This window comes from Sipha flava, unplaced genomic scaffold (assembly GCF_003268045.1).
Source record: "Sipha flava isolate LNK unplaced genomic scaffold, YSA_version1 104_pilon_pilon, whole genome shotgun sequence".
NCBI classification, from domain to species: Eukaryota; Metazoa; Arthropoda; class Insecta; order Hemiptera; family Aphididae; genus Sipha; species Sipha flava.
The window spans coordinates 1,834,752-1,978,930 of NW_020271718.1; the positions used below are offsets into that span (position 1 = coordinate 1,834,752).

The 144,179-nt window shown below is 28.5% G+C and overlaps 17 protein-coding genes and 1 pseudogene across 23 annotated transcripts in view; 11 read left to right on the plus strand and 7 right to left on the minus strand.

The window, feature by feature from the left end:
* Window positions 1–12,523: 12,523 nt before the first annotated feature.
* On the plus strand, window positions 12,524–16,629 carry LOC112683108 (cyclin-J). 2 transcript variants are annotated; one of them, XM_025553986.1, is made up of 6 exons: window positions 12,524–13,049; window positions 13,536–13,658; window positions 13,733–13,904; window positions 13,968–14,243; window positions 15,714–15,870; window positions 16,360–16,629. In XM_025553986.1, the coding sequence occupies exons 1-6, from the start codon at window positions 13,047–13,049 to the stop codon at window positions 16,514–16,516; spliced, it is 888 nt and encodes a 295-aa protein (XP_025409771.1). In that variant the 5' UTR covers window positions 12,524–13,046; the 3' UTR covers window positions 16,517–16,629. The 2 variants fall into 2 exon arrangements, with proteins under 2 accessions (XP_025409771.1, XP_025409781.1); XM_025553996.1 differs by lacking the exon at window positions 12,524–13,049 and adding an exon at window positions 13,056–13,419.
* Window positions 16,630–19,141: 2,512 nt separating this feature from the next.
* LOC112683216 (tRNA pseudouridine synthase A) lies at window positions 19,142–21,942 on the minus strand. Its single transcript, XM_025554132.1, has 7 exons — window positions 21,714–21,942; window positions 21,421–21,619; window positions 21,191–21,357; window positions 20,615–20,882; window positions 20,405–20,505; window positions 20,045–20,345; window positions 19,142–19,439 (listed from the first exon to the last, which is right to left on the minus strand). The coding sequence occupies exons 1-7, from the start codon at window positions 21,763–21,765 to the stop codon at window positions 19,190–19,192; spliced, it is 1,338 nt and encodes a 445-aa protein (XP_025409917.1). The 5' UTR covers window positions 21,766–21,942; the 3' UTR covers window positions 19,142–19,189.
* A 13,165-nt stretch (window positions 21,943–35,107) lies between these two features.
* Window positions 35,108–36,262, minus strand: LOC112683895 (zinc finger BED domain-containing protein 4-like). Its single transcript, XM_025555091.1, has one exon. It carries the CDS (start codon window positions 36,260–36,262, stop codon window positions 35,108–35,110), a length of 1,155 nt encoding a protein of 384 aa, XP_025410876.1.
* A 1,558-nt stretch (window positions 36,263–37,820) lies between these two features.
* Window positions 37,821–38,492, plus strand: LOC112683904 (52 kDa repressor of the inhibitor of the protein kinase-like; the record flags this gene model as incomplete). The annotated part of the gene is made up of 1 exon (XM_025555102.1): window positions 37,821–38,492. A coding segment is annotated over one exon (645 nt), but the record flags the coding sequence as incomplete, so codon positions are not given.
* Window positions 38,493–49,398: 10,906 nt separating this feature from the next.
* On the plus strand, window positions 49,399–50,652 carry LOC112683420 (calmodulin-beta-like). Its single transcript, XM_025554462.1, has 5 exons — window positions 49,399–49,657; window positions 49,722–49,755; window positions 50,042–50,143; window positions 50,272–50,556; window positions 50,614–50,652. The coding sequence occupies exons 1-5, from the start codon at window positions 49,565–49,567 to the stop codon at window positions 50,643–50,645; spliced, it is 546 nt and encodes a 181-aa protein (XP_025410247.1). The 5' UTR covers window positions 49,399–49,564; the 3' UTR covers window positions 50,646–50,652.
* A 64-nt stretch (window positions 50,653–50,716) lies between these two features.
* Window positions 50,717–55,527, minus strand: LOC112683144 (general transcription and DNA repair factor IIH helicase subunit XPB). Its single transcript, XM_025554050.1, has 12 exons — window positions 55,107–55,527; window positions 53,936–54,025; window positions 53,587–53,828; window positions 53,188–53,499; window positions 52,740–52,984; window positions 52,568–52,674; window positions 52,354–52,476; window positions 52,090–52,263; window positions 51,766–52,034; window positions 51,537–51,701; window positions 51,081–51,416; window positions 50,717–51,018 (listed from the first exon to the last, which is right to left on the minus strand). The coding sequence occupies exons 1-12, from the start codon at window positions 55,132–55,134 to the stop codon at window positions 50,782–50,784; spliced, it is 2,328 nt and encodes a 775-aa protein (XP_025409835.1). The 5' UTR covers window positions 55,135–55,527; the 3' UTR covers window positions 50,717–50,781.
* Window positions 55,528–57,843: 2,316 nt separating this feature from the next.
* Window positions 57,844–59,320, plus strand: LOC112683151. Its single transcript, XM_025554055.1, has 3 exons — window positions 57,844–57,953; window positions 58,053–58,590; window positions 58,660–59,320. Exons 1-3 carry the CDS (start codon window positions 57,930–57,932, stop codon window positions 59,274–59,276), a joined length of 1,179 nt encoding a protein of 392 aa, XP_025409840.1. The 5' UTR covers window positions 57,844–57,929; the 3' UTR covers window positions 59,277–59,320.
* A 2,561-nt stretch (window positions 59,321–61,881) lies between these two features.
* LOC112684256 lies at window positions 61,882–63,563 on the minus strand (annotated as a pseudogene).
* Window positions 63,564–64,947: 1,384 nt separating this feature from the next.
* LOC112683207 (THAP domain-containing protein 5-like) lies at window positions 64,948–68,919 on the plus strand. The gene is made up of 5 exons (XM_025554121.1): window positions 64,948–65,269; window positions 65,394–65,455; window positions 65,679–65,814; window positions 67,687–67,863; window positions 67,973–68,919. Exons 3-5 carry the CDS (start codon window positions 65,750–65,752, stop codon window positions 68,775–68,777), a joined length of 1,047 nt encoding a protein of 348 aa, XP_025409906.1. The 5' UTR covers window positions 64,948–65,269; window positions 65,394–65,455; window positions 65,679–65,749; the 3' UTR covers window positions 68,778–68,919.
* Window positions 68,920–81,776: 12,857 nt separating this feature from the next.
* Window positions 81,777–103,583, plus strand: LOC112683251 (torso-like protein). Its single transcript, XM_025554176.1, has 5 exons — window positions 81,777–82,137; window positions 101,285–101,522; window positions 101,684–101,862; window positions 102,128–102,360; window positions 102,945–103,583. The coding sequence occupies exons 2-5, from the start codon at window positions 101,293–101,295 to the stop codon at window positions 103,338–103,340; spliced, it is 1,038 nt and encodes a 345-aa protein (XP_025409961.1). The 5' UTR covers window positions 81,777–82,137; window positions 101,285–101,292; the 3' UTR covers window positions 103,341–103,583.
* A 1,266-nt stretch (window positions 103,584–104,849) lies between these two features.
* On the minus strand, window positions 104,850–108,349 carry LOC112683260 (zinc finger protein 28 homolog). The gene is made up of 3 exons (XM_025554189.1): window positions 108,211–108,349; window positions 106,100–106,483; window positions 104,850–105,403 (listed from the first exon to the last, which is right to left on the minus strand). Exons 1-3 carry the CDS (start codon window positions 108,224–108,226, stop codon window positions 105,183–105,185), a joined length of 621 nt encoding a protein of 206 aa, XP_025409974.1. The 5' UTR covers window positions 108,227–108,349; the 3' UTR covers window positions 104,850–105,182.
* A 4,043-nt stretch (window positions 108,350–112,392) lies between these two features.
* On the plus strand, window positions 112,393–116,005 carry LOC112683487 (dihydropteridine reductase). Its single transcript, XM_025554541.1, has 6 exons — window positions 112,393–112,594; window positions 112,694–112,839; window positions 114,427–114,510; window positions 115,043–115,148; window positions 115,235–115,568; window positions 115,840–116,005. The coding sequence occupies exons 2-6, from the start codon at window positions 112,756–112,758 to the stop codon at window positions 115,937–115,939; spliced, it is 708 nt and encodes a 235-aa protein (XP_025410326.1). The 5' UTR covers window positions 112,393–112,594; window positions 112,694–112,755; the 3' UTR covers window positions 115,940–116,005.
* Window positions 116,006–116,074: 69 nt separating this feature from the next.
* Window positions 116,075–118,080, minus strand: LOC112683479 (negative elongation factor B). Its single transcript, XM_025554534.1, has one exon. It carries the CDS (start codon window positions 117,926–117,928, stop codon window positions 116,156–116,158), a length of 1,773 nt encoding a protein of 590 aa, XP_025410319.1. The 5' UTR covers window positions 117,929–118,080; the 3' UTR covers window positions 116,075–116,155.
* Window positions 118,081–118,372: 292 nt separating this feature from the next.
* LOC112684230 lies at window positions 118,373–119,037 on the plus strand. Its single transcript, XM_025555628.1, has 2 exons — window positions 118,373–118,560; window positions 118,821–119,037. Exons 1-2 carry the CDS (start codon window positions 118,431–118,433, stop codon window positions 119,024–119,026), a joined length of 336 nt encoding a protein of 111 aa, XP_025411413.1. The 5' UTR covers window positions 118,373–118,430; the 3' UTR covers window positions 119,027–119,037.
* A 3,176-nt stretch (window positions 119,038–122,213) lies between these two features.
* Window positions 122,214–127,513, plus strand: LOC112684181 (dynactin subunit 2). 2 transcript variants are annotated; one of them, XM_025555549.1, is made up of 8 exons: window positions 122,214–122,440; window positions 123,079–123,153; window positions 123,460–123,596; window positions 123,668–123,776; window positions 124,346–124,494; window positions 125,425–125,638; window positions 126,677–126,962; window positions 127,135–127,513. In XM_025555549.1, the coding sequence occupies exons 1-8, from the start codon at window positions 122,402–122,404 to the stop codon at window positions 127,338–127,340; spliced, it is 1,215 nt and encodes a 404-aa protein (XP_025411334.1). In that variant the 5' UTR covers window positions 122,214–122,401; the 3' UTR covers window positions 127,341–127,513. The 2 variants fall into 2 exon arrangements, with proteins under 2 accessions (XP_025411334.1, XP_025411342.1); XM_025555557.1 differs by lacking the exons at window positions 122,214–122,440; window positions 123,460–123,596.
* Window positions 127,514–129,018: 1,505 nt separating this feature from the next.
* LOC112683223 lies at window positions 129,019–138,174 on the plus strand. Of its 4 annotated transcripts, none has more exons than XM_025554150.1 (18): window positions 129,019–129,181; window positions 130,852–130,951; window positions 131,018–131,160; window positions 131,568–131,628; window positions 131,704–131,834; window positions 131,918–132,321; window positions 132,545–132,843; window positions 133,488–133,672; window positions 133,751–134,040; window positions 134,108–134,213; window positions 134,291–134,378; window positions 135,004–135,102; window positions 135,383–135,579; window positions 135,639–135,829; window positions 135,908–136,124; window positions 136,232–136,420; window positions 137,756–137,969; window positions 138,038–138,135. In XM_025554150.1, the coding sequence occupies exons 2-18, from the start codon at window positions 130,888–130,890 to the stop codon at window positions 138,133–138,135; spliced, it is 2,976 nt and encodes a 991-aa protein (XP_025409935.1). In that variant the 5' UTR covers window positions 129,019–129,181; window positions 130,852–130,887. The 4 variants fall into 4 exon arrangements, with proteins under 4 accessions (XP_025409935.1, XP_025409928.1, XP_025409949.1 ...); XM_025554143.1 differs by lacking the exon at window positions 129,019–129,181 and adding an exon at window positions 129,201–129,749; XM_025554164.1 differs by lacking the exons at window positions 129,019–129,181; window positions 135,004–135,102 and adding an exon at window positions 129,202–129,749 and having other exon boundaries at window positions 138,038–138,174.
* A 1,117-nt stretch (window positions 138,175–139,291) lies between these two features.
* Window positions 139,292–140,573, minus strand: LOC112684294. 2 transcript variants are annotated; one of them, XR_003148685.1, is made up of 2 exons: window positions 139,685–139,763; window positions 139,292–139,617 (listed from the first exon to the last, which is right to left on the minus strand). XR_003148685.1 is itself a non-coding variant. In XM_025555730.1 (2 exons), exons 1-2 carry the CDS (start codon window positions 140,225–140,227, stop codon window positions 139,297–139,299), a joined length of 354 nt encoding a protein of 117 aa, XP_025411515.1. In that variant the 5' UTR covers window positions 140,228–140,573; the 3' UTR covers window positions 139,292–139,296. The 2 variants fall into 2 exon arrangements, 1 of the variants encoding a protein (XP_025411515.1); XM_025555730.1 differs by lacking the exon at window positions 139,685–139,763 and adding an exon at window positions 140,195–140,573.
* Window positions 139,610–144,179, plus strand: part of LOC112684303 — a 16,302-nt gene continuing 11,732 nt past the window's right edge. Inside the window, exon 1 of the mRNA XM_025555748.1 lies at window positions 139,610–139,793. Within this exon, the coding sequence (XP_025411533.1) occupies window positions 139,688–139,793 (106 nt within the window). The 5' untranslated portion in view covers window positions 139,610–139,687. The remainder of the gene's footprint in view (window positions 139,794–144,179) is intronic.

The following is a 144,179-nucleotide window of genomic DNA, read 5'->3' on the forward strand; positions in this document are numbered from 1 at the left end:
ATAATAATTAATTATCATTAAAAAAAAAATGGTGGGGGGGTGGAAACACCTTACACGCCCCCGTAACTACGCCACTATATACATATATATATTATAATAAGGTACTTTGAGTTAAAAATAAAATAGTTTGTATGTATCAAAGAACTATATACTTTCATCTCAACCAGTTTCCAAAATGTATTTAATTTTAATTGTGTAGTACTAATAAACTAAAACAATATAATACCTAGTACCTAGGTATCAGATGATCAATGTATAATTTAAAACGCAATGTCTTATCATTGTCAATTACAATCATAATTTATATAAACTGCTACATCCATATTTAATATATCTATATATTAACAATTTTAATATTTCAAGTATCATTGATTACAATTTATTAAAATGTATTGATTTTTTCATGGAAACTCAAAATACAAATTTCAATACAATTTTATATTGTATTAGAGTTGGTAATAGTTTAAATACTTATTAAAAATGTAAAATAAAATTGATATGGTTATAATTAATTTTATTAAAGTTTATTTTATAAGATTATTTTTCTAAAAATGTTAATATAGGTTAGCAAGTTGATAAATCTAATATTAGATTTCTTATTAATCAGGTTTTAAATGTTTAATAATTTTAAAAAAAATTTCTTATCTATTTTTAGATTAAATTTACATTTAGAATTCATATATAACTTAAAACTATCATAATTATTTTTTTTTATATGTACTTATCTAATCTAGTTAATTACAAATATAATTAAACTAAAAAAAAAAAATATTTCCAGAAAAAAACTTATAAAAATGTTAAGCTATAGATTGATTAGTTTTTTATTAACTTATTATTAGGGCACCAAAAGTTAGGGTTGATTGATCTAAATAAAACTTTATGGTCCTCACGAATTTTTTTCATATGAACAAATGTCATATTTAAGTAAAAAACCATTATTATAAATAAATTATTATTTTGTTATAAGTAAAAATATATTATTTTTGCTTATGGTAGATTTTAAATTTCATCATTTGTAAACTCGTATACTCAGTACACTATATATTGTATTTATTTATAACTCGTAAGCTGTTTTTTAGTTTCATTAAATTTAATCAGCAGATAAATTATTTACAGCTTGCAATCATTATCAAAAGATGACGGGTCCTCAATTGTGTTACCTCAAATCTAAAGTATGTTCCCACGTCACTATAGTAAAGTACCTATCAAGAGCGATAATCATTTATTAATATATAATACACATCGTGGTAGTGATAAGATTTATATAGGTACGAGTTTACGTATAACTGTAACTATAATTGGTACAAATATATTTTATATTAACTCTTAATTAGTTATTACTAAAATAATTTTACTTGGATACTTAATATAAGATGAGTGTTTAAAGTTCAGAGTAATAACATTTTATTATTAAATTAGTGAACTATGAAATTAGTGAATATTATAGTAATATACAGTAGTGGTCAGCGAATAAGTTGATATTTTATTTTTATGGTAATTGATATAGGTACCTACTTTGATTTATTTAAAATGTACAGTCTTGATACAAAGGCTAGTTCAAAAAGTTATGTATACTTACCTTCACTTATTTTATTTTAATAAATGCCTGTGTTATATTAAGAAGAAACATTTCATAACTATGATAAATTCGTATTGTGAATGATATATATGAAATAACATAGGTACTATTATTTCAGACTTATAGACTTGGTTAATAATATTATATCAAACTTTAACTTTTTGAAAAGGATACCGACGAAGTGGTATTTAATAGCAAAATATGTTATAAAATTAATATTTGATACTTGGAGTATTCAATTTACACCTAAAAATAATAATATTGTACTAATTTGCTGTAATTTTGTTTTTTTGGTCGTTAATGAATAAATCAAATATTTTTCAGAATATTTTATTATTTTCAGATATATTTTTGTATATTTATTTTATTTACATTTTTTTTTTTTTGTATTCTTAGTATTCTTTATAAATATACATTAACTATTAACATAAACACAAGGGCGCCCATATGAGGGGTAAGGGAGAGACATGTCCTCTCCCTGGAAAATTTCAAAAAACCTTAGAAAATTGTTTACTATAATCAGAAAATATTTATTTAAATAAAATTTAAAAATTTAATCTAATATATGAAAATCTATAATTTATTTATAAAAAATCTATTTATTTAGTTTGGAAAATCAGGTTATCAGTTATAAATAACAATACGCTTTTTCGTTTCATTCTATGGACAATTATCGATTCTTAAAATAGGTCGGTACTGGTTTGCGCACAAATATCAAAAAGACAACTTGTTTGGGCACAAAACTACCACTCGTTTGGGAACAGTCGAGTCGTAATCATACACATGGTTTGCGCACAGTTACTTTTTAGACTTTAATAGTTTAATACCTTGCATATTAATATTTCTTTATTATTAAAGTACTTACATACATTTTCTTTCCCCCTTAACAGACTTAGGACTGTTTATGAATGTATTCATAGGTGTGGTTAAAAATGTATGTTAATTGCTTATTAATAATTGTAATAAATAATATTTAATACTTGTTCAAGTTAAAAATGCATGTTCATTTTAATTTTAATATAATATGATTGGTATATATACGTATAGGATAATATATACATGTCTATTATTTTTTGCAATAAAAGTTTTCCATTATTTTAATGTATTTAATTTGGTCTATTTCGCCAGATTTATATTTTGTCCATTAGTTTATGCGATGTTCAACTGATTCTATTGACTCCTTACGGCGATAATTATTTATATTTTTGTTGATTGATGTTATTTTTAATTCTGTTTCGCTTTGTATTTTAAGAATTACGCTTATTACCTGGTGTATGTGGGGATGTGAAGTGTAAAATTGTTGGTTAATATGTCTATGAAATGCTTCTACACCGTTCGTAGTTCGAGGTTCGTCTTTTGGATGTCCTGCCCATAACGTAGGATTACATTTTGAATTGGGAATTATATATGTTTCAAGAACGTAGTTGGAAATGAAAAATCTGACGTTGGGCAATCTGATATTAATTGTGTAAAGGCATCTTTTACTTCTTTTGGAGGTAAATACGGCAAACCAAAAAAACTTTTAAGCCAATTGCCAATATTGGAATTTTTGTTATTATACTCAAGTAATAATTGTTTGTTACTTTGAATGTGAAACTAACTTTGAGCTAAATGAAAAGTACAAGCCACAATTTTATAATCGGGATTAAGATTTAGTAAAGCATTGTGTGCGGATATCTCAAAATCTACATGGAACTCTTTAATATTTACTTCTTGGTTAAGCGTATAAACACAAAGGTCCTAAATTGTTATCCACATTGTATTTTACGTTGAAATTGACTTACTTTTCAAAAAAATATTATTTTCGTGTGCGCAAACCAGTTGTATATTTAACATAACCGTGTATGCAAACGAGTTCCGATTTTTCAGGTAAAAATTATGAGTTGTGCGCAAACAAGTTGCAGCGGGGTTTCATCGATTCCGCCAGACCTTTTTATACTTTGGTACAAGGCTTATCGATTCCGCCAGCATCGATTCCGCCAGTGCAGGCAGTCTAAAAACGACCTATCGATTCCGCCAGGGAAAAATAATCTTCCCGGACATTTTAGTTTTATTTTACTTACATAGCTATAGGTATTATAAATATTATATGAAATACCTGTATAAAATTGTTATCGCCAATTGATGATAATCTAACTTGTAATGATGTTAAAAACGACTAATAGTAATGTCCTACGCTAATGTGGTTAGTCTCAATTTATCATCGTGTCATTATACTTCGCAATAATGAATTTCGAAATCGTAGCTGGTGAACGAGAAAATGACTTAGTTATTTATCAAAATGAAAAATTTATTAAAAGATTAAGAGGCTAAAAAAATTAACCGCTCACATTTCATTAGTTTGTCATCATCCCATTATAAAAAATAATATTGTAAAATCCATCATACTATGAAAATATCATTGTATAACTTAAAACTATATTTGACAAAGTTAATTGTATTATTATATATATATATTGTACTGTATTAATTATTATACTGATTATTAATTTTTAATTAATATTTTTTAGAATTATTTTTTAGATATATTATTATTATTATTATAACAGAAACAGGTTGACAGCAGCAGTTGCCAGGTCGAGGTAGAAATTGGTAGGTGGCGGAATCGATAGGTTGTTTTTAGACTACCTGAACTGGCGGAGTCGATACTGGCGGAATCGATGCTACATTGGCGGAATCGATAGGTCCCCGTTGCAGCCTTAAAATATAGTGTATTTCCAGAAATACGGTATGTATATGTGTGTGTTTACATAAGATGTTTTAAGTGTCCAATTTATAATAGTAATTAAATAAAAATTTTAATAAATTACTTTAATGGTAAATTGGTTAAATAATTATTATTTTATAGTCTTCCAGTTTGATATATGTAATGTAATAGTATAATGTAAAATTATAAACCCCTTCCTATATCGTGGGTCATTCCTATTTATGAATAGATTAATAAATTGAAATGCTATACCCCCTTGAGAATTTTCCTACAGGCGCCCTTGCATGAACATACATACATTATACAGATTTGATGAATTTAAATCTAACCACTAATATTGCCATAATTTTTTATGAAAACAATACTAGTTTAAATTTATATAAATACATTTATCAATCACCTGTTTGGACACTTTAAGCTTCAGCTTATTTTAATTTTATTCAATATAATTAAGCTAACTTTACAATTTAAGTATTGTATTTAAGAAACCACTAATTGTATTAATTTATTATTAATAAATATTTATTATTTCAAGCTTTTTTATGAAAATTTTTATGAGGTAATATATTCTGCATACATATATATATATATAGTTGTAAGGCTTATTAATTGACAAAAAGTGAGATACCACTGATTAGTCATTATAACTTATCATATTTGAAATAATCTAAATAAATGTATACCAATATCTAGCCCTTAAAACGTAAATGCTTCTTATACTAACTATACTAACTAACTAACAAGCGGTGTAACATCAATAACTGATAATATTATATTAAGTTTTAATTATATACGTCATAAAGTTTACCAATTATTAATATTTAATTTTATCACTTTTTATTTAATTAATATTTTTAAAGTAATGGAGATCAAATTACATAGAAACGTTATATTATTTATGTAAGCATTATAGCATTGATTATATACACAATTAATAATTATAGCTTTATTATATATTTCCATGAAGATTCTTGCTATGTATTTGAAAAAACTAAAATTATATATTATAACTACAATTATTAAAAAATTATTTATAAATTAAAAAAATTAACTATCGGTTAGTCAGCTAAATAAACTACCCATCAAAAATTAAAATTCTTATGAATTAAGAATTTTTTTTTTGTAAATACTAATTTATAAGAATAAAGAAAGTCCATGATTTCAACGTTATTTGAAATGTTGTATTCTAATCATAAACATATCCACAGGGTGTTTCGGATATTCGAAGATACATCCTGCGACAGTGGTGGTTTTTAAACAATTTTCTGGAAGGCGGTCCTTTGATATGATCATATAATATATTAAAATACAAAAATATTTAACCAATTAATAATTTATAACTTAAAAATTTAATTTTATGATCAATTTTTTATATTCTTAAATTTAATTCCTATAAACGAAAAAACCTAACATACCATTTTAAACACAAGTGTCTTGAGCGAATAAGATATCACAACTTGAACTTGGGATCTGAAGCCCCGTCTAGACAATAAAGGTAGAATTCAATAAAATGTGTCATATTAAAAATAATGCTGATGATAACAGTTAATATATATCCGGATCCCAAAACATGGTACCAACAACTTCCTATTTTGCTTAAGTAGTAAGTCTACAGGTAAAAACCATCGAATATTAATTATAACTATATGACAAAACTGCCGGTCAATAATAAACAATGCACATAAATACAGTTAAAGGAGAGCGCGTTATTCTTGTAAGAGAGGGTGAGTGGAGTGGTTTTATATAATTACGCTGGGATCTGAAATGTTGTCACCTCGTCACAGTACATATGTACCTCATTACATCTAATGTATATCTAAAAACTAAATTTAATAAAATACAAATTATTGAAGTAGAAATGTATAGAAAAACTAACATATATATGAATATTTTAAGTTTGTCGGTTAGTAATAAATTAAATCATACATAGTAAATTACATGATTATAATATAAAATTATACTACATAGTACTAGCCATTGTAATAAGAATTTGTCAAATTTATCAAGTAATATTTCATGAGATTTTACTGACAGAACTTTAATTTATTATAAATTAATAATTCTGGTAAATGTAATCCATTCTTTATTTTTAAACGTACATTTTAATGTCCATTTTTTGTGAAATTTAGTTTTTTACGGATTTGTATTTATCATATTTTGTGTTAAAACTGAAATAATGCATTACAAAATTCAGAAAATCGAATATTAAGGTAATGTACTCATTTTTAAACCTACCTCTTTCCTAAGTCTTGCCTAGATAGATTTATGTATCTCCCGTAAAAAAAGTTTTTGTGGACATGTCCCCTTTCTGCAATTAGTGATTCACATATGAACCGTAGGTATGTGCAACGGATTTTTTTCCAGAATAGTTAATCATCTGTCGATTTATCGTATTGCTAGTTACCCATATTTCACGGAAACGACCATGACACATCGATCAGTAAATTTATCAATATCAACGGGACCCAATCTTTTTGAGATTATTACCCGCAAACCGGGTAAGATACTAATATATACCCCTACCCGCTAAAAAAAGCACATGTGCCAGACCTAAGATCGTAGTAAGCGGGGAGGGGGCTAGAAGAGCCTACGTCCCGGGCGCTACATCACTGCCTTGGGAAACACTTGCAGTTGCTATTTGGGGGTTAGAGAAGGCGCCGTTAATTTTTGTGACAAATGTTCTTTGACTTAGATAAGATTTTATTAAAAGGTAATATGGTGCGGGCAGGAAGGATTTTAGTTTGAAGAGTAGTCCTGGGTGCTAAAAGGTGCGATTCCTTAAAGCACGTCTATAGACGCGCGACCAATGCAGCTGACGCAGCGCGACTCTAATTTTAACTGCTTTTCCTATTTTTAAATGAAACCTATTCCCAACACCGCCGCGCGGCTGTTGCGTCTCTAATCGAGCGACTGACGACCGCTTGATAGGCGGTCAAAACGCACTAGACGCGCGACCGATTATCGTTGACTTGTTAATTTGATACCATTTATTTACCGTCATTTGATTTACCCATATAATTTTAAAATGTCTTATGATAACAATGTAGATTATATACCTGCCGCGCGTCTCTTGCGACTGCGTTTTGTAGTTGTACGCAATACCTACTCAATCGCATCGCAAAAATTCAAATCGCGCCGCGTCAGTCGCGCGTCTACAGACGCGTCCTAAGGAATCGCACCTAAACTCTGTCCAAAGCTTGCACGATATCTAGGAATATACCGTTGCAAACTTTTTTGTTCTCGAATGTTAACGAGATTTGATTGACAACTCTATGCAGTTGATGTATTATGGAGTGTTTAGATTTGAAGCCCAATTTAAAGTTAGGGATAATTTTATCTGCAACTGCGATTTTTGAAATTCTTTTCAGGAGAAGTTTTTCGTATAATTTGCATACAACAAAGAGTAGGCTTATAGGTCGCTAAGAGGATGGCCTTTCGGGAGGTTTACCTGGTTTATTATGAGTATTATCTTTGCATGTTTCCAAGCAGATGGCATGTAAGAAAGTCGGAGAATGGAATTACTTGTAATTGCTACTTATAACTTATTACTTATAAGTAAAAGTAATATTATGTATTTATATATTTACTTATATAATTTTATAAATATTATTACATTATATCTATAAATCTATTTATAACTATTATGTATATTAATATTTTAATAAGTGATTGATTTAAATAAAATTAACAAAAGCTTGCATAATTGTAAGGAAAATTTATTATTAATATTGCGTTTACAAAAAATATTCAGTATTTTGTGAGTTTTTTTATAAATTAAAATACTTAAGATCGTATTTTAAAGTTAGCTCCAATCGCAATATTTGGTTGCTACGGCTCTGGCCAGACCTAACGTAAAACTTACATTATCGGGTTATCGGTTATTGGAACCCAATTAAATTAACCCGATTAATAGAACAGCAATGATGGATGTTTGTATTATATAAGCAAACATTTTATTTTTTGTTTGTTCTTTTGTAAAAATGGTTCTTTTCACAGAAATAAAACAATAATAATAACTATAATAAAAAGTATATAAATACATAATAAGTACATAAAAAAGTCCAGTCTTTACTCCAAAAAAAAAATCCTATTTTACCCCTTGGTGGTTGATTATTATAAAATATTAGTAATTACTAGTGATGGGATTAATCGAATGATTAGTAATCGAAAAAAATAATCGATTAATCGAATGATTAGTAGTCGAAAACAAAATAATCGAATGATCAGTAAACGAAATCAAAATAATCGAATGATTTATGATTTAACTGCTTGAACTGGTTGTATAGATAATCATTTAATTATCTATAAGCATGAAAATAAAATGCATTTTCAATCCAAATATTTATACGTATTAAACCTATTAGTCTGGCGATTACCGATACCGGGAATTATACCAATGATTAAAAATAAAATAAATAATAATACAATACTGACAGTCGACTTCTTATAAGAAAAATTCTTATACTTCTTATAATTTAGTACCCAATGGCAATGAGTAAAATACGCAATTTTTTTGAATAATTCAATTAATTTGCGTTTGATAAATATGTCTGGTACTATTATTTGGATTATTAAAATCATTCGATTATATTGATGATCCAAAAGTAATAATTGAATGATTCGATTATTCCATTCGATTAATCCCATCACTAATAATTACCCCAGGTTAGGAACCGCTGATATGTATACATTTTGCTTTGTACAGAACATTTGTAAAAACATAATTTTAACGTAGGTATAAGATCACGGAATTCACAACCACCTGGTGTGTTGGGTATACTATAGTATACACAAGTTGTAACCCAAATAAAAACATATAAGTACGTAACACAATACCAGATGTATCCACCGCACAACATGCATTCACCACCACAGTGCTCTCTGTTAGGATATATGTACGTAAATGTATAGTTATGTACCATCCTCTATTTTTCATAAAAAAATCATACTATACATTTTTTAAGGTACAATTATATGATACAGAGCCCCCTCTACTCCCTTTCACATGATTATAATTTTCAGAACAATGTAAGTAATAGTTTTTAATTTTTTTTTCTATTAATCAAATTGTACATTATAATTATATAACTACCAATCTGTTATTATTATTTAAACTGAAAATATACTTTTGTCTGGTAAAAATCTAAAAACTATTTACAAATGTATTTTAATGTAGAGTATAAAACTTAAAATATAAAAGATATATTTAATTCCTCACAGCTATCTTGCTTAAACTGGCTTTCTGAAAAACACCTTCATAGTAGTGTTATTGGCTGCATCCGAATTAGGTCCCGAATTATTTTAGATAGGTACCCAACTAGTACACTACCTGCAATTAGCCCCTAGTACTCGGAACCCAACTCGGATTCTCCGGTCTTATTTAGTAGTATTTAATAGGTACACACTTTTCGATTCCGTAATGCACACTTCCAGTTTCAGACATCAAACGTTGTGTCGGGGCTTACTAAAAAATAGAGACTGTCGTGTACAAATATTACATATGTTCTACTGATGGCTCCGCATGAATAAAATTATTTTGTGAATCCGTAGTTCTACATGCACCGTATCTCCACACGGTCGAAAAAAATTTAACTCACCGCAGCTCCGTATTCTAAAAATATTTTTAACGCCAAAAGTCCGCATGACATATCGCATTGAAATATCTGATACACTGGAGCTCCACATTTATCAATTAACTTTTATACGAAACTTCAATTTTTAAAATTTTAAGACTTCATCTCGTTATACCTGCCGGCTCTTCTCCCTCGAAATTTCCAATATTGTTGTGACTCTCGTTCGTTCGGCGGTGACTGGTGATGTAATTACACAATTATGCATGTTTGTACAATATTTTTCATAGTCTTTTTAAATTAAGAATTCGATTTATCGTGAACGCAAATGCTTAATTAGGTCATGAGACTTTCAAACCAAGGTTTGATCTTCGGCTATTTTCGATAAGAAAATAAACCCAATTACACCCTCCTAATTTTAAGTTTTACGCCATCAATTTTTATTCATAAACAAACCATATATAAGAATACTAGTGTATGTACACGTGATTTGGTTTTATTATAAATAATAATCTCATAAGTTATGTTGAACTATAAGTGTATATTCTATTATTATTAGCAAAACATATTTTGGTGTCAAGAACAATCATACAAAATATTTAAAAAATTAAAATGACATTTTATAGTACATTACATGCATTACATAATTCAATAATTGTATACATTATGAAGTAATCAGTGAACATAATTTGTAATATTCGTTTATAAAACTTGTTACACATATCAAAAACAAGTTCACGTAAAATTGATAGCAATAATTTATATATTTTTGGATAAAAATACCAACTACAAAATAAAGAACAACATATTCACATTATAGATACACTTTTATATCTCATGTATAGTATTTATCCACGATTCACAAATGAAGTTAAAATTCAAAAAATATGGCGCAATGAAAAAACTGGGGGTGCTGAAGCCCTTCTATCTTTTTCACCTTCCTTAATGGTTATAGACACCCGCAACCCGTACAATTCAACAGTTACTAAAATATTTGGAAAATATGTGAATATTTCTAAATTTAAATTGTTCACTATGATTTTATATTTTTATTGCGCGTATAACGAATTACATTTCTGTAAACACAAATGTTTCATCGCATGATTACTAATAGATTCTGACTGAAGCGAAGGATATTATGGTTTTATAATGATGTTTGTATTTTATTTTTTTAACACTTTTTCGGATAGAAATACTGGTCCAAAAGCTTTTTCTAAGACCTTTGTTGGATTTTAAATTGGCATGGCATACTTTAGATAGGTAATTTTTTTAAACCTTAAGAGTTTTTCCTGGTGTAAAAAAAATTATGTATAAAAAAATGTATATATTTATGCAATAAAAACTCTGTTTTTCTATACATAATGAGTAATGAGTATTTAAATGTAAATTAACATAAACACATTTGAGGGTGCTAAGCACACCCAAGCCCCTCCCCTATTGCACCTATGGTTATTAGTTATTTAAATCAAATGTTATGGACTAAATAGAACAAAACAAAAAAAAACCATCTACGATTTTAGAAAATACTCAATGATACTTGCAAATAATCATATATGAGTCATAACTATTTTATTAAGTAAAAATAGCCACGCCACCTATGAATTACATTACCATTGTCATGAAAAGTGGCCGTAAATCTATATTAAAAAAATGGTACATATTATTGAATAAGATAAGAAATTTAATAGCTGATCAACATTTTGAGATGATTCTTTTATTGAGATTCAATAGGAATTATTATTAACCTGTCTATTGTATTGTTTTATTTGTTTAGATTTTAATAAAGTTAAATAATATTATATATTAATGTTTTGTATCTATTGTATTCATTTATTGCTTATATAATTTTATTGTTATACTTTCATCTGCAGTAATTATTTTTAGTTTTCATACTGTTATTGAACATTAAAAATAATACTTTTTTTAAATTATATTTATCGGATTTGATTTTTATGAAAAATGAATAAAAACAAACGATACATAAATTACCATAAATTTGAAATTTGAGTGCTTAAAAACAATCCAAATAAAGAAATGTATATTTTTCTTCTCTAATTAAAGTCTAATAAGTACTTCTGCATTTTCGTTATCGTTAATGTTAAATAAATTGTAAATTTTTATTATATATATCACTTATATCAGCACTTATTTAAATATTTTTTTTTGTAATTAACTTAATTTATTGATTGAAGTTAACGATATTTTTTAATTTCATTTTTAACTTAATTGATATAATTCTGTAATAATGTGCATTAACTTAACCGAGTTAAAAAATATCATTAACTTGCCCAGCCTTGAAAAATAATACAATTTTACATTATCGACTGTCGAGGTATATATAAACATGCATTCACAATCCAGAATAATCTAATCCCAATTTGGCAATAATTTTCAATCATTGTACGTATAATATAAGTATATAAATTGAGGGTTGACGCTGTAATCCGTGAGGTCGCGTCGTCATTACGTTTTGACGATTCATAATTACGTTGTACGCGACTAGTCGACAATCTGACAATATCACCTAGCCACGTGGTAGCGACGGGCTATTTTGTGAGTAAATAATGGTCGCGGAGAATGAATGTTATTGTTATGGCCTGAAATCGTCTTCTCGGCTATTATTATCACAGTCTGTGGAAGCCCCACAAACACGTGACTAGTACGGGTCGAGCAGGTGCGCGCGGGACTACCTGCCTCCATCGGCCGACGGGGTGCGTGTGCGAGCCACGACAATGTTGTAGTGCTGTCGTCGGGTCCGTACTCAGCAGTCTTGTCGTCGTCGTCGTCCCGATCCCACCAACAAACGATACCACCTGTTCGTGCATGTCTCCGGTTTTCCAAAGAATAATTGAAAAATAAAACACGTCAACTTACACGATCGACGACGACAACCCCGTGAACGTACACACAGCAGCCCGCGACTCCGTTCTTACCGAGCAACCTCTTCGTCGCGTTTCCACCGCAGCCGTAAAAAAGAAACCGCGTCCGACCGTCGTCCCGAGAACCCCACCAGAACGACGCACGTGACGGGAAGAAGTACGTGTGCGGCTCCGACCTTCTTTTCGTCGACGAATACCCGCGCAAGAAGACCGCTACCGCGTGAACACTACACTGCCGTTGGCAGCCTCCTCCAAAGTTTCGAACTGTACGCACATTTCGTCACCCTCAGATCGCTGGTCTCGACATTACCATGGTAATAAGTGACACGGGTTTTTTGTGCGAATCCCTATTCCTATTACTGTTGGTGCAATAGATTTCCGTTGCTCGATCCCTCGCGTGACTCGCACACGACGTCGCTATCGGAAAACCGCAAAATCTATTGTTTTTTTAGATTTCCCGTCGGAAACTAAACGTGTTGGCTCAAATTATTATTTCGTTTACTCGTCCGCGGTTTTCCTCCAAATTTATAATATCGTGTGAGTTTCTATGCAAATGACGCGTTACCAAACGACCAAATGTGTTACCACTCTGTTGTATTTCTCTTTCAATCGTGGCCATTTTTTTTTTCGTAAGACTAAGAGTTAAAACGTCTTTCGGTGCTGTTTGCGAACATTTACATTATGGTAAAAGTCATCTTTTGATTGTCATAAATGTCGTATTTTTTTACTTTTTATGTGTTTTTACCCAAACATATTGTTTCTTACAATGTCAAATATATTCACATTCAAATTTATTTCAGGCCCTAAACCATAAAAAATCTTCCGGTAAATGGTGGGAAACTGAGTATAGTGGTAACATCCATTCGTATTTACAGTATCGTGAAGCAGAATGTAGAATGGAATATGGAGGTAGATCGCCACAGGTATATATTATTTTATTAATTTATTTCCGTGTTTATTCTTATAGGTACATATTGTATCCTTCATTGTTTATTAGATTCATATGCGTCCCGTGTTGTTAAAAACAATTCGAAATATATCAAAGACATGGGAAATGTCAAATGTCAGTGTTCATCTAGCCATAACTTTATTAGATTTCTTTATGGATAATCATGATTTAAAATTTGATACAGCTATGCTAGTCTCATTTGCATGCTTAACATTGGCAGGTAAGTGTTATTGTTATTGTTTTAATTTGTTATTTACACCTAAACAATTTTATTTTATTGTAGCCAAAATTGAAGAACATAGCTTAAATATACCGAAGTTAAAAAGTATGCGTAATGTCATTAGTAAAGATGTTACAAATTCACACTTCCGTTATGTAGAAATGAAAATTTTGATGTTCTTTAACTTCAATGTTGCAATACCTACAGTTGCACATTTTATTGAATTTTATAAAGAACATTTTTACTGTGATCAAGACTTTTATCATCCCGAGTTAAAAGATATTTTAAAAGATAAATTTGATAAAATTATACTTTTTTACCAGGATAAATCACTAGAAAGTTAGTATTAATTTATTTATTTATAGGCATTTATGTTCAAAAGATTCTTATTATGTTGAATAAGCAATAGATTAAGTTAAAAGGAATCTAGAAATTGAAGATTTAGGATTAAAAAATATAACAGGAGTTCATAGTATGACTTGTAAATTTAAGATATTAATATTTGATGTATCAAGAATTTATTGTAAACACAAATACATTAGTTAGGATTTATATTTTTATTTTAAATGCAATATTTTTTCCAATCATTGTAATCATTGTGATCAATGTTAAATTTCAGCTCTTTTAAAAATAACCTACATGGTATATTATCTTTATTTTATCTGTGTGGAATGTGTTTAAGTTCTATAATCTATTGCTTTTATTTTATACTTAACAAAATTCTTATCATAAATTGATCATTAACAGGATAGTATAGTTGTTAAATTTTATCTGTGGGTAATCGGATTATTTCTTATTTTATATTTGTATGGTTTAATTGAACTGTATTTCACAAACATTTTATCTATTAAATGTACCATAAAAGTTAATTTTTAGTATTTAGCATTCTTCTAATTTTGCATCATGTATTATGTATATTATAAAAACAAAAAATATCTTGCTTGCATACAGGGCTGTCCCGAAGATGAAAATCAAGGGGGGTGAATAATATGAAAGATGCCGACTACAATTTTTTTACTCAATGTATGTAGTATAATTAACTATATTTAGTCGTATTTTTACTTCATAACAAGGATATATGTGTCATTATCACACGTTCTTAAAATTGACAATTTAATTTTATATGTATAATAATATTTTATATTGTATAATAAGTAGTTTAAATTTTATTTGTGTATACACTGTATTACGAAATATGTAATATTTGTTTTCCATAAGTAAAATTAGGTCCTTCTAGGCTATAATTAAACAATTCCAACTGCCGACTGTTGTTTTTGTTGGGGGGGGGGGGGGTGATAAAACCCCCAAGACTCCCTTTGGCCCTGTTTGCATACTATGTTCAAATAGGGGATCAGAGTTATTGATAATTGCTACCTGGATAGACCCTATTATATAACATTATGTAGAATAAAAGAACAATCGTAATTTATTTATTTTTAATCTTTATTAAGTTACCTTTATTGTAATATAAAATATTAGTGTTTAAGTTGATTTTTGGTCCTTTTTTTAAAAAAAATTCATTAATTTATATATGTATCCGAAAAGTTCCTTTTATTTTATTAGATTTATGGTAAAATATTAAATCATAGTGGCTCTTTGTATATTAATCAAAATTATTATAGCAAGTATAATCATAATTTTAATGATAAAATTGATAACCTATACATATTTTCATTAGTTTATTTTGATTTAATAGAATTCAGATTTTTATTATGATGCAATTTTCAAACTTGTTAAAAGATTTTTAAACTATTTATTTGTATATACACATACACTCAATTAAATGTAATATCATATTTTTTGTTTTAGGTACAAAATTAATATCATATAATTCATCAATGGTTGCAGCAAGTATTATTTTAACCACCAGGCATACATTAGGATTGTCACCTTGTTGGACTGTAAAACTACGCAAAGTATCAGGATATTTAAAAAAAGATCTCGTTCAATGTTGTTCATTATTAGGGTATTTTTTTTAATTATTTTTTATTTTATTATAATGTTGATTGGACGTGTGTTGTGTTGAATTTGTTTTAACATATTGCACTTAATTTATAAATTTAAGTTAATTTTAACTAGACACCCATTTTATCATATAAATGATTTTTAATTTTAATTTATATTTCTTTAGTTTTATTTAAAAAATTGTATTCTGTTTTTATTTTGAGTTTTATTTTGGTTTTGTTAAATTGAGTTTTTTTAATTAAAATTTAATTTAAATATAAAGTAAATTTGAGATTTTTTTTAATTCAATAAATGGTTTAAAAGTTTTAGTGTATTATCTTGTAATTTTCTGCCCAATTTTTTTTTTTTATTATTCACATTAATTAATCTATCAGAATTGTTATGTTTAAAATATATGTTCTATATTATTAAAATATTAAGAAAAAAAAATTAATTCTGTAACTGTATATGGTAGTATTCATAGTTTTTAATTGATTCATTTTTTTTACAGAAGAAATGTAATGCAGCGCAGGAAATATGTTCAAGTAGATGAAGGATATTTTAGTTCTTCACCAGGTTATCATTCGCCAATTATTTTGGGAACTAAAAAGAAAAGGAGTCATCTTGACGTGCCTAGCATAATTTTATCTAAACGAATAGCATACTAACACCCTTCAACTGTGATAAGTTATACAACAATAATTCCTGTTGTTAAATTCCTCAAAATGGTATATAAGTTTTTTTCTGTGAAGAATAAATATATTGTGATATTAATTCTTAAGAGCTCACTCATGAGACTGAATATCGTTGTTTTATTTGGTAGTCAAAATTTTTTTCTGTTATAAAATAATTTTTATTTTTGTGTTCATGTAGATAAAACTAGTTAAAATGTATTTTATAAATCCGTGTATATGTAATTCTTTTGAATCAAATTGAAAGGTTAGAAAATAATTGTTAAATACAATTATGTTTACGTAAATGATTTTTTTTTTTATATAATTCGTTGATGTATTATTTATTGTTAATCAAAATAATAGTTTTGTATAATTGATAAAAGAATTATTTTGTTCAATTAAGATTTTAGAATTTGTATTGTCTAGTTATCCCTGAGATATCAGCTCTTGATGGTTACTTTGCTTTTTATCAATATTTAACAGAAAACTCAGTGCCGGCGCTAAGGGAGAACAAATGAGACATTTGTCCAGGGCTCTGTGATTTTTAATTATCATAATACCGTGAGACCCATTGACATTTTATATCAATAAATTATAAATCTATATGATGCCTAACATTAGTTATTTGGAAAATGATGTCTAAATTTAGCCATAGTACAATTTACAAAGTAAATCATTATCGATAGGACGAAAGCATAATATTTTGACGATACCCGTTGAGTAGGATTCCTACAGTAAATAATATAATTATTTATTTTCTCTATAGTTATTTAAAATTTGAAGAAAAACCGAATTTTTTGGAAAAATCATGATTTAAAAAAAAAATAGAATTTTGCCCCTCTGGGAATCTAAAGGCTAATACCCATGTCTAGGGCTTCGCATTACCTATCGTCGGCACTGAGTAAACCCTGGACATCTGAGTATAATTTTGTATCAAATTACTGAAATATTGACAATATTATTTGTAGTTAGTGCTTTTATGTTAACCATAAATTTTATGAGGTATTAGTAACATTTATTGCATACATTTAACATATATCTTAAAATTATGTACCAAGAATATTTACAATAAGTCTTAATTTGATAGTAGATCAATTAACTGTGTGCTCCGTATCGATCTTAATGCTTTGCTAAAAGTGAATTCACTTTCATAAAATATTGAGGCCCTATAATGGTCATGGAGATAACAAGTCTCGAGTTTAATGCCATTTTGATAATTTAAGGTTTATCTATTAACCTATTACAAAGAATTCTATACAAGTTATTTCTTGTGAGTTGAGCAGTAGTTGATAAAGTTTTATCTATTTGTTTTAATAATCTTTAAATAAATATTCTTTAAATTGCATCCTATGACAAATACTATTTGAATTAAAAACTATAAAATATTTTTTTTTTTAACACTTTCTTTTTAAATTTAATGGTTATTCAACATTCTATTTTATTTTTATAATTAATACTGCTATAAAACTACATTGTATTTAGTAGTTTTAAGAAATAAAAAATGCTTTATAAACTACTTTTATGTTTTTGATAAATTGCAAAATTAATTTGATTGAAAAAATAAATTCTGATTAAACATAATATGCTTTGAATTTATAAAATACTTATTGAATTTTCTCGGTCAAAGATTTTATATAACAATTAAGTTTTTTTTTCATATTAAAAATATTAATACTTTCACAAAGTTTTAAATTGGTGAATATTATTCATACTATATTAAAAACTTTGCTACCCTATTAGATAATTTCCAGTGAAATCTTTGCCTATAATGTTACCAATATAATTTTATTGTACATACACTTATACAAAACCAATTTTTGTGTCATAAAATTGTACAACTATCATTTTACAAATAATTTATTAATTCAAATACATCAGTTCTTACATTTTCTGCTATTGCCCTATTTTTTCCAAGTACCCGGTTGAGAAACACTGATTTAAGAGATTAAATAATTTACTGGTTTTGAATACTTACAAAAAATTCTCTATCAAATATTTTTCAAAATCTATAAGTATCAGTGACATATTTTTAAGTTTCTTGTAAGGAGGAAAATTTTATTTATTTAAATAGGAGTAAAATGTTTCTAAAAAAATAAGTGATTTTATAATATTATAAATTAAAATGAAGAGTAATTTACAAATACATGATACAAATTAATGTTCTCTTTTTCTCTACCTTTTTAGCAAGTCATTAATGATTTATGGGAAAGGACATCTGGGAACCCCCTGAATATATGCCACTGATAGAAATGTCATATATATTTTTTAGCCAATCAGCAATTTCTATAAGTTTAATAACTTATTTCAATAATCACTAATTTATAATAAAATAATTTAAATATAAAAATACTAACTAAATCCAACTATTTCCTAGTCTTATAATCAAAATACATTCCATTCCACCCACATTTTTTAACTTATGACTAAGATTTCAAGTTTATTTTATTATTTCAATAAACAGATTAATCGTAAATCATTCAACAGTTAATTTTAACAAACAAAATAATAACTGAAGTATTTTTATGAAATATTTTTTAAAAAATATATATATTATATACACTAATATACAATTTTTCAAACTATAAGTTACTATCTATAAATAAAAAATCATTTTAGACCTATATTACCAATAATGTGTACTCTTTTTTTCACAATAAACATAAATATTTATTTATTTTTGCTTGAACTCATTGCTTGAGCAGCATCAGCAAGTGTTGAAAGATTATCATGAGGTAATTCTACATTTGTATCTATAACTGGTTCTTCATTGTTTTGCTCTTTTTCTATTAACTCAGCAGCAGCCTGTAATGTTGCTAATCCTGGACTGTTTAATTCATTAATATCTGTTCTCATGTGGCGGTGTTCTGAACGCACTTCAAAAGTGTGTAATGGAAGCTGTTCAAGCCATAATTGCATACTAAAAGTAAAGATTTAAGGTACATTTACGTAATAAAACAGAAAAATGAATTATCTTATAATATCAAGTTTAAATTTTACTTATTTTTAATAAACTATTTTTTTTGTAACATAAAAATGAAAATCTATTTCACCTTTTCAATGAGTGTTTTTTCAAATCAGTTTCATAATTAAATAAAATATTATTTATTTGAATAAATAATTAACACTCAAAAACATGTCTTCATATAACAATAAAATTTTATTCTGATATTTAGGATATTGATTCGTACTTGAGTTTAAATGCCATAAATTAAAGTATTTATTTATAATGCTTTATTTTCTAACAACTAAATTTGATTTTTATAACATAATTGGAAATCGATTCGTTTTTTTTTTATGAAATTTGTGTAATATATATGTATACATATAAAATTTTTCATAAGTAAATATTGATATAATCAAGTTTTGGATTATGAAAATTGTTATACCAAAATAGAATTTTTCTTATAATTATTAAACAAATTTTTGTTTGATATAAGAAAAAAATGAAATAATTTTTTATTATATGTAATTTATATTTAATAGAATAATGAAATCTATTATATTTTTTTTGTCAAAGGATACGATCTTTCTTCTTTTTCTACTTTAATGATTGTAGGTAATATGTGTTTAGCTCTAAACTCAGAGACTTGTTCATTGAGTTCAACAAAATCTAAACGTTCATGCATGCCATCATTACCAAACTTTTCATTATATTTATCATAATGAACTTCTTCTAATACCAAGCCTAAACCTGGAGCAATAGGCAGATCAAGACGTTCTTGTTTCCAAGAACGTTCTATCACATCTATATTGGCTACACCTCGACAAATTGCAATAATCACACCAACCATTTTACGAATTTGATGAAGCATGAAACTTTGTCCTAAAACCAAATGAACATTATTAAAATTTATTCTAAAAAATTAATTAAATAAATATTACCTCTAACATATAAAGATATTAGCTCTATACCATCTTTTTCAAATGGTTTGTCACAATAAAAACTGACCATATATCTTTGTGCACTTGGATCACCAGGTTTTCTAAAGAACAAAATTTAATCAAAATTTATAGTTTACGATTTTTATAGTATCTCATATAAACTTTTTTAAACAATTATTTATTAATGAATTCTCAATTGTTTAAACTAACTTTTTAGAAGTATAATTATGATAATTGTGACATCCTAAGAAATTCTTAACAATTTCATTTATTTTATCAATAACAGTGGAATCAATACGATAACTAAAATCTATGGTAGCTTCTTGAGGAGCAAATGCAAATGTTGGACAAGTATATGAATATGTTCGTCCATCACAAGAATTTTTACTGTTGAAACCTTTAGTTGCTCTTCTAATATCTAGTACTCTAATTTGCTCAGGTAAAGCATTATTAACTACTTCTTTATTTACCTCTTCAGCTGTAAAAATCAATAAAATAAATTAACAGTTAAAATATCTTTAATTTAATGATTTAATTAATTTAAATATTTGAGATATATATATATATTAGGGCAAAGGAAAAAACTATCATAATAACCTTTATAATCAAATATTATAGATTTCTAATTTTGTTAATGTTTTAGAGTTCACAATTTTTATAATGACAATAGTAATTGTTTAGAATTAAAAATATTGATTTAATATAAAGACTATATAATACATAAAAATAAATAATTTAGTTAAAAATGAATATAAAATAGGATGATTTGCTATTGTTTAAACGTACGTAACAAAAGTGAAATTATCTGTCGCAAAGCAGAAACTCCTTTGTCAGTTCTAGCAGCCCGCTGAAAATGCATTGTTTGTATCTGTTCAAAACCTTCATCAGTAATTAAGTTATTAGCTTTTAACGCTTGTAATAGTTCTTCTTCTACTGTCTTTGTACCTTTATTTCTATAAGAAATATTGATGAATATTTTTGAAAAAAAAATTATTTGTTTACTATTGAATATTTACCTCTGTAAGCCTAGATATCCTTGACCAGAGTATGCCAATAATACAGCACATTTTTTTCTTTTAACTCTAGGTTCAATACACTGTTTTTTGGAAACAATACTCTCATCATCCTCAGACAATGGGTGCTTTTGAGTGATAATCGGATCTGACACCATTGTACGGGTTAAAACCAAAGTTGCTGCAAACAATGATCTACAGACTATCAAAATAAAAAATAAAGATTTTCGTTGTATGAAATAGTTATAAAATTCAAAATAATTTATATTGTATGCTACTTAATACCTAGTACGTACCTGAATTTGTGGGTAATACGGTTTTCAACAAATAACGAGTAGACAATACCATTTAGTGAAAATTTAATTCCAAAAAAAAACGTGTTTTAATGTGAAAATATTTTTAATTTTATTAATAATTTAAATAATAATCAACCAGTATTCCTCTAGGCTTCAAAACTAAATATTAGAAACAATTTCCTATTCACAACAAAATAAATTAACAAACACTACACCATTTAGGTAAACAGTAGAATTAAATAAATGTGTGTGAAATAAGAAATGATATTTAATTTATCTTAGCTACCAGGTAAGTGGTAACATAATGTATAATTCCAGTTTACTTCGCTTTCTCGATCGAAGATCAGAAAAAAAAAAGTTTTTTTTTTTTCTAAACCAAATTATCTGCATATTGGATGTTATTGTGCTTTATTTCTAATAATTAATCATTATTCTAAGTATCACAGCATAATTACTCACATATAAAGTAGTCATAATGCTTAAAATTGTGTACATTAAACTACGTTACCTACCGGGAAATAATTTTTAAAAATTTTTTTTGAAAAACCTATAAATTTCTTCCTTCTTTTTTAGAATGTAGTTTGTTAATAATAGCATAATAAGTATTAATCTTATTATAATATATTATTACTTATTATAATAAAAAATAAAGTAAAAATCTCGAATTTCAAAATGTATTTTTCCCTCTCTTTTTTTCATTTGATAATAATTTTCTTTTCTTTGTGTATTTTTATGTTTTGTATTTCGATTATTAATATAATATATATATATTAAACTCATAAGCGTGCTCATGGGATAGTCTGGGTCAGGGCCAGTGAAAGCTATGGGCAACCTGGGCGATTGCCCGGAGTGCCAGCACGAAAGGGGCGCCAAACTGAAAATTTTTTTCATCTAATTTATCTTTTAATACGCATTAACGATCTACAGGAAGTAAGAACATGACAGTTGTGCTTTATACTTCATATAGGTATTGCATCCATAAAGCGCTGGTTTTGATGTAAAAATAATACATGAAAACATATCACCGCATTTGTCTATGTAAATAAATAGATGGTCTTACCTAATATTTATTTTCATAAAATATTTACCCCTATATAAATAAATTCATATAACTAGACGATTACGTAAAAAACGTGGCGGTAAAACCGTTTGGACCTTATGGCGAAAATACCGTGGTGTGTGGCGTAAATCAAAAAGACACAGTTGTCCGACACACTCGCACGATTTATTGTTTTCGACGAGCTCTCGCTACGTACGATATGCTGTGTAATGTCATACGTTTAAACTAATAAGTTACAGTTAACAAGTAATAACCAGCGACATAATATAGGGCGAGTACCCACAGGGAAAATCCCTTTTTCACTATGGGCCTATCGACCCCTGGTTATACAACATTGTTAATTAGGAAATATCAATTATTTTAAAATGGATCAATCGAAAAAAATGGTTAGAAAGTTAGAAAAAATTTAAAAAACACATTATACAAGAATTATTTTATACCTAATTGACGAAATTAATATTAAGTCATGCTACCAATTTGCAATTATAAGAAATATAGAAATACATCCGTTTTAAATAGAAATAAATAGAAAAAATATATTTAATACTTATATATTATCTCATTGTACCTATCTTTACAATATTTGAATATTACAGTACAATTACAATATAAAATAACATGAACAGCACAATAAATTGATCTAATAATTTCTAACATCTAAATGCTAACTAAAAATAATTACAATTATAATGTATATTTTTAATTTTTAAAATAATACTGTATTTTATTGGAGATCAATTCTATACGTAATACTAAAAAATGAATGATTGAGTTACTAAAAATAAAGCCTTATTTTTTTTTATATATATAGTATGTATAAAATAATTTTAAACCACGCGTATAATTTATTATATATAATCCATCATAAATTAACAATATATATACATTAACTTGTGGACTATTTTATGATTATCAATCCTTTTAAGCTAAGCTTGTGTTAGGGATTGAGAGTATACCTTTTAAAAAAAAAGATTTAATAAAGATTTATTAAATTGAGTACATTAAAAATATTAATATATAATATATACAAACAAATAGATAAATAATAAAAACAAAACAAGTTGTTAACTATACACTATCCAATTTTTTTGAATTTTTACTTAACATATAATAATAATGAAATAATAATTACAAAATAAAAAAAAACAAACTCAAATTTAGACTAATTCTAAAAATAATCAGTTATATATAATATTTTATAATACTTTGTATAATACAAACAAAAATTAATTTCGCCCTTCTCCTCTATGACCTCAACTCAAATACGCCTTTGACGTTACTTCGTGAATGTTGCAAGCTTTGTCTCCCATGTTGGACAGATCAACGAACTGAGGGCTGATAAAGCGGTTCTCAATAAAGGGTAGGGCGGGCTCTTCAGCCTCGGATGGCAGCTCCGCCCTAGTAGAAGGAAAACCTTGATCAAAAAACCTTTGGCAGTAAGATTAAAATATAATGAAGGAAATCACTTGAAAAACCACAATAATATTGTGAGTTATAAGTCAAATATTGTTACCACTTCAGGGGCTTCGGAACCCTAGAGGTCGGCAGGAGTGGATGGTTCTGGTGTCAAAACCGGTTCCAACGTAGCGGGCTCACTTAGGTCGTCAGCCAGTGACCGCGAGGGTACGGGGGTGGTCGACCAGGCTCCTGTCACTCTATCCATTACTAGTACGAAGACGAAGTCAGGTTGGTCGAAGTATGGTGCGGCTACGAACAAAATACCATACACTACTTATGAAAAGTACACGCAACAGAATTGCGGGCCGCGACCTTGGCCACACCGACCTCTACGTCAGCGAGCGGAGGCGGGTGGATCCGCTACCATCTTAGTTAATCAGGTCCAGCAGACGTGGTCATCGCGTCCACCACCATCCAGGACGCGTATTCTCAGATGCACCGTCGGTAGATTTGACGGCTTTGCGAGGACCAAGATACAGGGGAAGAAGAAGTTAGTTAGACGCGAACGTCGGCGTGCAAACGGACGGGCCACCGATAACCGCGGAAGCGTGCACCAGGATGGAAGACCTGACACCGACCTAGAACGTTGGAACTTTGAAACACAAGCTGAGCACCAAATGGGATACGATGATGCGTGCCAAAACCGAAGACGACCACCCGGTTGGGCCCAAAAAGGCCACGGTCGTAATAGTCGGAGGAAATGCGGTGGAAGAAACCACGTCCACTTTTAGCTTTCTCAGTTATCTTTCCGCGTTGAAGACGCCTAGAGCCACGCAAGAACACCAGGACCCGTCCCCCAACGAAATCCGCCGCTTGGCGAATATCCGCAACGATTGATTGCCGACAAGTTCCACTTCTCGGTGTCCGCGTGCTTGGTTAATGCTGGTCGCGCACATCACCCGGAGGTGCACTTTCGGCACGGTCGTCGACCAGTTTTGCGGTGTCGGTCGCGTGGCCATTCGGCTGGCACGAATGTGCCGTCGTAGACGTAGACCCTGCGAAAATACGTTTTGGGCGTCGGAATGCCGCGGAGCACGGGGTCGCTCATCGGATAGATTTTCGGGTCGGCGATAGCTTCGTGCAGCTACCTGCAGAAATCTAGCGACAGTGACGAACCAGTCGACCCGGAAGTCTTGGAGGTGAAATTAGACCTGAAATCTATTACACCGCCGAGACCATACGCTTAGTTGCATCTTTCTATTAACGAGATCTGGTCAAGTAGATTCGATAAACTGTATTTTTTTCTGGATCGAAGATGTCCGGATCTTAAAAATTTATTTTTTATTCCAAACAATAATTTTTGTATAAATTAATATATATTTTTTTTTTGTAGAGATTTCAGCCAAATTGTTGTTTTTCCTCATGAACATTTTTTTTTATACCTTTTAAAAAATAAATAAATTAATAAATTAATAAATAAATAAATAAATAAATAAATAAATATAAATGATACTAGAGTGTGTTGTTGTTACAACAATAATTGAAAAAATAATACAATAATAGTAATAATAATGATAATGAATGACTATACTTGGGTCCTACAGCGGTACAACTAATAATTAATGGACTATAATCGAACTAACAAATTAGTAACTGTATGACGTTCAAATAAATTGATTATTTTCAGTAACAAACGGTACATTGAATACGATACATAAACGCAGTTTAAATCTTACTATTTTTCAAATAACCAATAAATTCGTTTTTTTTTTGTGCTTTTGTACAGTTACTATAGAAAAATGGTTAAATAAAAAGTCAATGACTCAAAGTTTTGCGAAAACTGAAGAAACAGAGATAATATCTGAGTCAGCGGTTAAAAAAAAAAAATTAATTGATGATGAGCTTACAGCAAGTTCTTCACAATCGAAGTAAAAAAGTGGATATCAATCCAGTTATAAAAAATAGGAAACAATTACATCCTTTACATTAAAATTATATACTTACTAATTAAATTACATATTATTAACTTTTTTTTATAAATATAATACTTTTTTTCAATTTAAAATAATGAAAACAACAAAAAAAAAAGTCAATGATATTATTTTGGGAACCTCTGCAATAGATTATCAAATGATTTAATGAACATTCTAAAGTAATTGAAAAATTTGTCATAGTGCTCTCTTAGTTTAGGATATAATGTAATAATAATCTAAGACTAAAAGAAAGCCTTGTTTTCAAAATAAGATGGACCCAATATTTCCTTTCCCTCATTTGTCTGCATCTTCTCATCCTTCGGTGGACGGCCAATAAACACACAGCATCTATCACATTGATTCTTGATGATAATTTTAACTATACTAAGTAGTATAATTTTCTACTAGAACATTCCCATACAACGCGCGTGACACGCAGCCATCTGAATGGTTATATGCGCGTTCTGTGGCGTGCTAACGCGCGTCCATGAACTAGTCTTATCGTTTCACATTAACCGATGTATTAAAAATATATTTCAAGCGCATACTATCAGAAGACGATAATTTCAAATTTTTAGAAGGGCGTCTGCTACTCATGTCATTGATTGTTTTAAAATCAATATAGCCTCGATTTTTTTTCTGTAACAGCATGAATTTTCTTTTTTACAACATCTATTAGTCCGCTTACGAGTTTTAATCGCTGATTCAACAATTTGCATACTATCATTTGGAGACATATTTATTATTAATAATTTTGATAAGTTATTTTTAATTAAAATTAAATTATTTTCATTGTTTAATTTTGCATAATATTTTGAGCTTTTCCAATAGTGATAGAAGTTTCTGGATCTAATTTTGAAATAATTTCTTGTATTTTCGTACGAAGGAGACGTATGAATGATGAAATGATAAAAATATGTAAAAATATGTAAAATAAAAGTATCATTTTAATAGGAATAATTTAAATCATAAACATTTCTTATCGAATCTTAAATATCTCGTTTTAATAAAAATATGAATTTACATATAAATCCGTTTCCTAATCATCCTAATATCATTATGGGGCCTCGCTACTGCTATTATTTAAGGGGCAACATATAGGCAATTTCTAATCTCGTCGTAGCCGTCCGGGATATTTGTGTTAGTTGTAAATGATTGTTAGTGTGAGTACAATTCAATGTGGGTACCGCTCTCCCTTCCATACCATCAGGTAGTCACTAGTCGTAATCATATTATTATAATCGGTGTCCTGTACTCGCGTGTTGAATGGCTTCAGAGAATTCGGTTCATTAGTTTAAACTTATTATGCTATTGAGAAAAATAATAATATAGTCCGCAGTGTAAAATAATTTGTATAGTTATTATTGGTATAGATTATCTGGACCGTACAAATCTGGATATATATATCTGCATATCCACATTTATTTTGTCCCTGTTACCTACTTAAAGTGGTTTTGCGTAACAAGCCAAGGGATGTTTTCGATTTGCGAAGTGTAGCGACGAGTGCCAATACATGCGTAATCGTATCCAGATTCATACGGTCCAGATAATGTACTTTCCAGATATGTACAGTTTAGATTTATGCGGTCCAGAATTCTAAATTCTAAGTTTATACATGGACCCATAATATATAATATAAAAAAACAGGAAGAGTTTTAGATTATTATAATTTTTTTTTTGCCAGATAATATAGATAGGTATATTGTGTATATTTTGATGAATAGTTCAAGTATTATTGCATTAGTATAATATAGTTTAGGAGTTTAGAACATAGGTAGTTTAACATCAACTATTGTCATTATAATGTACTATTATTAGTCATAGAAACAGTATAATAGAAACAGTATACATAATAAATAATCAGTGAGGGTAATAATTACGAAATTTTCTGTTAGTGCAGTTCATACAATAAATTGTTGATTATTACAATTACGTATTTATTTTTTAATTATTATAATATTGTGATATAATATTAATATCAGGGCGCGGAAATATAAGTAATTGCTAACATTATTATAGAATACCACGAAATAACGTATCCAATTATATTACACTGTTTAGGTTTATTTAGCTAGACGCGGTGCGATAGCGGTACGGGGGGCTCTCGCACGCACTCGCACGAACAAGTCATTGGTAGTATCGTGATCGCAAAAAAATGTTTATTTTTCATTCCAATATACGTTTCTAATTCCAACGCTATGTTTCGACAATTATCACGATTTTCATTCTGAAAAAATATTTGGATGCTCCGTAATATGTACGAGGGATCGATCGAGGCACATTTTAAAAATTGTGTTTAGTTAATTAAATATTTAAGTTTGAAATTTTGTATTTTTTTTGTATATACAACAATATTTATTGCAATTCAAACTACAAAAATTAAGAATGTGGCTCGATCGTTCTCTTGTACATATTACGGAGCATCCGAATATTTTTTCAGAATAAAAATCGTGATAATTTTCGACACGTAGCGTTGGAATTAAAAACAGTAGTTTTTGTTAAAAAAAGACGTGGTGGTGAGGCCCCTTATAGCATCCTGTAACACTGTCATTTTTTTTTTATTTCGAATTTTTTAGCTTATTTACTTGGGACATGCCATTTAGTTTTATATAAGTATGGGTTTGAAATTCAGTAAGATCTTAACTAATAATATGAACATACGGTTGACTTTTATAAAATGAATTTCGTAGAGGACTATGAAAGGATTTACAGACAAAACACAAAAAAAACTGGCGGAGTTTACATTAAACCTTTTATTACCTTTTTATCTTAACCCATATTCTAGCGGATTTTACAATCGCCCATTTAAATATAAAATTTTAAAAATACCTAATTTTTTGAAAGGCTTTATGTAATAAAATTTGTATTTTTGGATATTATGTGAAAATGTAATATCACTTTACTTATATACGAGTACTTATTTACCGATACTGAATATTTTTTAAAAATCGTTAGTCTGAAATTTATTTCATAAGCATTTAAGTAAATAATTATACCTACGATTTTTACGAATATTATTGTTTTTACATCAATTTTTAACATTGAATGTTTATTAAAAAAATTTGGTCCATCCAATTATAATGAAACTTTGAATACAGATAAATATTTGGATAAAAAAAAATTAATAAAATTGTAAAAAATAAAATGTTAAATAGGTTGATAAAAAAAAAGAACCTACAGATAATTAGACTAAAAATGGTGAAATATACTTTTGTAAATGATTGATTTTTATATTGAACCTTTGCTCAGAACCTTTTTGATAAAGAAATTACTTATCATTTTTTTAAAACTCAGTATATTTACTACTATGCTTGCCACTCATCCCGGTGTCCCGACCAATCATTCAGTTTATCTCGGGTAATAGAAGTTGAGAGAAAATAACATTTAATATTATATTATTTAATAATAAAACTTAGTATAATATTGTACATTATATTATTATATGATGGTAATCTAATCGGTATGATTATATACAATAATAATATATTTTTGTATTAGCCAATAAATATTTAAATTACAAAACAATATACTTATTTTGTTTTCATATCAAAATAAAAAAAGTCATATGTCAATATGATGGTTTAAGTTTAGGGATTTCAAAATCAGGGAACCCTATCTATTACTATTATCCTAGATATGTTTAAACAGCGACGGCTCGAGGGGTAGGCGACATAGGAGCATGCCTAGGGTGGCATCTGAAAATTTTATATTATAGATAATTTTTAAAATATTGTGTAGTAAAATAAGAATGAAATAATATTTGTGTTATAATATTAATAAATCAAATTACGTCATATAGAAATTATAGTACGAGTCAGATAAGATGTAATAATAACTGATACGCTCATAAAGTATATGCAAGCCCGGCGAAAGGCATAAGCAATACAGGCTTATGTCTGGGGCAGTATTTCCTTGGTGGTAGACAGGGCCGTATTTAGGATACTAGTTAAGTTACTAGTATGTTCTTACTTAGCTAATTTTAATTATCGCAAAAATCGAAAACGGTTTTTGAAACACTGATGAGCAAAAATAAATGATTTAATATTTATATACCATATATGTATATTTTTAAATAATAAAAAAAATAACTGATGGATCCGGCAATCAACTAAATTTAGTTTTGATTGGAACGTGCAAATCGTACAAGTTTATGTACAATGTATAATACACCAAAATTAAATTGTAGATTACGTATATTAACATTTGATTTTTCTCTAAAATGACGTTCATCGAACGTCAATACTAATAATACACTATATTATTATGTATTATATAAATTATTTATTTTTGGCGAGGCGACAAGGGCTATGCCAGGGTCGTATTTATGGGAGAGCTACAGGGTGCTGTTGCCTCGGGCGGCTATTTTTTTTATACTTTCAATATTTAATGATCTAATATTTTTGAAGTGAAACTTCTTTACAAAATAAAAAGTGTACCTCATAAAAAATATATATATATCGCCAATCACGGCATCATGACACACACATACACACTTGGGTACGGTCGAGTACTGTCGATAGATCCAAAGATTTACGAACAATCTATCCTTATGTTGACATTGCACGTAGAATGTTTTTGTGTACACCAGCAACGTAATGTTCTTCAGAAAGATCTTTTTCAACCCGCAGAAATTTGTATTTGGTATAATGAGGCGTTTTTTATTGTTGTCCCCTGGTGTCAAATTCCTAAATGCGGCCTTGGGCTATGCGCTGATGATACTAGCAGAGCCAACGCGTTTTTAATAGTAGGTATTATCTGTATATTAATTAAAAAATAAAAATGTTGGATTCATTATTATATCACTTATAAAAATGTTGTGTAAAAAATTTATTATTACTTAAATTTCAATAAAAATATGGACTATTTAAATGTAATAAAAAATATAATCCTTATAATTTAATAATATTTATATGTAATTAATTAATTGTCTATAGTTGAATAAAAACATTTTTTTTTTTTTTTTGAGATAAAAAACGAAAGGGTGGCAAATGTTGCCTAGAGATACATTTTGTCTAGAGCCAGCCCTGTGCCTAAAAATCAATTATTATTTAATGCTATTAAACCTATGCAATAAAATAGGTGCTAGAATGATAAATACCTTACGGTCAAAACACAGGAACACAACAAAAAGAGGTCGTGAACTCGACTGTAGACGATGACAAAACGGAACTTGATGTGCACACCTTGAAGACAAAACGACGAAAGACCGAAGGTGCCGACGACATTCACCACGAAGGCTATGGTCGCCGGACACCAAATTAAAATAAAATGTTTCAGTGCCACCACACTAAAACTTAAACACGAGAACTTAAGAAACTTTGTGGCACTGGGAGCATGACTTGAACTTTATACGAAACATATCCGAAAAAACTCAAAAGCATGATATAACCATAGATATCTATATATGTACAATATAGAAATCTGTGGAAATAACGAACATTTACGAGCGTTGATGACGATGCGATTACGTACTTGTCAGGTCGTACACGGAGGCTTATCGTCACCGTCGACAATGACAGCGGATACGCAACGCACCGCTACGCATTGCACGAAAATTATAAAAAAAAAAAGCACAACGTAAACGTTTTTAGCGCAAATATCAAGACTTCTTTTGAAACCGTTAACAATAATATCTGCTTCCATTGTAGTGGATGGAAACTTCAAGTTTCTAAAACACAGGTGTTCTCTAGGTTTCTTGTTATTTTTATAACTTCGTCAACATATTCAGCAATACTTATTTCTTACACCAATAATTAATATTTTTCGTGTTTTAGCTCCAACAATACAGGCTTAAAAATCAAATGTTATATTATGATTGATTTATAAACTGCAAAATAATATTACTGAGACTAATCACTTATAATACTAATAAATGGTAATAATTATAAATGGTATTTTTATATAAGCAGCAAATCTGAAATTAATTTTATTACATTCAACGACACGTTGCGAGATTTATCTACAGTTTTTCAATGATATCTATGAATTTGAAATTTCACCGGGTTATTATGATAACAAAAATACCCTTAGCAAAATACAATAACAACGAAAATATTGTGAACTTATATGTTGTTTATTTTTTACAGTTCATCAGTTTAGAGCAGTGTTTCTCGACTTTTTTACTGTGGTAACTCCCTTTTTAAATTTCAATTTTTTAGTGATCCCTACATATATTTTTTTTTATTGCTCACATAAATTATTATTAATAATTAATACTATAAGTACTGTACAATGCACACTGTACAGTGTACATAAAAAAACATAAAATACATATATTTAATTATTTTTAATTAAAAAAAACGTATACCAAACATTTTATTCTTTGAACATATTTTTAAATTAAGGTTCTTAATGGCTTGGGTATTACTGTTTATGTGAAATAATTTTGTCAATTTTTGATGTGTCTGATTTTGTTAAATTAATTCTCATAGCTGATGAAACGTCCAGTTGATTACTGTTTTAATATATAATTATAAATACTCATATTATGTAATATTGTAGTATTTAATAATAATAATTTTACGATACTCTAGTGTAAAAATATATTAAGCATATATTATAATTATCTAAATAATATAATATTTATGATTTGCATATTCGTAGAGTAAAATAATATCTAATGTATACATTAGATATATCTGTATATTTTAATTTAAAAATTTTCAACAGTTTATTGACTCACTAATTGAAAATATTTTATAGATATGAACATAGACGTGTTTACGGGAGAGGCCGGGTGGGCCACTGACCCTCCGGCGGAATTAGCCTCCAACAAAACCGTGCCAGGATAAAAAAAAATAATGCGATCTGTACTCATTACCTACCGATAGTTTTAGTACAATACAGTATCAGTGGCGGATTACGCATTTTTTCGCCATGGGGCAGTTTTTTTGGCGCCCCCCCACTACTCCACTAGACAACATAAAATATTTTAACTTTAACTCGACAGCTCGCTAAACTTTTGACTGCAGTTGTGACCTATATGGATACTTTTTCTTAAAAATGTTTTCAAAAAATTATTTTTAGTAACTTAAAATAAACGAAAATACAGTCAACCCATTGGTTCATTAGGCGCCCTTTTAGACCTGGCGCCCTGGGGCAGCTACCCCGTGTTGCCCCGTGTGTAGATCCGCGACAGTACAGTATAGTAGTAAAATGTACGTATTTTTATTTGAGTTTTAAATATATTTTTATTATTCATATCTAAAAAAAAATATAAGTCTCATAATTTAAAAATTTGTTGTGCCCCCTCGGCCACCAAAGTCTGAACACGCCTATGGATATGACAGTAAACAGTAGTAGTAGATTATATTTGTACTCTAGGTATTTTTATGAGTTATCTGTTCTTAAATTTATATTTATAATTTTCGTTTAAGTTTTTAACACTTTTCAAATAATATCCATCAACTACAATATATTCATTTCATATCTTATATATTGTTCTAGAATAATTGATTATTTAAAACCTAAAAAATATTAAAAATCAGGGGCGTGTCTAGGGGGGGGGTTTGGGTGTTCAACCCCCCCGAAAAATAAAAATAATTGTTAATAAAAGTTTTACATAATATTATAATATATATTATATGTGAAACTTGATTAGGTTTGATTCACATGGACGTGGTGTCTTTGCATCGCTATCGTGAAATAAGATCATTATTTCGGGTCATGTGAGCGATATAGGTATAGGAGAAATCCGTATACCTATAAATACGCGTGATTGACTGGAGCGCGTGTACGATAACATATCGACTATTGTACTTTATCTAAGATTTTTCAATATAAAATGTGTCCCATGTAGCCACGTAAAAGAATTAAACACGGTTTATTTCGACCAAGATAACTACTGTAAAGCGCGTTTACACGATGGCAGTAGCACTCGACAGTCGCCGTCATGATAGTCGCTGTCGTAAGACTGTCGTCATGTAACATAATGACAGTTGCTGTCACACTGTCAACTAGAGGTGGGTCGGTCGCGACTGACCGAATCAAAATTAACAAATCATTCAAGTGACCGAATCGCGACCGAATGATTTACCAAAAAGTATTCGGTCTTTCGGTCTTTCGGTCAAATCGATCTTTAGGTCGTTTGACAGTTTTATATGAAACTTTTCTTTCAGATGGAATCGGATCGGATCGATTCGAATGGAATTTATTTTTTAACACACTGTTAAGTACGTTGGTCACACTTACGAGTTACGACATTTTCACTTACAACTTGCAGTATAATATTTATAGTATTTATAGTATATTATACAACCAGCAATGCTGTCATACTGATATTATTATCACGTATTACGTATTTACATATTATTATTTATTAATATTATAATATTATGTCTACCTCACGACTCACGAGATAGATTCAAATCGCCCATCACTAAAAATTGTTTTATTGATCATTGATCCATGTTTAGGTGATCAGTTATCAGTTATTACTAATTATTCACTATTTTACTAATCGCTAATCAGTAATAAGTAATTATAATCAATACTGTATAATTTGTTAAGTATTTATAATTTATTATTTCGTGACTCATGTTTTACTGTGTTACTTCTTGCTAGTTACTAATTTAGTATAGGTTATTATATTGTATTTTATATATTATAAGGCTGTTAAATGTTAATTAATTGTTAATATTGTTAGTTACACTTATAACCACAGAGGAAAGAGCTAAGGATGCAGGCCGACGAAATGACAAATACCAATTTGTATTTAATATACATTCCGAACCATACATGTACTTTTAACATTATTTAGGACCGTTCTGTTAGTACAGGGGAAATTATGCGAGTTTATAATTATTGTTAACTATCAAATATAAAACCATTCAGTTACTTTTTTAATTTTCAATAAAAAAAATTTAAATAACCTGTTAATAAAATAAAACATAAATTTTCCTTTTTACATGTTGAACTCATTAATTTATAACAATTTTAAATAAAAATATAAATAAAAAAAGACTTTAATCTAAATTATGATTTAGGAACAACAACTTTTCAACTTTGTCAGTCGTGAGTCTTGACCGTGTCTCCGTCAACACCATGTCAGCCTTAGAGAAAATGCGCTCGCATGGAACTGATGTGGCTACAACGCATAACCTACGACAAACTAATTGGTATAGTTTTGGATAAATTAACTTACGTTCATTCCACCAAACTAATGGATCTTCCGTTCTTTTTAATAAAGGTTCAGCAATGTATCGATTCAATTCTAATATACCAGCTACTGTCACATTCGAACCACCACTTACTGCAATAACTCTGGTATCAAAATCCTTCCAAATAGTCTCCGGTCCAGAAAGTGGACCAATACCTAATGTTGCTTCTGGTTCTTGAGCGTCTTGTCCGATAGGTACGATTTGCACTTTCCTTGATAAAGATTGATATGCCGATTGGTATTTTTGATCATTTGGAAATCCTTGTTTTTTGAAGCGTGGATCTAATAATATTGATTGCATCACAACTTCATTATTTTCAAGCTGGTCAAATCTTAAATGCAATTTATCTTTAAGAATTTTTGCCACTGAACAAATTTCAGTTGGCATTATACTGTTATTAGTGAACCCTGATACATAGTTGACCATCGCCCTTGAAAATATTGTTACTTTAGATATAGATATATAATTCTCTGAGCTTATTTCATTAGTTACATCATAAAATATTTTTAATATTTGACATAGCACTTTTAATACATTCCACTCATCAAATGTGATAGTGTTTAGATCATTATTAATAATGGCTAATGTGGATAACACTGGATCCTTTATTTTCAAAATTCTATCAACCATGTCATATGTAGAATTCCACCTGGTAGGACAGTCTTGCTTCAACTTTAAAACAGAATAACCACCTTGTGTCTGAATTTCATTTAGACGAGACAATGCGTAAGTACTGTGTTTGAAATATTCGACAATGGCCTTTACTTTATTTAATATTAATTTCACTGCCTCTAGCCCAGATTGCACTATCAAATTAATGCTATGAGCAAAACATGGAAAATGCCTCCACTGGCATAATCGAACAGCTGCAACTATATTAGCAGCATTATCACTGACAATTATAGTGATTTTGTTGTCTAATCCCCATTTATTCACCTGCTCTTTAAGGAGAGAAGACATTTAAACAGCTGTGTGTTTGGCTGTGAAATGTTGACAACCAATCAGAATTGATGACATTTTCGTATCATCATCGATATAATGTGCAGTAACAGCTACGTAAGATTCATTATTAATTGAAGTCCAAGCGTCAGTTGTTAAGCAAACTGCTGTTACATTTTTTAATTTATTTTTAATATTATCAACAGTACTTTCATATAACTGAGGCAAAAGGCTATTGGATACTGATTTTCTACTGGGAAGAACATAACCCGGTGCCAACATCTGTATTAAATTTTTAAATTTTTTTTCTTCGACGAGAATAAAAGGATGGTAATGTTTAATGATTAATTTTGCTATTTGAGAATCTATTTTTTTTGATTTTGAAACGGATACTGGTTTTTGTACATAGGAATTTATGGAAGTCTGAACGGGTCTAATATTGGTTGGTGTTACTGATGTCAAAATTTGTGTGAAGGATTTGATACTGGCATTCCCGAAGTAGATGGTTCATCTAAATTATGTTCCTCAATATGCTCAGTCATGGTATTTGAACTATTTGAAGAATGATGGCGCGCCCGCTGAAAAGTTAAGAAAACACAAGTCTATAAATTATAATAGTAATCATAGGTAGTATATTATATTAGTATAATATTAAATAATTAAATAATCTAATGCCGTGATAATTATCATGGTTTATGATAACAACCACGGCGTTTTACTACAAACAGTACAAACTACAATCTACAACATTATATTATAATCAATCTCTGTCATTGATTGACTGATTCATATTTCATAAGAAAATTGATTCACCTAATGATAAGAACGATATTTGATACTAGACCGAAATGACCGAAATGACTGATATGACCGAATCACTTGACTGATTCGATTCAAATGATTCGAATCATTCAAAAGACCGAAAATTCCCATTTTTACTGTCAACTGCCAGCTGTCGAACTATCTAGCTCTGCTAGATAGTAGGCAGTAACTAGCTGACAGTGTGACAGCCACTTCTATCGTGTAAACAGTGACTACCACACTGTCAACTACTACCGTAGTACGATTTTTGTATTGTTGTTATCAATTATTACTTGTTATCACATATACCTACAGTTTTTATTAATTAATTTAAATGTTTAAATAATAATATATATCTAATTATAATAATTAATTGAAAATTATATAAATGAAATTATAATTCAAAATAGTTTTTGATACTATTCAATTTCTAAAATATTACGAAGAGCATCCTTGTTTATAGGATAAATGTATACCTGACTTTAAGAATAGGCAAAATTAAAACAATAAGTGAATCAGTGAATTATAAATTATAATAAAGTGAATAATAAAATAAACTAGTGACACTGTTAGTCAATTTTAATTAGCTATCGCACGAAACACAATATTTGTTATGACAATTATTGTCACCGTGTAAACGCTCATTTTCATGTGACAATAGCTGTCGCATTACTATACGACAGTGCTGTCATGACAGTACTGTCACCGTGTAAACGTGCCTTAATATATACAGTGAACAACATCGAAAGATTTATAATACATTTCCACGTAAGTTTAATATTTTGTACTAATTTTTGTACTTATTGATGTAGGTAGTGAAGTGACAATTCCTCGCTGCGTAAAAAAACAAATAAACCGGGTTAATACTCCTTCACAATCGCCTGAAGAGTATTTCAGACGCACAATATTTAATTCATTTTTAGACCATACCATTGTTCATTTATCAGACCGTTTTATAAAACATAAACAAATAATAACTGAATTAGAAAAATTAATTCCAAGATGTATTAATGTAAATTCACTAGATCTATCAAAAGATACTATAATCTTTTATGAAAGTTTATTGCCAGATTCTACAGTATTTAATGAAGAATTCTCCACATGGAAATTAAAATGGCTAAAAGATAATATTGAAAAAAAACCTTCAAATGCAGTAGAGTCTTTATTAGAATGTGATGAAAGATTTTTCCCAAATATAAGAAAACTGATGGAAATATTAGCAACTTTACCCGTGTCTACGGCAACTGTAGAAAGGACCTTTTCTACTTTACGGTGTCTCAAAACATATTTGCGCAACACAACTGGAGAAGATCGGTTAACTGGGTTAGCTCTTCTTTCAATTCAAAAAGAAATTAACGTTGATCCTAAAGAAGTAGTAAGAAGGTTCGCTTTAATACCTCGAAGACAAGGATTCGTTCTGTGATTTTTTTTTATGTATGTTGTATGAATATTGTATATATGACCAATTATAATAAATATATATATTAATATTTTAATATCTATTATCTAGTAAAATAAATACACTTATACGATTAAAATAGGTACGTGTTAGTAAAAATATTGAACCCCCCAAAAAAAATTTCTAGGCACGCCTCTATTAAAAATATTATGAATTTTAAACTTAAGAAATGTGTGGAATTTCAATATATTTATCTTTTTGTCAAAGGATAGTAACATTTTTTTGTGTAGTTAAGTTCAAATTTTTTAATTATATTTATATTGCATTTTCAATACTTTCTGTCAATTCAAACTTATTTTACTGAGGTATAAAAGGAGCTAAGAAAATATGAATTTTTTTGACTATTTATAAATACATTTTAACAGTTTTACCATTTAAAAAGAATTGTTATATACAGATACGTATTAAAATAGGGACTATGGGTCTTGTTGTCCAGTATAACAAATTTTTAAAAATTCGGAACGGTAGTAAATTTTTAAGAGTTTAGATGGATGATACATTTTTATTTCGTAGATTATAAACTATAGATTATAGCTTATAGCCTTGTATCTCCTAACCTTTTTGTAATGGTGACCCACAAATTTACTGATTGTTGATTACGCGACCCACCTCCACTATCTTAAAATATATATATATAATACAGTACAATTAATAACCATATTAGTGAACTGCCTGATGGGCAGTAACAGTACCTATTGTTTCAAAAAAAGTAGGTATGTAGGTAAGAATTATAATTTTTTTTTTTTTTTATTAGAAAGAAAGTAGAGATCTGTCTTATATTATTTTTATACTAATTTTTTCAAATTAGAAAAATATAAAATATGCTTTGAAAAAGAAAGTGAGTAGCTAAAGGTAGTAGCATTGATAATAGAATAGTCTATTCTATAATCAATGGTAGTAGGTAATTTTCCAAGAAATATATTATGTATCTATCTAAAGTATTGACCTAACTGTATAACAAATAATACTTACTTTGTAGTGACTTAATAGATTCCCAGTAGAATTGGAATAAGCAATCATTTTCTTCGAGCGCAATCGACAAACAGCAGATATTTTTGTTTCTTCGACCGATATAATTTTCTAATATTTGCTATCTAGCGAGAAATTTTATATTTTATAAGATTTCATTTCACTTTCACTCAGGTACGTAGCTAGGTAATTGAAAAGGGGCGTGTTATTAAAAATTAATCGATAAAATTATATACAACAAAATAATTACTTTTCGTATACTTTATTGTACAAACATACAAATACTTTAGTATATTATACATGAATATATGTGTATGAGTATTATATTAATGTATGAGAAAGTGAATATTTTATTAAAATTTCAAATGGGCATTTTGTCTCATATATATATATATTTTAAATCGTGTATGAAACGATAAAAAATCACGGATTTAGTTCATTAGATAAAATAGTGTAATAAGAAGTCGGGTCCCAGCATTATATTACTGTTATAATATGTGTTTATCACAGTTTATAATGAATTTTTACCTAAAGATTTAAGTATAACATAGTTAAGGAAGGTGTTACTACACTTGTAACATCCCCCCCTGGCTACGCGCCTGCTTTCACTTGATATAGACGATCCAGGGACATAATCATTAGTGTCTATATTTTCAATAATGTCTTCAGCGGTGTTTACCTCCTTATGTACTCTTTTCTTACTCTTATTTAAATATGTTTCCATTTTAAAATAACAAAAAATAATTTCAGATGTAATCACTAATCACTGACTAAGGTAAGGTTCACATTGGCGAGCGATTAAAATATTTACATTTAGTAGCGATTCTCTAAAGCGATGTTATGTAAAATATTTTATCAAACAAAATTAATTTATCATCTGCCAATATGTCGCCGACAAGTATAGTTCAGCTAACGATACTGTTAGAAAACTCTGTGCTAACGATTTTGTTTTGAAAATCGGATTTAATTGAACTTCGGAAATTAGCATTTGTCTTTGCTCAGAAGTAAATTTATTATACTGATTCATAATTTATTTCAATAATTATAATAAAGTTAAATGAATAAAATTAGTTAAAACAAGTGAACTGCTCCACGTTTGAAAATGAAGTACATATCGCTCTATAATTATGATCGAACATTAAACATGATTAATATTAATCGCATCGCCTCGAGAATCGCCGGTCGCTGTCGCAAATCGCTCAAAACCAATATAAACACTTTCATTTAGAACTACGTGTTAAATATATTTTAGGAAATTCCTAGTCGCTCATCGTTCGTCGCTCGCCAATGTGAATCCGGCCTTAGTACTCACTAAGATATTCTCACAAGTAGGGTTGCCAACTTTCAAATTGTTTAATGTAGGACAATTTTTTTCATACTCAATTTATTCCATTTTTCAGCAGCGAACCCAGGATTTCGGAGGTAGTAGGGAGATGCAAAGTAAAAAATTAAAAGACCCCATTATGGTTATTTATACTGGTTATATGTATAAACAATACGGCCTTTGGTGGGGGGGGGGCATGGACCATTCTCCCCATGGCTATGGCACTGCATAGTAGTGGCAATACTACAACTAACAGTATATAATATTATAATGATAACTAAGAAAAATATCTTAAACATTTTATTTATATCACATTTATTAAATTAGCTTATTAATTATAACACTTGGATGTTTACCATCTTAATTAAATAATAAATTGATAAAATTAAAAGAATAATAATATTGAAATATAAATAGAAATTTGTGTAAAATGTAGAATTGTTCTACAAATAGTTTATAGCATTTATTGAACGTAGGACAAATGGAACAAATGTAGGACAGTCTTACCCAATGTAGGACGGTTGGCAACTACTCACAAGTGAAACAAATAATGACTATAGTCAGTAGTCAGATAATAACATGACCATATATGATTACCTATAGGCAGTAGCGTAGCACAGATACCTATATTATACTAGATGACGAACTTCCGATATCACTTGAAGCACGCATTGATTATGTTATCATTTTCCGCCATGTTTTGAGTTGGCAAAATATTGTATCAACACTGTTCACCACACATCACAATATTAATTATACACTATTTAGTAACTAATATTTATTAAATATGCCTGTTTCTTGTGTTGCATACGGTTGTTCAAATCACTTTAAAAGTAATTCCTCAATTCACTTTTTTCGGTACGTATGAAGTATAGATAATATGATTTAAAAACACCTCAACATTTACATTTTTAACTGCAAGGTATATTCTGTACATTATCTGTATCTGTATATTCTCAATTAGCTGAAACATTCCAGCCTCATTCGTGCATCGATTCTGAAAACGACACAATTATTGAAATCCAACAATTTCTTTCAGCTTCGCTACCTATGTCGCTACCTGCAAAACCCATCTTTCCTGGTGAAATTCAGTATATAATTAAAAAATTACCTCCCGGCAAGGCACCTAGAAATGACCTCATTACAAACAAAATTCTGAAAAATCTGTCTCTCAAAACTTTATCATTGCTCACCCACATATATAATTCTATGCTAAGATATTCCCACTTATTTAAAATCTGGAAATTTGCAGTAATTATACTTGTACACAAACAAAATAAACCTAAACACTTATCTTCGTCATACCGTCCCATAAGTTTACTTCCAGTCCTTGATAAACTTTTCGAAATGGCCCTCCTGAAAAGATTACGTCCCATCCTTCAAAACAACCATATCATACCGAATAATCAGTTTGGTTTTCGAAACAGGCACTCAACAATCCATCAAGTTCATCGTCTTACTGATGAAATCTCAACTGCTCTCGAAAATAAAGAATACTATTCCGGACTTTTTTTAGATATTGCTCAAGCATTCGATAAAGTCTGGCACGATGGCTTACTATACAAATTAAAACTTTTCATGCCAGCTCCCTACTATCTTATTATCAAATCTTACCTACAAAATCGTTCGTTTGTCGTACGACAGGGGAACGATATTCATCTACCCACCCCATATATACTAGATATCCACAGGGTAATGATCTATCTCCTGATCTATATAATGTATTCACAGCAGACATCCCTCAATCTAGTAACACCCTTTTAGCATCATACGCTGATGACATAGCTATTCTTTCCTTCAGTCTAATCCTATCTTAGCTTCAGCTGAACTCCAGGATCATGCTAATAAAATTGAAGAATGGGCCAAAAAATGGAAAATAAAAATTAATACGAAAAAGTCTGTACAAGTTACTTTCACGTTAAAACAATCTTCCTGTAAGTGCCCTCAATTAATTATGAACAACACCCCCATCCCTGTCCAAACCAAAATCAAGTACTTAGGCATAACGCTTGATAAAAGACTAACTTGGGGCCCCCCACCAAAAAGAAAATCATCGAACAACAGACTTCACCTCCTCCGACCACTCCTAAACTCCAAAATAACACTCCAAAACAAACTTATTATATAAAAGTCAACCATAAGACCAGTCTGGTCTTATGGAATAGCAATCTGGGGCCCAGAAAATCCCTCAAACATCAGGCCAATTCAGGCTTTTCAATCAATTACGCTAAGGTTAGTAACCAAACTTGGAAAACAAACCCTACTACAATATATCAGTACATAAACATTTATTTTATATATTTTAATTAATTAATAGTGATTTGGTTTTGTGTATTTAAATAAATCATTTTATTTATTGTATACTCATTGATTACGAGTATAATATAATCAATATATATTATATACATAATTATATATATATTATGATATATTATAATATATTATTACATTATATAAATAATCAATAGTGCAATTTTAAGTTAATATTCTCAATTCTGTAATGACATTTAATTTTGATTAAACGTAATGAAAAATGTTTAATTTAATAATTTAGTGTGTTCAACTATTTTATATAGTGTAAAGTAATATTGTTTTGCCAACCGAAAACATGGCGGACGTATGATAATCTTGCGTCCCCGGGCTTCACTTCTCTCAATGGAAAACATCGGTAGTTCGTTATCTAGTATAATATAGATATCTGTGTGGCGTAGCTAGGAACTTTTTATGGGGAGGGGGGTTCAGCAAATTTAAATATATTTAATCTTATCACTTTGATTTTGACTATTATTTCTATTGATCTCGGTATTTTTAAGTCTGGTTTACATTAGTTTTTTTGACTCAGGTAAAAAAAATAATCAATGTTTCTAGTCTGCTTATTTGTTAGAGAATTTGCTTATAATAATAAATAATAATAATAATAACAATTTAGGAGCTAGGAACTAATATAGGAACATAAATATTAGATATTAGAATATTTTCAGTCCAATCACTTAGGTATACTAAAAATTAAATTTTAAAAATATCTTACCATAATGGAATATTTAGACGTCTTAGAATGATATCAAATTAAAATAAAACAAATGTAATGGAATACAAATGTCAAATAAAAACGAATAAACAAGTAATAAGTAAAACAGTGAGACACCAACGGGCAACGGCCGACTATTAACTATTATAATAACTATTAGCTTTACACAATAAGATGCTTGTGTTAAATGATCGGCGAGCCGCGAATGCAATAGGTATACCCAAAATAAACTTTGAATACAGACAATGATATCGCTTTTATCTCAGTTATCGGGACCAGACGACCGATTTAGAATCTTTATATAAAACCTAAATAATATGTTCCCAAGCAAAAATTATCAAAGTAATAGTAAAGTATCTAAATATGATCATAATATTATGACTTGTGTGTGTGTGTGTGTGTGTGTGTGTGTGTGCAGCGTGCTGTTGCGGGCCGGCCTACAAGAGGACGACACAATACACCGTTGACGAATAAATACTTGAACGGTTCACGTCTGTGATGTAGAGTTGTTGGAAGGTATTTAAATGACAAAACACGATGGTTTAAGGTTATGCAGATATGTAAAATAATGAATAAAATAAAATATATATAAATGTAGTTAATACAAATAAGATAGTAATTTATAATTGAAAGTGTGAGGACAGAGTATTTAAGCTCTGCCCGAGAATAATAAAGATTGACTCCCAGAGCTGGCGGCGATGTGAGGCGCGCGGGCTTCACGACTAGATGAGCGTCGGTGCAGTATACGGAGTAATTAGTTAACACTAGTTTAAATAATTCTACTATTCTAAACGTATGGGTAAATGGTTACCGTATTTATAGGCAGCTATTTAGGATAAGAGTAATGTCGATGAGGATTCTGACGGATGTGGACAAGGAAGCTTGTTTCTGTGATATTGAAAATAGACTCTGTTCCGTGGGAATTGCATATCAATACGAGTTAAGTATTGATATTGGTTTCCGTTTCAGTTTTGCCACATTAGTATCAATACATGATAAAATGTTAGCGGATGTTTGCTACCGGACGGTTTACTACAGTGTGTATAATACGTTTATAGTGTTTATACAAACTATTAATATGATTTCCAAGTCAAAATTCTAAAATATAAAAATGTTAAAGAAAAAACCGTGTTTCATGTAAAAATTAATTTATTATCTCAGGTTTCATGGGAAGGGAATTCTAACCCCCCCCCCCCCCATGGATACGCCACTGACTATATGTACATGTCTTTTCACCGACGGGCAACAAAAGAAAAGTTTACGGTCGCAATTAGATCATCGGGCATGCGACGAGACCGTATCATACGATATAATAATATGTTGATAATAAGAAGATACTGAAATCGTGTACTATTAAAAGTTTTTCACCTATAAATATTTACTGATAAACAATTATAAATATAATATAATTTTCATCAACTATTCATAATGAATTCAGTCGGGTATTACCAGGGCTGGATTTAGGAATATGGGGGCCCTTAGCTCACCCTTAAAAGTAAATTTTTTTTTTGATTACTAATCTAAAGAAATAAAATATCTTACGGTCGGGTCAGGGCCTTTCAATATACTTCAGTATGTTTATTAAGTTGCCTATACTTAAAATATGATAGATATATAACCGACTCCTTAAAATTATTTTTGTGGGTTTGTTGATATAATTTTTTATTTATAAATAACGCTTCGAGTATAGATAAATACATATACGTGAAATATGAGAAATCACGTGATTCGTGATTTACAACGATTCACAGCCTCCATATCCATCTTCGACCTTTCTTTGCTGTGAAAATTTCCTAAACGAGAACAGAAGATTAGAAAGCCAGCATAATACTAGCGAACGACAGCAGTACACCACCTTCGCAACCATAGGCGTAACTTGTAAATTTATTAGGGGGGGCGGGCAAAAATATAATTACATATCTAACGAAAAGGGTGTCCGAGGCTAAACGTCACTTTACTACATACATATTATTATATAAAATTATTAATTTTCTAACATTATTTTAGCGAAAATTTAAAATTAAGATTTAAAAAAAAAAAATGTTATAGTAATAGCTATAACCAGCTGTTTTGTACTTATTTTAAAACAAGGTATGTTAAATATCAGAGGGGGCACTGCCCCTCCTAATTTATTCTAGGGGGCAATTGCCCCTCCTTACCCTCCAGTTTACGCTTATGTTCGTAACAGTAACCAGAACAGTAAATATTTAGGTAACTACGACGTCAACCTGAGGTACTCGTTCCGGCGACGACGGATAAGAACGGCGACCGGTAATTGTTCGATAGCTATCGGCGACGAACATCCCCACCTGTATGCCAACCTCTGCGACATATACATATATATATATACCTGGGCTCTGATACCGGCTGGAACCCGATTGAGCACAATTGATCTTTTTCGTAACCCGATTGAGCACGGTTACAATCAAACAATAGGAACCAAAAAAGAACCCAAAAACCACACGATTGAGCACGAAAATGGGTGCGATGTTGCCACTTAATACCGTAGAATATTATTCGGTACACCGTATTACTGTGCATTCAAGATTTTTTTATAATTATTATGTAATTCAATTTTAGATTTGTAACGATTATTTCATAATTTAAAATATTTACAGCTCAGGTTTCCTAAAAGAAATAACTCTCCAATAAAAAAACGACAAGACACCTTTTTTTTCGCATTTTTTATGTTGTCGGTGTATAGAGCTCAGTGCGTCATATAATTATTACTATTATTACAAAATAAAATGTATTTGAGTATGAGTGTAATTATTTATAATTAAAAATCTTTTATTGGATTTTAATAACATGTTATAATAACATTTTTTTTCTTTACTGAAAAATAGCACTCATACAATTGTCATGAAAAAGGTAAAAATTTAAATTGTTTTCCCTAAATACTTATTTTCAACTTTCAATAAGTATTTAAGTAGGTTGTCAGCATTTTTAAATTCAGAGTACTCACGATAAGCCTTTATAGCGGTATTTTAACGCACGGTAAAGTCAAGGTGCACGCGACAGTTTTCGAAATATCGCGCCATCATTTTACTGCGCGACACTCGTGTGTTGTGCTCTATTCATTTTAATGTACTTTAACAAAACGCGCAGTAAAATTACGGCGCGGTAAAAATGTCACGCGATAAAATAACGCTAGTTTGTTGCTAGCCTAATAGTTCGTTTTCAATCTGACAACTTTGTACACAATATTTTTATTTTTTTTACTGTGCTCAATCGCAATCGGGTCGTTAAAAAAGTTGGCCGGTAAGGACCGTGCTCAATTGGGTATCGCCGCTTATACCCGACGACCATCGTCGTCTAAATTATAAAACGGTAATTTTTAAAGCCATCGACTTTTGACCTCTCACCACCCATCATTATTTGATCGCTAAGGACCCGAGTCAGCTGGTTTATTAATTATGGAAAGTATGAAAAAACGGATAGCTGAATGTATACAAATTGGAGGCGGTCACTTAAGTAATGTAATTTTTAAAAGTTAAGATTTTTGTTAATAACAATTAAAAATAATCTTTTTGTTGAATAAAATACAATTGTTTTCATTACTTTTTTTATAATAATTGACTAATAAACTACAATTATAATTCGTCAGAACCCACTGCCCTACTCTGTATATCATAAGTATTACGGGTTGCTATAAATAACTTACATGCATCGAGATAAGATATACAATACTACTAATACTATTTTTTTTATAGCGTTTTCCCGTACTCCACTAATACTGGTAGTATTACCCACAGACTTGTACGTTATATGTCTATGGACTAGATATAAATAACATAAATAAAATTATTAACTCTTGATGTTATTATTTATAACAATTAAAATATTAAATAACAGTAAAATGCACAAACTAAGATATATATATCTTAGTTCCTGATAAAATACGTCTTTTCTACCATAGTGCTTTTGTAGGTATTTACTATTTAGTTATTTTTGTTGATAAAAAAAATGGTTTTTTAAAATATAGAAAAACTATTTTTTTTTAATTACTGAAAAATGTGTATCAGCTTAAAATTGTTTGGGCCCCATTCACATGGGTACTCAAGAGGGCCCCGGGGTTGCCACCCCGGCTAGACCCCCCCTTAAATCGACCTTGTTGACCACCACTCACCACTCCATGCATATAAATGTATATATTTATTAATATTATAGACCAACTACTGTAAAGAGATAGCTTCCGACCTCTGTCCGCCTCATCCGCTTATTTGAGCATGATGCGGAACCGCGTCCTATTTCTATTATGTAAATACTCAAAAATTATCTTGACCAATATGTAAGATAATAACTATTTAAAAGGTGTTAAATTATTTCACGGGATAGCATAGTCAATTCAGGCTACAGCAAATCAAAGCAGTAGCTGGTAATTCAAAACGCATCGTTGCAATGTATATTTTAAATTTATAATAATAACAATATTTTTTATTATGGCAAGTTTTTCTTTCATAGGTTACAAATTATACTATAGACCAGTGGTTTCCAACTTTTTATGAACATAACCCTGAATTTTAAAATTAAACTATTTGCGTTCACAAAAAAATAAAAATGAAAAATAGTAATTCTAGAAATTGAAATCATAATTTCTAACTAATATCAATTTTTCCCTTGCATCTCAACATTTAATTCATTTAACATTTCAAAAACATCACTTAAAAAAACCAACTTGGCTAACCACACATCATCATTAAATTTTTCAGGCATTGAGTAGTTTTTTTGTTAGAAAAAATATTTATTTTTACACGACACGATAAAGAATTTTTTCTCCAATAATCCAATTAATCTCCGAAGCATTGCCGGTGCGCCATTAGAACATATTCTAATTTAGTCAGTTTAAACTAGGTCATTTTTCCGAAAAAAATTATCGATATTTTAGATTTTTACTTTTTTTCGTTGAAAATCTTTTAACTGTCGGTCTTTAACTTTGTTCATTTTCGTTTCTCAGATAAGCGAACTGTATCCATATATAATACTTTTGTACTTATTATTCTACTCGTATCTTCATGAAAATTTTAATATTATATATTTATACGTAGGTATTTAGGGATTTTTTTGTGAAAATGTATTTTATCATTACTTTATAATTCTGTTTTAAAAATGCACTAGACTGGTGGCACACATATTTTAATTGACTAACCTAACTGACTCCTGCGTTATTCATGAGAATCGATTTTATTATTTTATTTCAAATTTATAATTATACGTAGAAACAATAGAAATGTGTGATGCGACTCGTATACCAAATATTACTCATTAGTGTCATGAATGTTTGGTCTTCATATTCTTACCACTAATACTAAATTTTAAAATACGTATTATATTATATTTTCATTTACTCGTATTTTCTAGTGTGATTTATCACGCGTGTCTAAAAATAAATCGGAATATTTATTATTTAAAAACATCAAAAAAAAGTGGGAGTAATATATATATATATATATATATATATATATATATATATATATATTATAATGTATATAACACATATATTTGTACATTAATAACAAAAATAATAAACACATCCAACTTTACGAAGATGACGTCACCAATTATTTTTACATTCCTGTAACATTTCTTTTTTCAAGCACATTTTGTGCTTGTGAAATCTATCTTTTCAAAGCTATGTTTGTTGTATTTTAATTTACAAAATATGGTTCCAACATTTAAATTATCAAGTTTTACTTACTAAAAGATAAACTAATCGAAAAATTAAATAGCACAATTTATACAATGAGTTCAAAAAAGGGAGAAAGTGATCGTTACATTAACGAATATTCAAGAATAAGAAAATTGACAAGTAGATATGACATACGGACTCAATCAGTAATATAATTTATTCATTTTAAATTTATATTCAAAATCGCATATGATTATAAATTTATTTTAGAATGAATTTGGTTTGTCGGAAGATCAAGTTGCAGGTAAATATTAAAATAATTTTAGTATTTAAACATTAGTATCAATTAATATTTGATGGTGGACACTATTAATTTTTCAATCAATTTATCTTTATAAGTACTAAGGATAAGTTAATTTTTTCTTCTTTTAATTGCTTAGTATTTAAAATAAATATTATTTTTTCAAATATAATTGCAACACAATGCAATTTTCATTTTTTATTTAAAAATGTACTTACTTATAAAAGAATTAACATTAATTACATGACAAATGTTAATTATAAAATATTATTTACAAAATATTTTTTAGAATTCAAAGAAGCATTTATGCTGTTTGATAAGGACCATGATGGATGCATTACTGAGGCAGAACTTGGAGTGGTAATGAGATCATTGGGTCAAAGACCTACAGGTATTAATTGTTTATAATGTAATCTTACATAGTCTTATGAATATTATATAAATATTAACCCATAATATGCTGGTAGGTATTTTGTTTGAAAAAACCAATATTACATTTTAATTTTATACTTATTTCAGAGACCGATTTGAGAGGTATGGTAAAAGAAGTTGATCAAGACGGTAATGGTAGTATTGAGTTCAACGAATTCATTTTAATGATGGCAAGGAAGTTAAAGGCATCTGATGGTGAAGAAGAAATGCACCATGCATTCAAAGTATTTGATAAAAATGGTGATGGATTTATAACATTTGATGAACTTAAACGTGTAATGAATTGTATTGGAGAACGACTAACAGATGAGGAAATTGAAGATATGATAAAAGAAGCTGATCTAAATGGTGATAAAAAAATTGATTATAAAGGTGAAAATAAGTTAAAAAAGTTTAATTTAAAATAATAAAACAATTGTTTTGTTTTAGAATTTATTACAATTATAACTTCGAAAAAATAATGGTAAGTTAAATATACATCATTTAAATTATTGGTTTTTAATAAATGTAATTTGAGTACATAATTCAATGTATTACAAAATATACAATAAAATTAATATTATTTTTTTGGGGTTATTTATGCTTAAATAAAAATTATTACTTTCTGAATTTTTTGAACAATGGATGTTTTACACCAGAATTTCTTCTAAACTCTGCATAAACGGCATCATCAGCACCAGACATTGAGCTCATTTTACCACTCATTTTCTTGAAAGATTTGGATGTACCCTCATATGGCATTCGTTCTTCATCAGCATCTGTATCATTAGCTGCTAGGACTTTACTTAATAATAAACCTTGATCTTCTCTACTAGAATAAAATAGTTCTGAATCCTAAAATTTAAGGAAAATTAAATAATTCGATATATATATTTTTTAAATTTCATTTGTTATACCTCTTCTAACCCAGCCAATTTTGTAACCACTTTGTAACTATATCCTTGATCAATCAAAAATCGTTGTCTTTTTCTTGAATAACTCATTTCTATTGTATCTTGTGATACTAAGGTATAAAAGAATGCATTGTACTCTTCAGCAATTGCAGTCTTTTTAGCACGTAAAATACGACCAAGACGTTGAGCTTCTTGACGTCGACTTCCACCATGAGAAGAAATTTGTATAAGAACATTTGCATCTGGTAAATCAAATGATGTATCAGCAACTTTACTGACAAATATTGTATTGACTTTTGGATTTAATTTAAAGTTTTGTAAGATTTGGATTCTTTCTGCCTAAAAAAAAGTGATGTATATAAATAATAATTAATATTTTAGTGAACTAAACTGTACATCGAATTTTTTATTTCTTATTAATATTTAATATTATTATGTTCAACAATATTTATAAAATACCTGAGATGTTGGTCCATAAATATAAGGTTTACTTAATTTTAAAGCATATTCTTTAAGGGCAAAAACATTATCAGAAAAGACGATAGTTTTGTCTCCCCGTTGTTCATGATATCGTATTAAAAATTGACAAGCACGAAATTTATTTGGATTCATGACAAAAAAAAGCTGAACATATAATTATTTGTTAATAATATTATATAGTATACTCTTAGTAATTGTAACACATTACCATTTTTTTACACGTTCTAGTAGCTAAATATTCACGGTAAAATTCTGGAGCCATTGGACACCATACTTCAGAACATTGTACTTTAGCAATGTAACCTTTTTGTTGTAGTTCCAACCAGTTAGCTTCATATAGTTTAGGACCAATCAAAAAGTTTAAATCTGCAATTTTATCATCTTCTCTTAACAATGTAGCAGTTAGGCCCAATTTGCAATGTGATTGAACAAGTGTTAGTACACGTCGAAACATTTTAGCTGGTATAGTATGCACTTCTAAATATTTAAAATTTTAATTAAAATAAGCAAACAAATAAATTTTTTTTTTTACCATCTAACACCATTATTCCCCACTCTTGCTCTTGAATCCACTTCATAGTCTGTTCAGCTTCCCATGATCTTTTTTGAGTATGTGTTATCATTGAATAAGTAGTTATAAACACACCACAACCCATTAATTTGTCTTTAATATCAGAAGTAAATCTGCACACCAAACTATCATCAGCTAAGTAATAAATTTAAATGTTTCAAGATTTTGAATAATTATTTAATTTTAAATTTATTTATATATTAAAATTAAAAATTAATTAATTACCTGTTGACCACATTTTAAATTGATATTTCCACTGTTCAACAGATACTGCTGAATTGCAAAGGACTAATGCGCGTTTACGCACAGTACAACATGCTGTCACTCCTACTAAACTTTTTCCAGCACCTACAAACAAATTTCTTTTCGTAAACATAACACTATTTAAAATTAAAATAAATCAAAATATAAAAATATAAAGAATACAAATTAAATTTACCACATGGTAATACAATAATTCCTGATCTTGCACGACTATTACCAAACATTTTCCTCAAACTTTTTTCTTGATAAGGTCTAAGTGTAGCTTGAGGTTTTAAATCTATGCTGTAAATGAATAATATATATTAATAATAATTAATTAACAACCATACAACATTTGTTAAACTCACTTAATATCTTTATTAACTTTATCATTTTTAAAATCATATTCAACTAGCAAAGGTGTATCAATTTCTATACAACGCTTTTGGATGATTTCAATTTTTTCTTGTTGAACTTCAAATGATACTAGATTTTGTGTTTTTTCTTCTTCTTCTTCTTCAACCTTATCAATTTTTTCATATAAATCTGTTATATCTTTTGGTACAATATCATTCAGCTGATCTTCTTTATCTTTTAATGATTCTCCAGGAAACTAAAAAAATAAAAAAAATATTATATTTGGGCCCAGGTTAATAATATCAGAAGTAAATGTTTATAAACTAATTGTAATGAGGTTTTTGAATATAAACAGTTTTATGGTATATTTTAAAATATTCATAATTCCATGATGTAATATTCTTTTGCACTTAATTAATTTAAAAACAAAGGAATAGTGTACACATATAAAATAATTACATGTGACATTTCAATTTTTTTTTCTTCAGTGATGAGTACATCTGTATCTTCTAGTCTCTTGAGACGACAAGAACCAATTACTGGATCTTTAAGAAGCTTCTGTAACATATCTGGATGTTGGGATTCAATAAAGTACCGATTATGTTTAAGCACTAGTTTAACTTTTCCATAAGAAAGTGTGCAAACATTTATAAACTCTATTATACCATCAGGTATGCTAGTTTTACTCAAACGTTTCAAATATTCAATAATATCATTTGTCTGCAATCCAACACTGACAGCTGCATACAATGAATAAGCAGTTAATTTATACTGAAAAAATTAAATATATTAAATTAAAATAAGTTTATTTTCTATCAAAGAAAACATAATCCCTAGTTAAGTGATATAAATAAATACTTCATGTAAATGAGTTGGTCTACAAACAGGTTCAGCAATGGCAATCATAAAGTCATGAGCATGTCGGTATACAGGAGAATATGATTCAAGAAATATATGTCCATCAGGTGCTACCCATAATGGTCGAGATGCATGATCTGTTTTCAGATTCATTTGTGATCTATAATCTTTAGCACCAAAATCATCTTCAACACAATTTGTTGTAGTCTCTGCAGTCTTTTTTGCTGCACTTGGTAAACCCTCTATAATTAAATTAACATTTGTAAATAATAGATATTCATTATGAGTTTAATAAGATCATAAGATGATGTAAACAATGTGAAATATGTGTATTATAATCATATGATACCTTCTTCGTTTACTGCTAATAAAACAGGATCATCTAAACCCATTGAGTTTTCATCAAAATCATCCTTCTTTCTTTTCCTGCCCCTTTTCTCTGAAAAATATAAGCTCATTAATTTAAAAATTAAAAGATTTACTATAATTTACACATGTTATCTATAAAATATAACCAACTATGATTATTTAATTAAATAAAAGTAATTTTTCAATACTAATATTTGTCTTCCTATCAATAATATAATTAATAATAAAATAATAAAAATTTAAAATTATTAAATAATTAATACATGAAATTAATATATAAATAAATAAATAAAAACCTAAATATTATTATATTTGTAAAGTATGACCAGTTTAAAATTAAAAATTCATCATCAGGCTTATAGAAAGTTAAAAAAAATCACGACCAACTAAGAAAAAATAAAAAACACAAATAAAACAGAAATAGAACGAAATAAAATTTTTAATTTGAAACTAGTTGAAATTTACAAATATTATAATACTTCAAGTTTTTTATTTCTATATAAACTATTTATTTATATAATTAAATTTAGTTTATTCTCCTATCGTATTTTATTATATTATTAATTTTTCAATAAATTAATAGTTAACTAGGTCTAATTGAAATTTCTTTTTTTGATTACAATACTTAAATTTTTAAGATTTTAAAAAATATTATTCAGTATCTTAAGACAATGAATGAAAAATATTATTTCATACTGAACATGCTATATTCTTAAATATGTACATATAACTGATCCTGTTAATCTATTCAAAATGTATTCTGTATCAATTATAAACCTAATTTTTCTATTGATATTGAAATTCTTGGTTGCTGTTAAAATACAAGATTTTCTTGGAATGATATATATTAAGTTCCTAGACACAGTCAGAGAATTCATTAAATATACTTGCTTAAAACTGCACATTTTTCCTATTCTTATATTCTTGATAAATTTAATTGAATGCATTATTGCAAGTCAATGAAGATAAATTATAATTATGCCAGTGATTTATAGTACATTTGCTATTTTCTCTCTTTTTAAGATTATTAATTATTGATATCAATGAAAAGGCAATTGATTTAATTTGACAGGTAAAACTAAACTTTGACAAAATACAACTGAAATTATGTTGGTTTTTTTTATATTACATTAAATAACTGAAAGAATTACCTGGATGTTCTTTTTTTGTTTTGCCCATTTTTTAATAATTAAGAGATGCGGATGATATGGCCCACAAAAAGGTAGCAATATTTTTAATTAAATTTAAATTTTTTATTGATAAGCAGTTAAATAATGGATAGTTTAACGCTATAGAGGATATAGATACTGTGAGAACGCATAACGGTACCCCTTGTAGCACTTCTGAGAACAGAAACTAATCAAAAGACGACAAAGGGTTCGCAACCAATAGGTAGGCACTTGGTACAAAACACTATGCAGTACGAATGGAGCATAAAATAAAAAGTAAATAGAAAATAAGAAAAAATTCTCATCAGTAACGGATACTCAAATAATTTCACAAGATAAGTGTTTGGAATGAACTATATATTAACACTGTTTACAGTGACGATAATGAAGATAGCAACAGATGGACAAAAAACGTTCCTACATGCTATTGGTTCCTAAAAATTTTAAAATCATATAATCTAGAATGATTAATGCAATAAAATGTATAAAATTAACCATTGGATAATAATTTGTTATGCTTTTCAAAGCAGTCATTTAATTTAATTTTAAGAAATGCCAAATTAATAAACAATTAATTATTCCTGTGCACGATTTAGTTTTCAAAGAACCACTGTACAAAACTCGGTACCCATTATCTATTATTGGCTTTAATGACAAGGATCATAGCCAAAGTAAACCTTGGATCATAGCAGGAAAAATCTGTGTTCGACTAGGTCCATCAGATGTCTCTGTCTGCCCAAGTCTGATTGGAATTCTTATCTTTGATGGCTGATAATTATGTGTTATGTTCTGTGGTTAGAGGGGCAAAGGGTATTTTTCGCCCCTCCAAATATAGGTACGAGCTTAGTTGATACTTCATGCGGAAGAGCTTGGAAAAGAATTTGGACCGGGCGTATATAATATTTTCGGTAATAATAATAATCTATTGTAACTAAAACCATAAATTAAATTAATTAAACATACTATGGGATTTTCTGTTAACACATTTTTCACTTATAGACAAAAATACACAGTATTTCTGTCTATAAGTGAAAAATAGATTTGAAGAAAAGACTACAGTAAAATACAGAATTTGTACGAGCTATTTATAATAAAGAAAAACAAACGTCTTATCAACAATAATATTTATATTTTATTACATATACGCTTATGCACCTTGTCTATTTTCGACAAAAGTATCGTTTCCTATAGTATTGATACTGTCGTGTAATGCGTACAGCTTATGCCTAGTCAGTAGTCATTAATGCGTAATATTATTATATCATTATGATACGTAGTTCTTAGTTGCATGGCTTTTTGAGTGATTTTAAATTAATGATTTATTTACAACTTCCTACTTATAAGGTTGTTGAGTATTTTAAAATAACGAATTGTTTTTTTGTCCTACCAGGAAACTATAATTGTTGTCTTGAAAAAACAATTTTAAATTAGTATGATAGTAGTGGTTGATTAGAGTCCACCCTCAGTTTGCCCCACCCCTTAATATTTTATATTCCGGCGTCCCTGTCCATAGAGATAGAATAACTCTAGACTTACTCTAACTCTATGAATTATATCACAGATTATATGAATATCATAGACATATTAAGATATATCTTAATATGCCTATGATGAATACAGATGGTACACTCCCTATGCTACAATAGGGTCTTTTAGACCATAGAGTAATATTACTCTATGCTCTAGACGCTTGTCATCTATAATCATATAATCTGTGGTTATATTAGGTCTTTTTAAAATTTGTATTTTTAAATTGTTTATTAATTATTAAATAATATTAATAATGGCTGTATCTAATAAATCCAAATGTAGATTTGCATGTGCTGTTGTTAATTGTGTAAATTGTTCGCGAAAATTGAAACAAGATGGAATAACTAATGTATCATTTCATAGGTATTTTACTGTGTTTTTACTTATGATTGCTACTAAAAATACAAAAATTGGTGTTATTATGTTATTAAGTTGTTTAAAATATTTTTACAACTTAATTTTTTCTATACGTTTTATTTTTACATAAATGTCCTTATGCACTAACATGATAATACTTAAGCTAGTTTCTCATTATAAATGGATTTTTTTGATAATATAATTTTTAAAATAAACTGTCCTTAATGGGTAAGAAGTAAAACTATACCTATTTGTTATTTATTTATTTTTTTTTCATTATAATTTAAAATCATAAGTTTTTATTTACTAGTTTTGTAATACTGTTATATACAATACCCCAATTATTCCAATATAATTTAATACTTATAGGATATTAGTAACCTTGGTTTATATCAGGGATGAAAAACGTTTTTGAAACCATTTTTAAAAAAACGTTATTAAGTGAAAAAAAAAATGAAAAATGAAAACGAAAATAAATTATATTATTATACTATTCTTATTTATTATGAAAAAAAATATCTGTTATTAAAAGCATTAAACAAAAACGTTATTTTTTAAATCAATTAACAAAAACAAAAACAAATAAATTAAAAAATGTTTTCCATTCCTGGTTTATATGATTCCATTGGTTTATTATTTATACCTTAATTATATTTAGGTTTCCAAAGAACTTGACATTGCAGAAGGAATGGATTCTGAAATGCAAAGGTGCAGATAATTGGAACCCTTCTTCTTCTTTTATATGTTCTGCACATTTTACAGTTGACAAATTTATTCATAATCTTAAAGCTGAACTTTTAGGATATGTTCCTAAAGGACGGAAATTAAAACCTGAGGTTATTCCTTCCTTAAACCTATCTGAGCATTGTATTCAAGCAGATAAAGTTTCCACATCAGCCTTTAATCGCAATAAAAAAAATGGAAGCTAAATCCTCAAAACAGGTTAGTAGCCAATACTAAAATGTTAAATTCTATTTTTTCAAATTTAAAATTTAGAAATGCCCTTACTATTATTTAATAATTGCATTACGCATATTTCAGGCTCATAATGAGGTTATTACTATGACTCTTAATAATAGAGAAATACAATCATCTTCAAATCAGTCAGTATTATTTGACTCCACTGAAGAACCACCTGAAATCATTAATTATGAATGTTTATATAAAAATTTATTAAAAGATCACAACAAATTAAAAACTGATTTAAGAATGCAAGAAAATGAATTGATTTCTGTTAAAAATTTAAATAATACTTTACTCAAGAGTAATGAATCACTCAGATCTAAAATAAGCGAAATACATAAAGATGTCAATCTTTTAAGTATAATAATGATTAATCAGAATTCTTTAATTAAAGAATTTAAAAAATCATCTGTAAATTTAATAACCAGAAGTATCGAAAATGAAGCAAAGAAATATCTATCAACAGTATTTTCACAAAACCAAATTGATCTAATAATGAAAAAAAAGAAAAAAGTACATTGGTCGAGAGATGAAATATCTAAAGCACTCACTCTCAGATATTTCAGCAAGCGTGCATATATTTATGTCAAAAATGAATTAAACTATCCATTGCCTGGTAAGTAAGATACATTTTTTTCAATCATAGTTTTATATTAACTAGGTATTTTCTTTTTTTTTTTTACAGGAATATTGTCTCTGCAGCGATGGGCAAGGAATATAGACTTGAGAAATGGAGTTCTTGGAGATGTTCCAATTAACAATGTAGAACATTTAGAAGGAAGTGGAAGTAATACAGAAAGTGACAATGAATCTCTACTAGAAATAGACAAAAATAAATATGAAAATGAAGAAGATGCTATAGAATACTTGGCAGGTTGGGTGGTCAAAAAATATAATTTACAATTTCCAGAACTTGGTTTAACTACAACACAATGTAATTTAGAATACCTTCAAGAACATGATTATCGAATACCAACATCAATTCATAATTTATCTTATGGTAGTTTGATTGTACCTAGTCAAGATTTCAAAAATAAAATTAATAGAATTGAATGGCTGATTAAAAAAATAACAAAAAATCAAATTTCTAAAAGGCCTGGAGTTGTAAAATATCTAATTAATAAAATTACTCATCAGATGGACATAGAAGAAAAATATAAACCTGTAATTGAAACCTACATCAAGCAAAGAATTTTTATTGGAATGAGATACTTAAAACAACATCAATATTTATTAATAAAAAAAAGAAAAGCAAAAACACAACTTCTGAAATTACAAATACTTAAAAGACTGATGACATAGGGAATTAAGTATATTGTACATATAATTTTGCATTTTTTTTTTTATTTGTAATAGAACTTTATAAATATTATTATTTTGTAATTTTCATATGTAACTGATTTAAATTATACCTTTCTGTAACTATGTTTTTTTTTATTATTAGCATTTTTCAATTATTTATATTATTGTTAGGGGAAAAAAATAGAAATATACTTTACTTCAACTGAATTTTTAATCATTTAAGTTATAAAAAATATGTTTAATAATTATTATTATGTTTAAGTTAAACATCCTCTCTTAAAATAATTAGTATTATTAGCATTTTATAATTATAATAATAATTATATTTGAACAATTTAAATATATTATATTTTGATTGATTTTTTTTATAATTGTGTAAAATTAAATGTAAAATATATCAATTATTATTATTATGGTGAGGATTTCACTTAGATCTTTGAGGGCAAGGTTAAGGTTTTCGATAGCGAGATTAAGATGTTTGTTTGAAGTAAAAATAACCAGATCGTCCGCATAAATTAGACATTGATGACCGCGCGATGAAAAATGTTTTTCTACGATACTCATATATACGTTAAATAGAATGGGGCTAGGGCAACTGCCCCGTGGAAGGCCGGAAAAGGTATAGCGGGTGTTAGTTGCACTGAAGAAAGAAGAAAAAAATAGATTCTTATGCTTGAAGAGGGAGGATAAAACGTTGCAAAATAAAGTGGGAACTTGTAAAGAAAGAAGATGGGAAATAAGTGTAGAAATGTTAACAGAATTGAATGCACCACGAATGTCGACAAAAATGGCAAAAAAAAATTCTTTGTTGTTGAAAGAGTGATAAATTTTCCCAATAAAAGTTGAAAGACATTCCAAGGTACCCATACCTTTCCTAAAGGCAAATAAATTAGCAGGAAGGATGGAGTTAGACTCCAGCCACCAATCAAGTCTAGATTTGAGTATAAACTCGAAAATTTTGCATATAGACGAAGAGAGATATAGGGCAAAATGAGTTGTTACTGTTAGGTTTAAGAATAGGGATAACATGATAGGAAGTCCAGGTGGATGGGACCTGTTGAGATGCTAAAATATTATTGAGAATGGATAGAAGAAAATGGAAAGCATTGAGTGGTAAATGTTTTAGCATGATTGGTTAGATATTATCTAGACCTAAGGCAAATGATTTACGCGAAGAAATAGCAATGTCGAGTTCGATCACAGAAAAGTCTTTTGTGAGGACGTGGGGTGGAGAATGTTGGGAGTAATAATTTGGGTAGATTTCCGAAGCTGACGGAACATGACAAGGGGCAACTTTGGAGCAGAAATTGTCGAACCAATCGTCGTTTTCAAAGTTTTTACGAGGATTAATTCAATTTTTGTATCTTCTGGCAGTGGTCCAGAAATATTGAATTATATGAGAAGGGTTTAGGTTGGAACAAAAAACTTTCCAATTTTTCCTCTTTTCACTTTTGAGTAGACGGGTGGTGAAGGCACATGAGTTACGATATTTAAGGAAGTCGGCCATGGACCCTGAGCGTCGGAAGTTCCTAAAAAGTGGTGTTCTATTTTTTACAGCTTCTGTACAGGAGGGATTCCACCATGGGAGGAGGGAGGGTACCGATTGGAATTTGGTCTTTTTCTAGGGATTGAGGATTCAGCAGAATTATTAATGATACTGGTGAAGGTAGAGTAAGAAAGAATTGAAGGATTATTATTGGTCAAAGAAGCAATTGAATTCTGGACTTGAAGTGAAAAAGATGACCAATTTGCTTTATTGATGTTGAAAGAACTATGAATATTTACGGCAGTATCGAGATTGGCACTGCGTTTCGTAAAGTGGGATAGACGATTTGTTTTGGCAGTTACTATAATGGAGATATGATCGCTACCATGAGGTTCACTAAGAGTGCGCCATGATAAGTACCAGGAGATATCAGGAGAGCAAAAAGATAGATCAATAGCCGAATCGGATGAGCCAGGTCGTCCGACATGAGTAGAACTGCCATCATTTAAAATGCAAAAGTCTAATGAATTTATCATATTGTAGATCAGGTAACCACTGCGGGAAGACAAGTTCGAACCCCAGGCAGGATGAAAAGCATTGAAATCGCCGCAGAGGAGAGTATTTAGGGTAACAATTGAGAATAAGTCTTGCCATAGGTTAACGGGAATACTGGAGCTACTGGGGAGATAGCAGGACCATGCCTTTAAAGGGGGAGATGAATCAGATAAGACGACCTCAACACCTATGATATCGATTTTTAGATTAGTAAATCTATTTCTGGTGATATTATCAATGAGAATAAGTTTGGATTTAAGGGATCTGTGAATGGCTACGGCTACGCCACCATAACCATCCGAGGGATCTGATCTGTAGATTTTGAAATTTGGAATAGAGAGGGAACGTGAAGGTAGGAGCCAAGTTTCGGAAAGAAGAGCAATAGAGCATTTATGATAATTTAGTAGGTTTTGTTGAGATGGAAGGCGAGCAGGGAGGCTTCTCACATTCCACTGAATAATATTAATGTAGTTTAAAGAATTAATATTATTAGCAATCGACACCATAATTTATTAATTATAATATAAAATATCAATTAAAACTTGAGGAGTCACTATGAACTGTAGTGAGGTATTATTTATGCAGTGAGATTATAGAATGGAGTATTGAGAAGAGAATATATGGAAGATTCAATTAGAGACTGAAGAGAAATGGAGGAGAAAGGAGTAGATAACGAAGGAGAATTAATAAGAGTTTCAGATAGTTTATGGGAAAGAGATTGGACCCATGATAGATCTCCTGAGTTATTTACAGGAGAGGATTCTATGTTAGGAAGTTTATTTAAGTAGTTACCGTTAGGTGAGTAGGACTGAACTTCAAATAGTGAGTAATTATATTTTTTGTTAAAAGAGGGATGAGATTTATGTTTTTGTTTTCCGGAATTGAAAAAATGATGATTATCGTATAGACAAGGGAAGCTATATTCGCGGAGAGTGGTGTTTGGTTTAAGAATTTCGGAGATTGAAGGCTGGCTTTTTACGTCAGAAAAAGAATTAGCAGTAGAGTAACATTTATTTTTCTTAAAAACTATGGCGTCATTGAAGGAAATGTTCTCTGTAGCCATGATTTTTTTGATATTCTTTTGGGCTGACCATTCCTGACAGCTACGGTCTGTGGCGACGTGAGGAAGTTTACAGAAAATGCAGCTTGGATCTGTGGCATGAAAGGTAGGACATTCAGAAATAGAATGTTTGGAAACGCCGCAATGACTGCACCTAGGGTCACTGCGACAGAACTTTTGAGTGTGACCGTATCGAAGACAACGATTACATTGAATAGGAGAGCGAATGCTGGGTTTGACGTCGAAAATCATACTATAGATTGAAATGTGTTGAGATAGTTTGGGGGACAAGAACTTGAATTCAACAATGCGTGTTCGTACAATGTTACCATCTTTTTTGATAAAAATGCGTTTATAGTTTGTGATGGGGAAACATGATTGGACTCCATCCAAAAAATCGTCCTCCAAAACGTCGGAATCTAGTCTTATAATGCCAAAAGAGAAAATGAGGTTCGATGGAATAGTAACTGTGAAGCCACATTCCAACAAAACATCTGAAGTCAAACAAAGATTGGCGTTCGTTATCAAATCAAAGCTAATCTTGATTTTTTTTGAACCAGCGGGCTTGATATTTGTTATACCGGTAAAATAAGTAGAGAAAAAATTTGGCTGCCTTAATAGGGTGCCAGTTTCCCAAATTTTTGTTCAAATCAATGCATTCAACAAGAATCACGACGGGGCCGTTATAATCAGGTGAGAAGGTTTGTTGTATTCATTGAGACGACATTTTATATCATTTGGTAAATCAGTGGTGTGTATAGAAGTGGTTATTTGTGTAGAGTTAACGTCCGGTAAGGAATTTGATGTATAGTCATTAAGGTTATCAGTAGATAAACCGTTATTAATGATCGTGTTGGCCGACGAATTGTTGTCCGTAATATAATTGAAGGCTGATTGCGGTAGTATTTAAAATTGGAGTATTATTAATAATCTGTTGAAGTCCGGGGGATTGGGGAGTAAGCAGATTGGATTTTGACTTACGTAAATTTTTTTTTGATGTGACGGTGATGAAGCTTGAATCCGATGTACGATTAGTAGTCAAGGAAGGCTTGATTTTATTTGGAGCAGGTGATTTACCCGCGCGGGAGTCGCCGCCCGAAGACGACGACATTTATAGGTAATTTATTACCCTAACGATTAGATAACGATAATATGCTGCGATAACTGTGACGGAAAGAACAACAGATCGCTACAACAGCTGAAACGCGATTGAATACATATATATATATTCTTTAACTAATTTTACAAAAAAATAAAAAAAAAAGAAAATGCCGAAAAATGCACTGACTAGATAGAATTTTTCATCTCGCTTAGTAAATACAGTTTAAGAATACAATCCATATTTCATAGAGTTTTTCAATATGTATTAAATAATTCTAAAGATTGAGATAATGAAACAGAAATACTATTTCAATGATTTATCAGTGTTTTAAATAGTCAGCAAACATATTTCTTGTTAATCGTACATAGCAAAATATTCAGTTTAGCTGATATTTTATACGAATTAATACATTCCAAACATTTAGGTATTTTATACATCGTAAAAAATTGAAGAAACTAAATGTCAAGTACAAAATTATAGTTTAAATATAATTGAAATATTATGGGAAACAGTTTTATTAAATAAAGACGATTTTGAGCCACAACGTTAAAGACATGGACAACAGACCCGAAAACATTTTATAAAATACTTTTTAATGAAATATTGGGTAACATATTAACAAATTTGTGAGCACGATTTGATTCTTTAAATAAATTCGAATTTTTATCATTAATTGATCCAAAAAAATATTCAAACTACATGATAGAATTTCCAAATTCTTCACTAGAAAACTTACGAGAGTCAAATTCAGGAGATATATTTGATTTTATTAGATTACGAAATTAATTAATTATATTATACACATCTGAAGAATTTTTTAATACAAACTCATATGATCTAGTCAAAAAAATTAAGATGAATTATTTAGTATCGGCGTTCCAAGAAGTATTCGGTCAATTAATTTTAACTATTCCTCGTACAACGGCTTCAGTTTAATAAATATATAAATAATCAAATCGTATCAAAGATCTATACAAGGACAAAAAAGACTTAGTTCATTATTATTAATTTGAATTGAAAAAGAACTCCTAGACAAAAAAAAAAATAATTTAGAATTTTATGATAGTTATAAATTAATTTTTAAAACAAAAAAAAACGAATGGATTTTAAATATAAATTAATTTTAGATTATAATTTTTACCTATAAAATACTTTTTTAAAGTTTTGAATTCAAATTTTATTTTAGCGTCTACCCAATACAAAATATTACTGCACGTCACTGACATGATTAAATTTTGGATTTTGGGTTCAATCTTTTGCTAGATAAAGTCACTAACAAGTGTACCCCAATCAATAATTATTGCGCCATATATTTATGATAGACCTGTATGTTTTAAAAATTGTGATTTTTACCTTTACCATTTAATCATAATAAATAAATACCGTATCGTTGGCTACGCTGGTTTCCAATTAGGTTAGTGTTATCACAGAATAAATTTAATTTAATCTATTCTGTGGTGTTATCTGGTGTACTTGGTTGACATTTTTATGGCAACGAGTGATTTTTCCTGCGATAATCTAATCTTTAAAGTTATAGAGTGGAAGAACTGTTATTCACTATAATTTAACATAAGTGTTACAACAGAAAAAAAAAATTTGTAGTCTTGATAATAAACTAATAAAAATTCCGTTATGCGTTCGAATAAGCCCCGCTCGAATGTGTATGGCTTTCTTGTTGTGTGAAATTATTGTCTTATTCTGCTATTGTAGACCAACTGTTTACAGTTTTACATAATTTTATGTTAATTTTGTTTTAATATCAAGAACAGCTAGCATGTGCTAAGTCAAATGTAAGTATTTTTTTTCTTCTTGACAAGTCTGAATTGTATGGTGCACATCCATTATTTAAATTCTTTAATTTTTGATCCAAACAATACAATTGTTTGATTTTTGGTAATTTTTTTTATTTTGCAGATTTTCTGACATAACCTTTATTTGATTAAGGAACATTGCATATTAACTGACACATATAGTAGGTATGTTGAGACTTAATTTATTGAGTAAAATGAAATATGTTTCCTATTCTATTCATTAAATTAATTTTGTGTAACATAATATCATATACTTTAAAATTAATTTGAATAATATATGCTTCATTTTTATTACAAATAAATTAATATTATTATTTTATAAATAATTCTAGTGAAGATATAAATGAATATATGTACATATTATTAATTTTATTTTAAAATTTTTCAGATAAACCAAATATTGAGAACAGCATAATTTATTGCTCTCTTTTATAGATTTAAAATTGTATTTTTTGAAACATGGCTGATCAAACTTGTTGTATTGGTACATGTACATTTTCTCATTCTAACCAGAAGTTTTTTAAGTATGTATATTTTTGATGTACCATAGTTTTTTAGACAAGTACTTTTAGGAAAGTTGTGTTTGAAAAATATCAAAAAAAAATTAATAAATATATTGATATTTACTTTTTGCAAAGAAAAATATAATAATAAATGTATCATGCTAAACTAATGTAATATTTTTTCCTCAAAGCGATACCTGTAAATTTTAATCAGAAAATCGCCATTTAATAATTGGTGGTATTTGGAATATGGTATGAATTTTGTTTTTGATTTAAATTACTTTGGAGTTTAATTTAATTTGTGGCCTCAATCACAGACCTATTTTGGTCTTCAATCTTAAAAACCGCTTAATGTAAAGTAACTGATTGTGCGTGCATAAAATACAACATAATTCAGAGCTAGTATTTTCAAAAAAATATTTAAATATATTTGGGCATTTATCAATACTCATAAAATAATTTTTCTATGACTGAAACATTTTCAAAATACTTTTTAGTGCAGTAAAAAATTATGCTTTTAGTTGTGATAAATATATACATTTTTGGTGGAATGAAACTACAGATCGCTTATATTTAAATCTACTTTTTGATTTTTTGAAGATTGTCGGACACTAAGTTCAAAAATGGAAATGTCACGCCTTAAGTAGGATGTATGGTAACATTATGCTAAGCATTCAATATATAAAAATTGTGTTATTTCAAAACAATAAATTACATCATAATATTATAAATCTATAATATAAAAATGAATCGCAAAATGTGTTGGTAAGCGCATAACTCAACAACGCCTGGACCAATTTGGCCAAATCTTTTTTTCAAATGTTCGTTGAAGTTCAAGGATGGTTTTTACGGCGAGAAAAATTAGAATTATTGCTGGAAAAACCCTAAAAATAGCCCTTTTCTTTTTCTAATACAAAAATGTATAACTTTTCATCAATTGAGAACGGCTGGGCCGATTTAACTCAAATTTTTTTTAATTGTTCGTAATTGCCAGGAGAAGGTTTTTACAAAAATTTTTTTTGGAAAAGTGCTATTGTTTAATAAATCATAGTTTAATTTAATAATTTTTGACCCGGTCAATAACTGCACAATTGAAAATGAATTATTAAATAAAACTATTAAAAAACTATAAAAAAACTATTTAAAAACTATTAATTTTATTTTTGGTAGTAAATGACGGGTATTGCATAAATATTAAACTAAAAAGATCCCGCAACAGGTGTCAAAACAAATAAGAATGTTAGTTCGAAAAATTATTATGCATATCGGTTGATGATTAGACGCGACCAGGACAAAATTATTCTACGATATCATGAACTTCGTCAACAATTCATGGTCGAAATGTATGTAAAGATAGAGAGCGAACGATTTTGATACTTGCGATTCAATCAAAAAAAGCTGCGTGCAGATGATTCTCAAAACAATTATTAGATATTGGAGATGGGAAAGTTACTACAGATTATTACTACAAAATATTCTCTAGAAATAATTTATATGACAAAACTACGTTTGTCGGGTCAGCTAGTTAATAATAAATTTATTGTATGAATCAAAGAAATTATACTATGCACATCTTATATAAACTCCAAAATCAGAATTTTGACTAAAAAATGTTTTCATTAAAAATTTCAGAAAAATTAACTTAATAACTATTTGCATATAAAAATATTGTTTCAATTTGAAAAACAAATTGATTTGTCAATGAATTATATGAATTACATAAATATTTATATCGCATTTTTTAATAAATTATTTATATTTAATAAATATCTTTTGTTTTTAAAAGTAATTTTAGAAAAAGTATGTTTAAAATTGTGTGATAAAGAGTTTTCATCCCCTAATCATAAAAAGCGGGTATACAAAATGTAATATTGTTTATTTTATTATTTTCAGGTTTCCATTACATAATGTAGCATTACTTTATGCGTGGTTAAAAGCAATGGATTATGATAATTCATTTGATATAACTGAAAATACATTAATATGTAGTGCTCATTTTAAAAATGATGATTTTATTTTGGAAAATGGTTCTTATGATATTTCTCCAACAGCTATTCCATCAAAGTTCAAGTATGAAATTGTTTTTAGATAACTTATCAGTTTTAATAGCTTAAATTAAGTGTATAAGTTCTATACCTATAATAACTAATGTACAAATTAATTGTTCCAATGATTACAGATATGAAATCTCAAAGTTAAATGAAGAAACATATATTTCAAATACATACAGTAATAATATAAATAATACTGTTGGTAATAGTACAGTATTTAACTCTGGTACAGATTATGAAATTCATTTGTTGCCTAATGCTAATGAATCTTCTAATTTTACTCAAGATAAATCAGATGAAAATGATAACCAAGAAGTATCACATCAAATATTTCCAACTACAAGAATTAATAATGACCAAAATGAATTGCTTTATAGTGATCATTCAACTAAAAATAATAACATACCACAAAGAAGTTTTTCTATTTACCCTTCTTCATTAGAATCTACGAGTAATTCTGGAATTGAAATAAGTAATCCACGTACTATTGGAAAATCAATTTTATACCAGGAGACCAATCAAGACTTAGATAATCCAGATTATTGGATGCCTGTAAAACACCGTTGTAAATCCATTTTAACTAATAAATATGCTAAACAATTAAGATTAATTGCCAATTCAAGAAATAGGTTCATTACAAAATATGATAAGAAGGGTTCTGGATCCATAAATGCAATTGATATTAATCTAAGGTACTTAACACTAAGAAAGCTTTTATATGAAACTGAAAACAAATTAGTGGTCAATAATTTTGACACATCAAAATATCCAGCTTTTCGGTTAAATAATGACATGGAAATATCTAATATTATTAATACCTCACTAGGAGCCATAAATGGCAATTCGTCTACTAATAAAAATTCTTGGTCACACCCTGATAACAGTTTCTCAGAAGTTTTACCATCAGCTGACGATGAAAATTTAATTTTATAAATAATAACTATTTGTAAATATATATGTAATATTTTTATATTTATTCCAGGTATGTTTGGTGAATTAATTAGAACTACTATTAATTTAATTTTGTCTTGAAAATTATTTCACCAATAAAAAAAAATCTAAATAATTTGATTACTGTAGGTTTTATTATATTGTTGAATCTTATATTTTAAATTATTATTTTAAAAATTAAAGATTAGTGATATATTATTGTACATTTTATCTTAAAACAATTTTTATTCACTACTAATTATAAGGTAATATTTATTATTTTTTTATATATTGACAGAATTGAGTTGTATCACCTTCCTTGATATAACATAAAATGTGTATATTGTTTTAAAAATATATATAAATTATGATATCATAAAATAAATTCATGTTCATTATGAAGTTTGTGTTTTAGTTTAATAATAATTTTCAAAATATATGTGGTTATTAATTTTGATTTGAAGCTGAAAATATTGTTTTTAGTTATTTATCTACGTATTTAAATTCAATAGAAAAACTTTTTTGTAAGTATCAATATTATATCATATTTATTTTTTCCTTCAACTTATTGTGAATTTTTTTCAGTTTCATTAATTTTAACTATTAATTTAATGCATTTATTGTTATGATACTTTTATTGACAATTTGAAATATATATATTCCTGATGGTTTCAAAAATAAATGTATATTAGTAAAGTCAGGGGCGTATTTATGGGGGGGGGGGGTGTGATATGGGTGTTAGAACATCCCCAATCGACCATTCATTAAATTACAAACTTACTTAACAGTATGATTTGAATAAACGTTGTGTACACTTGTCGATTTTACATACACTGTCTTAATATAATCATTTTCATTGGTATAATAATTTATATAAATACATGGTATTTATTTATGTAATATAGGAGGGGGCAGAGCCTCCCACTTACCATAAGTCTATTAAATTTTAAAACACCCCCGTTAAATGAATCCTGGATATCTGAGTCAAGTTACAACTTCATAATTATGTTGTATAAAATTAAATAAATGTCCATTGTTATAATTTTTAGGGAAAAAAATTTCGATTTTGATAAAGTTATGATTCCAAAGCCACACTAATTTCTGCCTATACAAATCATCGTGAAATTAAATATTATCCTTAAATCATTTTTAAATTGAATTGTTCATGAAAAGTAATATTACTTATAACCGTGGTATTGATTTAAACTAAAATCTAATGCTTAATATTGAAAAAAAAAAATAATGGTTTTTAGGGTCACCCAGAAAGTAAAATTACAAAAGTTCCTTAAATCTGGGGACATTTTTTTTTTGAAATTGGCACATGTCATGTAAGATGACAGATCGATGGAGATCGTCACGAGAGTATCAATCGATATAGAGTCTATTATATTAAAAATATATAATTAATTTTCAATTTATACAGTACGTACAGAATCATTAAAATAATTTTGTACTTTTGTCGATGTTGAGTATAAAAAACTTTTATTTCATTCAAAAACTAGATGGTTATCATTGTTTTCAGCTATAAACAGACTGTTGCAAATATATCCAGTTTAAATAATCCTGCACTTAAATCATATTTTTTGTCACAAAATCAAATACCAATTGCAATTAAATCATTTTTTGAAAATCCTTTAAATAAAAATTATTTATGATTTATTCGTTTACTAATATATATATTTTATTCGAAAATTGAGATAATGGAAAATGAAAATAATTCTATTGGGGAAATATTATACTTATTGTTGTTAGTAGAAAGTACCTTACAAGAACGAAAACAACAAGCGTTTTTACCCATAAAAGCAAAAGAAATATTTAAAAATAATTATAACCAATCAAATGCATCTAATCTAATTTAAGAAAAGAAATGTTAAATGTTTATGACCATGGTTTGTGTTATTTAAAAAAATGAACAGCTAATTTTGATCAATTTAATGTTCTCAAATGGATGTCCCTAAAATCCCAAACCTTTGTGGATTGATATAGAAAATAGCCTATTATTTAAAAAAATAAATGATCTATAATTAAATAACTCTTAATTATTCGATCAATCTCAAAACTTAAAGTGGTTTTGTCAGAAATGGAAATAAATGAAGATTTTTCATTATTATTATCAGATTAAAAGTGGGTAAAATATTTTGAATAAAGGAGCTATGATACATCTACCGAAATTTTAAAAATATGCACATTTTACTTCGCCATACCAGCTCAAACTGCCAATGTCGAAAGAATTTTTAGTTTTATCAAAGTACAATAGATTGATGATAGAAATAGACTTCTATCCGATTCTGTAAAACATTTGTTGATGACACAATACAATTTTAAGCATTTTGACTGTACTCAGTTTTATAATAACTGTATTAAAGATGAAAGTTTTTTTTATCAAAATTTCGAAGTAATGATAAATATTAAATTTTATATCTCAATTCTTTATTAATTTTTTTTTTAGTTAAATAAATATTAGCTATGAAAGTAGATTTTTATTATTACTTTTATGGCATAATATTATACAAGGCTGGACATTAACGAGTTAAAAATTAAAATTAAGTTAATATTAACTAAGTTAAGTAACTCGTAATTTTTTTTTTTGAAACTAACTTTTAACTTAAAAAGTTCAATTTCAAACATATTTAACGTGTTAACTTCAAGTTAATTATATATATATATATATATATTTCTCAAAATTAAGTTATATTTAAAATTTTAAATAAACCATTGATTTTTTTTTTCATTGTTGGCTTGAGAAATAATAATGTCATAACAATGAAATGGAAAAATTAATAATTAATACCGGTTGTTTGATATTATATACCTACACAATATAATATATATATAGGTATTAGGTGGATAGCCTGTATCCAGGTAATAGGTACCCACCCGCATGTAATAATAACTAAGTACCCAACTATAACTTTTTTTTTTTTTTTATAGTAATAAATTTGTGTTTATTGATGTTGAATATTGATGTCTATACAATATTACAATATACATACAGTATTTACTATTCACTATTTAGTATTTAGTACTATACGTCTATACACAATACACATTATGAATATGAGTTATATGATATTGGGTATTACTATATATTTTGTATATTTTATACAATTAAAATTATATGTATATCATTTTCATAATATATAATGAAAAAGGACATTGAACATATAAATTGATATACGTTTAGGTAATAATAATATTATAATAGTAATCATATTATGAAGTTGTCATGACGTCGCATTCGTGTACTTAATTAGTTTTTTTTGTAAACCATAACTCATTTTACCTAGTGACACGCACACGCCACACATCCCAAGAAACACGTTATTATTTATTACTTACTTGAAATTATTAATATAACTGATGGAGAAAAAATTATTTCTGAACATTCTGATTCAAAAATCGTCAACTGCCCACCTTAAATCCTCAGTAAATACTGCTTAGCATACTACATAGTTGGCCACATGAGCTTGACATAAATTCCATTTTTGTCATTCATTTTATTTTATTTTCATTTCATTTTAGTTTTGATTAGAGATTCGACAGTAATTACATTTTTAATTAAGTTAATTTTAATTTAGTTAATTTTTTTTATTCATTAATTTTTAACTTAAAGAAGTTATTAAAAATATATTAGTTAACTTTTAATTTAACTTAACTTAATTTTTTTTTTATATTAACTTAACGAGTTAAAAAAAACCGTTAACTTGCTCAGCTTTGATATTATATTATGTACTCTTTTCTTAAAGGCACCATCTGGTAACCCTATGCGTGAGTCGTATCGTGTGTCATAGGTAATTTCATTTTATTGTATTTTTTTTTATAATAATTATGTTAAAATCGTAATATTTTCGTAAAATTATTATGAAGTTTATGTGGAAGAAGTTGGGAAGCAATCTGTGTTGTATGCCAGCTCCTACGATAAGCATAAGTTGGTTTTATATAAAGATGTGATTTCAAACAATATGTCGTTCTTGATTAATGATAATAAAAAAATAAATTGATTATTATTTAAACGAAAGAATTCACGAAATGTATGTTTATTATCATTAGAAGAATGTCCTTTTATAAGATCTTTAAATAAACCTTCACTTACTCTTGTCTTAAACAATTTTTTTACTTGAATTTCTTTCCTTAGTTACGATCTAATAACGGATTATACCAATTATTGTCTTCCTCCTCTAATAATAATAAAATAATTTTGTTATAATTATTAATGATTTTTTCCATCGCTACTACTTAGTTAAAAATAATTATTATAACAAAAAAATAATTTATCAAAAAATATGTTTGAACTTTACACAATATTAGGATAAAATGAACTCCGGCCTCAACATTTAGTCGTATTTAGCATGTAGTAGCATATAGTTGTTACAGCCAGCCGCAATTTGAAAACGTAATTGGACGACGTGCGCTCCCGCTATTTACTGACCGTACAAGATCTGGACGGGCAATCGTTTTTTGACTTTTCAAAACAATAGCGCCGCGAATATTCATAATCAACTTATGGAAGTTTGTGGTAATGATGTAATGAGTTGATAACACGTTACAAAGTGGATTAGGTTGTTCAAAGAAGGCCGTAGGTACTGACATTTACAATGAAGAAAGAAACGGGGGTACCGTCAATCATTTCGGACAAACTTGTGCAAAAAATCGAAGAAAAAGTGCAATAATGCAACAGTGTTTTGGGATTGTAAGGAAGTCCTTTAGGTTGATTTAATGCCTAAAGGCACACTATTGATGATGAAGCGTATTGTAACAACTTAAAAAATCTATGGAGAAACATTCAAAACCTTTGATGAGAGTTGTAATGAGAAAAGTAATCATTATAACCAGTGCCGAATTAAACATTTGTGAGCCCTTTGGCAATTAAAATGTTGGGCCCTACAAAATTATTTTTTTACAAACATCTTTAACATTACTATCTGATAACTAAAATAAACAGATTTTATAATAACCAATTATTATTAATAAATAAAATCATGTCCATTACATTTTTTTATTTGCAAGAAAAATGAACTATTACATTATTTATATTTTTTTCAAAATTATTTTATTATTATTACTGCATATAATACCTACAACTTAATATATATTATATTTCATAATAACAGGTATAATTAAATAAATAAAAATATAGTTTTCCGTTTTCACAGGGCCTTTTAAATGAGTGAGGCCCTAAGGCGGGTGCCTACTCCGCTTAATGGGTAATCCGACACTGATTGTGACATCGCCAAGCCCTACACGGCACGGATTTCTTAAGAATTGCTTATTTTATTTAGACGGAATATCATCAAACACTCCTTTTATTCACCTGATCTAATATCTGTTTGCTATCTATTCCTTATCCTTTAATTACGTAGGTGTTAATTGTACATTTAGTTCCTAGTATATTTATTTCTATTTTTATCATACCCATATTTTCTAGGATAGTGTTATCTGCTCCTATAATAAATGTTTTGCTTTCTGGATTTATTACATTTTTATTTTTAATAAAATAATATTCAATACAATTTATATTTGAACCTGTATCTATTATTGCCTGTTTTTTTATTTTGAAATAATATTTCTATAGATCAAATCTGATTATATTTTTCAATGTTACTTAATTTTTCTAGTTATTCATTTTTATCTGGTTCATAATTGTTTTTAAGTTCCTCTTTATATTGGTTAATTTTTTCTATATGACTGATTTGCTTATTTTGATACCGTTGTCTTGCAAAAATTAAATGTTTTTTTATTTCTCTATCTATAATATCCTTAAATACATTTTTACTTCCCGAATTTTTCCGAAATTTTTTATAAAGGGATGTCTGATACTGTTTGCACAGAGAGAGACAAATATACTCAGAATAGAAGCGGAATACAAAGCCCAAAATCAGGACTCATGGTCAAGTTAGTAGCATTGCAGCATTGCACAATCATTATAACCTAAACTGTGAGATAATTGAATATATTATTTTTATATAATTTTCTATATTCCTAGAGTGTGTTTAAGCTGATTTAGGAGTGATAAAGGGCCTCTAAAATTTTCTTGCACCTGGGCCTCAAAATTGTAATTGCGGCACTGCTGCCCCTGTACTGGTTGGTAGTTTTGTAAAGGTAATTTTCAAAGTGAAGTGAAGCGTTTACGAAAACTATCAAAAATATATTTTGCTGTTTATATTATTTTGATTTAGAAATTAATCTTTTAACTATAAATTTAACCACTTTACATTTTTAAGTTGTAACACAAAGTTTAAAAATCTAATTCATAAAAATTCTCCCACGTCGTTTGAAGGTAATATGAAAATAAAATATTCTATCGTAATTTCATTTAATATGTATGTTTATATAGTTTACTATATTCTCATTGTTGTGAAGCAAACATTTAGATAAAAAGTTGCATAATTTTGTGCTTGTATTTTTATAATGTTTAGACTACAGAGTATATACATGCATGGTATTAGAGAAAGATAATATAGAATATATTATATAATATCTTTGTACATCTGACTATAAGTAAAATAATAATGTCACAGGAAGTAAAAGTTTCTATAAAATATTTATTATTTTCTATCATAAGGGTATTTAAATGAGATTTTGTGGTCTTGCGGCTTAAAACTCAATGAGTTTCTTAATAGAACTTAAAATTTACAAATTATGCAATCGTACAATTGAAAATTCATAACGCTTGCCTACTTATTTTTCTAATGATCATCATTATTTGTTTTGGCTGTCCATCATTTAATTTAATGGGTATTGTAATTACGATTTACAATTATTACCAACGATAATATAATTAGACATTTTTTTTGTGTGTATTACCAGGAATTGAGTAATTTTTTACTTATATATCTTACTAGTATATTTTTAACTAAATGCAATGCTTATTCATTAACCGGGTAGAATTTAGGCGAGGTCCGATATTGCTATAAAATGTAAATAAAATTTGAAATGGTACATATAGTTAAAAATATAATTTATTATGGAAACAATAAGCATGTTTCCTACGAGCAATCTACATAATAGACTTTAAATTTTCTATAGTTGCATCATCAAGTTGAAATTACTCAATATACCAACCCAGAAAATAGCATTGCCAAGCGTGAGCGTCATCGTCTATTTTATCACTTAAGATTTATACCGGCCTTAATTTTTATGTTAGAGTGTACGTAACTAGGGTGCAATATAAATTACTGTATTCTCGATTTGTTATTGCAATTATAAACGTATTTCGCCGTAATCTGGTAAAATGTACAGATTTTTTTTAATTTTTGCTTTTTATCTTCCTTGGGACATTTTTCAAGGATAATGAAATCACGATTTTATATTTTTGTTGACACAATAATTTGCAAGGTAAATCATTACTAAACACTTGTAACAACGATTCTAATTAATTTAAGCACTAATAATCAAACTTTCACGTTTGAATTATATTACTTATTGTAATCCAAAGTTTTAATTTTGTAAAATGCATTACAATAACTATATGGACCAGCGTTAACATTTATATCCTCGTAATTTATCTTTACGAGAGGTCACGAGGAGAAAGAGAATGCCCTTGAGTAAATCACGACAGTAACCATTAATCCGTTAGTTATAAATTATTATAATTTTACCTTCAATTTAATCCTTTTTTATATACATATACATTATATGCCCTTCTTATGCATACAATTTAAGTCGTTATAATATTTATCTATATATTATATAGAAATCTTCTTTTATTATTGAAACTTTATATTATCAATAAGTCCAGTATAATAATTGATTTATTGTTAAAATAATCAAATATTAATTTTATGTTTCAACAACATAACATTAACTATATTCAAAATTATCTATGAACCTCATTTTTAATGGTTGAAACTTTAAAGTTAATTTAGAAATGGGTAGTACATAGCAGTATTACACATGATATTTTTGATAGCGTATATAAATAATTATAAGAACTTAAAAAATAGTGAAATAATAGAAATAATATTAATAAAAATAGTAAAGCTATGTTAAAATAAAACCTTACATAGTTCTAATTAATTTTAATCTTAAATATGAGGAGTGGATTTGAAGCTTATATAAGGGTGAGATGAGCTAATATTTTTGAGTGATACATAAAGTAAAATGAAAACTTGACCATAATTTTAATAATTTAAAAGTTCAAGGAGGGGTGATCGCCATGTCACTCCCCAATAAATTCAACTTTGCTAGGTATATGTATGTTTTTTTCAATGTTCTATCGTATTGATAGTAATATAGGTACGTATCCATTTCTTCAGTAGTCATATCAGTAGGTCAATTTTTAATTAATTTTTTTGTTGAAGATACTGGAAAGTATGAAGTTATAAAATTATGATTTCCTCAAATTTATCGTAAAGAATACTCGAAGTTATACAATTATTTTCCATCTGTTCGTCATTGTGAAAAAAATGCCCATAATATTTACGTGTATTCAATGATTAGTTTTAAAACTTAAGTTTTAGAAGAATATTATATGTATTGTAAATTAAAAATATTTTTGTTTTACAGTGTCAAGAGTAACTTGTCAAAAAATGAAGTAACGTATTATTTTTCTTATTATGTATTATTGTCCGCCATTAATCTAAAAGTATTATTTCTGAAATATGCAACCGGCAAGGTATTATGGCGTTATATTATATTAAGTAAACGCTGCAAAAAATTAATTCCGTAATAATAATTATAAACATAATTTACATTCATTCAGTATTAGTCTGTAGTTGCCTGAATTCTGTGCAATAATTTTTTTGTAAAACATAATGATAATATACATGATAAATAATGTTTGAAATTCCATTTCATATTTTATATCAGCTAGTGGACATAAATAAAATGGAATTTTTTTTTAGATCTAGAATAAAAGTTTTAGAACAATTATTCTTTATAATATTATTCATACCTCTGACTCGCAAAAAAAAAATCTTAAATCTTACGCCAAGAATCGATTGGTCAATCGTTAATTACTATTAAAAGTTCACCTAGAGCATATTTAAAAATTATAAATTATTTGAACAATTTTATAATTATGTACATATTTTTTGTTTGTTCTATAAACTGCTTTTTGTACTAATTAATTTCCATGACTTTTTTTAAAAAATATCATGTCATTTTAGTACATGAAAGGAAAACCAGAAATGCTGATAATTTTAGCCCAGGGTCATAATCATGTGTTGTATGGCATCTATCTATATGTTTTGGTTAACCTATGAACTCTTAGCCTTCAGTAGTTCAGTCACAGATACTATCATACTAAGTGGTAAAATAACCAATTAAGGGTTCCTCAATAGAACCTAGGTAAGACATCTCAATTTTGTATATTTACAAGATAAACGCTGCATATATAAATGCATATTATATTTGTCTCGTTTGTAATATCTATTTGGGGTGTGGTGACTAGTGTAAGTCAAATTCTTTCATAAATTAATTCTATTGTGTAGCGTGCCGATAAAATACAATGGCCATAGAAAAGATAATATTATAAAAGATGTTCAATTAAAAAAATGAAAATGCTAAAATAAGATTTTAATAATAAATCGAATGTAGTCCACGACTTGTATACGCCACGCGACCGAATTACTATTTGAATAGAAGTGAATAAGATACTACGCAGTTGGATGTTATCGATAAAATAGTACAACATAATAATATATTTATCTTCAATAATAAATCATTACAGAGGTTTTTTTTTAAGTCATAGCGGCACTATCATATGGATTCTTGATTTTTATATGTGTGTTTATAATACGAGTACATTTGAATTTCTTACATTTGATATAATCTAATACAATTTCGGGTATGTGTTAGAATAATTTACAAAACTTTTAGTTGAAATTGTAAATTAAGTAATTGAGGTATTTACCTAAATCATAGCATTTCTTATGATGCATTTTCTTATTCATTAAAATAATTAATAATATCATCGTCAAATGAATACAAATTATACTCAATCTACTCGTATATTCGAAAAAAAATGTCGCGATTGCATGTTGAATTATTTGACAAAATGTTATAAAAATAATATTTAAGTGTTTTTCCGATGCATATAATACAATTTAATGTTATAATTAGAGCCCGGATTTATAAGCATTTAAAAAGTGTCAAATATGATATGAATATGCAAAGAAAAAGTGGCTAAATATGCAATTATATACATTATGTTACACATTATAAAATATGTGTTTTTTTTTTAAAAAAACCACACTTTAATACCAAATCAAATTCTAAATATTTTATAAAAAACAAAAAAAATTATAATATCAATTGCTTTATATTTTAAATTATTTAAATCAATCTAAAATTTTTAGGGAACTTAAAAACAAGTATACAAAAAAAAAAAAAAAACAAAACTAAAAATAAATATTTTAGATCATTTGAAGTTACCTACCCTCAAAAAACCAATAGAAAACTTAAAAAAAAAATACAAATCTTTTAAAATAATATTTTTGAAACTTAATACCTATCATGTCTATGTGTGCTCTATTCGAAACGATTACAAAGTTTTCTGTAAATTAAAATAGTTAATTTATTAAAACCCATTAAATATTCATGCTACATGCATTTATGAACAAATATACAATAATTCTCAAAATATGCAACATAAAACTTGGTGTTTAAATTCGGTGTGATATGAATCGTGGACACTTTAAACCTCCATAGACATGCATACACTTAGTACAAACATGCAAATGCATATAAATTCGGACTTTAGTTATAATAGGATGTTCTTCGTTCCGGAATCGGGTTTGCATTTATTTACTAGTAGTGGGTAATTATAATTATAAATTAGAGGCGTTATTCGAGATTTATTATAAGTTATACATACATTTTTGTATAAATTATAATAAATATGTGATAGTCTAGTTTCCGATCTCATGGTTTTCTACGTTTTTAATTTTTAGGCTGCACATAAACGTGCTTTATAGTGACACAAATATTGTATAATTATTTTATTTATTTAGTGTAAAGGAGTAGGTATACGATTTTATTATACACACACACACTCCTATATAAGATAATAAAATGCGTGTACTTCCATGTGATGAAATATAACTCGTATAAGTAGACGTAATCAAACTCAATTTTCTAAACTTGCATGTATTCATACATAAAGTGGCATACATATTTAAATTGATAAAGATTTGGCTTGATGGCCATTACTAATTTTTATTTGCACTTTTATCAATCGATATATTAGTATGAGAATTTTTTTAATGTTTATATATTTTTATTATATGTGGTGATATATAATTTTATTTCATAACCATTTTTTACAAATGTTAATCTAAGTGGATATGTATATTGTCACAATTGTAAATTTTATGAATTTTTCGTAAATAGAAAAGATTTTTTTTCTTATGTAATATACTAAAATAAACAATTTTCAATATAAAAATTTATTTGATGTAAATACGCGTGGTTGTGTGTGACATTAAGTTATGATTTTGATGTTGATTAAAAAACAGCGAACTACGTGTACGTGGTGTATTGATGCATCACAAGTCTTCAAGGTAGTCAGATTGTTCTGGTGGCTATCGACAACTATTAAAATAATCTTGGAAGGCCGATTGAGGTAGGGCTGCAGTCGTACATCGAAATGTAATTAATAAAATTGAGATTAAAATTTAGAAAAGTTGAGAATTTAGGATGAAGTTTTTGAACAATCCATTTATTTTTGATATGAACACATAACAAGACCAAGATATTATCGTATTAGACACTTCTGTATTAATATATTTTGTAATTTTTTTTTTAAGTGGAAATTCTTAAGGTTCTGATAATAATATCTCTTAATCCGCCAGTTCTGAGACCTGCAAAGTGTAGTGCCTAGTGGTCTTATTTCAGTTTTTTTCTAGAGTAGGGCAGTCTGGATATTCTTATTAAATGTCCGACTCAGTTGCTCATTTTACTTAAGTGCCGATTAAAGTGAGGTTAGAGGGACATCAAACCAGTTCAAAAATTTAATGATTTGTACTTAGTATATAAGAACCCGTTAAATACATGTCTCATTTTTCTGATTTACAACTTGTCAATAGCTCTATAAAAGAAGTATTTATATTTTGATGATGTGCCGACTATGGAATGGCAAAAATCTTGACTGTGGCAAATGTATGAGTTGCCCCTTCCCAAATGAAGCCACCGGTAGGGCGTAAAGTAAAACCTAAACGTGCTGCGGAGTGGTGGTAAAGTGATCGAGTAAATGCCTCTATATTTTTTAGTGGCCACCCTTTAAGTTTTTACACTCCACCCTTTCTACAAATATTATGTCCACGTTAGCCAACGCGCATAACTGTGTACACATCTAGTACGAAAATTATTTCAGACTACCAATCCATTAGTGATTGGAATACTGAAAAAATGATTTTCCGGCACATTGTGCAGCAGATTCAAACGATTGTCATTAGACTCATCGTCAAAGGTATAGACGTATCACGTTTTTTCGATTCGATCATCGCCGTCTTTCAATCGTTTTTCGAATCGGACGGTAAGAAGTGCAAAAAAATTCAACTGTTCGCGTTTACGACGGTGTAGATGTTGTTCGTCTTGGGGCGAAGAACAGCGGAACTGGTTTCCGCCGACCACTGTTGCCGCGCACGGCGAGATGCTGTTGCATTGTTGTTGTTATTAATCGTCGTTATTGGCTGCTGTCGCAATGTAATGATCGTTCATTGTTGTTGCGGCGACCGCGATGCACCGCGGCCGCACGGACCGGGTGAAAGAGTGGATAGAACCGTGTACGGACCGCGCGCGCGTCGTGTACAATCTGTGGTGGCGGCGGCAATACTTTACGCACGCACGCACCACACGGTCGGTCGGTCGGTCGGTCGGGCACGCGGCGGCGTACGGGCCACGGCGAGCACGCAGTCCGACGATTGCCGCGCGGCGCAACAGATTCGCTTTTCGACGACCGAGACGCGCGGGCACACGTCCGCGGTGTACGTTCTACCGGCGAAACGAAACCGATTCGCGCCTGCACATTTTCCGTCCTGGGCCCCGCCGTGACGACCGCCACGACACGTTCATCTCGCGGTTCACACACCTGTACTCGCGTGGTCGCGATCGAAACGTTTCAATACTTTACTCGGTCGTTGCCGGCGTACCGCTAATGCACGCGTAGACTTTTCCAACCTGCACGTCCTCTGCCCGTTACTCAACACGGTTCGCTGTTTTCCGCGCGTTTCGCGGTCTTCACCCGAATGCCGTCGTCGCGAACACGAAATCGTGAACGTCGCGCACCCGTTACGCATTACTAATCCGGACAGTTTCGGTACTGCCCGCCCGGACCAGTGCAGTGCCTGCGCCCACGGTGCTCGGGCATGGACTACAGGAGTTCGACGATTGGCAAAGCTCCGCGCACGTTCTAGTACATTAGGTATGTTCTCTACATTGTTGCGCGTAACGCGCGGTGAGATGTTTTACGTGCGCCACGCGTACCGCGGCCATTGTGCGATCCCTTAGCGTGTCCAATGACCGTCGGTTCCGCGGCGCTGCGAAGGGTTTTTCAATTCCGCCGTCTACGGTTGTTGAAACGTGGGTACCCCTTAAACGTTTATTAATGCTCTAAACTGTTCATACTCATCTGCCTGTGTTCTCGAAATCCATATAGGGGAACCTGGGGTACGACGAGACGCCTAATGTTTAACTTCTTGTAGAAGATGAATTTTCGATTTATATATTAAAAAAAAAAGTTGTTAGGTTTGTAAATGTTTTACATTAAACAATTGTTGTTGTGTTTTTGAATAAAAAAAAAAAATTAAACCTTAAAAAGTGCCATCTGTCCCATCTTGCCTACACCCTGAGGTAAAATGAGACACAAATTCTAAACACATTTTTAAATAAGTTAATATGCATACTTATTTCTAAATAAATAATGTTAGGTACCAAATATCACACAAATATAAAACAAAGTTTAATTTATTTAACAAAGATTAAATATCCTATACATTAAAATAACAAAAAAAAAAACCTATTTAGAAATTAAAAATAATACTTTCTTAGTCTTAACTTTTCATAAATATTTATAATTATAAACAATGTTCACATACGTATGTGGTGTTTTCTTCTTCGTCCTTTCCAAAACAAGACAAATCGGCCCATTTCTCGCAACTCTGACAACATATCCAATCTTCATTTGATTCTGCATAATAATGGCCACAATAAATGCATTCTGTGAACATATGATCTTCGTTATTTGTGCATGAATTAAGTATCTTTTTCTTCTTTTCTTTTTTTATGACAGGTTTATTTTACTTTTTTTTTAATGATTTCCTTTTAATTACTGATTTAACTATTCTTGTTTTTTTTTCAAGTTCATTTTTGTATGGGGATTCCGTAAGAACAATGGTTTTTCCTGTGGTTAAACTTTTTCTTTTAGGAATAGATGTTCCTTCATTTGACCTTTGTGGAATAGGCATGTCCCGTCATGCCCCCATTAATTTATTTCATTATGTCCCCGATAACCAATAATTTTCAATTAAACCTATATAATAAAATTGTTTATATATTTTAAATATTATTGCATAATATTAAATTACAGAAGTGTATAGATCTATCAAAAAAAAAAAAAAATTGTTAAGAAATAATTAACTTTACTTACCTTAAAATGATGTTAACTTTTGCACACATTAACTGGCTATTAAGCAAAAATTGAAAAACACTGATAATATATAATTTCAATCAGTTAACATTTATTTCTTATTATAAACCGTCTGACAAACCTCCACAAAATCATTTAAAGATGTTATATTAATAAATTTATTACTGACTATGGAGGAATCCAGTTGTCCCATCTTATCCCATGTTTCCCTATATATGTATATACATTTATTTAAATATAAAACCATAAAACTTGCGATCCCGAAGACATTTCAGAATTATGGGGTGGGCAATGGTGTATATAAGGGGGGAGCCTAGTGAGCTACAGCCCCCTCAGAAATGTTTTAAAAAACTTAAAAATTATTTTAAATGTACGTTATATTTAAATGGTGCTTTATGCTCATTTAAAATTTACGTCCAACGTCAAATCGTTTTGGGACATTCTGTAAATGAAATGTAGATATGTACCTACTGTTTCTTGTTAGTAATTATTAGCAGTGATAATTTAACACTGTCTATATGTAGTAGCCCATCCCAATAATATTTTCTGTATACGCCACCAGAGGTGGACATTAAAATATAATATATTGTGTGTTCATAAATGTCCATAGTGACTGACGGAGATACGCTTCATTCTATGTAATATTGTACGTATTGGTGATCATTTTTATACATAATCGACGATGATACTACACACGAATATTATTATATTAAAATGGCGAGCCAATTTTTCTCGATCCCACCCCGTGTATCAGTGACAATCCTGATCATCGCATGCGTTTTAAACTTTTACCACTACCGCTAGATACCGTGTACTAAATTCTACCGATACATTTTTATACAGCTGCATTCTCGCAACAAGTGTCGTATGGGCACGTATTGGTTTCTACAAATTTATGCACATATAAGTAAACGCAAGCCCGGCTTAAAAGGTAGATGATATAGGCCCATGTCTAGAGCTGCATTTAAAATTGTTAAACTATATATAATTTTTTTAAAAAAAGATTACAATTCCTCTAGTAGCTACTCATATCAAATTATGCGTAGTAAAAAATAAAACTAAAAATTGTTTTATTTTATTTTAATGAGTAGTGGTTTACTTGACTACAAATGTGTTGAACTAATATATTGTAAATTTTACATAAATAAATCTAATTATTTCAGAATAAAGTCTATTTTTGTATTGCTTATGTAAAAAAAATATTTAATGTAATATTTACATGTAAGGGGCGGCAGAACTTTAGTTTGCCTAGGTGTGAGTAAACATTTGAGCCGGACCTGTGTGCACGTGTAGTATAACCAACACTCAGTAAATTCATCTGCAAGTATTTATTTATTCTACGGAGCCGCTGTTGGATTTGCTCTGAAGTATAAACATTTCTGTTATGATTTATTTTTTTTTCGCACCTACAGAATACAATGTATCCAGATCACAATCGAGATGACGGTTAATATTTTAAACATAAACCACAAGGTCAGTATTATATCATATTATAATGTGATATAACTGCGACCTTGTGATGCGTTTAATTCGGTTAATGTCTATGTAGGCATATGCAAAACATTACAACCAAAAATGTATTGGATTATTACAAATATTGATTATATAACGCGTTAAATACGAGTACATTACTATTTAATAGAAAGTCGTACAATATATCTTTTACTTTATACCATCTTCTGTAAAATATCAACTACGCTAGTAGGTTTAAAATATTTTAAAACGATTTTTTTAAATTATTGTTTTCATACTACCTACTTTTACTTTGGTGTATTTTGCGTTTTTTTCTTCTTAATATCGCCCCCAGACTCATAATAACCTTGATATGTATATACTAATATTATATCAATATAATATAATAAAATTACAAACCAATGAATACAGTTTGGTAGTTATAAAGTGTTCAACAATATATTTGAATAGGTTATTTAAATGAGACATAGTTTTGAGGTTGTTTATCTTAAAAATTAACACACTTTGCGCATTTGCATAAGTTTATGTTTATGTTTATAAATATGACACTAATAAATAAATATAATTATAGTATTTAAAATGGTATATGCACTTATTATAAATGCATTGATTTTTCGACTTTATTGTCGACTTTATTTATTACAATATTGGCTTGCACTTTTTCAATATTTTGTAGACAAATCACAAATAATAACTGAAGGTATAATTATATTATTTTATCCCGATTATACTTTTTTCATTTATTATAGTAATTTGTACCTTTGAAAATATCGAGGCAAATATAATAAATATACTAATATTATATATTTAAGTTGTAATGTAGAAACATAATTAAGACCTCGGCTACTGGGCATTTATAATAAATATTTACATGCTGGTATGGATGTTTACATGTTACATAGCTCTTGTATCAAAATTATATCACAGAATGATTTAAAACCTATTCATACCATAAAATTATATGTTAATAATATAATTACATGTTTTTGTAAAATCTATAATACACGTTTAATAGTTTCGTAAGTAATTTTGTTATAAATATTGTTTTAACTAAATTGTTTTCCTTCCGATAAAATATTATTACCTGTACATCTATTAACCTTATATTATAAATATAAATAATAATTATAATATAACAAGTCCAATACCATCTACAAGTTTTAACTGACTGTAAAAATGTAATTACTCATAGTTGTAGTAAATTAATTCAGTTTATAGTAAATATTGTTTTAAAATCATATTATAACTTCACCGGGTGAAAGAAAAAATGTTTGTACTGTGATAGAACATTTTAAACTAAATGAAAATATTGAAATACTATGGTCGATAACCTGTGGTGGTCGGTTTGCAAAGCCCGCAGTGAGTCATTTTAACCTAAAGCTTCACGTGGATGAAATTTAAATGACTATTTTATAGTTATATAGATACGGTTCACCGAACACTCTTTGTTTTCACAAATATAACTGAAAAAACTATTTTCGCATCTTATACGAGTATATGTATATGTGCATAACTTATCAGGATTTTCCTTTCGTTTATGAAAAACAATGACAATTTACTGTCAGAACAAATAAATCAAAATAAATTCTGATATAAATAAAACTGAAATAAATAAAATATTTAGTTTACTTTAACTACACGTATAGAATAGGCATTGAGTATTATTTCCTTTTTTTGTTACTTAACGAATAATTTTGTTTCAAAATATTTTAAAATATTTCAATATTCTGGAGTTACCAGTTATCATTTAGAGAATGAAATATCGATGAATACTTTTTACTTTTCCAGAACCAATTATTTATTTGTTGGCCTATATGCGTTTAAAAAGGTTACCAACCACGGCGAATAAATGGTTATACTTAATCTAGAGTATTTTAAATTTCTAGGTACTATGTTAGTAATATACAGATTATGTGACGTATCTATAATATAATGATTAATACATTTATATTGCGTGTTTGGAAAAATAATATTTTAAAATTTTTGATAATTAGGTGTACTAATCTTGGTGGTTAGGTTATAGGTATAATAACATAAGATAAGGCAATCGAACTTATTTTAACTTTAAGTAGCTATCTAATTAAAAATAAGAGGATTCGAATAATAATACGATTAAATTACTAAAACAAGTGAAATCAAAATGAATTGTTTATAGTTCGTGTTTAATGACAGCATACACTGTGAGACCTGTTGTGTACGTGCTCTGCAAGCACCTAAATAAGTGAAATTCAAAAAGACGTATAAAGATAATCAAATAAAAAACAATACCTATAGTCGTTTTGGATTAATAGTGTGATTCGAGAACCTCGAACTAACAATTTATTTACGAATTTTTTTTATAATTATATTTATCAATTATACGAAACACCGATACGCATACAATAAGTAAATGGACACATGGCAATGAAATTTAATATTCATTTATATGAAGTTGTTTTTAAATAACACAAGGTGTAGATATTTAGAGAAAAAAACATGTCTTAATGTGAGAAAATGTTTAAATAAATAATTTAATAACGTCACACTTTAGAAATATTCCTATTTGATACAAGATATAGTTGCAACCGGTTGGTGTTCCAAATCAGTAAAATGAGTTGAATAATTTATGTTGTAAAAATCAAAATATACCTACTGGCATAAAAATGTTATAGTCTCTTGATTGTATTCAAATTTTTAATTAAAGAATAGATAGCCAACAAATAACTACAAATTATGGTATTGTGTTTGAACAATAGTAAGTTTACACGAACATGATATCAATGAACGTGTGACTATTAATTTACTTATATAGTAATTTATAGTTCTCCGACCTTTAGGTCAAATCTCTTTCTAAAAGTGATTTTAGTTTATGATTTTTCCATTAGGAGTATGCATAAAAAAATATTACTGTACACATTTAAAAAAAATATTATTTAACACGATTATTTTTCAATTATATTTATGTATTCGTTTTAAATTATAGTCTTTATTAAGTAATAAAAATTAATAATTAACTTTTACATAAAATATTATAATAAGCTGTGTCTTAATTTAACTATTTTAATGGATCGAACTATAATACAACTGTTTCCTCGTGCATAAGTAAAATAAAAATTACAATTTAAAATATATGAAGTAAACATCAAAATAATAATTTAATGTTTTTTAAATTCAAATATCGCAGATATAATGTATGGTAGGTATGCATCTCTATTATGTAATGTTATTGCACAAGTTTAAATATACTTGTTTGAACTATCAATATTATCGATTTATAGATTGTTAAAAAAATACATTGTTATGATGATTATTCCTTTAATTGTATATACTGAAAGTAGCCAATAATGGAATATAACCTTTTTATGGGTCATCATCGTGGTATATACATAGTTGTAAGAAATTTGGCAACCATATTTTATGTTTAAACATTTTTATGTGGGTCATCAACAATGAATCTAATCTCGTTGTCTTGAGAAACGACAAAACTCAAATTAAAATAATGAACTATTAAATTGTATATAGGAATATGTAATTCAGTTGTAGGTTATACTTAAGTGTATTTTATATAGAAACATCTACATACACACAAAAAGAACTTTTAGAACCATATAGTTGTTTTTTTTTTTTAGTTTTTTTTTTAAATATAATATTTGAGTAAATTTGGGTATGATGTAGTATAAAGTGTTAAAAAATGTTCGTTCAAAATCTCTTCAAGTATAGATTAGACAATAATAAATTTAAAAAATAATTTTCGAAAATATACAGTAGTTTTGAAGAAAATTTCGAAAAATACTTAAAACCTTGCACAGTATTCTACGTTAGGTTTTAAAAGAAACCATTTCATATTATTATTCAACTTTAGATGAATCTCAAAAACAAAATATTTTTGTCGGATATTTACTTCAGTATTGGTAATAATAACGTTAACGTATTTTAATCTTCAACAAATAGCATTAATTTGTTTTTTTATATAACCTGTATGTATTTAGAATTTCGGATATGAGTTGTTTTTTTTTTTTACATTCAATAAAATTTTTAATTCCAATTTCACAAATCTGGAAATGTTACTCAACGTCACTATGCTAATCAAATCTATGTGTTATGAGAGTTCAACTGTATATTATTGGTTTATTGACGTTTAAAGATTGAGAAACGTCCCATAGAATTCATCGATGAATGAGTGAGATACTGGAGTATTTAGCGTATATAGTTGTCAATATACTTTTTCTAATATAATTGATTTGTAGAAGTTCGTATTTTTGCTTTCAAATGAATAGTATAAATAACATTGGATCGGAACAGAGTGGGCGAAACGAAAAGTGTGCCTAACGCTCAATCTCTGCAGTACCTATATTATCTTCGTATTTTTTTTCTTATTAGTGAAATGATTTTATCTATCATTATACAAACGTGCTTGATTTAATAAATAATTAATGTGTAAAACCGCTATCTGGTATATATATATATATATATATATATATTTCATGTTATATTTCAGCGAAATTATGCCACATGTTTGCGGGTTGAATGCCGCTCACGAATATACGTTCTATATTTATAAACATAATATATTTATACGATATTTAATAATTTTTTTCCTACTACTCAACGTCGATACATATTATTACTACTCGTAACCCGCTTTGCCAGTTTTATAACTTATGTATATATCTTGTTTTGGTAGTTTTACATTCATATAACAAACAGTAATAATTATTATAGTCTATACTGAGTATGTGCATAACACAACACTAGTTACCGTCCAGTGCTGTGCTGCGCATGGGCAAGTAGGTGTACCGGTATAATATTTCGATATATTATTGACACGGTATATGGTTAACCGAGTTGGCGTACATTTTGAAAATGCACTTATGAAGGTCAGATCGAGTGTGCGCGGTGCAGTTTGTCGAGTAATGTAGGTATAATACTATTCGTTTTGCAGTGCAAAATATGCATAATAATATTATTATATTATTAATTTGTCATGTAGTGATATTCATACGTATGTTGTTAATATTCTTGTAAGCTTAACTATAATTATTCTAGTACTATCGAAGTTAAGTATATTATCAGATATAAATAATGCAGACAGTATAAACACTATAAGTACGTAGAGCCCTATATTCATTATCATTATCGAATTGAACTTCGAGGATTCGACGAATAAGAATAATAACAATATGGATGAGTTACCCTCCCGAATGAAAAAGACCTCTAACGATCGTTTCAATAGGAAATTCAAAAAAAAAATGTTGGTATCATACAGTATACAGGTATGTATACTTTTACGTAATTATGCCCAACATATGTAGTTATAATAAACGCGCGTTTATGTGGTATGTATATATAACAATGAAAGTACTTACTAGCATTAGTAATTTAAACGTTACTCAAGAAAAAACGCTACAACCAAAAGTATTAATGTTCAACGTAGATGGTGAATTATCAGGAAAAGTTTTAGACGATTTTTTACACTGAAACAACCAGTGGCGCACACAGGAGGAGGTTAAAAGGTCGTTACCCCCCCCCCATAAATTACCTTATAGGCCGAATAATTTTACAATTTTAACAGATTTGAAATTAAATTATTCTTTAATTTATTGCTTAAGTAATAAGTTACAAGAATATATATATATATATATATGTATATAATCTATAATACAGTTAATGACAACAATTATGTAAGTCAAAATATTAACTGTAAAATGTTAATTATTTATACCTTGTCTCCGCCACTAAAAAATACGAATTACGAAACACACTCCGGTAGACTACTACAACGCCTCAATTAAAAGAACACCACTGGAAGAAACATTTCCAGAAGAGTATCCTGGCTAATAAAAGTTGATCCATTAGTCTAGAATAAAATTTTAAATAATCAATTCTACATAGGCATGACTTACTACAGAATACAACCATTTGATCAGGTGTCAAAACGATACATTTGTCAAAGATATGAATTTAATGCCAAATATTGCCCAACCAATGTACAGACGTATATGAATTGTACCTAATAAGAAAATTACTATGATAGGAAAAACTTTAATAGTATTCCGAAATATGTGAATTTCAAAATGAATGAGTCGGCCTGTTTTGGATTGCTCACTTCGATTTAGAGCAATGGTCCAGAAATTAAAAATACAAACTATGGACCTAGAACGACAAGAAGTTGAAAACATTATACTGATACAAAAAATCCTAAATGTTGGGTCCAGAAAAGACCTACAGTGTGACTTTTGCTTATCGATAAATGCGATTAAAAAAAGATAGCGGACGGAAGCAGTAACCGCTACTACCGACCATTTGCAATTTCTGTAGCAGAACTAACAGCAACGGGAATAATTGATGGCAGCAGCTTGAAGTTATGTAAAGTATTGACTCATAAATTATGATGTGGAAAGAGAAGGAGACCACCATATTGTAATTTCTAGTTAGGCATTGTGGCTCAAACAGAATACAACTACCAAATCAACCTTACGAAAAGAGAAGATGAAATATGTAATTTAATTCGATTCGAGTTAAAAAGATTTTGCAGCAGCGCTTAACTATCGACCAATGTGAATTAGGTTCCTGTATGGAAACTACTGTATACTAAAAGAAACGATAAACGCGATAAATTACATAGAATAGTTTAAACCATATGAATAGATGTATTTAGGTTTGTGTTTTTCAAAACCACTTCACGGTCCTTGATTAACTATTGCAATACTACTAATAGTTTGGATTTGCATCACGTACCTACTATACCATACATACATCACATACATCGGTCGATATAATATTTTTAATTGTTTAATTATTACTATTTTTATTATTATTTGTATTATTATTCTTACCCGCAATTGAAGTTGAAAGTAAAAAATAACGTTTACACATTGTTTATACGTAATATATGCAAGTTGCTTAAGTGGATAAATTTATTTTAGCCTTTTAATTAGTAAAAAACATGTCAGTGTTATCTATTATATAATAAAATATATAAATACAAGATTTATAAGCAACGCGTTAAAATTACAGTGTAATATAATAACAGAGCAGAAAATATAAATAAAAAAATTCATCAAACATATTATATTGTATGTATATAGATTGAATCGGCAAATTATTTATTCAAATTATGTAAGATTTAAATTTTGGTAATTTTATAAAGACCTGTTTTGTTTATTAGTTAATTGTTAGAAATGTTAGTCTTGTCAGTTATAAATTAAAATTGTCAAGTATTAGAATATATGATTCTTACAAGTGAAAAAAAGGTGAAATTCTGTCTGCAAATATCGAACCCGGTCATATTTCTTCAACCGATCTACCTATACCTACATAGATTTTTAATAAATTAAATTTCCTACACACACTTCAGAGCCATGATTTGAGATACCGACCAAAAACCAATTGGCAGGTTTTTAATAATTTGCAGTGATGGCCAATCGTCTATAGGGCGATATTTACTCTTTTGTAAACGTTTTATTTTTTCTTTATGTTTGAAAATGTAAGATCCTTTGTAAAAAATTTTTTATTGTTTTGAATTTTGAACAGAATATTTTTTTATTTTTAAGCCAACAAAATATTGGTCGAGATTACAATATTAGTGTTATCGTTTAAATAAATGACGTTAGTGCAGTTGTAAATTTTTTAGCAAAAAAAAAAAAAAAAAAACATTAATACGTATTCTACATCACACAATGATTTTCCGTTTTATACACAAATAATATACCTAGTACTAATGCATAGGGTAGCGATTCCCAATATTTAATCGCAAAATATTTTTGATCGGTAAATTGATGTTTGTAAATTAATGACAAGAAAAACCACTTAGTTATCAAAATATAATCACATATGTATATATAAGAATTTAGTTTTGCAGTAATGCGTTAAAGTGTATAATCTAATTCCTCATAATAAAAATTATTAGTAATTTGATTTTATTAAAGCATACTAGGTTTTTTTTTAGGGTCTATCCAACACAAAGAACATTTATGGCTGCCTTAATATAAAGGCTGGGAATAGATGTCAACTATTCGTGATACATTCCGTACTGAAGAGTTTTCGATACCAAGTGCATTGAACCGTATACAAGTTTAATATTACTAATGTTGTCAAATATTTCTGATCGCCGCGGCGGGACAAAAGAAGATTTGAACATAATATAGTGGGGTTTTTTTTTTAGTTTTTTTTTCTTTATTTCGTGAAAACATACCGATTTCAGTATGTCACGATCGGGTGGTCAATTAATCCAGGACGAACCCGGCGAGCCGTATCATTGGTTATACACCTATCTATCTATGCACAAGAGGTGTATACCTACGACGATATTACGTCATCCTGTTCTCGGGACAAAACTACTGTGTTTAATTATTGTACATTGTTCGTGGGTAAACCGACTACGCGCGACTCTGGGCGATTTGGCCTGTATCGATGTGGCCCGCGCACGGTGTAAATGCACTTTTTCGTGGTGTTATTATATTCACTTCATTAGTTCCGCAACGCCCAAATGACTGCTACTGCTGCGACGACGGAGTTGTGTAGAGTTTTTCGGTTTAGTTCAGTACTATTATTATTACAATAGTACGTATGAATGTGTATGAAAAAAATAATAAAATAAAAATAGGTAGCGTAATGATAGAAAATATAAATATTATGTATACATAATTGTAATAACTGTGTGAGTGCCCGCATATTACTGCGGGTCGGATGGTCGGAAAAACGAGCGCTCCGATGCATACAATACCAGTACCGAATGCGATTAACTTTAAGGATTCTAAATTACGATATTGTAATACCGTATAGTAATCAGAACGTTTCCATGTGTTCCATACGTATAATAATAATGTAATGGTCTGACGTACAACACTCGTAATGACAACTGGGTATACCCAGTTACCGAGTATACTCGAGTAATGTGGTTGCCGCTTTCATAACCTGCAACGTAATGTGAGCCGATGATGCGCATACTCGTAAATGTTTGCGGGTACACATAACGTTTTCACGTGGAACTTAGCCAATGGCCAGTTGAATGGTCTTACTCAGTGCTTGGAAGGGAACTCAAAATATGGGTAGCTCGTATTATCTTTAGTTTTTTTTTTATTATTAAAGCTTTTTATAAATGAAAAGCTATACAATTAAATCTGAGTACGATAATATTGACGAGACTTACAAAATATCAAGTCAGTTGCAACGGTCTTATCGGTGTGACATCGTTAGAGGCTGGAAAATATCATTCAACTATAAATTTTATTAATTACACTTTAAAACTATTGAAGAACGAATAATGTTTTTTATATAGTAACGAGAAAAAGAACTAATTTCTTTCTTCAAACCCGAAATGGGAAAGAATTTAGTTTTCTTTTAACAAAATTAACGTGAACATGGACTAGAGGTCCTTTTTCAAAAGAACTTTCCAAGCATCAATCTTACTATCGGTAAACACAATAGGATTTACTAATTGCCATTAGCTGTGAAGTTACAGAAGATAATTATTTTTAGCGCTAGGTATCGGATGACGTACACTTATTGAAGGTTTTTAGTAAAAGCTGAAAAAAAATGTGTAATCAAATCCAGTCGTGGTTGGTAAATACCATTAAAATCTATCTTTGACCATTGAATACATCTCATGGCCATAATATAATTAGGTCCCCGGTATATTTACGATTTATACATTTTTTTTTTTTTTAAAGATTTTTTTATTTGATATAGCATTAATAAGCACGTTTAAACGCCCGAGTGTGCCTATGATAAGAAATAAACTAAAACAAAATTAATCTGTGTAGGGAAGTTTTCCGGGTCCAAGTACGTCATAACGTGATTTGTGTAAAGTTTATTCACGTACATTTATCTCCTACATAATATAATCGAGCGACCAATTTATATTGAGATCAAATTTGAAAAAAAAAAAATTTATTACCGTCGAAGGACACCCGGATGTCCAAGTGACGATGAGAAACTATCTAGTGTTTTTTCTTCTTGCTCGTTCGGTATTTTATTAATTTTTTATTTTATTCGTCGTGATAATGTATGTAAACAATTTTCACTTGAAGGCTGTATAATATGATCACGACGTCATACGTATAAAAACCTTTGTCTCTAAAATAGTATATATACCTACGTAGCAATCTGTTTTAAAACGCGTCTTGTTATGTGTAAAACAATATATGAGTTCATTTACACAACGTTTCTTTTTTTTTTTTGTGCAATAATTTGAAGGCCAATGTCCTGACGTTTGCTGCACGCGGTTGGACAGTGGTTATACGATAATTACTAATAATATTTTGGGTATCGGTAGACGCATTATGTATGTTTTAACTGTATTGACGTAAATCACTACGTCCGGTTTATTTATTTATTTATTTAATTGTGTTAATACACCAAGTAATGTTATTTAAGTTTAAAATTTACAATTAATATACAATCATATTAACAAATTGTTGGTGGGTAAGCTTATAAGTCTAGATCCATGTCTGAATCTGTGGTGTCTTCTTTGGGTTCAAGTAGAATATCCAGTAGTAGCCGTGGTTTTAACCTTAGATTGACGGACCTTCTGCCAATTTTATAATGGAGTGCTTCGTCAGCTTTGTGAAGTTTTCATGGAAATTTTAAATTGTTATGTTATCCATACATATAAGTATGGTTGGCTCATATCATTACGTAATTGTTTGTTTCTCATGAATTATAGGGGTCTTTAAGGCTATTCTTAAAAATTTATTTTAGAGGGTTTGTTGTTTTTTAATTTTTTTTTCTTTTGTGAAGTTGCTGCCCATACCGGGCACGTCCGTCAAGTTTATTAAACATATATGCCCGTCTATACGATAATAATACGTATTTATTCTACATACATATATATATATATATACGTATATATAAATATATACGTAATATACGTATATATAGGGGGGTTGTGATATTTTTCATGCGTGTTATGTGTTGAAATCACGCAAAGGGCTTAATACGCTTTACTGTCAACATATTGCATTAGCCGTCGACCATGTTTTTACGTTGCAACCTGGATGTTTCAGAAAATGTATTGCAGGTATAATGCGTTTTAAATATGCAGAAAACGATATCCATGTAAGAACTAGGTATGAACTTTAACCACTTTCATTTGGTACGATATTATCTATTTTCGTCTTTATGACTTGGTGAGGGTTAATAATACGTATAGATTAAAATATCAAAACGGACACATTGTTAAAATGTTCGGTATTATTCGAGAAACTATCGAAAATACACTTCCATAAACTATCTAGAATTTAATCTAGCCCTACCATTAACCATTATGCAATGAAATGTTTTAAATAAACTACAGAAAACCATATAATATAAATTCCGAATAAGAAAATAAACAAACATTTGATCTATCATATTATATTACAATATTGTTTAATTGTGGACCATTTCTCAAAAAGTGTTCCAAACGGTCTCGACGTCTATAATTTAATTTAGGCACATAAAAAGCTATTTAATATGCATACAAGGTATATTTAGATATTATTTTACAGATTATCGTATACACTACTATGTAATTATGGACAGTTTCATAAAACTGGCATTGAATTTGGATAGAATATAATATTTAATATATTCGGATCCACGTATTAATCGAGAAACGTTTCCGTTTTATTTTATGATAGGCATGTGGTCGTTTTTTTTTAATGATTTTAGTTTTGTGAAGCACGCTGCTGCACACCACATTTCGATGCAAGTTACGCTCGATCAAATATTATGTACACACACCATCATTATAATACTTCACCTTCATATACAAACCCTTACCCTTCAAAATATTTCTTTTGTGATGTTTTTTTTAGTTGATCTCCTTTATAAAATGTATGCAATTTACGCAATGTGTCGATTACACTGGTTCTTCGCACAGTACTTATTTGTAATTTAAAAATCTAACCTATTTAATTTTAATAAATATGTACTTAAAATATGAGTTATGTATGAGTTAACATGTATTAGCCATGAAAAATTGCAGTACGAATATTTTTTTTTTTTACTTTAACATAAGTTAATAATATTGTACATATTTACTTATTTCGCGTCTTTCTATTATTACATACATGTATTTGTTGGTCACCGATTAAAACTGCAGATTAATCCTTACGTTTTATTGCAATATTTAGCTTATCGTTTATAATTAGTAAATAATCAGATCGAACCTATGATTTAAATTAATATACATATAAATATATATATATGATCATCACCACAATCGATTTTTAAAGGCCGTTGGGGCCATTTATCGCAACACAAACCTTGTATATTGTAGTTTTCAATTTAATTGATACCTGTATTGATATGAGGATATTCATTAATCCATAATAACATTTATTTCCTGAATTTGTTCTTATATTTTAATTTCTTCTTGATAATCATTGTTGCTATTAACTGTAGTTTATTTATTGTATTTAAAAATACGATAGATAGAAATATATTTCAAATTTATAATTCGCGACTTCTAAATGGTCCCCACAATTTTCTCGACTAGAAATTACCATATATTTGGTCTATGATTCGCTTATTCGTAGTCCGAAATCTTTGCTATTTATTATTAATTCCTTGGTGCCCATTTTTACTTCTTGATTATCTACAAAATGATAATCCTAAATATTTGATGATCCCAATATGATAATAACATCTCCGTACGCTGAGATTCCGCATTGTCTTCTGTAATCTTCCGGGAGTAATCCATCTTGCCGATTTACTTTTCTTGGCTACCTTTTCTAATGCTATATTAAAGAGTACTGAAAAGTCATCTCCCTACCAAAGTCGGCTCTTCAAATTTATCCGGCATATGCTGATTGATTCAAATTTTTACTAAATTTATATTTACTTGTATATATATATATTAACTTGTAAAACATCACCGTTCTATAGAAAATAGATTGTGAAACAATATGATCCGGGTAATCATGCGGACAATTTTAATAAGACCTATCGCCAAAGTAAGTCTAGCGAAAAAAAAGTACAAATTTTAGAATTACTAAGTCAAGTGCACTAATACAGATATTACAATAATTTTAATAATTACATATTTTGTACACGTGTAACAGAAATCGTAATTATTATTTTGATTGGAGGTTCTATGTAGGCAGTGGGCATGTGGCAGTGGCATGTGCTTTCAGACAAAGCAATACAAATTGCGGCTTACTGGGGAGCGAAGGGAATATGAAGACCGATACGACAAGAAGAAGAAGATGTAGGCAGTGGGGCACTGGATCTCTTTTTTCAAGTTTATCTTTGAATATATTTATTCGTTTTGCAACCGAACGTCTTTTCAACCATACATCAAATTAACTGATTGTAGTGATTGCGTAAAGGTGTGTGTGTGTGTATGTGTGTTAGTACAATGCACATATTTTCATATCTATGCTAATTCGTCGATAATAATCAACAAAAACGTATGAATAGGTTACACATATTTTTATTAGTTTTTATTAATGTGATCATTGACTTAATTTAAATCAATTATCCTAATGTTCAGATTTATTAATACAATATTATAAAAGTTCTCCAGCGTGAAAAATATCATTATGAATACAAATTTGTTTATTACAAGTTATTATTTTCAATAGACAATTTTGACTGGCCGAAATTGCGTAACACAGCTTACATATTTAATTAAATTGTTTTTCATTTTCGATTCATTAAAATATAATATATCCATCATTTGATATTGACTTTATAACATTATTGAATATATTCAAGCATTTAAACTCATTACATTGTTTTTTTATAAGAGAAAAAATATGCATGTACAGTTCAGTGCGCTACCATGTATTAGCAAATACATCATCGAAACTTCACAAATATATTATAGAATGTCAAAATATAAACAATAAAGTTGTACTAACATATCGAGTTAAACAGCCGTCGTAGTTTCAAAAATAATTGCCATATTTTTAAGTAGTACACTTTTTAATGAGAATAGTATTGTCAGTATAGTTAATAACTATATAGAGAGCTAAGTGCAGGTATAAGTAGTACCTACTATAAAATAATACCAATTACTAGTTTACCGTGTATTATATATACATATCATCGTCAATAAAATAAATATATATACACTGTGGAATCTCGACTGTGTATCGATTATCCGTGTTCACGATTAACCGTGCTCACTCTCCAAAATTATCGTTTAAAATTTTTCGTTTAAAAAAATTTTATTAGGTCGGACGTATGTATTTTTATATCGTATTTTTTATTACGTACTTATTATCAAAAAAAAATTAACTTTTTCGACGATAAAAATATGGCCATATATGTCACAGGTAGATAAGAATCATTTAAGATTAATAAAGACTTACTAGAGGTTTTTCAACATTCATATTTACCCAATGACGTTATTACTAATACATAAAGGAAATTTTCAATTCTGTCGAATTTGTTCCATAGTATTTAGTGTATTTTTAGCATTTGCTATAGCCGTTTCGAAAATAGTCATTAAGAAAATAACATTGTACACACTTAATATCCATACAACATCATACATTTTTTCATGATTCGTTTAATAAAATATCTGGATTGAAAACAAGTTTTTTTATTTATCCGTGTTACTCTTCTCTACCATTAATCCGAATAATCGAGGTTATACTGTATGTATAATACACATAATGTATACAAAACTATATAATTATTAATAACAATAAAATACATAATAGAATGTTGTTTGTTTGCATAATTTTTAGCTGAAAAAATCAGTATTATATTTTACCCTGTTATCACGTATACACGAATCTAAATCAGTTTTTCATCACTGACGAGTAGTACCGATACAATAAAACAAATGTGAAAGTAGTCGAATACAGCAATAAAATTTCTGGCTTTCCAGTTTTGAATACTTTTATGAATTATAATCAAGTACCTACCTACATATACATTGTATTTATTAATTATTTGTTTTTCCACTTAACGGTAAATCAGCAAACTGCAGTATAACTACAGCTATATAACAGCCGCCTGCAGCTACAGTATACAATATCAATCAATTACAAAAATTAAAGAGTTTAAACATTTGTCATAACAAAGTAATAAATTATTTTAAAGTTAAATGAATCAACGCGGTGACGTGATGGTGTTATTTTGGAGCAATTGCTCCTTAAAAATCGTTAGTGGGTGGGTGGTCCCCTACCACAAAATATCTAGCCACCTAGGTGACTAGATATATCATAGAAAACAGAAATATACTACGTATACAAATATACGTCTTACTTATGTAACTTATTTCATACATTCTACAGCAAAAAACCTGTTAATTAAGACGACTTAGTAATAAATTAGTAAGCCAAAATCAGTCTTTCGATGCAAACGATCATCGTCGGTCAGTTACAATACAATATTAGAAAAACACAATTATTGGTTGCTGATTGGTTTCTAAAACTAATTCTAAAAACCACGATTGCTTATACGTGCATGATATAATAATAATACAGAATCTTTGACGTTGTCACTACCAACAATATTTTATAAAATGTTTACAAAATGTTACAAAAATAAAAACTAAATATATTACCATTAGTATGACCAACGGGGGGAGCGGCTTCCCCTACCACCTCCCCTAGGATCCATAACAAGCATATTTAATTGTAATTATTGAATCCCGTTAGGATAGATAAGGTGGAGGAGTAGGGGTGTATCTCGTAATATTTTCGCTCCTCGCAAAAAATAAGTCCCATGTGCCACTGAATCAACGAAATCAACAGTAAGTTAATTGCCCTGCTATAAACTCCAGCGATGTTATTATGTACACTTGTATCGTACATTATATAATATTATGTCGTTCGTTATTTTTGGTCATACGTATTATTTTTTGCGATAATGGTCTTATTTAAGGTTAGTACAAGGGGTATAAGGGGCTCGATGGCAGATTTTAAAAAGGTAGCAAATTTTTTATTTTCTCTGTCTGTTAATTTTAATATATATTTTTATTTCACCTGAGGCAACAGATTCCCAAATACGGCCCTAATCGTCATGAAAAAGGAAGGATACCATTCGACATACTATTTTATCGAGACATTTACCCAAAGTTTCATGTTCCTTAATAATAAATCTTATATCGTGCGATGACCGAGTGCGCTTACGAACAGATTCAAAATATTAATATTTATTCATGTTTAAATCACATTTGCAGATCTCAAGTAAAACATATCGATGATATGAATATGAAATACATATATAAATAAATAGATACATATGTGTACATTAATTTTCACTAAACCGGTCGATTATAATAACAATACGCTGCACGTGCACACTCGTTGATAATTTAACCGTCACAGCAGCCGATATTAACATTTAATTAGTATTTCGATAAGTCAAAATGTTTCAAAACGCGTATGAAACGCGCAAGTGTGATATAGCGAAAAAAATAAATGAATGATTTAGCGTACACAATATATTACTCAACACGATGTTATTCTATTGTAAAGTAACCATCATGGTTGTACAATAATATTTGTTATTATTATTATATTCTCAGTTCGAGCGATGGGCATCGATGGGACTAAGGCGTTGATAGTTTTCGTTCTCTACGCGTTAAGACTTCAACAGAAGGCAGCTCACGCGGACATCAGAGTGGGTAACGCCATCAACGTGTTCAACCGTTATGGGTACTTTAGCATAAGCATGAGAGTAGTCCCCAGGAACGACACGGACCATTCGTGGATATTCAGAGAGCCCACAGTTGACGTGTTTACGAATGTGGTCGAAAAACAAAGGTAAAATACTATAATAATAATAGTAATACATTCACGGGTAGATGCGCGTAGAGACACTAAATAGGTACACCTGTTGCACTGTAACGCTTGTCTACCTGTTGTATTATATACATATAATATAGGTACTGATTAAAATCGAATATTCATCCTATACTGTATAGTCTCAAGAGAAGTATCGGAGGAGGTCAAGTTTTTCAAGGGGACTTTCACATGGAATTCTGTGATAACGTAAAACAGTTATTGCAAGCCTATTTTAGAGATTTTTCCGTAGAAAGACTGGACAAGCCGTGGCAGGCCTTTACGGGCAGTTGGTCGAAATTAACGTTGGCTAGAAATTTAGGTTAGTCGAATAATAATTATTTCATTAATATAAGTACGCAATTAATGTGTTCATAGTCGGTAAATTAGTTACCCCTGAGTATAATACTGCAGCTATTATGTACCTAGGCATAAATACTCACGAATCACTGTTCATTAAACGGCACACCGGAGTGCAGTTGTTTGTGTAAAAATTTATTACAATACGTACGATTATTGTGTACGTTTTCTTAAAACGACAATACGTTATTAATATATTACATTACCGATGCATTTTTTCACAACAGGTTTAGACATGTCTTATGTAAGCGGTGATCATTGTTATGTCCTCGTCAGGGTGGCTAGGCATAGGGAGACTGCTAATTTAGCAATGGATATGGAGAGCACTGACCTTCACGAACCAGTGGCCAAACAGGTGGCCTCTGTTAATGTCGGCGATAGTTTGTCGGTCATTGAATTTGTCAGGAGTTTTGGATCTCATTATGTGACGTCATATGTCACTGGCAATTCTCTTTATCAGGCAAGTACAACCCATTGTTTTGTATGCAGTTAATTTATAATTAGAAATTAAAACTTATTACCAAATAGTTCGATTATAATATCATTCACACGCTATGGTGTGACATAATATTTAAATGTTTTCCAAGAGTCAAAACGACTAATTGTAAAAGTACACGGCGTTTTCAGTCAAACGAAAAATATTTTTTACATTAATCTGTATACGAGCAAGTTTTATAAACTTCAAAAAAATTAATTACCTATGAAATAACTATATATCGTTCGTTTTTTCCTTAATAATAAACACTTTTAAGATTTAAATACACACAACAATACTAAAAAATTATAATAGTTTTTTAGTGGAGACTTTTTGCTAAAAATTATTTTGAAAATGAATCAATAAGTTTCTACTTTGTAGGTATTCCAATGAAAATTATTTTAAAGAGAACAAAAAGTTAAACTCCTAATATATATTTTTTTCTTCAAAAATCAATTCATTATAAGTGCATTAATTTAAATATGGAAATTATGTTAGCTTCACTTATAATATTTAATTAAATTGGTAAGAATAAGTTACTAATATATTTTTATTATGTACATGTTTAGGTGTATGTATATGCTCCAAAGGCTTACAAGCTAATTAAAGAACGTTTAAAATCAAAAGGCGTGTCACAGATCTCTAATCAAGAGTTAACAGGATACTTCTCACCGTGGTACGCAGAACACGTGGGTAAAATACAATCAGCTAGTGGAAATAAAACTGTTGAAAATTGGGTACAACATAGACTAAGAGTAAAATTTTATTTCTTTACTTTTGTCTCCTTACTGAAATTGCACGGAGATACAAAATTGTTAAGTGAACTGAATGGAATGTTAGGCAACGAAGCATTATTAAAACTTGACTTAAAAACATTAGCGCCAGCTTTCAAGGACATTAAAAAACGAGCTTGGTTCCATGAAGTTATGGATAATAATTTAAAACTATGGGAGGTTAATATGTAATCATAATATTTCCTACAAAACCTTATATACTAAAATGTATTTATTATAGTAGTTTTACTAATTTGTTAGAAAGGTAAATACCTCCGCCTTTTGCTCAAATGCCAAATACCAATGTACCTTAAATAATATTATTTACCATTTTAGTATGTTAACTTGTTTTACAACAAGTTGTGTTATAAATAATTAATTATACATATATTTTTATTTAATAAAGTCTTTATTTACATAAGTTACAAACAAAAATTATTGTCATTGGTTTTTTTTTATTGTCATATGTTAACGTTAATTATACTTAATGTATATGGTAAATTTTGTTAAAATTAAGACTAGATACAATATTTAATCTGTTCCTAAATGGTAATATCACTGTTGTCATATTGCAATGGAACACTGTTAGTTCAGTTGGGATCCATTATTTTAACCCAACAGATCAGCAACATCCAACAATTGACGGTTCCTTCAACAGATCGCTGTGTTATTGTTTCCCAAGAGTATACATTTGCAATGAATCTTGTTAAAAATGGAAAACCACAAATTTGTCAGTCAACTGAAAGATGTTTTAAACTGCATACCTACTGTTCACAATTTCTAGGACATCTGTTAGCGACTTCACTTCCATATAATTAAAGAATAGTATTTAATTTACTAAATAGTTAAAATCAATGTAAAGGAAAAATAAATGTATAAAAATTAATTATTTTCATTTAAACTAATTTATCCAATAAATAACTTATACATTAAAAAAATATCAAGAACATTTACATAATACAGTAAATATTTATGTTATGAATATTTCACTTAGTAAACAGCATGAAACATTTACAGATACCAACATTATTTTTAATATGTAATAATGACATAACTAAAAAATTATGATTAATTTAAAAGTATTATTCGGTATTAGAGACACTAATACTTATAATTATATATATATAATATATTAAATATATTAAATAAACTAAATTACTAAAGGTATTGCACAGAATATATTATTATTTATTTTAATATGAATATAACAAATTAATAACAGATCAGACTAGTACGCTACAAATAAAAATAAATACCATGAATCAAACACCATAAATAGCAATATTATTTAAATTTTTAAAGAAAAAAATTTAATTTTAATAGAAAAGAATACTCAAAGCATAGAAAGAAATGAAAGAAATGTGTAACTAACAAATATTTCTGATGAAACTATGAAATAATAAGTATATTTTGTAACAAATAATAATAAGAAGTAATTCAATTGGATTTATGAATATAAGTTATAAGTTTTTTAGTATTAAAGTAAATTTTTATGATATTTTTATTAGTTTTATTTTGTACTGTAAATACTTTTATTACAAATAAAAATCATAAAAATTTTCTATTTAAGATTTATATTATAATTTAAAATTCATAGGAAAACAGATTTTTATTTTCAGAAAATTGTTAAATTAAATTTTAGCAGAAGGGATAATAATCTACTTAGAATATTAAATTATAAATTTCAGGAACTAAAATATATTTAATCATTTCAACTAGCCATTATAGTTTACAGACTACAATAGCTATGAACCATGACAAGTGATCAACTTGACATTTAAGACAATTAAGTTACATCACTACTTTCAAAATTACTTTCACAAATTTGAAATAAGTATGGGCAAATTTTACAACAAAATTACTTTTAGTTAATAAATTTAATTTTATCACATTAATTCAATTTTCTAGGAAAAATATAGTGACTGATAATACTACTAAAAATAAGTAGTTCCTTTAGTATTTGTACTATGAATAAGTTTTTTGGTAACAATCATAGTTATAGAGGAGAAATAGTTCATATAAATCAAAAAACTGTTAATGATCATTACTGTCAGGAACAGACTTACTATGTTCCTTTTGGCACTCTAGTTCCTTCATTTTTAATTTTATTTCAGCAACATTGGCATGTACATGGTTATCTAATTTTTTGGATTCATCTTCAGATACCCTTTTATGAGCCCGAACAAAATGTTTTTGAAGTAAAAAATTTCTTGTAAATGCTGCTTGACATGAGTTACATTTAAATGGCCTTTCTCCTTTTAATAAACAAATAACAATTGAATTAAATTAATTCATTATATTTTTACAATATTTATTTTTTTTTTTTGTTCTATAAAATAAAATTGGTATGTTATAATATAATTAAAATAAATAATTAAAATCAAAACCAATATTTTAATTTAATAGTTGTGTGAAATTAGTTTGCATCAAAATCTTTTATTCACTAGGTATAGATTATACAATATGCCAAGGACTAAAATTGAGTGTAGTACAAAATTAAAAAGTGTGTTGTGGTTCTATTCTCTGTATTGTGGTATTTGTTTTTTATTTTATATTTTTATTAAATTATTTTACATATTTTTAAAATTCCAAAATATATCATCAGCAAAATCTAAAATTCCAACTATTTTAACTGTGTTACTCATTACTGTTAACGTTTGAAAGGGAAGTATGACAAAATCCTAATTAAGGATCTAATTAACTAATCCTTATTAATCTTAATTAATAAATCCTATTTTATAATATAACAATATACACGAAAAAGTATATAGTTTAGTCTCTACAATATACAAATTCTTTAAATGACAAGTAATCAGTATTTGACATTTAAAACATTTATTGAGATTATGTAAATTATAGTTGTTTAACTTTTACTACAGAAATTTAATATTACACAATTATAATACTTAAAATAAATTACCATCAACATAATTACGAACAAAATGTAATACCTGTGTGTATTAATAAATGCCTTTTAAGGTCAGTTGGCCATCCAAATTTTTTTTTGCATAAACTACATTCAAAAGTCTTATCTTTTTCTTTTTTTTTCTTATGTACTTTAATTTTTTTAAGTGGTTTTATTGAGTTATCAATATTTTCTTCATAAGTGGCCAGACAATATTTCCAAGGATTAAAAGTTTCATCTTTTGTAAAATTTAATAGTTTGGAAGATCCATTATTTCTATTATCTTCAGTTTTTTTACTATGAACAGAACTATTTTCATTATTAATAGTATTTCCAACCTGTTTTTCACTGACATGACTAAAAAAATGAACTAATAAGGATGTAGCAGAATAAAAACTTTTGCGGCAATCTGGGCATTTTTGTGAATAATCTGAAAAATATTACTATGTTTTATAAAACTGTTTTATTCTTAGATTAGAACTAATAATTGTTAGAGCATAATTTCAAACACATAAATAGGTATCACTAGAGACACACTTATCAATAATAATATAATAAAATTTTAATACTTATACAAATATTAATGTTTAATATTATTTATTATAAAGTATTTTTATTTACAAGCAATAATTTAATATATTAAATAAACATTAAAATATAAAATACAGTAGTATCAATACTATTTTAGTAAGAACATTTTGTTAATTAAATATTTTTATGTATCCATGAATATGTTATGTAAGTCAGATTTATTGATATATTTAACAATATTTATTATTATTTATATAGTATAATTAATAATCATTTTATATGCAGTTTATAGCATAATCCAAGGTATTTTGGTTGTTAAAATAGTCACATTTTTATTAAGATTTTTGGTGATTGAATTATTTTTTTCTTATGGAGTCCTATAAATATACAATAATATTGAAGAATTTGTTCTTATAACATACGTAAGATATATAGCCAATAATAAAATGACATACTCGTATGCAACATACGAGTATATACATATGATATTAATATAAATAAATTCATATAATAGAGTTAATACACATGAACTTGATGAAATTATGTAAACCAATCAGTCAGTGTGTGCATTTGTGTGTATATTTTTATAAATAAAACTGTTGTAGTTTTTGTTCCAAGAAATTTTTTTTTATTATTCGTTCGTAACTTTAAAATACCTAAAGTAAAAACATTAATTAGGAGTAGTTTACATACATACATAAATGATCATATAGATATTTTTAAAGCCAATCGTTCAATTTTGTGTTACAATATTTGTGAAATTTTTACATTATTTAAAAAAAAAAAAATTTTGATTTAATATTAAGTGTATATTTTGAAGCATATTACAATATTTTTGGGAGCATATTTTGATGATCCTTAGTGCATATAAATCCGTTCCCTAGTTATATTCATTTAAAATGTACTTATATCATTTACTATCATAAATAACATAATTATGTAAAATAAATTTGTTTTATCAGTTCTAAAAATTAAATTAATATTTAACATCCTACTATTAATTAATTATTTAGGATGAATAAAATTGAATTAAGAGATTTAGAAGAATTAAGGATAATAAAATAAAAATTATAAGTATTAGTAAACAAATATATATATAAAATATATTTTATTAACACTTTTTAGATACTTTTTATGTATTCTATTTTTTATTTGTATTATGTGTAAGTAGTAATAAGATAAAAAAATGAAGTTGTCCAATTATAAAAAATTATTAACAAAAAAGCTTACAGAAAATTACTTAATTTCTAATACCTACTTGAAATAGAATAAATTCTTCCTCCTACCATAAACCAAGACAATCTTATATAATAAAACATGTTTTATAAAGCAAAAAAATACTTAAAATTAGTCAAAATTAGTAAAATGATAACTACTTAAAGTATTTATCTTAAAATGTTATTCAAAGTAGTCATTTGCTAAAATGATAAAGTCTAAAATCAATAAAGTAGATTAATTTTCGTAGTATTATCCATTAACATAGTATTGGCGCAAATACATAATATAATAATATACTTGTTTCAATGATATATTAAAATAACATTTACTGAATACCAAATTTTAAAAGACATAAAAAGTAATATACTATAACATTTACTTAAATAAATTAATTTTTTGAACTTTTACCTGTGTAAATATTCATTAGAAATAATTCGTAAAAGTTAGCACAAGTTACTTCTTTATGAAGGCAAATACAATATTTAAATAAAATATTTTTAACAAGCTAACTCATTACAAATATATATAAATAAATACTGATATTAAGTAAATATTTTCGGTAGCTCATTTATTTACAATTAGTTAACAAAATGATTAAGATACTTAAAATCTAAAAACACTGTTTTAATAGTAATGTTTATTGTACGGATGAACAACAATGAGATCTTTACATAGTGATTTATTGCCAAATATTGTTATCTCTAGCGTCTGGCAATGTTGGTAGATAGTTTATGTTGTATTCAGATAAGGAGAGTATATAACGACACTAATTCATAACGACAGCTCTACTGCAGTATGACCTATAGATAATATAAGAATATACTTATATTATCTATGGTATCTATTATATCTACTGTATATAATGTAAAGTGCTTTACGTTCACGTTCACGTGAAAAAAATATTTATGACATAAGTGTGTATGTTTTCGAAACAGGCATTCAAAAATCTATTAAGTTCATCGTCTTATTGATGAAATCTCAACTGCTCTCGAAAATAAAGAATACTGTTCCGGACTTTTTTTAGATATTGCTCAAGCATTCGATAAAGTCTATCACGATGGCTTACTATACAAATTAAAACTTTTCATGCCAGCTCCCTACTATCTTATTATCAAATCTTACCTACAAAATCGTTCGTTTGTCGTACGACAGGGTAACAATATTTCATCTACTCACCCAATATATGCTTGAGTTCCACAGGGTAGTGATCTATTCCCTGATATATATAATATATTCACAGCAGACATCCCTCAATCTAGTATCACCCTTTTAGCAACATACGCTGATGACACAGCTATTCTTTCCTATAGTCCAAATCCTATCCTAGCTTCAGCTGAACTCCAGGATCATGCTAATAAAATTGAAGAATGGGCCAAAAAATGGAAAATAAAAATGAATACAGAAAAATCTGTGCAAGTTACTTTCACTTTAAAACAATCTCCCTGTGAGTGCCCTCAATTAATTATAAACAACGCCCCCATCCCTGTCCAAATCAAAATCAAGTACTTAGGCATAACACTTGATAAAATACTAACCTGGGGCCCCCACCTAAAAGAAAAAAGAAAATCATCGAACAACAGACTTCACCTCCTCCGACCACTCCTAAACTCCAAAACAGTGGCGTACCGGTAAAGTGGCATGACGGGAAATGGGCCACGGGCCACGAATTTAGAGGGCCTATCAAGAATAATTATAGCAAATTCAAAAACAAATCACCATTATAGTTATATACAGGGCTCGGGAATTAAAGCATTTGCTTATTTTTATGGATTGACTTAAAATGTAGCAGAGTGCTATAGAAGTGTATATCAAGTTATTTCAGTTTTTCTGATTATTTTTGCTTATTTGACCAGTTTTTTTTTCAATGTTTTTATAGTTTTCTTCAGCAAAGTCGTTTTTGATAACATTAAAAATAAAAATAATTCTTCTTATCTACGTTGTCGCGTAGTTTGTCGCCGTCCGAAGCATTTTTGTATATATAAAATATATAAAATAAAATATAAAACGCTGAAAATAGAACTGAGTATTAAACGTCAAAATGATCAAAAACAGAAAGAACAGTTTACATTTTATTTTTCAGATAAAACCCTTAGAAAATCTACAAAATCCTTAAAGTCTTGAAAGAGAAGATTTATTTTTATTTGATTTGATTTTTTAGTTAGAATTTTATAGTTTTTTTTTTTTTTTTTTGAATAAATATTTTTGCTTGATTTTAAAATTTTTAAATGCTTATTTTATTGCTTATAATTATGTTTTTTAGCGCTTATTTTAATGATTTTATGTGCTATAAGTCCCGAGCACTGGTTATATATATAGCTGGTCGTTATGATGCAGTTTTTGCGCTTAAAATTAGATTTGTTGAAATTCAAAAAGCTTACAAAATTTATACTTTGCAGCTCGAAGTTAAATGTACGAAATGAAGCTGAAGGGATTAAAAAACAAATTGAAAATTGTAATTTTATTTGCACTTTAGTTTTCAATGTAAAGTTTTTAAAATTATAAAAATAATATTACACTAAACATGTTTTTAATCGTTTGTAACTTTAAAGGGCAGAATTTTGTAGGTGGTTATTTTTTGTAGGCAATTCATTATAACTCCTTTTTCCAAATTTGTAAAATTAAGGGCCTGTTGGATTATTTAGCCACGTACATTAAAAGTTCTGGTTACGCCACTGCTCCAAAATAACACTTCAAAACAAACGTATTATATATAAGTCAATCATAAGACCAGTCCGGTCTTATGGAATAGCAATCTAAGGTCCAGCAAAGCTCTCAATCATCAGACCAATTCAGGTTTTTCAATCAATTACGCTAAGGTTAATAACCAAAGCCCCCTGGTACGTTTTAAACTACCTTGCACAATGACTTAAAAATAATAACTACTCTTGAATTAGCCAAAACAACGTATAAACGTTTCCGCCAAAATTTAAACACGCATAGCAATACATTAATATCAAACATTTCCTCCCTTACCCTCCCAAAAAACCCGCCACGCAGACTAAAACGTAAATGGTGTAGACCTATTAAATTAGTAAAAGAGGTATTACCATTGGGTTTCTTCCTCAACACGATATTCATGTTACTTTGTTCTTTTTATTTTATCTAATTTGCTTATTGTAATTATTGTGTACACATTGTAAATTGTCTTTCTTAATAAAAAATTAAAAAAAAAAAATGTATATGTATAAAATGCCTATTATATTGTAGTTTGTGATATTTATTACTTTCCTAATTGTATTGTTAAAATGTCTGCAATGTGATTTATATTTAAATCATTTATTATCAAAGAATTTACGTCTTATATCATATAAGTATATATATATATAAATATTTTAATGGACAGAACGTCCATCAGATTTTCATCGTTGACACAACTGTAGTTATTTTCAAATATTCTTCGGTATAATTTGTGTTATTGATTAAACTCAAGTCTGATGTTTAATTTTTTACACAGCATTTTGATTTCAGTTCGCACTTGCAGCTTCACATCCAGTTTCTCGTAAAGTTCGAACAAACTGTTCATCATAGAAATCGTCCAGGTATTTTTCATGTCGAACCTTCTCCCCGAGCAAGATTCGAGTACTTTACTCGTGAACTATACAGCGAACATCAATTTCTCGCCGCCTTTCTCGTACGATTCGGTCAGCAGATGCTTCAAGTTGATGTCTTCCTTCGGTAGCAGTTTATTTTTTCCCAGAGTGATCATACCCAACTAGTGGCCTAGGTTTCTGATCAGCTATTTATCCGACAGAGTTGGGATTCCTTTGTTTTTCCCTAACAGGATCTAAAATCAAATAATACTTAATAATATTCTATGAGTATACGAAACAAAATATTGTGGTCGGATTGGGAAAAATTAAGAAAAGAAGCTTAATCCAACGATTTAAAAACTGTGTTCCACGTGCGCAATTATTTAACACAGACACGTGGGCTCCACCTCTCCCCCACCAACCTTACATATATTTTGAATACCACTTTTCTGTTACACAATTTTTTAAATTCCAAATATTAATACCAATAATATTAATAACAAACAATACAATGAATAAAGTATATACCAAATTATAACTGTATATATACATAACAGACATTACTATTTTTATTTTTTTCTGAAATGACGACGCCGTCAACTCTATACAGTTTGTGGTAATCAAAAATTGGGTTTATAAATCGAATGGTGCAATGTTTCAAAATCGAATTCGGTTTGAATGGCGATAGAATACCTAGAACACCTACGTGATATTAACAATCTTAATAGCCAATAAGTATTATGTAGGTACTCTAATTTATGACTACAAAACGGACGGATTTTTTTTAAAATTTTATCAAACCAATTATTGCTGTTTTCGTGAGCTTCACGCGATTGAAATCGTTCGATCTACATCTACTGGACACCGACGATAATATTAACACATAGTGTACAACACGAAACTGCACTGTTATTATTATACAATAAAATGCACCTACAGAGCGTGTATAATAATTAGTTAATTTTTTATATCGAGGCATGTTATCAGTGCACATGAATGCGTCGTGTAGCGACGGCAGCTACCTCCCGCGTTTAGCCTTGCGAATTTCAAATAATTCTGTTATTACGTTAACGCCTTACGGACACCCGGTGGTGGGTTGGGCGCTGCCGGACCGTCAGTCGTTTCATCGTCTCCTGCGCGTTCCTTTCTATGTTGCCCGTCGCGGTCGTTTGAGCAGCGCAAGGTTTACCACATTCGAGTTTCATCATCACGTTCGCGGCGGACGGTTGTTCTTGTCAGCCACTCTCACCAGCTTACCACAGGTACGGCGATTCGGTTTGGCTAAGACGAAGCAGCATCATTCATTACGTTGTAATGAATTAAAAATAATGTTATTTTCTCACGTCGTCTTATATTTAAAGGTTACCAGGTACACTATAAGTCGACGGACGAACCGTTGATAAGCCGCCCATACACTGCTACGATGTCTGTCGGTAAAGTTTTGGTATACGGAGGAAAAGGAGCTTTGGGTTCGACATGTATATCGTTCCTGTCGGCTCAAAAATACGTAAGTACCGATTTTCGTGTACCCATGCAGTTCATGAACCGTGGCTGCGGTTGTGACTTGCTAACAAATATATGAATGGGGTTCTACTATACCAGTGACCGGCGTCTTACACATGTTTTTATGAAAGTATTTCCGTCTTGTGTCGAGCTGGCCGCTATTTGGCAACAGTGGACCGTTATAATACTTTTACAATCCGAGGTCATCTCAATACCTGCCTATACAAATATAATCTTGGCTTTTTCCATAATTTTATTTATAATCTTTTATAAATAATTATCCAATGGATATACCAGTTGTCTACTTTAGAATGATATATTATGATATTCAAAGCATCTATACTAATATGTTGAATTGATGTTTGCAATAAATTAACATATTATTTTTCTCCGCATTAGACACATATTTTAGAGATTAAAGTTTAAGATTTATTTAAAATTACTTATTTTATTTTATTTTAAAAACAAATCTAGTTTTCAAAATATTGTTAACAATATTAATCAATATAATTCAAGTAATCAAGTATTAACATCAGTTCTAAAATTCAACTGCAAAGTATAAATAATATATAGTTTAAATAATTTAAATAATCCTAAATTACTACCTATTTGGCTAATTACAAGTTACTATACGTTATAATAAAACCTAATTTATAATTATAGTAATATTATTTTTATCTGAAATGCAAAAAAACAATTAAAGTTAGTTTATGGTAAAAAATAAATGAAAATTATACATTATACCTATATCTTAAATATTTCAATATAATTTTACTACTGAATTTTTAACTCTAATGATAACAGTTTAATATAACCCATTTACATAGCATATTATATAATTATGTTGGTGTATAATATGTCTTCTTGGGTATTTAACTCAATTATTGCTATAAACCAATAGATTATTGCTGTGCATAGATGTATTAGTAATTATAAATTATTTTCTGATGAAATTTAATGTAATGTATGTACCAATGATATCCAAATTATTTTTAATTTAACTTAAATTATTAAGTGAATTAAAATAATAACAACACACATATTAAATATATTGTATTTTTATTTTATTTTTTATAATTATTTAATTTTTGTATATATTTTCAATCACATTAATTTTATTGAATAAATTGAATTTCTATTTTTGTGTAATGCTAAAATATTTTGAATTGTAAAATAATTAAACATGGTCTTATAAATATTTTAAAATATATAGAGAATGCATATTACTTTTAATTATAAAAATTCAAATTTATTTATGTAATACATTAATTATATTTAATAATTGATCAGTAATTATATCCTATTTATTAATTATAAAATTGATATAATGTATCATAATAAAAATAAATTTTATATTGAACAAAGTATCAGATTTAAATCATATAGTTTTAATTAATGGTAACAGAAATATGTATTAATATTATATAATATTTAGATATTTTATGTCTAAAATTATTTATTTTTTTTTTAATTATTAATTTGTATATTTTAAATACTATAGATATTTATTAAATTACATACAATTGAAAGATAATTTATGCAGTATTTCAGTCATAAAAATTATATAATTTATTTATATTTTTATTTTCAGTGGGTTGGATCAATTGATTTACAACAGAATGATAATGCTAACGCCAATGTGATTGTCAAACGTGATGCTTCATTATTAGAACAAGTAATTAAATTATATATGTATTAGATATTACCCTAAATATATAGAGAAGACAATACATATTTTACTTTATATCAAATTATTTAAGCTAAATTATGCTTGAGTAATAAAATAATAATTAATATTCTTTTTTTTCTTTTAACAAAACCAAAGAATTTACCGATAAATATCTTATACATAATAATGTTTTTCATGTTTAAACTTTTCCTTTTAAAATTTCAGCTTCATGATTATCAGTGTTTGATAATATGTATACATACTTCAATTATTTCCGTGTAAACCAATATTAAATAGAGTATTGATTATGGTTTTAGGTATAAATTTATTTGTACATTGGACATAAACTGAAAATGTCTTTTTACTCTTCTAAATTTTTTTCAAACTACCTATTACTAAATCTAAATGTATATAATATTATTTATTACAAAATATAAAATAAATGTTTTATATATTTTTTTTAAATAATTATCTTATAATTAATACAGTAAAAATACATCTACATTTTTCATTAAGTTAATTTTTTTTTTTTTATAAGGAATCTGATATTTTGAAGGAACTGGATTCAGTTTTAGGATCTGATAAAATAGATGCTGTAATATGTGTTGCTGGAGGATGGGCTGGTGGCAGCTCTAGTTCTGAAGGTAAATTAAATTAAAATAAAATAGTTTTTAGTTCAAAATGAAAGATTTCCTTTTATTTACAGAAATAATAATTATTATATTTATAGATTTTGTAAAAAATACCGATCTCATGTTAAAACAAAGTGTTTGGAGCTCAGTTATAGCATCATCTATTGCATCTAAATACTTAAAACCTGGAGGCATTATAGTATTGACTGGAGCTAAAGCTGCTCTAGGTCCTACACCAGGAATGATAGGCTATGGCCTTTCTAAAGCAGCTATACATCATCTAACAAAATCTTTGGCTGATGAAAATGGCGGTTTACCAACAGGAGCTCAGGCTCTTTCAATATTGCCTGTTACTCTTGATACACCAATGAACCGTAAATGGATGCCTAAAGCTGATACCACAACTTGGACACCATTAGAGTTTGTAGCAGAGTAAGTGAAAAATATTTAAAATATTTAATTTTTACATGGTGTTTATTTTATATTATTTTTTAAAAATCTATTATACATATTTTTTGTGATTCCTTTAAATTATTTTTATTTTTGTTATTTTTCATAAGAAAAAATATTTGTATTATTTTAAAATATTTAAATAATAACAAAAAGTATTAATAAATTTATATTATTCATACCTATATTTTTTGTTTGGTATTTATATATTAGAAATGTACCATTTGTTTAAGTTACTTATTTTACTTTTCAGATTATTTTCCAAATGGATTAAAGGTGAAGAAAGACCTCCTAATGGTTCACTTGTTCAGCTCAACACAAAAGAAAATAAAACTACTTTGGATATTGAATAATTTGCTTACCATCTTATATAAAAATAATTTTGAACCTTCCAATAACTATCTGTTAAATAATATTTAGTTGTATTTATTTATTTATTTTTTTCCATTTTATATTAAAGGTTTAAGGGTTATACAATATACAAATAATTTAAATAATATGGTAATCTCTTTTATTGTACAATAGGAATTTGTTATCACTATAAAAATATATACATACATAATAGAATATTAATAATGTGATGGTGTTGGTACACTCATCAATGGTGATTCTAAATAATCAAAACTTGGTGGCTCTGGTGGTGGTTCTGTATCAGTTGATATTTTTTCTACAAAATCTGTATATAGTTTATGTACAGCTTCATCATGTGTAGAACTTGGTTGTAAAACTTTAGTTAATGTACTTAATCTACTTGGTGGTAACTTTGGATAAACATGCCATACTAGTTTTAATACATGTCTAACTACATTTTCTCTACTTAGTCCTGTACAAAAGAATTCATCAAATATTACAGTACAAAAATCTTCCGCAGCAAATTCTTCAACTTGTTGAATTAATAATGCCACCAAGAAATGAAGAAATGGATCTTCAAAAGCACGGTCATGATCGCAATTAGCCAAAGATCCTAGTATTCTCATTAATGCTAATCTGTCTTTAGCTTTAGCAACATGTAATGTGTAATACATGGCAACTGTACATGCAACACTACTCTCTTGTATATATGCTTGGACAGCATCTGGAACAGGTCCGGAATGTTCAATAATAGTAATAGCAGATTCTCTTTCATCAAGTGGCATTTTAGTATTTAACGCTCTAACCTGATCATCAACCATGAGTGACATCAGGGCAGGCATGAATTTGGTAACTACTTGACTATCAAGTTTTGGTTCTTTAAAATCTTGGGTATCTATCATAACCCAAGCACTCAAACCAAGAGATAACATTCTCAACAATAAAACTAACACATGATTTTCCCGTGGCAAATTTTCATTATTAATTAAATGATGAAGTATTCGAATAGTTGAGGTGGCTAGAAAATTAATAGCATATGGGTCACATAATGTCATAGACAAATCTCCTAAAACTGTTTCATGTCCTCTTTTGATGCTATCCAAAAATCCTTGAAGTTCACGAGACCGCTTAACATCAACATTACGTTCTCGAATGCAAGCATCAAGACACCAAGTAAACTTATGGCATGGATCGATAGATATAATATCTTGTATTTCCAAATCGTGCAAGGCCATTAAAAGTTCAGCTCTTAGAGTACAATAATGAACATTATGAGTACGCAAAAATAATGTTCTCAAAAATTGCAAAACCATATCATACAACTTAATACTAGATCCAATCATATGTGCAAGTTTTTGTACCACTTCTCCTTGGCGTCTCAATTTTGGCGAAGGAGTAAAGAATAAGTTTGCCAAATTGTTGTGATCAAAAAGAATATTTTCTTTTTCTCTAATATACTGTGTTAGTAAAGGAGATACTTCATTGACTAATAATGATTGATTATCTTTCCAAATTTGTCTTTTAACCTCTGTGTCAGTATCTTTATAAAGTTCAGTGTCTTTAACTAGTACATTTAAGTATTTATCATCAATATGAGATATATTTTTCAATATGGCCATTATAATGGGTCTGAGTTGTTTTACATGAACTGAAGGGAAACTTTTAGCTAACATATCCTTAAGCTTACGATCTCTATCACGTCCTTCTTTTTTCCCTATTTCTTCGATATGAGCAACTAATTTATCACGCAATGCTTCTAATATTGAATTATGAAAATCTAAACGACGGATGCCATGAAGATCAAGTAAAGGCAACATTTGACGAAGAGATGGTAAATGTATTCCATTGTCAACTTGAAATTCCTCAATAGCCTTTAGAGGATCCGTACAGTTGGTAAGTGTTTCTAATAAATATGTTTGGCCATGAATACCTGATTCAGATTGTTGATTTGGGTGAACTGTGAACATGGAACGTTGACGTCCACCACTCATTTTGAACGAATTAATAAAATATTATACAAATAAAATTAAATGTTAACACTGTTATTAAATTTTAATTCCTAACACATTACAACGAAAAAGAGGAAACTTAAGCTAACCCGTTTACACTCATGTTCAATAAAGTTTAATATTTTTTTAATCAATTTTCAGTTTTTGTTGTTTACAACATTACTATTTGGATGACGTCATAATAATGATAACAGATTGTTTATACAAATTATAAAATATTAAAATTAAAAGTAAAATAATAGATTTATGAAAAAATAAAATAAAAGTAATACGATAATGAATTTATACATAGGTATTGATATTATAATAAATCTCAGAATAATTAAGTATATTTTATTAAACAGCCATTTTTGTTATGAGAACCCCTGAAACCTAATAATTGATAAAAACATAAACTTTTTTTCATGAATTACATAGGAATTTTTTTATTATTAAAAGTACGATGAAGTAATGCCGGTTTTCCACTAAACGGACAGTTGTGTTTATGTTGTGTCTGAGTCTTCTACAACCTGATAAACAAAAACAAAAATTGAAACAAAACAAAAACTTTTGTTTCCATCAAACGGGCTACATTTTGTACGAGTTTGGTTTTTGTATTCGATCCTTTTCCACTGGTTGTTACGAGTTTTTATTTATTATTATTATTATTATTTAATTATTAAACATAATAATTTTTATATATATATATATATATAATAATGAATACATTTATTCAAATACTCAATTTCTTTACAACACTGGCTATTCACCAAATTACTTAAATTAATTATATTATTATTATATTATTACATTATTACTTTCGTTTACTTACTTAGTCTAGTATTTAAGTACAGAATTTGTATTCAGATTTCGTGAATTCGTAATTCGTTTACAGACACAACACGATCGTTTCTATTAAACAGACTCGAGTTTCAAAGCACATCGAAACCTTTTGATGTTACCGCTTCCGAGCGAGACATGAAAAACAAAACTCCAGCTGTCGCAAAACACGTCGGTCTTCAATATGTTTGCGAAAAGTTCCAGTTTTGTTTTATTCAACACGAGTTTTTGTTTTGTTCGTTTAGTGGAAAAACGGCATAAGAAAGCTATTATGGAATACTATGAATTAATTTTGTTAAGTTGTCCTTAATATGTACTTCTAGTAAATGTGTGCAATTTTATGTTGTACCCACGATTTAGTAGGTATATTATTTTAAATAGTATTTTTACCTAAGTGATTTATTCGGGATTTGTTGCATTTGCATATTCATTAATTATGATTGTAGAGTAATCTGACTAAGATATCAATTTGTTTTGAAACATAATGAATTAATGAAAATTTAAATACAAAAATTTAAATTGTATATTTTTGCATATTTTGCCGTTTTCTAGGCAAAATACATACTTTTAATTTTGCAATTGAATTTAATGCATATATACCCCTTTTTAATGTTTCATGTGAAGCAAAATTTATTTTAAAAGTTAACATTTTTTTTTTTTTTCATTTTTGTAATTCCTACTGAACCTTTTTTTCATTGTAGGTAAAGAAGAAGAGGAAAATCAATTTAATCATACAAAATACCTAATATTATAGTTTTAGATTTCATTGTTGTCAAAAATTACTAAATAAAAAAAAATGTTCATTATTTAGAAACGAGGGAAGAATTAGGTTTTTTTTCTTCAAGCCAGTCACGGAATAGGATTAATTAATTTTTTTTTTACAAAATTAACGCGAATATGAATTGGTCTCTTTTTTAAATTATCTCTCCTTTAAAACTCTAACTTTGAATAAGGCCAAAAGATTTTTAAAAATTTAACAATGAACATTTTAAAACTAATATAGAAATATAGGAGCTATTATGTATTAAAAATTAATTCACATACCTATTGATCGAAATCAATATTGTTATGTAAGATAAATATATCCTTATCCTCCATATCCTTCAAACAATCCTCAAATCAATATAGGTACACAAAAAACATTGTATACGAGTCATTTAAAAGAAAAATTTGAACTTATGCCATTCAGATTTGTGGTTGCCTCGAAAATTTGTATTTTATACCTACGAGTTTCAGTCAATCGCCCTCCGTATCATCACTTTTGCGCCATAGTATATATAAAATGGATTTACTGTTAAAGATTGATTTGACAATACTATGAGTATCTTTTTGTTCCTTTTTCTTACTTTTTTAGTAAAATGTAAAACTGCATAAAAATGAATTAATTTCTGCTGTTGCGCTTATAAAATTGTATTGCAAATCAATACTATGATAAAAATATTAAGTACGTTTGGACAATTATTTTCATAATAAAAGTTATCTCTAATGGTTTTACTCATGGTTGAGACTAGGACTTTACTAAAACTCAAAACGTGAGGAACAAGTTATATTTTAAAAATATTAGTGAATAAACAAAGGGATTATCAATACGTTAGCTGCCACGTATTTAAATATAACCGAGTTTAAAAAGAATCTTTTCTTATTTGCATAAAATTATTATTTAGTTTTTATTATTATAACTTCAAATTAATATTTTAAGAGTTAATTTATATAACAGTTATACAAGCTTAATATACTCGTAGGTCTAGATAAAAAAATAAATAATAATAATAAAATATATTCTTTGTCTAATTAGGTTAGCAAATTCAGGTAATCCGTGATATTTTAGTGTTTATATTATTTTTTGGCATCATTGGTACACTATTTTCTAATAGTTCGTCTCCCCTACCTTCTACTGTAAAATTCATACTACCAACCCTGTTCAGTTTATATTCTGGTCTGTTATATTATTGATTATAAATTAAATGGTTTAATATATTTTTTAAGAACACTTGTGTTTCATAGTATTCATCTGTACCAGTGTATGTCCAGTTTCTTATAAAAATGAATTTGTTCGGCTTCTCGTTCTTTTTTTAAAAAAAGGAACTTGTTCAATTACTTGTTGCTCAAAAAAAAGAATTTGTTGCTTTGAAAAATTAACGACTGCCTTTTTAGTTCCAAATAAAATAAAAATTCTTATTTAATCATCAATGTTTTTTATTCATATGTCATACTTACTTAACTTTTTAATTATACATTTATTTATAAGTATTTATTATAAATAGTTAGATATTAGTTAGGTACTACCAAGTCCCAACCAGCATCATAAATGATTTTATTGTCAAATTTTCGATGTGCATGCTATTTTCAGACGCGATGACAATTTATATTTGTAATATAATATATTGGTAAATATTTAAATTTGTTCTATGATTTATATACACATTTCTACAATATATATTACCTATATTATAACTTATAAAAAAATGATTAATAAAGTGACAAATTACTTTATTGTAATGATAAACGAATACCTAACATTAAAGTCGATAGCCGGTACTCGATAACGATTAGGTACTAAATTGGCAATACACACTACTAAGAAAAAATATATTTTAATTTTAATTAGGTATCTTTAAATTAGGTATTTGGACTTATGGTCTCCAACTGTGGGGAAATGCTATAAAATCAAATTTAAATCGAATACAGGCTTTTCAAAATATTGCATTAAGGAAATTAACTAACTCCCCTCCTTACGTTTCAAACCATACCCTTCACTCAGACCTTAAAATCAAAATAGTAAAAGAAGAAGCAATAACTTGCTATAAAAGATTCCACAACCGTCTAGCATCTTATTCTAATCCTCTAATTAAAGGTCTTTCATCAAATGATATCCCGGGCAATCCTCCAAGGCGCTTAAAACGCAACTGGTGTAGAGATTTTTAAATAATATAAAAAAAAAAAAAAAGAATAATATAAATATAGATATATGTATAAATTAATATAACCTCAATTAAAAGTGTCATCCCTGGATGGCTGCTTTTATCAAGCTTATTCTTGTATTTAATCTAACTTAGCAAAAACTCTTATTGTACCCTTAGGTATAGATTGTGTATGTAATAATAATAAATAAAAAAAAAAAAATTAGGTATCTGTGTTAATTGGAACTTGAAAAAACGAAAAACGTTCCTATTTCATCAAAAAACAGAACAGTTCATGATCCTCCTTATTTTTTTTTTTTTTAAATGGAATTCGTTTCTTTCAAATACTAATCTGTACTCATTTATTTTAAGATTATATTCCAATCAATATCAACTAAAAGAATATATTTACATGGCACATAATGAATGAGAATGCAGATTTTGCGCTGCAAAGAGTTCTAAGACTACGATGGCACGGTCTGTCTTCTGGTTTTATCATTACATTGATATCTATTTATATTGTTATCAACAACTTTTAATGATTGTATCTTGAAGTCGACTGCACAATTATTGTATACTTGCTAGTGTTGATAATTTGAGCACTTAATTATAACAAAGGTTGTAACTTTCATAAGTTCAATAGCATTGATTAATTTACCTTCCATATAATAAAATATATTTAAACATATTTTGTGTAAATACATTTCTCTGTTTCTAATATTTTGATTAATTAAAAATGGCTGTTGATTCTAAATATGCACATTTAAAAGGAATTGTAAGTAATTTTTTGTAAAGATTACTATTTATCTCTAAATGATTTTTAAATTTAAGCTTTATGTCCATATACAATTAATTGTTTTTTTTTTTTTTTTAAATAAAACACTAGAAAATTTATTTGTAGACATTTTGATATTGATGTATTTGTAATATATTATATAATAGGGTTGGTGTGATATTGATTTTTCATTTTGTTATTAAGGTGTACTGAAAAGTGATTTTTTATTTGTAAAATAAATATATTTTAAATAATTTTCAGTTTAAAAGTGTTTATTTTTGGATTTTGACAATATATATGCATTTATAAGTACTGTTTGAAATAATAAATATTAAACAAACATAAAGTGTCTGTAAAATAAATTATATTAAATTATAACTATAATATGTGCGCTTATTTAGAATCTTTTACCATATCTCTGCTGTTTTTTAATAATTATTAATAATTATAATATAAAATATATTATTTATTAAACTAATATTTAATGGATTTCAGTAAATTTGTATTAGAAGTATAATACTATTTCATTTTACATTAACATTCAACTTATAACAATGTATTTAATTAATTAGAATACTTCATTTTAGTTGTAAAATGTTATCATTTATGTTATTTTTTGATTCTAATTTATTTTTTAGGCTTATGATCAACCTGATGTCTATGAAACTTTTGATTTGCCTGAAGATGACCAACAACTTGATTATGCAGAAGAGGTAATGTTTAATATGTATTTACTAATAAACTGTATTAACATATTATACAGATTTATAAGTTTAATATAAATAAATAAATAAATAAATTTTTTTTATTAATTATTATAATTTTAAAATAAATTTTATGAAATATTTTTTTTTTATTACCTACATTCAGAAATAAGTTACAATAATGCTTGAAAATTGTGTCTGTACATTTGTAAAATTTAAATACATTTTTCTTATTTTATTTTTTTTTTTTAAAAAAAATTAAGTTTATTTAATATAATTATGTGTATACCAAAAATAAATTTCATTTTAATGAAGGATAATGAAGATATTAGTCGCATTAAAGTTGAACCAACTGAAGCATTTAAACGATTTAAAGATGAAGTTCTAAGTTCAGAAAATATTGATTTTTCTGATAAATTGGGTAGATCATTAAAAACTGGATATAAATCAAAGTATATATTCACTAGTTTCTTTTTCTTGTATTTATTGATTTTTATAAATATAATTTTTAATATTTAAACAGTGAACATTGGGAATTAGCAGCACATGGAAAAAAAGAAACCCCATTAGAAAAATATTATAGATTGAAGTTGGAAACTGAAGAATTGGTTCAAGAAATTAATTCGTTGCAGGTTAATTTTTATGTTTTAATATTTAAAAATAATTAATGTGTATATATTATTTTATTATTAGAAGTGGTTTAAAATTCTGACAAATAACATTTTTCAAAAATTATATTGTTCAATATGGATTTGGTTTAGAATATTTTTTTTAAGATCATTGTATATAGTTAATTTAAATTTAATTAATCAAAAATTTTGTTTTTATACAAAATTTAATTTTTAAATTAAAACTGGTCATAAATATTTGCACATATTACACAATAATTCTTAAGATTTTTATTTTTTATGTCTAATTAATTTTTATATTAATTACTTATTAACAATATTAATTTTTTATAATTCTTTAATTATTACTTGTTACTAAAAAATGATTAACTGTTTGAGCTGATCATATTTTTTATAATATAACTGTTGACCAACTTTATTTGGTGTATTGGGAGTACTAGATTTTGTTTTTGTTGGATTGTTGATAGGTTGGAACATATTATGTAAGATCATGACTAAATTATTGAGTGGTAATCCATCCGAAAATTAATCAGAAACTAAACTATAATTAATCTATTACACTTGTGTTGTAGGAAAATAAAAATGACCTCGATGAACAGTCCTGTGCTAACATAGGATCTCAAGTGCAATCAGTTTTACTAAAATTATCTACATTGAATGTAGAAAAGTCTTTAGAACAACAATTAGGAATGTTAGGAGCGTCTGACATTGATAATTTGCAGTAAGTATTATAAAAATAGACTTGTTTATAAATTAATGGCCTTTGTTCTTAGATATATGTTTAAAATGTTGACAAAAAAGTAAAAACGGTTAATAATTCTTAAAAGTAAATTTTTATTTAACTTATTTTTTTTTCTTCTATGATTGTAACTATGCTTTGTAGCCATTAATATAATATTATCATACCACATATCTATCTTGAATCAGTTCCATCCAGTTTTATTGAATTCATTCTCAGATCATTTTCTATTTAATTTGTCAATAACTTTAGGTATATTCATTTATTTTTCAAAATGTATTTTCAATAGTCTAACATTTTAATTATAACTTAATTTTTTTAAAAAAATTATTTTTTTTTAAATATTCAATATTGTATCATAAACATATATTATCATGATATTGATATAAATTGTTTAAATTTAGATATAGCAAATTTTAAAATAAAGTCTACTTAATAATAATGAATTTACATTAATATTTATTTTGTATATGTTAATGTTAATATTGTAATATTTTTTTTTCCATCATGTTCTAATATGTTTCTATAAGTTTAAGCATGACCGGCGATAAAAATTGCAAGGCCCCGTGCAAAATAATTTAAATAAAACAATATGTGACAACTACTGTTAATAAAAATATAACAAATATTATATTCATCAAATTCAATAACCAGTATTTTTAAAAACACATTACATTGGCACTGTTCTCCAAAATATTACAAAACTATTATTTCAACTGTGGTTTGAAAAACAATATTATTTTTTTTGTAAATTATATATTTGTTTTTTTATAGAGAGCTCCGCTCCTGTGGGGCTTTATGAACGTGCACCAGATGCACTCCCCTTGCGCCTAAGTTTAAAATACAGATACTCTTATATAACACTCTTAACTGTTTATTAATAATTTAAATGAAATGTTATGTATGTTTTAGAAAGTACATAGAGACAGTTACTGAATTGTTAAAAAAACAACCAGATATTAATGATAAATCACAAGTTACTAAGGAAAATGTTTCTCAGGCATTGAATTTCCAAGCTCTTATAAGACCTAATAGAGCACAACTTGATCAAGTGTCTCAAATATCTCGACTGGAAGAACGTTTGCGTAAATTAGAAGGAACAGTTGGTTCTGGTGCTTTATCATTAGTAAGATAATATTTCATGTTTTTAATATTTTGAAACTAAAATTATGTTAAATTTATTATTGTTAATTGAAATAAGTTAGGAAATCTTGATGATTCTTGTTTATTAAAAAAAAAATTTAATAATTGATTTAAAGTCCCTTATTAATTTTAAATTATCAGTTATTTATGATGGCAAGAAAAGAGAATGTGATGAAGGTCATAAACGACTTTATGGTTGTGGAGAATGCATAGGGGAAACAAGAAAAAGAGACAATTGTGGATTGAGTTAGATTCAGATCATGGAACCAAGGGGAGTTAGGTATACAAGGTAATATAGATCTGTGACAGGTAGTGAAATTAAAGGAAAGAGAAGACCAAAGGCTTTTTTTAGAATTTTGTGAATAATGTGAAGTAAATCAGAAGTGTTAATTTTTAATGAAGAAGGAACAATTATGTTTTTGGTAGAGGTGGCTAGTTGATCAGCTGTATCATTACCTAGGAAACCAACGAACCCAAAGGAATTCGATGGCTTAATGTGATAAGAGAAATTGACGTGTTAGAGATTTTATTATGAAATTAGTAGAGAAATAGAAGAGTTGAAGGGGTTTGATTGAAGAGAAAGTAGGCATGATTGAGAATCAGAAACAATTTGAAATTTTTGGGAATTTATAGAAAAAAAAAGTTGAAGGGCATGAATGATGGCATAGGCTTCAAAATTAAATGAAAATACTGCTGTGTAAAAATTGGAAACTAAAGACATTTATAAGTAAAAGTATGCATTATTTACTTACATATAAATTTACTCATTTACTCAAACTGTTATGTCCAAAAATAATTAATTTTAAATTGCCTTAAGAATTTAGATTATATAAATTATTATATAATTTATATAATATAATTATTGGTACTAGTATACTACTTTACTTTTTATTGCTACATTTGTATGCAGTGTATAAATATACAAATTATAGTTGACCTTAAGTTTATATATTTGACAAATTCTCTTATAAATATTTTGCTATTATTGATAAATTATAATCAAATTTTTTAATATTTCCAGAAACGGTTAGGTATTTGCGAGAATGGTGGTTTAATTGAAGCAGTTCGTCTATTATTAGGACAACTGTCTGTTCTAGATTCATCTCAATTAGATGCAGTCGATACTCGAGTTTCTAATTTATTACCTAAACTTGAACAAACAGCTGCAAAATTAGATGGTCAAGATAATGAAAAAGACAAAAAAATAAATGAACTTTATGAAACAGTTCTTAAAGCTAAAAAAGAAGCACATTTATTACCAGATGTTCTACAAAGGATGGTAGCATTAGAATCATTGCACCAAAAAGGTAAGATATTACTTAATAATTTAAATGACCTTTGAATGAAGTATTGTTTATATATTTAATATTATTGTAGTACTGTAACAGTACCATAATAAATAATGAGTATTTTAGAATAAAAAGGAAATTATCTAAGTTTAAACAACCTTTAAAATGTAATGGTTATATTTTATTTCAGTTGGAAAATTAGTTGTGACAATTAGCAACCTGAATGCCCAACACGCAGAAAATTATCAAAATATTGAAAAAAATGGAGCATTTCTTAAAACTATTGAATCTCATATAAACGAAAATATGATAAAAATTAACTCTAATTTGCAATCATTAAACACACGAGTGGAAGTTGTTGCAGAGAAATTGAAAAAATCTGGAGATAAATCCTAAAATTAAATCGAATGAAATATTTTTGAAATAAAGTTTACAAATTCAATACAATGATCATTTTATTTATTTACTTTAATTAATTCACAAAATATAATGCTTACTTAATGTTCATGCTTTACAAGTTGAGATAATTTTATTATTTAATATATTTTACATTGCTATTTTATTTTAAATTTTGTTTAATTTTAATTCATTAGTAAAGGCTTTTGACTATAAATCTCTTTCTTTTAATATATATTTAAGTCTTCAAGGTATTATATGCCAATTTATATTTCAAGACTAGGTCCTATTTTTAATGTTTGAAGTTCATAAGTGAACATTTGAAAAGATTAAAAACTATTAAATTGTTTATTGTTGTCTTTGATCAAGTCTGAGGTAATTTTATTTTATAAATCAGCTATTAAAACCTTATTTAAAAAAATATGTATTTGTTTTTATCTAATTTTATGTAATATTCATATGTGTGTGTATATATGAGTGTGTGAGTGAATGAATTAAATGTACGATGCATCTGTTTAAATATCAGACACCGACTGTTGAAATTACAATTAGAATTAGGTAATATTCCATATTGTCATAAGATATGCAGATGTTGAAAACGGAATTCAGTGGTGATATCAACAAGTTGTTTGGTTTTTGTCTTGAGTTATAATCAGCATATTGTTTTAAATACGCACGACTGAAATGATAAAAAAAAACGACTCCGCTTGCACAGCAGAACGCATACGATTATTACATGCTACGTAAAATGTGTTATGTCGCACACAGTATTATGCGGGCACGTTAAAAGTGTGGAATAACTAATGTAAAACGCATGCTGGTTACTTTTTCATTAGGACTATCGGAGGAACCCTCGTGATCTCGGTAATGACATTTATTATTCTGTGGTAATATATAGATATTAAAAAAAAACGTAGTTCGTCTGAAAACAACGATAACTCAATTGGTTTTTTCTCCTCAATATTTACGGGTGGTGAGAGGTATTATGTGGTACGCATTGAGTATTGTACGCAGGAAAAATATTATATAGGAAAATTTAGAAAAATATAATCATCAAGAGAAATATATATATAACAGGACTGTCGCTGTCAGGAAATTAACGATGTACACGGATAACAACACATGGGAAAACACGGGTAGGCTATAACATTCCAGATTTTTATTTCTATTTTCGTATTTCCGAAAACTGTTGCGTTTTGTTTGCCCCGAGTTCGAGCGATACCGGAAGACAAAATCGAAATCAAAACGAAACGGTAGCAACAAAAACGTGTTGTGTAACACGGATTCGTCGTCGGCGCAAAGGCGTCGACGACTCTCACGCAACGCACTCGGCAGGCGATAATACGAAAACGGAACGGGCGGAGACGGGGAGTCCGTACCGAGAGCAACGCATGTGCATTGTGATTTGTGACCGTGTGGGCATCGTCTCGTGGTGTGGGTGAGTTGCGGACGGTAAACGGTATGGTACGCGGCGAGCGTGTGCGTGCGCGAGCGCGAGCGTTCGTACGGCGATGCGTTGCGTACGTGTGAGTGAGTGTACTTCGCGTGCGTGCGTGCGTCGAGGCGGCCCCGTTGTTACGCGTTGCACTGATGGGGTGGCGGCGGTGACGGTGACGGCAGCGGGCGCTGGTAGTAGCAAGGAATCGATGCAGCGGTCACATGACTGCCGCCATCCAATCGCAGCCGGCGGAACGTTGCAAACGGCATTCCGTGCTCGGGCGCTACCTATGTACAACGACCGCAACCGCCCTCGTCCACCATTTTGACGTCGGTTTCGTATCACATCAATAGAATTTTGAATAAATTTTATCTGGAAAAATTGCGTGTTTCCATCAAGATAAGTAAGTACGAAATTCGCGCGTCCGAACGCCGCTGCGACGGTTCGATAATTTTTCTCCGCGAAATTTTTCTCGCACGCGAACAAGTAGGCACCAACTTAAGCAGAGCGTACCGTCTTACGATAGTTCCGCGGCGATTAGTAGGAGGAAATATATTGAATTCGGTGTGAAAAAAAAAAGGACGCTTGGGTCCGTGCGTGTGCGTGCGTGCGTACCCGTGAGTGCGCGCTTTTCTCCTCGTTCGTGTTCGGTCCGTTTCTCGCAGAACAAGGTTTCCTCTCGTTCGGGTTTCGGTGCGATCAAATTAAGGTTATACAATTTGTTGGTAGTCGTTACCGCTGTCCGTCGTCGTCGTCACCGCCGCCGCCGTAGTTTTTTTTCTTTACCGAGCTTACGAGCTTTTCGTTGATAACAGAGTTTTTGCGCGTATTTTAAAACGTGTCGCCGCTTGTTATTTTACCAACAGCATCGTCGCAGTCAATATGCTGTTGTAATAAATGTGGCGCCATTTATTTGTTTTAAACTCGACCATCGGTTTAGAAAAGTGCCAACAAAAGTGTTCTTCTAACAGGTAAACGTGCTTAGTAACGTTGTGGACTCCAATCCCTTTGTCGATTTGGCATAAACGAACCACCTACCTTACGCGCTAACTCTCATCGCCGTGTAAACACCTTCGAAAGTGTCGCATAACTTTTGTCAAAACTATAGATTTACTCGTATTTTGTTTGGTTAGTTTTTTTACACTACTTACCCGCTACGCTCATCTATTTTTACAGTATTATGTTTCCCATGAAGGTTTTATTATACCGTTGATGGTTTCATATTGCTGTTTAATCTGTAGAATATTTTTCAGTTTAATGAAAATCAAATGACTTTTACAACTTGTTTATATATAAAATACGATGGGTATGGCTTTTAAATAATCTTACTGTTGTTTACCTCTTTATCCATGTGATGATGGATTAAATCTTTAAACAATTTGAATACTGGAATTTGAAACATTTTTACCAAGTACATTTATGATTTTTAATAACTTATTGTATAAAGTTAATTTATACTAAATTTTTATTGAAATAAATTGTGCAGTATGTTAGCACTTCAATAAGTTACTCTGCTTCTTTATTTTCAAAAGTAAAATTTACATTCTGTTTGAATATTCTCAACGTATAATGCATTAAATGTACATATTTTCAATGTAAATTCTTAACATTTTAAAAATAAAGTATTTGTAAATTACCAAAGTTTTAAGAAATACTAGTTAAACCTTTGTGTTGAAACCTTAAACTATAATAACAAAATATACTCATTTGTTTTCTTATAATTTTATTATATACCTATGAAATCTAAAAATTATTGATTTATTATAAATATATAAAATACATTAACATTTTTTACTTTCTATCATCAACTTGAAAATGTTTATACATTTTTTAATATTTTTATTTAAAAGTATTAAAGTTTTTCAATTTTGAACTAAGATGAAATAGCAGATACTGGTATGCAACTTAATTGATAATTATCCAATAAATTGTTTTACTTTACAAGCTAATATTTTGTTTATAATTTTATTGCATTTTGATAGTATTGAAATGAAAACTAAATTTTATGATGTAATGGTAGAGCAAAATAATTAATTTGAAAAATAAAATGTAAATTATAAAAAAATTTTATAGGATTTCAGTTTCTATGTGAAGATAAATTTTGTAAAAATGAGCCAAGAAGTAGATGAAGCTATAGTTACAAAAGTTGATGAAGCTGAAACAGATGGAACTGGTAATTTGTTTTAAAAACAACAGATTTCTTTAATATTTATATTAATGTCATTTTTATTTTTAATAGCTATGAAACAAGAACTTACCAATGTAGATGTATTGGTATGTGGTTTATGCCACGTAGGATTTCATTTTATTGAAGAATTTCAAGAACATAAAGTTGGCGGAACGTGTAAAAAAATATCTGCATTTCGTGACCAAAATTCTGCGGTACTTGTCAACTATTTCTTATTAATTACTATGAAATCTATTATTTATTATACTTAATTATAATTGTTTTTAAATATTGAAAACTTATGACAACATTTTATTTAGATTTTCTCAAAATAATTTATTATTAACATAATTCTTTCATTTTTAAATTTATCATAATTGATCTATACTTTGGTAAATTATTTTTGGTATATTACTTTAAGTTTTAAGATTAGTTTAATGATATATATTGAAAAAAAAATAATAAAAAATTGTATTTATTAATGGATAGCATATAATTTAATTAACAAATAATTAAATTACTTCTAAAGGGAAAAGTGATTAAAAATATTCAATATTTTTCTTGGTTCAATGATTTTTTTTTTTAATATTTGTTTTTATTTTATAATAATGTTTTACTTTAGGATAACAAACCTAAAATTCTTGGATTTTTGTTGTGGAAAAATTCTCAAGCTAAACACATTGGTAAATTCATTTTAAAATATTTCATAAATATTATACATTTTTAAATGCTTCATCATTATTTATAATATTTTGCAGCGGAAAATCAAGAAGCATGGAAAGTTTATCAAATGTGGTGTACTCTACCTGAAAGTGTGAAAGACTGTTGGATCGAAGCTGGAAAAACTATTCATACCTATGATGAATTCGCTAAAAATATTCCTAATAAGGTCTGCACTATTTTTCTGTATATCTTATGCATATTTAATAATTGTTTAACAATACTTAAAAACATTTATTTTGTTAATTTTAGATTATCAAGCTTGATTCAAACTCTGCAAATGATGTAGTAGAAGATATACCACCTGTAGTTATGAAACCTAGTGGTGAATTTCCTTCTGGTCAAGAGTTTATAGTTGAAAGAGTTGTTGCACGTCGTTTTAATCAGAAAAAAAGAGTGTTTGAATATTTATTGAAATGGGAAGGTTACCCTCCTGAACAGAATACCTGGGAACCTGCTGACAATATGTCTGCATGCACCCATCTTATAAAACAATACGAAGATTCATTAATGAAGAATGGTACAGCTTCAACTCCTGCTGGGAAAAGACCTGGACCTGGACGCCCACGTAAGATTGAACAGATTCAAAGTATTGGAGGAGTAGTTAAACCAAAAATATCCCCTCAATCACAAGTTGAACAAATTGGATTAGCAGGGTAAGTTTTAGTATACTTTGTTATGTTCTCTAGTAATGATTAAAATTGCATATTAGTTAAATAAGTTTACATTGTTTTTTCAGTTTTAATTAGATACCAGATTTATTAAACTTTTAGAAAATATAAATTTCTTTTTTTTTTTTAATCTGTCATTTATTTAATTGTTTTTATTATTTTACTGTATTTAGTTATAAATGTATTTTTATTTTTTTGTATTAAAAAGGAGGCCAGTACGAAGCAGTAAACAAAAAGCTATGGATCAAGTTAAATATTGGTGTGGTACCATGAAATCTAATGAAGAACCAGTTGAAAATAAGTCAACTCAACAAAATATATTAAAACGTGATTATGCTATGTTAGAAGAAGAAGAAGAAGATGAAGATGTTCCAGTTTTAAAGAAAAAATACTTTCATCAAGATTCTGAGGACGAAGAGTGGGATGATCCGTCTTTACAGAAATCAAATGCATTAGTTGATGAAAATGTAGAACCTAATGTAAACTTGGGAAAAATCGTTCCTAGAGGTAAACCAAATTCATTACTACATAATATATACATACAGTAGAAATTCTATTTAATTTGGATATTTTTATATTTATTTTATTATTAATATTAAAATGTAAGTATGTGATAAATTAAAGATCTATAAAACTAATTAATTTTCTTTAATATCCTTAATCAATAGTGATATATTAAATATTAGTATAAAAGTTTACTTTTAGTTAATGAAAGTAATGAAATATCTTTAATCTTAAATAAAAATAAAAAACAGTTAAAAAATAAAAATAAACTAAATTATTTGTTTTTTTCTAATTAATTAATTTAAATAATCACTTGATATTTTTTAGATCAAATTATATTTATTAAATTTACACTCATTAATTTAATTTGTCTTATTAAATCATCAATAGTTTTTGTCATTAATTTTTGTAATTCTTAATAACTTGGAAATTCCAATAAAAAATAGTTTTTATTAAAATTAATGTAATCAATATTTATTATAGATTAAAATTTTAACAATTAATATTAGTATTCCTATTATTATTCGATCTTAATTTATATTTATTAATTTTTTGAAAAAAATAACATTTCATTTATTACATTCTTTTCTTCATAATGTTTAAAATATGTTGGTAATATATTTTTTTACTCATGTCTAATACTATAGGTCAACTGACAATGGAAGAACGTATTAAATATAATGTTTCAAGAAGTGTCACTAGACCATCAATCTTTCCTGTGTTAAAACGCGAGGAACGTGTTAAAAAGATTAAGAATCATTTGTCTCATTTTAATAATGTTCATAGAAATTCTGATTTAGGTTTATTACAAATTTCACCTCATTTAACACAAGTATGTAATATATTTATTGCATTCTAATGTTTTAATAAGGTTAAAACTATTAATAATTTTTGAATGGGTTATTTTTAGGTCACTTTAGCATCAATGAAAGGCTTTGTAAAATTAGAAACTAATCAAGTACCACAATCTGGTATTTATTTATTTTCTAATTTAGATGGATTTACCAGATTAAATGACAGTGATAAAACTCAAACTATGATGATGATGATGAAACATCGAGATGAGCCGAAAAAAGGAAAAGTAGTTTATGCTGATGGAGCTCAAGCACTTCTACCGCAAAAAAAAACTCTTGATCTAGCTAAAGCAAGAGAAACTGTACACCAGGCGTCTCCCTTAATGAAATCCTATACTAATAAAAAGTAAGCTTATTATATTATTTCACTATTTAATAGTTATCTGTATTTATATTTCTTTATATGGTTTTAGACCATTTATCCCTCCGCCCACAAAAATCCAAGCTGCTGTGAAACCTAGACCATTTTTGCATAAAGTTGCTGCTGCTAATCCAGAGGTTGAGAAGACTTTGCTTCAGGTATTAATCTTAAGATTCGCTATACTTTTTTTTTTTTATAATTTCATTAATGCCAACTTATTTTATTATTATTTTAGAAACCACAAGGATCTTCTGGAATTAAAGCTCCTAATAGTAATGTGACATTTGTTCCAAGGCGTACTCTGAATAATAGAGTACAACAAGGTAATTCTGTTTACTGTTAATTTATTTATTGCTTTTTTTTTTTTAAGTTATTCTTTTTTTTTATTTAATTTGTTAAAAGTAAGAAATATCTTAGGTAATTGCTTTTGTTTTTATTTATTTTAAATATGATTACTGTTTTTATCTTAAGTTGGCATTTATTCTCTAATACATTTTAGCTAATTAATACATTTCATGTATACCAATCTAGGACATTAAAGTGTTACCTAATTAATACAATTAAAAATGAAGTAATGTTTCACAGTCCTATATAAAATATATATGAAATCATGGGCAAAGATTTAAAAAAAAAATTGATTTGATTTAATCAATTAATGTGTTATTTATTTTATCTATGATTTTCTTTTGGATATTGCATTTGTATTTTGATTTAATCAGTCTATGTCTTTATTTAGTAGTATTGAACTTAAATATAAGTTTAAATTTATGTTTTAAATATAACATTTAAATCTAATTAGAAACAAAATGCTATATACATTTTACTATCAATTATCCTACTATATTTTTTTATAAAAACAAAAGCTATTATAAATAGCAGTTCTCTCAAATAATAAGTACTTAAGACGTGCGAAATTAATCGCTGCTGTTCATGGCCAATATTTTCCAGGTGCTTACGCTTATAACACCCCAGAGCAGTTAGAATTTTGGGAAGACACGGCATCCGACACTGATGACGGCGGCCTGTCGGACCATTTCCCATCAGAAGGTTCTTAATATTTAAATTTTCTTTTGATACAAGTTTTTCACAATATTTTTTGACAGATTTTTGATGACTTACATCCTGATTCAGAAATTTAATTAATAATCCTTAAATAATTTTTAGTAAGTTATATAGCTTTTGAAAATCCAATATAATGGTCACGACAGCAGCGGTTATTAGCCGCAATTAAGAATAGGTTTTTACTTAAAGCATTATCATGACGTTTGTCATCAAAAGTTTGTCATGACACTTACAATCCAAATATAAATTTTATTCGTTATTTCAGATGTTTCAATTCCACCTAATAGTCCAAATAGACCATTAACACTTTGTCCAACAACTGGAAAAAGGTTAATGAAAGCTGAAGGTGAAAAAACACCAGAGCCTACACCACCATCAAGTCCTAAGTCAATGATTACTCTCAATGATACATCCATGATGAGTAGACAAAATGATAATTCTCTTTTACCAACGCTTATAAAAGTAAATTCATTTTTCATATGTAGTAATTATGTATATAATTAATGTATTATATTTTGAAGATGGAACCTGGAACTGGAAATTTAGGAAATCAAAATTCAATGATATCAATAAGTGAACCTGAAAAAGTAAATCGTACTCCCCAAATGATACATCATCAATCCAGACAAAGTTTTGTAAATTATAAAGACATTCCAGCTGCATCTAACTCGGGCATACGTATGAAAAAACCTAATTCAAGGCCAAATAATAGGTATGAATTGTTTAATATGAATATTTTCTGTTTTATAAAATAATTTATCTTTACTAATATATTTAATAATTTATTTAGTAACAAGTCGTTACATGTGAGTTCTGGAATTTCAAAACCCCATAGTTCACTAAATGTTCCAGCACGAAAAATACAACAAAAACAGGAACCACAGGTAAATCAACAGTTTCCAGGACAGCCTGCCATTCTCACAGATGAGTCTGGGCGTTTAATTTTGTCTACTGAAGAAGCAGATAGTATGATAACCATTACAGGAGATGATGGCATGCTCTATCAGGTAAAACTAGAAAATTAAATAATTTTATTGTTAAATATAAATTTATAGAAATGTTAATTGGTCGTGTTTAAGAATATTCGTTAATTTCTTTTATATATATTTATAAGGTTTCTGCTGCACAATTAGCTGCCAGTGGAGGTACAGTATTATTGGCTGGAAATGGTGAAACAGATGGGCAGCAATGTGTTTTTCTTACAGAAGATGGAAATAGTATGATTCAAGCTAATACAAATCAAGAAGGAATGATAGCGTTAGATGACTTTGGAAATTCTGTTGGTCAATTAATGCCACAACAGGTATGCATAGCTCTTAGTTAAAAACTAATTTTTAAATTGAATTATCTGTTAAAATCTGGGGAACAATGAAACTCATGTGAACTTGGTCTTTTTTGACTAATTTACCAGATTATGAATTTTTAATTTGAAGCAGATTATAAAATACACATATCTCAATACACCCGGCCATATATTTGATTTATTTCTACATATAAACTATATAATTATATATTTAGTCTTTTTGCCAAAACTATATTGCTATAATACTTTTAATAATTATTTGAGTTTAAACTTGTTAATAAATAGAAGTCCGTGTTTTTTTATGTTTGTGTTATGGAAACATGTTAAATTATCATAATTGAAAACATTAAAAATAAAGTTAAGGTCAAACAAAAATCTTATTCAATTTAATATCTACTTGTATATTAATATTTCTTTTTAATAAAAAAAATGAAATTAGAATTCTTAAATTCATAAGTCTTAAACGAAAAAACTTAATATATTTCATTATACCAATCTATTCATAATTTGCTTCTAGTATATCATTACCACATACTTGGACTAATTCCACAATACATCATTTTGTCCCGAAGCAGTGGTTAAGAAACACTGAATTAAGTCTTTAGGTACAGTTTCCTAGAAGTGACTAGTTGCTGATGATCACCTTGTTTCTAAGATACTTCTGAAACCAATAATTATAAACTCCAAAAGCTTCAGTTCACATCATGTTTTTTTTATATTGTCTTAGTTTTCTTACCGTCAAGATGTATTTTGTGTTTTATTATTTTATAAATATAATATGAGTATCATTAATAATAAAATTATTTTATTCTTATATTTGAAGAAGATTAATCATTAGCACCTATAGTCATCCCCTCAATAATTTATCAGAAATTTATACTGATATTCTATCTAAGTTGTTTGTCTAATAGGTGTCTAATACTTTAAATTATTTAATTTTATACATACCAAATTTTTTTTTTTTCTTGTTGGCAATATTTATCCAAATTTTATTGTTGTACATTATTATCTTTATAATTCATAAATAACTTTTTTATTTTTTTATGAATTCAATTAATTTTTCTTTGTAAGAAAAAGTTAATTTTGTCATATTATGTTAAACAAATATGCAATATTTAGGCAACATATGGTGTTTGGGAAACCGATAGATATAAAATACATATAAGTAGAGTCATGGAAATCAGTCAAATTGAAGAACTATACCTTTTATCTTAAATCTAGAAAAATTATTAACAGCATTAATACAGAGTTTTAGCCCTTAGATTGCATTACACCCAGTTATATTTGCATTTTTTTTTTTTTTATAATTTATGAAAAACTTTTTATTTATTTTAGCTGGATTTAGGAAACTTGGTCACGGATGATGCAGGTAATATGTATATAAAAGATAATGAAACGGGTCAATATGTACCAGTATCAGCTACTGAACAAGGTGGCCAAGTTGTTATACAACCAAGTGAAAATTATGCACAAGAACCTCAAGTTATGCAAGAAGATCAAGATCAATTGGTCGCCCAAATTATTGATGCTGGAGAGCCAGCTCCTGGAGGCATGTTTCATTTTATTTTAGTATTTTTTCTATGCTTAATTCAATGACTAATAAAAGGTTTTAAATAGGTGGTCCACGCAGAGTTGTATTACAATTACCTGATGGTAATTTAATGGTAACTGAAATGGATGAAGAACAATTCGCTGCTCTTGAAATGGACAAATAGAATATATTATAAAATGTATATATTTCAGACAGTGAAAAAGTTAATGTTTACATGTTTTTTACATTATAAAATAACTGTTATAACTACATTGTTATAATAATATTTTATTTGTATTAACAGTATAATATAATATTATGATTATAAAATCTTTGGTATATGACTGATTCAAGTAAAAAAAAAAAAAAATAAAAATGTTTTGTTAATAATAACAAAAAATAAATATATCAATTTAGATGTATATTTTACCAAATATTTAATTTATATTTCAAGGATTTATTAATAATTCATACTTTATAATGGGTTTATAATGTTTTTATTTTAATATCTGAATTGGTTTGATTTTTCAATTTATATTATTTTAATGTACAATGAAATATCATCCATGTGAAATGATATTGAAATTATTTTTAATAATAAAAATTTTTTTTTATTTAATCACTTGTTTAAACAAAAAAAAATTAACACATGTAGTTTTTATCTAAAGTTACATAGTATTGGTTGCTGCTTGGAAAATCAAAGCTATTATTATTTAAAAATACAATCATTTTATCATATGGAGTCAGTTATATATTAATTTTTCGTGTAAATAGACTAGATATTACGGATAAAATATTAATTTATTTTAATTTTATACTATATATTTTGAAATAAAATTTGAACTAAGTTCTCTTTTATACATGTAAATAAATGGAAATAAATTAATTAATATTATAATAATTTTTGGTTTAATGAAATATATCTGTGAACATAAATCATCTTGACAAAATCACTATTATTAATTTTTTGATAATTTTTTTGCAAAACTTTCATTTATCTAGTATAAATTGTATTTGTATAAAGGTAGGGTATCTATTGCGCAATCGCGAATGCAAACGGCGATCTAAGATCGGCTACTGATACTAAGGCCAGATTTATACCATTGTGCCGCTATAAGCACTAAATAATTTCCGCTTTTTAATATAAATATTTTTCTAGTCTAAAAAATGTTATCTAAGCATACAATTAGTTGTTTCCTTAATTACTTAAAATTTGAATGATGTAAAATAAAAATGTACAGCTGTTATAAAAATGCATACATACATTCATATGAATAATAATATGTATTATTATACAATAAATATCGAATGAAATATAACAATCATATTACAGTCCGAAAACAAATTATAATAAGAACAATAATAATAATAATAATAAGTGTAGTGCGCAATGCAAGATTAAAAAATAATGAATGACGCCGAACGTCACTATACGTTCGGGTCCGCGCCTGAATCGGCCTGGAGTTTGGTTGGTTGCACCCACGCGACCGTGTCCAATGCACGTGCGACGATTCCAGGACCAACAGATGTCTTCGAAAACTGGAGAAACCCGCAAGGTCCACCACACGTATTCAGGAGGATGCCTTTGCACAAAGGTTCCGCCGGAGCACACTCGTACGGGGCAAGACGTGTGTGTGGCTGACGCAAAACACGAATCGTTCGAGCCCTGTGCAAACGGTAAGTGAAAAACTCGATAAGAAAACTGTCCGCAGCGGAAAAACTTCGACACGGACCCTATGTCGGTGGCGACGCGTACTCGTGCGACTGACCGACCACAAGGCGGCGGTAAATACGTCCGCAAGACACATTCGGCAGCACGACGGTCGGACGCTCGCGGACCAAGTAAGTTACTGCGCTTCGTACTTAACTGTACTTTTAAAGTTAAAAATGAAACTTTAAATTCTTTAAAATCAAATGATATAAATACAATTAATTGATTTCCACGAACATATTAAAATATATTATTCCATGTTATACCATGGTTTAAATTTTACTATGCCCCCAAAAAAATTCCGATCGAGCCGGGGCTCGCCCCGTGCGCACGCCTATGAAGCAGTGTTCGACTTGAAGGGTGACGGAGTACCCCAACTAATTTTCAGAAATTTTAGCGTCTCCCTACTATTATTACGCTATAATCATAACGCTCAGCCAGTTTTGGGGACGTTCTTTTTTTTTAAAGTAGAGTCCCCCTTCTTTGCTTTTGCCAAGTCGAGCACTGCTATGAAGTACACATACATTCTTACTTGCTCGATGAGCATTTCAGTTTCTTCAGCCATTTTAAAAATATAATATAATTACTATATAACAGAATATAAAAAAAAACAATAAATGACAACAAATCGAAAGCTGCTCGCGCGGAATTTTGTAATTTTGTACAAGGGTATCGCCTGTCGTTGCGATCTAAATTGTACCGCCGCGACAGAACGCCCTCTGTGTGACAGATAATTCGATATTACGTATTACATCTTTACCGCCGCGACAGACCGCGTTCTATGTGAAATTTGAATATGAAATAAGAATCTAAGAAAAAAAGTTTATGTACCTATGTTTGATCAAATTTCGCAGGTCATGCCTATGCATGACAATGCGTACAATAATGTGTTATACAGTGACGGTGCTAGAGTTTGCGAGGCCTTGGGCAAAATAAACGTTGGGTCTTATAATTTATATTAATAAAATATTTGAAGTTCAGTTAAATCAGAACCGCGGGGCCTTAATTATAATTTAAGACACTGGGCAACTGCCCCTATTGCCCACCCCCTCGCGCCGTCACTGCTTATACAAGTATACAAATAAAAACGGTAAACGTGCATTACACTTTGTGTACGAGTTTATATCATTTTTATCAATATGACACTATTGAGGGCCCGGGAGGCGATTGTCCCTCTGCCACCTGACCAGTGCACCCCTTACTATATCTGGTTAAATTATTGTTCGACGGTGATCGCGCAAACATTGCAATACAATCGACACGCACAATGCTCTCAAGCAGAAATCCATTGTCGCGTCATGTACGTTCACGTACAGCACATAAATGTTCATTGAACTCAATTCAAGACGGACCGCGAACGGCGTGTCATATTCGGCATCTCTATGATTTATAAACGTATAACGTTACGTTGCGTTATGTTGCAATATGAAACTGTATAGAGCAGGTTTTTAAATATTTATTTTTTTTCGCTCGCCACACGGTTCAACATCGGTCCCCCCTAACGCGGTGAGATCGATTAAAAAAAAAAATAATAATAATAATAATAATAATAATAAAAAATATTCGTAGTTGGAACGCTGAAGCAATAGATTGGATGCGCGAGCTGAATATTCAGATTCAGATTCTGAATACGACCACAGACCGTTCTATTACATACACAATATCTTACTGCCTTCCACCTATATCTACCTCAAGATATTGTACGTTCTACTAATCCTGTCATTTTTCATCCTATTTCTGTTATATTAATTATTGCTATTGTAATTATTACTTAATCTCACACCGAAGCCGTGTGCAATAAAAATTAAAAATCGGTTAACACCAGAACAATTAGCGCACGAGTGCAGTAGAAAACCGTACACCACGCGTAAAGCTGCGTGTACATTGGTGAGCGGCGCGTCGGCGGTAACGAGTGGCGAGCGACCAAGTCAGTGGCGCACGCAGGGGGGTAAGGGGTTGACCACCCCCCCGAAATTTTTCCAATATCTAGGTTAAAATTTACAAATTTTACGAGTTTGAAATAGAAGAGCTAGTATTGAATACCTAGTATCATTGATTATAGAATAGTCTATTCTATTATCAATGCTATTATTTAAGTCAAAGTATATTAAGGATTTGCATAATTTTGTTAATTGTAAAATGTGTTATATTTGTACCTTGACTCCCCACACCCCGAAAAAAATCCTATGCACGCCACTGGGCCAAGTATGTAAATTCAGTGAGCGGCAAGCGCCGAGCGTCTAGGTGTAAGATATAAATGCATATCGTATTTTCAGTGTCATTCCGATTTTATACTCCAAGTTATAATCATGTCGGTAAATCGTCTTTCAACTTTGTTAGACAACCCGATTTTAACTATTTTTACTTTAGATATTTTTACTTATATATAAGCTGTAAGATATCATAACTTTTATAACTTTAGTGTTTTTTTTTTTTTTTTTACTCAGCGAGGTTTTTACTCGTAGTTGACGAAGTGTACAATTCTAAAAATATTATATTGTAAGACATGCAAAAAAAAAACAAAAATTATACACGGCCGAAGCCGGGTAATTCAGCAAGTAATATAATAATTATCTAACAAATATTGAAATAAATAAATATTTCATGAGCGGCGAGCGACGAAATTCAAACATGTTTAATTTGTGACGCGTCGCGCCGCTACCATTCGCCGCTTCCGCTCACCGCTAGTAATTAATGTATACACTCTAATTTAAATTATATGGGTTTAAATTTTTTTTTTCCAACGCGCCGCTCGCCGCTCACCAATGCAGTGGCGCACACAAGAATTTTTTTCGGAGGGGGTCAAGGTAAAAATATAACACATTTTACAATTAACAAAATTATGCAAATCCTTAATATATTTTGACTTAAATAATAGCATTGATATTAGAATAGACTATTCTATAATCAATGATACTAGGTTAGTATACTATATAGTACCTATAGTAATACTAGCTCTTTATATTTCAAGCTTGTAAAATTTGTAAATTTTAACTTAGACATCGGAGAAAATTTCGGGAGGGGGGTGTTTACAACCCCTTAACCCCCCCCCGCGTGCGCTACTGCACCAATGTACACGTGGTCTAAGCATTCCGATTCGCATCTGCTGTTTTTTCGTCGTGACCCTGTGAAATAATAATTGTTAGACGGTGATCGAGTTTTCGCTTGTTACGACGCATAGCTAAGGTGACCATTTTGAACGGGACAGTCCTGTTTTTTCGTATCTTTAACACGCTGTCCCTGGGGAATCTTCGGAACACAAAAATGTTCCATTTTCGAAAAGTAGTAAAAAATAACGATATTTAATTTTAATTCATTGATGAACTACTTTTTATATAATTTCTGTAATATTTAATTAGTATGTGTGCATGTTAGTGTATACGCTGTATTACCAAATGGTCGACGTTTAACGGCCTCGGGGCAGTGTGATGTATTCGAGATCAGGGGCGTATTTTAGGGGGAACGAAGGGGGCGATTTCCCCTGAATCCGTATTAAGGAGTCTATTATATTTGAGAAGCACATTTAAATTTTTTTTTAATGTGTATCGTTATATAACGAAATCGAATTGGTTAACAATTTTGATTCTCTATAAAAATGTTTGTCATAAAATACGAATGAGCAGTGGCGTAACAAGGATATGATGAACTGTACTTACCCTAGGAGCGCAAATTGCAAAGGGGCACAAAAATGTGTAAAATTCGTATTTTTATCCTACAATCAAATCGAAATTTTAGTACATTTTAATTAAAAATTATGCTTTTTGAAATATGTAGATATTTTCTACTTGTACACACTTCGTGTGAATTTAATGATGAAATTATGAAAATAGCACAAGGACATTTAAATAAAAAATTTCATATGAAGAAATTATTGATGAATATGCTAGTCATAAAGCGAGAAAAGCAAATTTTCAAAGTTTTAAATTAACACTGTAATAATAACTTATAAATATAAATTGTATACTTAAAAAAATTAGTGAAATTAAAGGTTAAAAAAAATATCGTAACATCAAATTTTAATTGGGTAAAAAGCATTTTTTGTTGTACAGTTTGCTAGAGGCGCTAGCGAGTCTTCCACGCCATTGGGAATGAGTGATAAGAAAAATTACAGAAAAACATATTGAAATACAGTAATTGAAGGCGTATATAAATGTATATATTATTATGTTTTATCAGTATCAGTACCATTGATCAGTGGTAACCGTGATGGTCAATGTTGAAAGTAATAAATTGGACCTTTTGTCGGGTCCATATTCAGTGTAAAATCAAATAAAACACAAGCGTAACTTTCTAAACACAGACAGGCGTTAAAGAATATAAAAGTCGATTGTAAGTGGATCCGCCATAATGTTACAAAAAAAAAAAACACAAATATTGAGGATTCACTTGATTTAAATATTACCAAAAACTTTACTTGTAAATGTTGAGCCTGAATTAAAGAAAAAATTTGAGTTTCCTGTTCGAGATAGATAACTAGATACACTAAATAAAATAAAAAAAAAAACCTATTGTGGCGA

Bases quoted from the DNA above. Each gene is read 5' to 3' on its own strand.
- LOC112683487 (XM_025554541.1), top strand. From the start codon at position 112,756: ATGTCTGTCGGTAAAGTTTTGGTATACGGAGGAAAAGGAGCTTTGGGT. The intron at 115,149-115,234 runs GTAAATTAAATT...TTATATTTATAG, and splicing joins TGGCAGCTCTAGTTCTGAAG to ATTTTGTAAAAAATACCGAT. The intron at 115,569-115,839 runs GTAAGTGAAAAA...TTTACTTTTCAG, and splicing joins CCATTAGAGTTTGTAGCAGA to ATTATTTTCCAAATGGATTA.
- LOC112683895 (XM_025555091.1), bottom strand. From the start codon at position 36,262: ATGTCTTCTCTCCTTAAAGAGCAGGTGAATAAATGGGGATTAGACAAC.
- LOC112683151 (XM_025554055.1), top strand. From the start codon at position 57,930: ATGGAAGCTAAATCCTCAAAACAG. The intron at 57,954-58,052 runs GTTAGTAGCCAA...CGCATATTTCAG, and splicing joins AAGCTAAATCCTCAAAACAG to GCTCATAATGAGGTTATTAC. The intron at 58,591-58,659 runs GTAAGTAAGATA...TTTTTTTTACAG, and splicing joins ATTAAACTATCCATTGCCTG to GAATATTGTCTCTGCAGCGA.
- LOC112683260 (XM_025554189.1), bottom strand. The intron at 105,404-106,099 runs GTATTACATTTT...GTTTATTAAAAG, and splicing joins GCATTTATTAATACACACAG to GAGAAAGGCCATTTAAATGT.
- LOC112683207 (XM_025554121.1), top strand. From the start codon at position 65,750: ATGGCTGATCAAACTTGTTGTATTGGTACATGTACATTTTCTCATTCT. The intron at 65,815-67,686 runs GTATGTATATTT...TATTATTTTCAG, and splicing joins TCTAACCAGAAGTTTTTTAA to GTTTCCATTACATAATGTAG. The intron at 67,864-67,972 runs GTATGAAATTGT...CAATGATTACAG, and splicing joins GCTATTCCATCAAAGTTCAA to ATATGAAATCTCAAAGTTAA.
- LOC112684181 (XM_025555549.1), top strand. From the start codon at position 122,402: ATGGCTGTTGATTCTAAATATGCACATTTAAAAGGAATT. The intron at 123,597-123,667 runs GTATATATTCAC...ATATTTAAACAG, and splicing joins AAAACTGGATATAAATCAAA to TGAACATTGGGAATTAGCAG. The intron at 123,777-124,345 runs GTTAATTTTTAT...CTTGTGTTGTAG, and splicing joins AAGAAATTAATTCGTTGCAG to GAAAATAAAAATGACCTCGA.
- LOC112683251 (XM_025554176.1), top strand. From the start codon at position 101,293: ATGGGCATCGATGGGACTAAGGCGTTGATAGTTTTCGTTCTCTACGCG. The intron at 101,523-101,683 runs GTAAAATACTAT...TATACTGTATAG, and splicing joins AATGTGGTCGAAAAACAAAG to TCTCAAGAGAAGTATCGGAG. The intron at 101,863-102,127 runs GTTAGTCGAATA...TTTTCACAACAG, and splicing joins AACGTTGGCTAGAAATTTAG to GTTTAGACATGTCTTATGTA.
- LOC112684294 (XM_025555730.1), bottom strand. From the start codon at position 140,227: ATGGCTGAAGAAACTGAAATGCTCATCGAGCAA. The intron at 139,618-140,194 runs GTAAGAATGTAT...CCGTTTGCACAG, and splicing joins CTGAAATGCTCATCGAGCAA to GGCTCGAACGATTCGTGTTT.
- LOC112683108 (XM_025553986.1), top strand. The intron at 13,905-13,967 runs GTAAGTGTTATT...ATTTTATTGTAG, and splicing joins TGCATGCTTAACATTGGCAG to CCAAAATTGAAGAACATAGC. The intron at 14,244-15,713 runs GTTAGTATTAAT...TTTTTGTTTTAG, and splicing joins CCAGGATAAATCACTAGAAA to GTACAAAATTAATATCATAT.
- LOC112683479 (XM_025554534.1), bottom strand. From the start codon at position 117,928: ATGAGTGGTGGACGTCAACGTTCCATGTTCACAGTTCACCCAAATCAA.
- LOC112683144 (XM_025554050.1), bottom strand. From the start codon at position 55,134: ATGGGCAAAACAAAAAAAGAACATCCAG. The intron at 54,026-55,106 runs GTAATTCTTTCA...TATATTTTTCAG, and splicing joins AACAAAAAAAGAACATCCAG to AGAAAAGGGGCAGGAAAAGA. The intron at 53,500-53,586 runs GTATTTATTTAT...TAATTTTTTCAG, and splicing joins GACCAACTCATTTACATGAA to TATAAATTAACTGCTTATTC.
- LOC112683420 (XM_025554462.1), top strand. From the start codon at position 49,565: ATGAGTTCAAAAAAGGGAGAAAGTGATCGTTACATTAACGAATATTCA. The intron at 49,756-50,041 runs GTAAATATTAAA...AATATTTTTTAG, and splicing joins GTCGGAAGATCAAGTTGCAG to AATTCAAAGAAGCATTTATG. The intron at 50,557-50,613 runs GTGAAAATAAGT...GTTTTGTTTTAG, and splicing joins TAAAAAAATTGATTATAAAG to AATTTATTACAATTATAACT.
- LOC112683223 (XM_025554150.1), top strand. From the start codon at position 130,888: ATGAGCCAAGAAGTAGATGAAGCTATAGTTACAAAAGTTGATGAAGCT. The intron at 133,673-133,750 runs GTATGTAATATA...GGTTATTTTTAG, and splicing joins TTTCACCTCATTTAACACAA to GTCACTTTAGCATCAATGAA. The intron at 135,580-135,638 runs GTAAATTCATTT...TATATTTTGAAG, and splicing joins TTTTACCAACGCTTATAAAA to ATGGAACCTGGAACTGGAAA.
- LOC112684230 (XM_025555628.1), top strand. From the start codon at position 118,431: ATGTTGTGTCTGAGTCTTCTACAACCTGATAAACAAAAACAAAAATTG. The intron at 118,561-118,820 runs GTTGTTACGAGT...ATTCGTTTACAG, and splicing joins TATTCGATCCTTTTCCACTG to ACACAACACGATCGTTTCTA.
- LOC112683216 (XM_025554132.1), bottom strand. From the start codon at position 21,765: ATGGTATTGTCTACTCGTTATTTGTTGAAAACCGTATTACCCACAAAT. The intron at 20,506-20,614 runs GTTAGTTTAAAC...TTTGTTCTTTAG, and splicing joins CATAATTATACTTCTAAAAA to AAAACCTGGTGATCCAAGTG. The intron at 20,346-20,404 runs GTAATATTTATT...ATTTGGTTTTAG, and splicing joins AATATCTTTATATGTTAGAG to GACAAAGTTTCATGCTTCAT.